The sequence below is a fragment of the Borostomias antarcticus genome, assembly GCF_949987555.1.
Source record: "Borostomias antarcticus genome assembly, chromosome: 3".
Lineage (NCBI taxonomy): Eukaryota > Metazoa > Chordata > Actinopteri > Stomiiformes > Stomiidae > Borostomias > Borostomias antarcticus.
This window is the reverse complement of record NC_140236.1, coordinates 5,386,047-5,528,546: the sequence shown is the minus strand read 5'-3', so window position 1 is coordinate 5,528,546 and position 142,500 is coordinate 5,386,047. Positions and strand designations below refer to the sequence as shown.

General features: G+C 45.8%; 11 protein-coding genes across 12 annotated transcripts in view; 6 read left to right on the top strand and 5 right to left on the bottom strand.

Moving 5' to 3' along the window:
• tox2 (TOX high mobility group box family member 2) overlaps window positions 1-2,851 on the top strand; it is a gene marked incomplete at both ends in the record, with an annotated part of 64,846 nt that extends 61,995 nt beyond the window's left edge. Inside the window, 3 exons of the mRNA XM_084435862.1 lie at window positions 460-855; window positions 1,790-1,926; window positions 2,809-2,851. Coding sequence (XP_084291988.1) covers window positions 460-855; window positions 1,790-1,926; window positions 2,809-2,851 — 576 coding nt within the window. The remainder of the gene's footprint in view (window positions 1-459; window positions 856-1,789; window positions 1,927-2,808) is intronic.
• Window positions 2,852-9,135: 6,284 nt separating this feature from the next.
• On the bottom strand, window positions 9,136-16,451 carry LOC311330000 (large neutral amino acids transporter small subunit 1-like; the record flags this gene model as incomplete). The annotated part of the gene is made up of 11 exons (XM_084461950.1): window positions 9,136-9,212; window positions 9,495-9,669; window positions 10,148-10,297; window positions 10,653-10,749; window positions 11,006-11,109; window positions 11,379-11,502; window positions 12,335-12,379; window positions 12,535-12,640; window positions 14,198-14,323; window positions 15,091-15,636; window positions 16,376-16,451. The coding sequence occupies 11 exons, from the start codon at window positions 16,449-16,451 to the stop codon at window positions 9,136-9,138; spliced, it is 1,626 nt and encodes a 541-aa protein (XP_084318076.1).
• A 7,056-nt stretch (window positions 16,452-23,507) lies between these two features.
• LOC311307482 (N-terminal EF-hand calcium-binding protein 1-like) lies at window positions 23,508-39,655 on the bottom strand (the record flags this gene model as incomplete). Its single annotated transcript, XM_084436286.1, has 13 exons — window positions 23,508-23,536; window positions 23,763-23,854; window positions 24,004-24,081; window positions 24,401-24,513; window positions 24,774-24,827; window positions 24,992-25,074; window positions 25,294-25,415; window positions 25,719-25,855; window positions 30,562-30,659; window positions 31,082-31,107; window positions 31,809-31,917; window positions 36,452-36,476; window positions 39,536-39,655. 13 exons carry the CDS (start codon window positions 39,653-39,655, stop codon window positions 23,508-23,510), a joined length of 1,086 nt encoding a protein of 361 aa, XP_084292412.1.
• A 611-nt stretch (window positions 39,656-40,266) lies between these two features.
• On the top strand, window positions 40,267-48,311 carry LOC311330039 (5-aminolevulinate synthase, erythroid-specific, mitochondrial-like). Of its 2 annotated transcripts, XM_084461992.1 has the most exons (10): window positions 40,267-40,316; window positions 41,301-41,658; window positions 41,916-42,008; window positions 42,296-42,518; window positions 42,719-42,903; window positions 43,644-43,823; window positions 44,160-44,324; window positions 46,759-47,027; window positions 47,202-47,364; window positions 47,594-48,311. In XM_084461992.1, the coding sequence occupies exons 2-10, from the start codon at window positions 41,322-41,324 to the stop codon at window positions 47,755-47,757; spliced, it is 1,779 nt and encodes a 592-aa protein (XP_084318118.1). In that variant the 5' UTR covers window positions 40,267-40,316; window positions 41,301-41,321; the 3' UTR covers window positions 47,758-48,311. The 2 variants fall into 2 exon arrangements, with proteins under 2 accessions (XP_084318118.1, XP_084318119.1); XM_084461993.1 differs by lacking the exon at window positions 41,916-42,008.
• Window positions 48,312-56,972: 8,661 nt separating this feature from the next.
• LOC311329756 (uncharacterized protein) lies at window positions 56,973-60,790 on the bottom strand. The gene is made up of 6 exons (XM_084461667.1): window positions 60,727-60,790; window positions 59,778-59,902; window positions 59,275-59,418; window positions 59,058-59,074; window positions 58,657-58,801; window positions 56,973-57,450 (listed from the first exon to the last, which is right to left on the bottom strand). The coding sequence occupies exons 1-6, from the start codon at window positions 60,777-60,779 to the stop codon at window positions 57,002-57,004; spliced, it is 933 nt and encodes a 310-aa protein (XP_084317793.1). The 5' UTR covers window positions 60,780-60,790; the 3' UTR covers window positions 56,973-57,001.
• Window positions 60,791-63,255: 2,465 nt separating this feature from the next.
• On the top strand, window positions 63,256-67,375 carry LOC311329886 (zinc finger protein 362-like; the record flags this gene model as incomplete). The annotated part of the gene is made up of 9 exons (XM_084461834.1): window positions 63,256-63,325; window positions 64,691-64,754; window positions 65,168-65,423; window positions 65,544-65,648; window positions 65,859-66,186; window positions 66,425-66,649; window positions 66,760-66,838; window positions 66,982-67,140; window positions 67,259-67,375. Exons 2-9 carry the CDS (start codon window positions 64,692-64,694, stop codon window positions 67,373-67,375), a joined length of 1,332 nt encoding a protein of 443 aa, XP_084317960.1. The 5' UTR covers window positions 63,256-63,325; window position 64,691.
• A 4,333-nt stretch (window positions 67,376-71,708) lies between these two features.
• Window positions 71,709-85,494, bottom strand: ccdc30 (coiled-coil domain containing 30; the record flags this gene model as incomplete). The annotated part of the gene is made up of 27 exons (XM_084461949.1): window positions 71,709-71,981; window positions 72,411-72,478; window positions 72,579-72,696; window positions 72,906-73,042; window positions 73,706-73,847; window positions 73,938-74,059; window positions 74,282-74,447; window positions 75,270-75,427; window positions 76,086-76,295; window positions 76,726-76,896; window positions 77,643-77,765; window positions 78,054-78,318; window positions 78,569-78,747; window positions 78,967-79,104; window positions 79,249-79,374; window positions 79,542-79,640; window positions 80,152-80,344; window positions 80,870-80,940; window positions 81,128-81,196; window positions 81,289-81,404; window positions 81,615-81,692; window positions 81,877-82,030; window positions 82,727-82,804; window positions 83,249-83,439; window positions 83,647-83,767; window positions 84,548-84,730; window positions 85,480-85,494. The coding sequence occupies 27 exons, from the start codon at window positions 85,492-85,494 to the stop codon at window positions 71,768-71,770; spliced, it is 3,705 nt and encodes a 1,234-aa protein (XP_084318075.1). The 3' UTR covers window positions 71,709-71,767.
• Window positions 85,495-88,055: 2,561 nt separating this feature from the next.
• On the top strand, window positions 88,056-90,203 carry emp3b (epithelial membrane protein 3b (MAM blood group)). Its single transcript, XM_084436253.1, has 5 exons — window positions 88,056-88,110; window positions 89,246-89,323; window positions 89,430-89,532; window positions 89,629-89,769; window positions 89,970-90,203. Exons 2-5 carry the CDS (start codon window positions 89,246-89,248, stop codon window positions 90,143-90,145), a joined length of 498 nt encoding a protein of 165 aa, XP_084292379.1. The 5' UTR covers window positions 88,056-88,110; the 3' UTR covers window positions 90,146-90,203.
• Window positions 90,204-90,926: 723 nt separating this feature from the next.
• zmynd12 (zinc finger, MYND-type containing 12) lies at window positions 90,927-99,306 on the top strand (the record flags this gene model as incomplete). Its single annotated transcript, XM_084461947.1, has 8 exons — window positions 90,927-91,036; window positions 92,653-92,794; window positions 93,073-93,244; window positions 95,745-95,914; window positions 96,289-96,411; window positions 96,562-96,637; window positions 97,459-97,604; window positions 99,166-99,306. The coding sequence occupies 8 exons, from the start codon at window positions 90,927-90,929 to the stop codon at window positions 99,304-99,306; spliced, it is 1,080 nt and encodes a 359-aa protein (XP_084318073.1).
• A 6,421-nt stretch (window positions 99,307-105,727) lies between these two features.
• Window positions 105,728-120,109, bottom strand: rimkla (ribosomal modification protein rimK-like family member A; the record flags this gene model as incomplete). Its single annotated transcript, XM_084435797.1, has 5 exons — window positions 105,728-106,260; window positions 107,302-107,505; window positions 108,902-108,988; window positions 113,034-113,267; window positions 119,947-120,109. 5 exons carry the CDS (start codon window positions 120,107-120,109, stop codon window positions 105,728-105,730), a joined length of 1,221 nt encoding a protein of 406 aa, XP_084291923.1.
• A 13,503-nt stretch (window positions 120,110-133,612) lies between these two features.
• The window catches only part of LOC311307481 (forkhead box protein J3-like), a gene marked incomplete at both ends in the record, with an annotated part of 27,249 nt that continues 18,361 nt past the window's right edge, over window positions 133,613-142,500 (top strand). Inside the window, one exon of the mRNA XM_084436285.1 lies at window positions 133,613-133,975. Within this exon, the coding sequence (XP_084292411.1) occupies window positions 133,613-133,975 (363 nt within the window). The remainder of the gene's footprint in view (window positions 133,976-142,500) is intronic.

The following is a 142,500-nucleotide window of genomic DNA, read 5'->3' as shown; positions in this document are numbered from 1 at the left end:
CCCATCTGTCAAAGCATCTATTGATCATTACCGCGCCCGCCACACAATTCATACAAATGGGCTCCATTACCCGCTAATCAACACCGATGGCTAGAGATGAGCAATCTGACAGCTCATCAAAGGGCCAGGGGTGTTGGAGGTGGTGGGGGGGGGGGGGGCTCACCTGCTCTGAATCATGTCTGCCCCACGGTGTGTATGTTCGGAGGTCAGGGTTAGTTGAGACGCTAAGAACGGGGTCGGACTGGACGGGCTGTGTGTGTGTGTGCGTGCGCGCGATCCGGTCGTAGGTCGAGTCGGGAGGAATCGACTAAAGATTACACACGGGGAGAGAGGAATTCTGGGATCACTAATTGGGGAGTTAACCTCATCAATGGCTGCCTTACAAATCAACTGAGTGCTTCCTCTAATGGTTTCCCTTCTGTGTGTTTTTTGTTTTTTTGTTTCGTCTTTTATCCGCAGACCTACAACGATCCCGAACCAAAAAGTGCCCAGACCACCCAGTCCTCCCACCTGCTGCCCCCCAAGCAGCCCCTGTACAGCGTCCCCCCGCAGCCCTCCTCCCCCTACCTGGGCCCCCCGGGGTCCTTCCCCCTGTCGGACCTCCAGAGCTTCGCCGGCCCGCCCCGCCACGCCCTGGCCAGGACCCTCAGCCAATCCCAGATGCTGCCACCCAGCATGAGTGCCTCTCCCCCCGCCCCCTTTCAGATCAGCCCGCCCCTCCACCCCCAGCTCTCCCTGCACCAGAGCTCCCTGCTCAACCAGCCAATCCGCATGCAGCAGGTGCAGTCGCAGCCAATCATCTCGCACCAAATGGGGCTCCAGGGGTCTCTTCACTCCCCTCCCCTGAGCCAACAGGTGAGTCTGGCTGACCTCTCCGCCCTCGCGGTCAGCTGCAGTGCATCAGCCATACAGGGTTACAGAGGGACATTCACAGTGTGATGGTCAAAGCTGCTTGACAACCTTTTCAATTCAAATGACTTTATTTTCCACATATAGATAGATAGATAGATAGATAGATAGATAGATAGATAGATAGATAGATAGATAGATAGATAGATAGATAGATAGATAGATAGATAGATAGATAGATAGATAGATAGATAGATAGATAGATAGATAGATAGATAGATAGATAGATAGATAGATAGATAGATAGATAGATGGATGGATAGACAGATAGATAGATAGATAGATAGATAGATAGATAGATAGATAGATAGATAGATAGATAGATAGATAGATAGATAGATAGATAGATAGATAGATAGATAGAATTAATATACATACATACATACATACACACATACACACATACATACATACATATATACATACATACATACATACATACATACATACATACATACATACATACATACATACATACATACATACATACATACATACATACATACATACATACATACATTCATACATACATACATACATACATACATACATACATACATACATACATGCACACCTCCACCTCACTCAGGAACACACAGGCTCATTCAGGCACTGTTATAGAGTCTGATGGCCGCTGGCACGAAGGAGCGCCTGAACCGCTCTGCTCCCCATCTGCCACAGCTCGTCACGGAGGGGATGAGAGGGCTTGTCACTGAGGTGGATGAGAGGGCTCGTTGTCCAGGACGGACTTCGGTTCGTCCCTCATCCTCCTCTCCTCCACAGCCCCGGAGCCTGTCAAACAATCCAGACACATCACACATGCGACACGACAGACAGTAACGTTGTTTCTAAGCGATGGTTCTCGTCTCTCGTCCTCCAGGGCTTCTCTCACATTCAGGCTGACTACCAGAGCAGTGTGGGCTCCCAGTCTCCGGGGGCGCCCAACCCAGTCCACGGACAGAACCCCGACTGGGACGGCGAGTACTGCAACAGGGACTGTGGGCCCAACCACTGCAGGTACAGTAGATAGAGTACAGGGCTGAGTTTCCCAGAGGCATCGTAGGGCTATGTTCATCGTAGCGCTATGATGAACGCCATAGCTTACGATGAATGTAGCGCTACGATGCCTCTGGGAAACTCAGCCCAGTAGCCTTGTTGCACAAACCGGAATCAAACCCAGTTCTCAAAGCTGTGTTGCAGTAGCCCACTGAGCTGTAGTCTAAAGGCATTCACTTGGCTTATGGTAGCAAACACAAGGCCTCACTTATGGCTTTTCAGTTTCAGTTATCTTGACAATTTACCTTTGTTACCTGCATAGATGCGCACAGCCACTGAGAGCCTTAAACTGGGATCCTGTTGCCAAAACACAACGGCATCCCAGAAAATTGAAATCCTTAAGCGCAAGTTAAACAATACTTTTCCCACGCTCCGAAAAAGTGTGACATCCAATTACGTTTCCCTTTGTTTCACTGCAGTGCACATTGTTTTTATTGAGAAAACGATACCAGCATGCACCTCTGCAGCACAAGAAAGGTGTTATTGTGTGTTACCCCCTGAAACTCTTATCGCTGTTACTATTCACAGTAGATAAGAAGGCACGTCAAGGCTTTTACAGAAACCGACTGTGCCTTTGCGGTATTTAAGGGACCACTTGTGATACTACTGGTTTCAGAGACTGCAGTACATTGGCGGACAGGCAGTGTTTAACTTCTGCCATTACTCCTGTGATATGGCATCAAACATTGAAAGGGTAGCTCAAGCTAAATGTACTATACAAGTACGGGACAAATGCACATGCCGCGCAGAAATCTCCAACAACTGTAGAAGCCAGGGTAGCAGTGGCGGGCTTTCACCTCGATGGTATGCCGACCCCAATTTCTCTGTGTGTTCTCTATCCAGCAGTGGCATGGGAGCGCGGGACAAGCCTCTCTACCTCACTTGAAGCTGAAAGACCTTGAAATGTCAGACTCCAGGGAGCTTTCCAGCATACGAAAAAACGTCATTCATGTATCTTCACCTCCATCTTGGTTTTTTTTTCTGAAGGATTTCTAAAATCCCAAAGACTGCAACACACCTATTTGCCAAGCACTTAGACCGGACAGAAGCCTGAGGCAGTTCTCTTGCTTTTTTTTCTCTTATGAACTTTTCATTTTTAGGGCGGGAGAGAGCTTTAAGCTTACGTCAACATACTGTACACAAAGACCAAAAAAGGTCTTCCTGGTTTTGTTTTGAGATTTTCAAAGTATTTTTTTTCTCTCTTTTTGTTTTCCTATCCGCTCCTATACAGTTTTGCCGTGAACAACCCTCTTAGGGGAGATAAAAAGCTCTAAGCATACTCTGTGTAGGGGTCTGTGTTAGGACAGCCATAGAAGACCCTAGGTGGCCACCTCACAAGTGGTGGTTGGTTACAACTATTTTAGCAAAGACTGACTACCATGAAATAAAAGTGAAGAAAAACACAAAGCAAAATAGTGATAGAAAAAAATAATCATTTGTACATCAAACTAGCCCCAGTAATGGAGGGCAGCTCCATTTGTACTTTCTCACAGAGTGATTGTAAATATCACCAAAATGGATCCCCTTACGTGTGTATTTAGCTGCGGTCCCCTGCTTTTTTTTTGTTGTTGCTTTTTTTTTAAAACATTCTTTTGTTTGGTTTTGTGAGTTTTGTGCAGGAGGATTCAGTGAGTACACACTAAAAACTTGTGTTGAAACTGTGTTCACTGGTCTTGCTCCTCTCTAGCGAGAGAGAAACACAAAGACTGTAAATGCTTCAGTTCTCCCAGTGGTTATGGGGTTTCTCAGAGAGAGTCTCTCTCCACTTGGCCTCAGGATGTGACTGAACTGTAGAGGTCAAAGGTTACAGCCTCACCTTTAGTTCCCTCTCCTGGTCGAGCGCCCCCCCCCCCCCCCCCCCCTCCTCCCCACCCCCACCCCAACCCAGCCCAGCCCTTCCCATACACCACTTGTACAGGTGAATAAAAAAAGTTGCTAAATGTGAAATGTTACTAAAGAAAAAAAAACATAACAGTGGGTTTTAAAGTTTTTGACTAGTTTTATTAGGTGTTTTAGAATTGTGTTGAATTCATCTTTATCATTATTTTGTGAAGAAAAAAAATAAGGCATTTAATTCTTAAGAAATTTTGTTTTCACTGTAGCAGAATTTGAGTTTCCATGGAATGATCGCGGGGTAGATATTTCATTTGTGTATAAACCTGCCAAATGTACTTCTTTTATTTGTAAAGCCAGTGATGAGAGAACCCATTTTGTTTTGTTGAATAACATATGTTTTGCAATATGGTCATTCTATTTAATTTGGCTTACTGGTTTCGCATCTATTTATGAATGATATGAAGTAAAGTTTTGGCTTGTTTTCATCAGGGTGCATTATTATTATTATTATTATTATTATTATAATAGCCATTATTATTTGAATAAAAACTATTTTTACATCACTTATTGTTGGCACATTGGCTTTGTGCCAGCATTTGGTTCATTTCGTGTCACAATGCTTCTTTTGTTTTCTTTTGTCTGTAATAAAATGTTTTAAGTGGAAAAATTGTGTTTGCCTCCGCTTATTTGGTGTCAGGGGCCTGGAGGCAGCTTGGTTCTGGTACCGTGACAAGGCAAGGCCAGGGATTTATACAGTGCTTTGTTGTCTTATTATACAGGGCTTAAATTAACTAGTGCCACCTGCCATAGACCTGCAACTGTCATGCTCCTGTCATGTGTCCCCTGCACAGTGAAGAGACAGAGAGGCCTAGACAATGGGACTAGAAGAGCTGTACCAATGTCCTGAACTGGAACAAATGCCCCAAAAAACGATTAATTATCTATAATCACTGGTGATACGCATATGTTGAAAATGACCACGGTTCAGAGATCGAGATTAGCATTTAGATTTGCTAACACTCACCCCACAGTCGACCAGAAATGAAAATTACAGGGGGGCAGATTGAGCTGTGACTAGAATTGACACAGGAAACTCAAAACACACCTGAGGGAGGTTTATTGACAGTAGACCTTTGACTACTGGATAGATTGGATATACAGTACTATCACCGGCTAGACTCAAAGGTTAGGGTCTACAAAAAGTGGCATTCTTGTTTGGGTGTTCATTTGATATCACATTGAATCATACAGTATAATACATAGTGTAAAATGACTGCCCTCTTGGTCATGTTAGTGTTGTTTGTGAAGACGGGGAAATTAATGAGAGAGTGAAAATCTGTGTTATGTTTTGTCATCGGTCAGATACTGTTCAGAGAGCTGAATACTGAGTAGCATGATACTGTAGATTGTCTGGACCACTACGGATTTCTCCATTCACTGGCCCATGTGTTTAAGGTGAGCCTGAGAAGATGAAAAGACTATCAGAGTTGATGCAATACGCAGGCTTGCTAGGCCTACCTGAAAATGAAAAAGTGCAGGCTCTCACTTATGAATTTCACAGTTGGATTAAAGGTAGAATAGAAATGAATCTATCATCCCTACTCCCCCCCCCCCCATCCCTCTCTTCTAGCTTCACTCTCCCTCCCTCTCTCTCCCTCTCCCTCCCTCTCTCTCCCTCTCCCTCCCTCTCTCTCTCTCTCCCTCTCTCTCTCTCTCTCTCTCTCTCTCCCTCTGAGACTATTGTCTGTGTATCTTGAAACGTGATGATTGAGTGCCCCCTAAAGATAGTTCTGGGAAACATAAACACCCCGGCTAATGTTAGAGATTCCCTAACCCCTGGGGAGATGCTGATGATGAGACATTAGCTATTACTGTAGGCTAACTACACGTTTACGAAGAGAGAGATCCATATGACACTGTTTATTGTAGGCGACATAAGTATGAGAACTACACATTTCTATGGAGGAAGTGAGAATGCAGTCTATAACGCACTGCAAACAAACATACAGTTGACATGTGACAGATTAGAAATAGCAAAGTGACCGTCATAATATCGTGGTGCTCATGAAACCAAGCGCACAACAATCCGAACACTCATATATTCGGTTTAGCCCATGTCTATCTGCAGGATGAATGAAGTCACAATAGTCCATGAGATAGGCTCTCATTCATTTGTCCATGGACCCGAACCCCATGGCGCCGTGTATTGTACTATAGCGCCATCTGCTGGCAGTTAAATAGCATTAGACGTGTTCACCGTATCACGAAGTTGAGGCACACTAGACCTACAGTAGGCTACATGCAAAAACACAAGTATGAAAAAAATAACCAGGAACAAATTAATTACAACATTTACAAATATATCTAGTACAGGTTTTCCTTTCATTTCCCCTTATTCACAAGGTGAGCTAACCAAGACCATGTGGTCAACCCGAGAAGGCACTAGCAAATGGGTAGCACATTAAAATAACTATCCTTTCCGAGCCATTAGATACCGGAATCACTTCTAATGTTTGTAAACAATTATAAATGCAAATGATTCATTTGCATAAACTATTATAAAGGATTGGTGAATATAAACACAAAACCACTGTATGAGGTTGAAATCAAAGCCAAACCTCCATGTGGTGATTCAGTGATTTGTGTCACTGTAGGCTACTACAGACACGTTTCATTTGTCAGGCTCCACTCGATTCATGGGTCTGAAACCTATATAGTAGCCTACATCAACTTCACAAAGTTGTTCTGTATACATTTACTGACCCTTTAACTGTTTCTAAACCATTTTTAATAGTTAGTTCATTTTCTGCAAATGGTTTATAACTTAAATGGTTTATAACTTATATACCAAGGAAAGTCAGTTGCGAGAGGCAATGCTGTTTGTTTGTTTGCCTGTCCAATCTTCCATCAGTAATATTCTCCTCACTGGTTCCAACACCTCACATCTCAGAGCTTTCTCATTTCCTAATCTGACGGATATTAACTCCTGTCAGGTCAGTTGTCGATGGTATCTGTCTCAGAATCTACAGACAGGGGAAAACATCTTCTGGCTTCCACACAGGACAAAGGGGGAACAGTTGCTTGAGCATAACCTGTGATGTTAATGTATAGTTCAGTATACATGACAATAAACTTCTTGAATCTTGAATCAGTACAGGGTATTATGAGGCTGTTTTCTCAGGTTCTCATTTTTCCATTTTTCTTATTTGGATATTTGTTTGTTTTTGTTTTGTTTTCTGTGATATTGTTGTGAATATTCTCTAAGGTACTGGACTTTTAATATGAAGGTAATATGAGTAGATAGGTTATCTTTATGTGGCCAGTGACTGCTTGTTGCAACACCTTACAGTGAGACAGGGACATGCACACACATTATCAGTGAAAATGTGTATCTGTCCACAAAGACACACCCACCAAAGTTTTGAACAAAAATAGTTTAATGGCACATGTACCTGCTATGGTCACTAACAAGTAGGGTACACTAATCCACAGAGGTACAATCATTTCTTCAGATTAAAATAATAACAAAGCCTTTTTTCATAACATTCCAAAATACTGATTATACAATCAAGGATATTACTGATTTTACACGACAGTGAATGAATGGTATACACCTGAAATATTTTGTGCATTACAATTGGGACATAATATATGAAGATGCCTCCTTCAGTTTTTCCCTCATGCTGGCATATTGGCACGAAATAATGTTGCTTACTCTTACAAATATGGGTAGTTAAGTTTTCAAATGCATTCCGCCCAACTGTAAACTGTACCGCTGCGCTGCTTCATGCGGACCTTCCTGTAGCTGTGCTTCCTCTAGCAACTTCTTTTGAGACCATTGTCTCCCCTGACCCTTAAATAGTTAAAGTGATAGTCCACAATCTCCAAAGACTGTGAAATGCAACGATGGTTTCCCCATTCATGTGGGATTAGGACGTGGCATTACGCAATCTGTTGAAGTGCCAACAAACATGGACTCGATCTCACTTTATTTCTACCAAATATGAGCTCAAAAAGCATATTTATCATTTTTTTCGTATTTAGGATGGAACTACGGTATCACTTTAACCGTGTCCCAGAGATGAGAGTTCTTCTGGACCCTAACTAAACCATACTGGGTCATGTTGACGTTTGTGCTGGTATGAGTTCTAGTCCCTTACCAACTTCAGCTGTTTGGAAATCTCATTTGTATGGTAAATAAGACTCCTCTCAAAATAGAAATAACCCTTCTGATGTAATTTCCTGCAACATTTACTCTGGTCTGATATGATAAAAGAATCCAAGTACATAAAATAGCAAAACGGTCATGTTGGCGTCAGCACTGCCAGCACAGTGTGTGCTTTTCTGGCCACAAACAATACAAAACACAAATGGTCCTTGTTGAATACAATATTTCAAATGGTACTGAGTATGTGACAGCATGATGGGCATCTTTCTGACAACATGACAGGCTTACTCACGGCTGGTGTCTCCAGTCATTTCATAAAACATGGTCTATTAAAAAGTGAGTTTTTCCATAATATGTCCCCTTTAAAAGAGTAAACGAGGTTTACTATGGTATTATGAAGACGTTTGACTTAGGTATGGACAGTTTGGCTTCATAATGAGGTATACAGACTACAGGGTGGGTTAGTCAACACAACAGATGGACCCACTTCACAGTTACAATCTTAAGGCAACACATCAGAACACATCACTTAGAAAACATCACTTTACACAATGTGCTTTAGAGATTGCCGGATCTAATCAAGGTTTAGACTGACATGAGGAATTCCATTTGTGTCAGTTTGGGTCATACTACAGATTTTCAGAAACCACATTAGATACAGTGCAAATTGACCGTAATTCACTGTAGATGGTAAACGGTTCTCATGCTTAGTTGCCTAAATCGTTTTGCAAGTTTTCTCTTGACTGTGGCGTGAATTTTAGCTGAATTCAACACACACCATCTGTATTAAGGATATTTAGTACAACTATGATAGGCTACGGCTAGTTGATTGTTAGCTTTTCTGCAGAATTAATAGGGGTTAGTGCTCTGTCTTCCCATGGTCCTTTTCCAACCACTGCATCCCTCCTCAGGTACAGTAGTCTGTCTATGCAACACAATTCATTCAAGAGCTGAATTTCAGTTTGAGTGGTTGGACGGAGGGCCAGGGCAAGAGATTTAGTACGAAAATAAGTAAAAAATAAAAGTTCTGTACACCAAAGTATACATTCATTTAAACCCTACTTCACCAAGAGTCACAGAGCTGCGTCACAAAGCAACACATGGTCGAAACATACAATGTTCAAATCAACACATTGACTCTCCAGATGTTGTGAATTGAAACGGGACTATTCAGCTGACTCGTGCTTTTCTCGCTCCTCGGGAACAGACATGAAGATCTTCTGGCAGAACATAGTGAAGACCTCTGAGGAGAGAAAAGACAGAGGACACGAGGTTCATATTAACCAAGTTGTTGTCTTCAGCTCTTTCCCTTGAACCAAACGTATTGTACCAGTGGCACGGACAGATTATGCACAAAGTTCAAATGTTCTGAAATTCGTCAAAATCCTCTGTAAATATGTCCCACAGCAATGTAGGCGTAATCACAAATCATAATCGGAAATCACAAGTAGCGTACAACAGTAAGTACAATACAGCACAAATGCACAGATACCAACCATGTTATGGCACAGTTTGACCAGCTCACCTAGGACCTTCTTGACCACATGGGGCTTCTTCCACTTGTAGCCTAGGAGGTAGGCCGGGATGCCTGTTAGGATGATCCCACTGCCTACCAGGCACTCGAAGGGCGCTGCCCAGAAGGACACCACAATCATGAAGACACAGCCCAGCACGAACGTGATGGGGACGAACACACAGATCTGCAGGGAGGATGTTAGATTGAACAAAGTCACAAATAACCCATAATAGATGCTTTTATTTAGCTCTTCTTAGAGAATATGTGGGCTGATGCTATCAAGAGCCAAGAGGAAGATAAAAGGCAGAAGGTACATCAAAGCAATGTTCCCAGTCCAGCATGTAGCCAGCAGGAAAGGACACACTATTACAACAAACACGCTTTCCTGCAACACAGAACGGTTATTGTTCTCTGCTTCCTCTGGCTAATTCAATAACGCTCTTTAACAATGGGGTTTGGCCATCAACAGAGCCCTATTCCAACCTCTGACATTCAGATCTCCTGTGTTCCCACAAGACTGTGTTAACCCACTGAGCCGAAGCCTAGTGTCATAGCCTAGCGCAGGTCCTCTGGTTCGAGATCGACATGATTAACGATCGATATCCAAGCTTAGTCGTCCGAACCATCTCCATTGAAGACCAAGAATACGTTTGAGGGGCTACCTTGATGGGTCTCCTAAGTTCTGGCTTCTTCCAGCGCAGCCAGAGCATACCAGCGATGGCCATGCCCACACAGAGCCAGGTGAAGAAGCTGAACAGGTTGATGACGGAGAAGATGTCCTGGGAGATGGCGTACATCATGGACAGCAAACACTGCAAAGAGACAGGTGGGTTTTAACGCACCGTGATACTGTCCTCGGACCTTCAGACACCTTCGGCGGTGCAGATGTTCTTCACGGGGTATCACACATACACCTTGAGGGTCACAGGAAGTGTACCCATCTTTAGATAGACATATGGTGAAAAGAAAAATGCCGTTTCTTCAGTTGTTCTTCAGTTTGTTTGTTTGTTTGTTTGTTTGATGATGTTTGTTTGGGTGAACCTTTCATCGAATGACCCGTGGAGGAACAGTGCCTGTGTTGATGATAATGATTTCTATGTTTTGTACAAAAATTCTGAATATAAATTTGATGGATGTCATTTCAGCCAGTGTCTTTGGGAAACTCACAGTGAAAATGAGGGAGGGCACTGGGGTGAAGAGGTCAGTGTGGACCAATCCCAGCGCAGCAGGGAGCTGACCCTCTCGAGCACCAGCGTAGAACAGCCTATGAGGTGAGGCGAGAGGTAACCAGCCAATCACGATCGTATCATGCCATGAATGAAACACAGATCATTCGGATGCCACTGTACTGTATGTCGGTTTATATTATACTAAGTTTTCGTTAAATCTGAAACAAGACTAAGTGTATCAAGCTGCATAAGCTTGACATCACACCACATTCTCGCTTTCTCCCTCTCACACACACGAACGCACACACACACACACACACACACACACACACACACACGCCAGACACCCACCGTGCTGAAGTGAAGAGACTTCCGTTGACAGCTCCAAAGCAGGACAGACCCACAAACACCGGGATCAGCCAAGACATGTAGCCCAGGTGGTACTCCCCAAAGCTCTGGAACATGGAACAGAAAAATCTTTGAAATCAATTTTTATTATCATGCTAATGCTTACTAGTATGTGTGTGGATTTTTCACATTTCAAAATACTAATTGAAATCCGTTCAGTCGCCTCAGCTGGGCAGAGGTGCATTTTTGGGAACAGACCATTGATCCCATTGTGCCAGAAAAGAACAATCAAACACAGATCAATAATTGAAATGATTTCAAATTGTCATCGACCCAGGTCTGGTATTTTCGATTGCTTCTTACAGCGTCTCCTTACCACGGCAACAGCTTGAGACTCCACCATCATTTGGGGGGATATGGTAGTGAAGTACGCCAGGTTGGTTAGAACGTACACCACCGTCACGATGGGCATGGAGATGATGATGGACAGAGGGAGGTTCCTGGAGAAGAGAGCCCATATGTTGCCGGCCAGTCAGATTGGATTACATTCAAGTAACGTTCAACAATCAAAAGCGCTCAGCTTCACTCAAGAGTGCGCAGAGAACTGAGTGGCCTGAAGAAATCTGTGTTCCATTTCATGCCATTCATTAGCATGCCAAATATGATTATCATATGATAAGAGTATGATATTAGAGGTCCCCTAATATGCTCAGATAAAGCGTTCAATCATGCCTTTATACCCCTCCGTTTCAGTCCTGTTCTGAATGTGCCGTTTCTGTGTCTGTAGCTTTAATGCAAATGAGCTGCTGCTCCCCTCCCCCTCACCATCCCTGCCTCCAGAAGTTCATCCCAGGCAAATGCAGCAGATGTTTCTGATTGGTTAGTTAACAATTTTTTGGTACTTTTTTTTCAGATGGGGGGGGGGGGGGTACAATTCTAATAAGTCAATCAGAACATCAGAACAGGAGTTTTCAGAATTTGGCAGATCACAAAAAAACTAACTGAATCTTATTTCACAGTTTGTGTGTTAATCAGAGACCCACGTGCACAAGCACTGAAAACGTGTTTTTCAGAATTCGGTACCTTTAAAAAGAGAAACTTGAATGACAGAGTTAAAGAGAAATACAGCTGCATCTGCTCTCTGGGGGTCTTTCATGTGTCACATAATATTACTATCGCTCTGAAAATGGGGTCATGCATAACAGATTGGAAGCAAGCTTTTTGAAATTGTAAGGGGCAATCATGTGCATAGCCACTGTCAGCATAGATATTTACAGAGATGGTGTTACTCTGCAAAAATCCTCAACACAACCTTCATCACATACAAGTCACCTCTCTGGATCGATCATCTCCTCAGTCACGTAATTTAAGTAGTTCCTAGGGGACAGGGGACAGAACAGAGCAGGTAACTGGTTAGTATACAACATCTGGTCACATATTGAAACACACAATCTATCTAGAATAGACCCTAGAATAGAAAAGTATTTTTTGTTTTGATTCACTGTTTGGTGTTCATGTTATACAGGCCTTACCAGCCTCCAAAAGCAAAGAGTCCACTGTATAGAGCCAACACTATGTTGTCAACTCCCCATTTGCTGCCTTCAAATGCCAGCTCTGGTGTCAGGTATGGCACGTCACCTGTTCGGACGCAGAGAAGAAAGAGCCACACATGTACTGTATATTGACAAATGAACTGAATGAAAGATAGAATATATGGTTTGTTTGAGTAAAATTGATAGTTTCACTGTGAGGAAATATGTTGCCTACTCTGTATATCCCTAGACCCACACATTTGATCATAATTGAGGTGATGCAAGTCTTTAACAGACAACAAATATCAGTACTCATGCAATACGCTGACAGAAGTGACATTTTGGGGAAGAAATTAGTCCAAAGCTTTGGCACACCCCAGACTAACCTAGGGGCATTCTACTAATCTGCTGGAACATAATTATGTTTGAGAGTTGATATTTTAAGAACAAGGAGGGAGACGTTTTGATGATAAAAAGCCTCTATCCACTCACTTATCCCCCAAACATCTGTAAGCCCAGAAACACGAATGATGAAACACGCTTGATGGAGTTCTTCTTGTAAAACACTGGCTCTTCCACGTGCTTCACAGGAACACTGGGTACCAGTTTCACCACAACCGTCTTGTCTACCTACTCTTTTCAGATGAAAATGACGGCAATACCCCATTCTCAACATGCATATTTTCTCATTGTAACCCCCCCCTCTCCTTCAAGCCTGGGTGACTGGAGAACACAGTCACCTCGGTGGCAGCCGGCGTGCTTGCCGCTAGTTTCCATGGCAACCCCGCGTGGAGCACAATGGCGTTCGGCGTGGCCTCGCAGCGTGAGCAGATGTAGCGCGGAGGAAAAGATGGCCATGCTGTCTGTCCACGCCGCCTCGCACGGCGTGGACAGGATCTACTCTATAAAGCTACAGTATGTTGTTATTTCGGATGATGACTGTAATGTACAGTATGGAATTATGTGGTGTCCACTGTCGCATCTCACAGATATTCCACTCTTTGTGTACAAGTTCAGATATTCGAGAGCATCCCTTAGAAAAAAGGATGGCAAACTGGAGATATAATCTATAGAAATTTGAATGAATATAAATGAGATCCTCTTGTTGTACTGGACCCTGCCATTTAATATTCAACCCTCCGCTTCAGGTCAATCAATCAACAAATCAATACATTTCCACAGGGACCAATATCAACTGGACATGGCATAGTAGGCTAGCACTTAAAGCTAAATGTACTGCATACAATAAAGCAGTCAAGAGTCAGACGAAATGCTGACAAAGAACTCATCGCCCATAAACACTAGCATCACGAGTCACGTGACCTCAAATAGATATCATCTGCTATCTGTTATCCCAAATTTCAATCCACTCAGAGGGTGAGCTTGCATACGCTTTGCATGAGCTGACTGGTTCATCCTTTTATCCGCCTGGGGCGACCATAGTGATGTACAGTATAGTGATGAATTTACCGCAGTCGATGTGTGTGTGTGTGTGTGTGCGTGTGTGTGTGTGTGAGTGTGTGTGTGTGTGTGTGTGTATACCCCTGCAGCGATCAAAATAACAAGAAGGTTTTCTTTTTGCATAACGGCTTCACCGGCAAAGCCATCTGAGCCGCCCACGGCGCCGAGCCTGGACCCGGAGGGAGGCGTGGCCTGCGGTTACCTGTGCCGATCTGGATGAAGCCGAAGACGATGATGATGACCAGAGCCAGCAGCTTGGAGACCGTGAAGAGATCCTGGACCTTGGTCGCCGCTCGCACGCTAATACAGTTGACGAACGTCAGAGTAGCTGGAGGGGACACAGGGGAACATTTTTATCGTCCCAAGATGTTCTGTGTTGTTTTTCTGTGAATAAAATGGATCGTTACTTTGCCTGCATGGCCAGGTACAGTATACAGTATGACATATGTAGTATATTTTTATACTGTATTACATCAATACATTTGTATTACTCTCATGTAGTAATCAATTTATTAAGAATAATGAATAAACTTCACTTTAAGTAGAACTGTGTTATTATAAGTAGCTTAACAGGTTAGTGACAACATATGTCCTGTCCTAAAGTCAACATTCCTTTGTCCCTGAGTCAATAGATAAGATAAGATAAGAGATAAGAGATATATAAGATAAGATAACACCTCTGAAGAAGAAGTCAGTTAGCCTACAGTTGTAACATGATCCCAGGAAGGACCAAGCAGCCCCATTGTCTATGGAAGGGGGGCAAGAGCTCAGCTGATGCAAAGACCAGTTGACACCTTGACCATTCAGAACATCAGTTGACCGTTTGTGATCATGTTTATATCCCTTGTATGCAAATTTGTTTGTCATGTGATGTTTGGCCTGAAGCCAGGACATATAAGCTGGCCGCCTTGTGAAAGAACTTTAGTATTGCCTTAGTTTTGGCCCTGTTAGGCATGCTCAATAAATTGATGATTCGACGATTTTGGACTCCTTGAAGTTCTGTTTCACAAGAAGAAGATGCATCAGAAATATACAACACATACTCTACAGGCGTACTGTACTATATCTCTCTACAGTCGTCGCTTGTCCACTCACTCAGACAGAGGCAGGCGATGATCTTGGCGGCGCTGCTGGGCACACTGCATTCTGGGTAGAGCGGCTTCAGCAGGTACGTGGCGAACACCAGCGAGACCACGTACTGGGAGGACGGACGTATGATCAGCATCTCCACCCACAGCTTGAGGAACGCCGCCAGCTCGCCGTACACCTCCAGGATGTAGGTGTAGTCGCCGCCGGACTTGGTGATGGTGGTGCCCAGCTCGGCGTAGCACAGCGCCCCCATGGTGGAGATCACGCCGCAGACGGACCACACCACCAGCGACAAGCCCGCCGAACCCGTCTCCTTGACCACCCCGGTGGGCGTGACGAAGATGCCCGAGCCGATGATGGTGCCGATGATCATGCCCACGCCGTTGAACAGCGTGATGCTGCGCTTCAGCTCGATCTTGCCCCCGACGGCCGGCGAGGTGGCGGAGGCGTCGGTGGGGGCGGCGGCGGTAGGGGCGGCCAGGGAGGAGGAGGAGGGGGACGGGGGCTTGTCCAGGACCGGGCAGTCCTTGTCCGGGACCGTTTCTGGCGTCACTGGGGGGGTTGGGCAATAAGTGAAGAAGGGGTAAGAGGGCGCTGTCAGATTTCCGATACGGGGCTTCGTCACATTTTGTCGGTGGATTCGGAGTGGGACATGGATGTGTGATGATGATTATTTTCAAATCACACGAAAAACATCCCACACTGACATGCAATGTCATGCACGTGGAAAAACAGGAGCCATTACTTTTTATGCAGACACCCACTGCTCTTAAGATGTACACTAGCCGGTGGGGCAGTAACATGACACGTCTGTGTGTGTGTGTGTGTGTGTGTGTGTGTGTGTGTGTGTGTGTGTGTGTGTGTGTGTGTGTGTGTGTGTATGCGTGCCCAACCTCGTGCTCGTGTTTACAAGTTCTATAATAGACACACTTAACATTTCTGTTCCATTAAACAGCACGTGCCAAATCAAACAAATCAAATCAAGTCTCTATTACAGCACAGCAGGAAGTCACACATTTCCATTAGCAACCCAAACATCCATCACACCCACTAAGGAGCAGTCAGGTAGATGTGCATGAAGAAATAGATGACAATGTTACATCACCGAACCATGCTGTAGCATATGGGATAGGACCCCCATATGCAGTCGTGCATCATGTGGCATCGACACAGCACAAGCGTACGCATGTGTGTGTGTGTGTGTGTGTGTGTGTGTGTGTGTGTGTGTGTGTGTGTGTGTGTGTGTGTGTGTGTGTGTGTGTGTGTGTGTGTGCTGTAGCCGTACACCTACCCTCCATCTTCTCCTGGCTCAGTGCCTTGTTAACACTCTCCCGGCTGCTCCGTAATTTCAGCTCCGGCTCCGCCATCCTGTCTGCCCTCCCCTCTCTCTCTCTCTCTCTCTCCCTCCTTTATCTTTGTTTCTTTCCTCCCTTTCTCTTCCTCCCAAGGTCACGCACAGTCACTAATCCCCTGATACACACTCTCTCTACAGTATCTCCTCCTTCTACCTCTGTCTCTCTCACACGTTCTCTCACAATCCCTCTATCTCTCTCCCTCTCTTGCTCTATCATTCACTCCCTCTCTCTCTCTCTCTCTCTCTCTCTCTCCCTCTTTCTCCTCCCTCTTCCCTACAAGCGGGAGGCAGACAGCGCGCGGAGACTGATGTGGTGATGCTGAGGCCTGACCGCTCCTGAGGATGATGATAAGCCTCCACCCACTCCCACTGAATGATGGGATAGATGGGTGGGGGAGGAAGTAGGTCGCCGCCAGCTTTCTGCGGGGCCACCACGTGACGCTTTCATCTTTTTGTGCCGGGTGTGAGGTTGTGGCACGTGTGCTTTGATGCAAGCGTGTCACAAACAAATGTCCCAAAGCATAGGCGCGCCCCCTGGTGGAAATTCAGGGGGGTGTCGCTTCTCTTTGTTCTACCATGCAGAACATGGGGGGGGGGGGGGGGCAGTAGAATTCTGCTCACGAGCCTTGTTAGAGGTGATAAACACAACATTCATTTCGGACCCATCAACATTTTTTAAATGATAAATACATTTTTTTTAAAATCGGGATATTTTTATTCCGCACCCTTCTACAAGCTCTGTGGATATAGTCTTGTTCGTCTAGCCTACATGAAAATGTTATCAGTAGCACCTATGAAGTAAGTATTTCAAAGAGTTAAAGAGACCATATTACAAACCATGGACACAAAATCATTTCGTGTTTCATACCAGGTTTCATTGTGGGCCATCAAATGAAGCATAAAATAAAACGTGACACGATAAACCCAGCAGTCCAACAACCAGGCAAAAGCGTGCGTGTCCAACTTACATCCACTAGATGACGCTCTTACCTCATGTAGACTATTAGTCTTTGTAGAGTGGGGAAATGGGTTGCTAGAATTTATTACCGTTAATACGTAAGGGGTAGCCTATTAACGACGACCGACTCCGAGGTATGCTGTTATCGAAAATTAGGCTAATGTGATGCACTTCGCCGAGGTAGGCTAGTTAGCCCCCGCGCTGTGCATTGTTTTTGATAACAGCATAGCCTACTTCGGAGTGTATTAGGCTATCTCTTAACCTTACTTATACCATGTCCACTTGCCAAAGACAAGAATATGTGCTAATTTGCTCATAGCCTACTTACATTAAAATATAAAGAAATTATTTATGTATGCTTTTCTCACTTTCGTCGTAGTTCCTCAGCATTAAATTATGTTGCTATGGAATTGATTTGGATTGACAAATGATTGGCCTATTCCCTGGAGGAACATGATCGTTGATGCCTATGCCCATTATTATAACATTATTATAACAGGCAGAAGAAGAAAACGGCATTCGGAGAATGAGCCCCGTTCTGTTCACGCCTTAGAACTACTTGCATTCCTATCGCACTGACAAAGTCGGCCTGTGAGTACCAAGCTCAGCTCCGAGGAACGTCTTTGCTACAGTCAGTAACGCACAAGCCGATGGCTGCAATCACGCAGAGCAGTTTCTGCTATGTGTCCGGGGACTTTCCCCTAGGCAAGGAATGGAGAAACCAGTTCTCAGCCAGTAGCCTAGCGTACAAGTCTTCTGAATGCCCGGATGTTTAAAGTGCATGCGTGGGCTTATAAAGGGTCTAGAGATGAATACAAGCCTCACTAACGGTTTGAAAATTTATTCAGTTTAAACTTTTGAGTCGTAATAGTTGCATATGATAAATTTTAAACTCCACACTCTAATTCAGCTATTTTGAATAGTTATTAGTAAACTTATCTGAAAACCGACAACTATACTAACCGCGGAGGATCATGGGAACATTTAAAGGTACAGACCCCATTCTTCGGGGACGCCCAGACGCTTCGTACTTTGAAAGGACGCTGTTGTGAAGCTCCTATTTTCTTTGAAATCATATGATCTGATCACGATGATCTGAAAAATATATAACATATAACTCCCATCTATTGTTCAAGATGAGACATCTACCATCCCAGATAGCAAGCGGATGTGGGCCATATACAGGCCAGATCTGGCCCCCTCCCCTCCCCTCCCCTGGTATTGTATTTTGTAATTGCCTTGTATTTTGTATGTCGTATTGCATTTTGTATGTCGCTCTTTCTTCCTTTTTATGTGTTATTTGTATTGTAAAGCGCTTTGTGCATTCGTACTGTGAAAGGCGCTATATAAATAAAGTTTACTTACTTACTTACTTACTTACTTACTTACTTACTTACTTACTTACTTGTGGCTTAGTTCCGGGCCATATATGGCCCAGAATCATAACACATCCGCTTGCTATCTGGGATGGCTCCTCCTTTCCTAACGTTACTGTCTCTGGTACAGTATGGCTCCAATCTGGCTCTTCTCAGCTTCATACCACTTCCATCTACTTTCCCTTTATTTGAATCAGCCAGTGATGTATCTTTCCGTACATTATATTTCTGTTCTCTCCTTCTTTCTACCCTCTCTTCCTTCATTTGCTTCTGTGTTTCTTCCACCTAGTCTACCTTTCCTCTGTGGTCACTGATTCTTTCTCCTGTCCCTGTCTCCCTGCCTCCAGCTTTCATCCTCTCTCTCTCCCTCTCTCTCTCCCTCTCTCTCTCCCCTCTCTCCTTCTCTCTCTCTCCCTCTCTCTCTCTCTCCCCTCTCTCCCTCCCTCCCTCCCTCTCTCTCTCTCCCCTCTCTCCTTCTCTCTCTCTCTCCCTCTCTCTCTCCCTCTCTCTCTCCCCTCTCTCCTTCTCTCTCTCTCTCCCTCTCTCTCTTCTCTGTCTCCCTCTCTCTTTCTTCCCCCCTCTCTTCTCTCTCTCCCTCTCTCTCTCCCTCTCTCTCTCTCCCTCTCTCTCTCTCCCCTCTCTCCTTCTCTCTCTCTCCCTCTCTCTCTTCTCTGTCTCCCTCTCTCTTTCTTCCCCCCTCTCTCCTCTCTCCCTCTCTCCTTCTCCCTCTCTCTCCATCTCCCTCTCTCCCTCTCTCTCTCATCTTTCTGTTCTCCTTTCCCATTCCTTCATTCCCCTTCTCTATCCATCTCCACACTCCTCTCCTCCACCCTTCTCTCTCATCCCTTCTCTCTCATCCTCCCCATTCCCGTATCTGTCATCCTGTTTGTTTATCATCCCGTGTCTCTTCCCCATTCTCACCCTGCTGCTTCTGTCTCCTCTCCTCCTCGCTAACATTATTTTCACCCCACTCTCTTTCCTCCCCCCTGTTTTTCTTCCACACAGAAAAGAAAATGACAACTTGCTCATTATGAGGAATTCCAAGAGAGGAGCTGCATTTTTAATGCGTGGTTCTTCTCTCTAGATACCAACAGTATTGTGTTATCAACCACCACCGAGATATATTCTGGTTAGCTACAGCTTCTCCTGGTGTTTTTGCTCACCACTGTCAAGCTGTAGCTGTTTCTCACTGACGCTGTTCTTTGTCACCTCTCTCTTTCTCTCTCTCTCTCTCTCTCTCTCTCTCTCTCTCTCTCTCTCTCTCTTTCTGTCGGCCTTGTCCCTCTCTCTCTCCTTGTTAATCTCAGTTCTCCAATTCACCACTGTTCTGCACAGAGGAATCATTTGCTTCGGTGTACCTCTCTGTATGATCTGTCTTTGCTCTGCACTTCCACCTGGCTCATGAGTCCTTTCTATTCTACCTCCCTCCCCTTCTCCATCTTTTTCTCATTCATTCTCCCTCCTTCATCCCTTCTTCCTCCTCCTCCAATGTCTTTAGCCCCCTCCCACTGGTCCTGTTGAAGTTGCTGTTTATTCTCTGGTCGTCAGAGAGCCTCATCCTAAAAGGTCTCAAATTCAATTCTCTGCCATCTCTCCGTTCCAATCCGCCTTTCTTTATTGCTTTCTTACGTTTGCTCTCTTTTCAATCTATCCATCACCGGCTTCAAGTGTCTTTCTGTTCTCCTCTACAGACATCTCCTGCTACATACAGTATCTTATCCACTTCTTCCGCTCCCTTTGCCTCATATTCACTGCTACATGTCTCTCTGTCTCCCTTTCTACTCTCCTATTGTCTTGTCTCTGCTCTCCCTTTCTCAGAATGTTTTCTTCAGACCTCCTCTCCTCCTCCAGTCCCTCTCTCTCTCTCTCTCTCCTTCGTTCTTCTGTGTGTGTCATCCTCTTAATCTGATGAAACTAATTGAAATGAAGCAAATCCTATCTGATAAGCAGGATCAAACACCTCCTAGAATTGTGTTTATAGCCTTCATCTATTTATAATCCCGCCTTGATCAACTGCCATCAAGCTGGCCTAGTTAGAGAACACGACTTGATGTTACTACTGTAGGACATTCTCTTCTGTCTGACCACTGTCCCGGGTCACCTGTTTCCTGTTGACCTTGATCCTTCTGCTGTGTCCACACGGACAGGCTTCAGTGATATCGGGAGGCGTCCAATAGGAAACCCGCAAACGTTGTTCCCCTCTAGTGAGTTTGCTTTACCTTATTGATGCATCGCTGCCTCTGTCTCTCCGTCTGTGACCATCTTCCTTTCTATCTCTTTCTTTTTCTTTCTCTCTCTTTCTATCTCTTTCTTTCTATCTCTTTCTTTTTCTTTCTATCTTTCTTTTTCTTTCTATTTCTTTCTTTTTCTTTCTATCTCTTTCACCAGTCGCTCATGTCATCTGCAACTGTCATCCCTCACTGTTGACAGTATGTGTCTTGTGATATTGACTCCTTTTCAAAAAGATTTCATTTGAAATAATACTGCCAGGAGCTGTAGATGCATCAGGCAGCCTATTCTTAGAGTTGAAGCATATGTGTGAATGAAAGCCAAATGGCATAAATGTCATAATTATCCCACTGCATATTGATTGATGTGTCCGCCTCTCCCTTAATCAGTCTGTCAGACCTTTGAGAAAATGGACTGTTCACAAGGCAATTAACCAACAGAAACCTCTCATAATAGCATTTCCGACTGTGATGAAAATACACCCTCATATGGGGGATAATGGAAGCATTTATTACAGCGCTACTTGACATTTAGCGCCTTTCTCAGAATGAGATAACACAAGCTAGATTAATGTCACTGACAGAGACATCACATAAGCGACAGTATAGTTTCAAAGTTATCATTTGAGGGTGAGGCAGTTTCATACTGAAGTATTGGCCCATTCCTGTGCAAATCCTGCCTTTTGAGACCCTTGGTACTGTAGGCTGTTACAGAGTTGCTTTGGATGCGGTATCTATCTAACCTTGTATGTGTCAGACTGACAAGGTAAAATCTGGTTTGAGCTGGCCTCAGACTTTATGAAGGCCAAGCAGCTTGGCAAAGCAGAAGCTAATTGGCCCATATTCAAAAAGGGGCTCTTGAAGTCAGCTAATTTAGCTTTTTTCTCAACCTTTGGAAGCTTCTGATCTTATAAGCCTATTGTGAATATATATATATGATTCATTTCAAAGGAGCTGCTGAGAAATAACTATTTCCTGGAGCTTTAAATCATTTCTCTCAAAAAACGGTTTATATACTGTATAATAGGATTCTGCTACACTAAAAAACAATGCATTTTTTTCAAAACCACAACACACTGAAACACACTGAAAGTGTTTACTAATCAGTGTTGAATAATGTGTTGAATAATCATAAGTAGATAATGTTTCCTTAGCCTGTGCATCACTTGAAATAATGTAAATGTTAACAGCTCCATACGGTTATAATGATTTTGAACCTAGTCATGTTATAGTAAATAGATCAAAATAAAAAAAATAAAAAGAACGAAAATAATCAAGTTATATTATATATTATATTATAACTTTATTTCATGCCAAAAATAAACATAGCATCCACATTACAATTGTAACAGTGATTTTGAAAAAGTATGTCAATAATAGATAAACAGCTGCAGAGCAAATATGGACACATTCATTCATCCTCATTTTACGTCAAGATTCAGAGTTTGCCATATCACCAGACATCTACTGATGCTCAATAACAACATAATACAGGACATTAGGCAACTGTTTCTTTTATCACACCCTGTAAGACAAAGCCATGAAATCTAATCTTGAGTTATTACCTTTACACAACTTTAATTTTGTTCTGTACATAAAATATAATGGTAGCATCGGATCGTATGAAACGATTCTGGGTTTGGAACAAACCCATTACATGTTTATTGATGTTAATGGATTTGTTTCAGCAGAAGGATAACAGTACAAGGCTCAATCCTCCTTATACCAAGACTGTAAATGTTCTCACCCCCCAAAAACCTATGATTTCACCTAAGGGGCACCGTGTTTACAATTCAAGTGCAGGAGTGACACGAATAGGCCTACACTTTTTTCTTTTTTTTTGTCCAAGTTACTAGTACTGTACAGTAGTCACCATTATCTGACTACATCTAAGAGCCACCTATATCATGTTTTTATGTTATGGAATACAGTAGGGGTCAACATGGCACAACACAGAACAAGGGTCAAATCTGCTTCTCTACTGTATGTCCTTAACTGTCGTTGTTTTGTTTTTTTTTAAATCTTTGTTGAACAATGAATAAGCATCACCATTACTGATATATATCTACAGTATGTACTGGTATGTTCATGATAAAGGAGCTATGGTGCTACAAAGTGATATCCTTTTCTGCAATTTTGTAGTGTAAGAGGGGAAAAAGCAAGCATTAGGAATTGATCATTTACATTTCATGCAAATATTTTTTACTTGTATGACTATTTACTGTACATATCAAAAATAATAAACATGTCAAGTACAACAATTATTGCAGTATTTCTAATTTCTCTGTTTGTTGACTGATTCAACTAAGCAGTCGTGAGCCGTGCATAAGTCAATTTTCAGTTTCCAAATTATACTTATTTTGTTTAGTAAAATAGTCCTGCATATGCCATAATAATAAACATACATGAATAAAGTAAAGCATTATAAATTGTTAAATTAATACAAATACCATCCTGCTCTCCCTTTTCTTGGTATTGTTTTGTCAACAAGGGAAAGATGACTTCTGTCAGTTGTTGTTCATAATCCACCAAGACGCTATAAAAAAGGAACCGGGGTTTAACATCAATGTTCAATTAACAGACATTGTTTAATCACTTCATCACTCAAACAACTAACTGTTAATGGTTTGTGATAATAATAATAATAATAATAATAATAATAATAGATAATATTAATACAAATTTACTCCAACAATTGGAGTTTAATAACTAATCCTTCCCCCCCCCACACACACACACACACACACACACACACCACTGACCTGGGAGGAGCATGGTGGAAACCATCTCTGGGTCCTCCAGGACATCGATGATGCAGCGCTGAAAGGTCTTGCTGATGGAGGACTGGATGTAACTAAGGGAGGAAGCCACAGGATAAAGGCGCCATTAGGCAGTACAGTACCTCAGTGTGAGTCAGTCAGAAAATACCACTTTGCTCAGAGCTCCATTGGTCTAACTAATTAACCAGCACCACAAGCATTAGTACTGTAGTTGCATTAGTACCTCATCCAAGATAAACGATCCTGCCAGAACTCGTACATGATGAAACAGGATCTGTCTGGAAGGTTCTGGCTGGACACACTGAAGGAGGAAAGGAGATAGAGAGACAGTGTGAGTGAGTGAGTGAGTGAGTGAGTGAGTGAGTGAGTGAGTGAGTGAGTGAGTGAGTGAGTGAGTGAGTGAGTGAGTGAGTGAGTGAGTGAGTGAGTGAGTGAGTGAGTGAGTGAGTGAGTGAGTGAGTGAGTGATTGTGAGAGAGAGAGAGAGAGAGAGAGAGAGAGAGAGAGAGAAAGAGAGAGAGAGATAACCAATTTGGAGCATAATCAATTCTGTTATTACAAGAAATAATGTGCAGTCCCCTAGGAAATGGCCAATATGTCCACAGAGCAGGAGAGACCTACTGCAGGTTGCTGCTCTGGCTGGCCGTGGCGTCTGTGTAGATCTTAAGAGCCTGTTGGAAATCCTCCAAGTCTTTCTCCTTCACCAACATCTGTCTCTGGACCAGCAGAATGTTCTGATGAAGGGAAACGTACAAGAAGTCAGACTACACTTTATTCAAAAATTGGAGACTTCTGGAAAAAGCAGTCCCCTTAACCCTTTAACATAACAGTTGTGGACTACTGATTGGTTCAATATAGCTTTATTGTTTAAAAAACAGATATTTAGGCAAACAAAAACTAAACATTGAAACTGCAGTATCCCTTTCCTGATCTAAATTTAACACTTAATAGCACTACTGTATTAGTGGTACCACAGCCAACAAGTTGAACTCACCGATTTATATGTGCTGGCCAAGGTGTCCTCTTTGAGAGGTTCAAGATGTGGACTCTGCAAATGGAGGCATCAATATTTCAGTGAGTCATGAGCAGAAAAAGTGCTGAAGCAAATCTAGCGCAAGTATGGCCCCCAGTTAAAATTATGTCACACAGCATCGGCTCGCCCATGAAATGGATGGCTATTTTGATGTTAACCCTTAGATGTCTGAATTGTACCTCATACTCCAGCTTGTCTATGAGCTGCTGCAGGCGGTTGATCTGGGAGCTCCAGTGGTTATCTAGCGGCTCTACGCTGACCCCTGACCCAGGAAACACAACGTTAGCTCAACACATTCACCACAGAGTCCAACCGGAATGTTCCGTTTCAAAGCCTCCCAATGCAGTTCCGAGGCAATAAGTGTTTTTATTGCCGAAGTGTAGTTGCGTATTGGGACTCACACAGGAGCAGGCCTCGTATGATAGACAGGCACTGAGGCTGCAGTAGTAGTGGTGCATAATAAAAGTGGTGTTCTCCATACCTGTGGTGAGCATGCCAGAGTAGGGGTCTGTAGGAGACAGACACATGTTCTTCTGGATGCGACGCCCGGGACGTTTGGCTGTCCTCTGGATGGACAGCTCTTCTGGCTTCTTCAGCATCTTCCTGCAGATGGCACCACAGTGATCTTCCTTATCATCATCATCGTCATCATCATCATCATCATCATCATCATCATCATCATCATCATCATCATCACCATCATCATCATCATCCTCATCATCATCATCATCATCATCATCACCACCACCACCATCATCATCGTTAGCATCACCTTCATCATCATCACCATCTTCACCACTACCGCTGTTATCATCCAAACCTATCCAATCCTAGATCTACATGCATATAGGAACGTAGGGGCAAGAGCTCTGGTCTCAGGACCATTGGTGTCAAGGCCTTCAGTACCTGCCAGTGCAGCTCTGCTCGTCCACGGCCTCCATAGCGCAGTCTAGTGACGACTGCAGGGACTGCAGCTGGGTGGAGGTCTCCCGCAGCAGGAAACGTGTCACGAACTGGCCCAGCACTGAGGAGCTCTGGTACTCCTAGTTCAGCAATGGGAGGGGGGGGGAAATATTATCACATGTTTGACTTTTGCAAAGAACGTGAAATAGAATTTCTAACTTGATCATGGCGATCAATATTAGTATACCACTTATCTAGTTCATAGTTCTGTGCCAACCACATAGATGCCATGTTTTCAGCATACTGAATATAATAAACTGTATGTGATGGAAATGTTGCTGTACAAACTATGTCTTGCACCATTTTATTGCTTCTATTGTCTGTGTGAGCTTGAGTATCGTGTCAGAAAATGGTTTTGCCTGTTCCACCGGCTGCTAACAAGTCCCATTGCGCTGTAAAAATGGAGTTTGCAAAACAGGTGCAATGTAGCACTCTTCCAGCACACTGTGCATTCACAGAGTAATAAGCTCTGCTCAACTCATAGCCTCCCATTGCTTTCTCATTCTGACAGAGTATCAACCACAGAGAATAGCTGATGTGTTTTTCTTTTCTTTTTGATCTCAGCTCTCTATCGTAGGAGAGAAAATATAATCTTCGGTCCCTGTTTGTTCCAGTTTGCACTATATCATCTTTAAAATGCTTCAGGTTGCTGAATTTTTATTCAAATTTGATCAAAAGTTATCAGCAGTTTGCCCATATTTTTGCCCTTCCTTGGTTGTCTTGAGAGGGCATAGATTTATATTAGAGTTAGAGTTATATAAAGCGGTGTCAAGAGAGGACAGGTCCAGGAGCAGTTTTGTTTTTGAATTAGTAGTTGTCCAGGTTACGGCTTAGGGAGGTGAAGCTGATCCCAGTGCAGACCTTAAGGTGACTAACTGCTCTTGGGATCTAAATAAAATGGATGGTATATGAATTAATAGTAGAACTGAAAAGGTGAGAGATATGTAAGGGGAGAGAGAGGTAGAGACAAAGAGAGTGGGATGGAGAGAAAAAGAGATAGAGAGAGAGAGGAGTGATAGAGAGGGAAAGAGGGAGAGATAGGTATTATACAGTGTAGAAAATACATAGGTTTAAAGAAAAAAAGAGAAAGCGTGGTTTGAGCAAGAGTGAAAGACAGATAGAGAAAGCAAGAGATGAAGGGAGAGTGATAAGGACCGAGAGAAAGTTGGAGAGGAAGATGATAAACAGCTGGGGGGGTTTTTTTGCTCTGTGACTGACGTCACACAGTCGGAAGGCTGGGGGCCTCATGCTGGCATCGGCGAGTGGTACGTCATCCCTCTGCACACAAATAAGATAACAATCCCTCTCTGCCCACGCACACACACACACACACACACACACACACACACAGACAGACAGCTAAGCCCTTATCATCAGCATCCATCCACTAAAATGGCGGGTAGTCGAGAGACTGCATGGTTGATGTCAACTCTGAAACCACACACGCCCATTACAAAGGGAATCTCTGACTACCTTCTATATACCTCAGGAAAACAACCGTTCACTGACCGGGGGGGCGGGGAGATCGATGAGGATCGAGCTACTACAGTATTGATCATGTCTTAGCGGACATTCTTTTGATGTTGACGTGGACGCGGTTCTTAAAGGGATCTCGTTACCCTGCCTTCAGTCTGCCTCGGCATGGGCAGCGCCTGTCAGGGACAAGCCCTTTAATCTACCCGACCTCTCTGTGTGACTGAAAGTCACAATGTTCATATGCTCTAAATAGCTCGGTGTTCTGGTGATGTCGGGCTTTGGGACGAGTGAGGCTGTGACAACAAGTAAAGTAGTGGCGTAACATGCTCTTTGTCTTCGACCACGGGTGATAGCTCATGGCGTTTAGATTAACTGCAGGTTGTGACCTGCTTAGACAAAGGCCAAGCAGCTCCTGCCACTGAGCTGACTCAACCGGGGGATGAGGAGCAGATCATTAGGCAGACTACACTGGGCATGTGAAGGTAGCAGACAGCGCCATCATCAGGGATCAAGGTAGGTTAATAGATGTGACCTCAAGCTGTGGAATGACAGGGGATTATTAAGAAGATGAGAGGAGACTGATCCCCTCACTGGGTCCTGTCTGAAGGCGACAAAACTGGACGAAACTGGACTTGTTGAACAGACATAAGATAGCACTTCCTGTCTCCTTACCGTCCATGCGCATGTATCATGTGGAGATTTGGTCATCAGCGCTCCGTTAGTCACAAGGATTTTATCACTGTTTGACGTCATAAAACCACGCAATCGAGGGCGGATGAGAGCAAAAGTCTAGCACGTAAGCTGCTTGTTCAGTGTAATTGTCCACTGTGACTTACAATAGGCTACATGCGGTTGTGTTTTTAGGGTTGAGTCACCTTTTAGAGACAGTATCTGCCTTATCCGCTCTAACTTCCTTACCCTGTGTAACCCAAGGCAGACATCTAATTTAGCTCAAAAACAGACAGTGAGTGACACCGAACCTTTGGTCTAGGGGTCCTTAAACCCTCACTCCGCAGCCCTGTGTCAGAGGAGCCGGTGAAGTACATCCACCCTCCATCCTGCCATGTCAGCGTCACGGCTGGTAGACTTCCAGAGAATTCAGAGGGGATTTCAAACTGACAGCCGTGACTGAAAGCCTACCCACAATCCTAGAGGGGGAAAAGGACCTTTGCAGGATGTGAAATGTCAAAATTTAAAAAAGGCTGAAATTACTATTTTGTGGCTATTTTAAAAATTGTTGGAAAAGGATGTACCTGATGAAAACATTGTAGATCAAAATGTATCTTATTAAAGCACCGTGGGAGAATAGAGAGTGTGTGGATATTCTTTTTTTCTTAATGGACCACTTTTTTATCCTGCACTTATGCAATAATGTGGATGTTCGTGCATTGTTGGACTACATCTCTGGGTTGTCATTCGCTCGCATGGCTTCTCCTATCACTGCTATGCCGATGACACCCAACTGGTCCTGTCATTTCCCCCTTCTGTCACACAAGTGGAGACACGCATAGCTGGGTGCTTGGCTGACATCTCGAAGTGGATGGTGACACACCGTCTCAAGCTCAACCTGGACAAGACTGAGCTGCTGTTCCTCCCGGGGAAGGGCTGCCCGCACCGGGACTTGGACATCACCATCGAAGACACAGTGGTGACGCCGACTCGGACTCCTAGGAGTCTGGTTGTGACCCTGGATGACCAACTGTCTCTCTCTGCACGTATCACATCCGTCACACGCTCTTGCACATTCCTGTTTTACAACATCAGGAGGATTCGTACTTTCCTCACTGACGAAACGGCTCAGTTGCTCATCAAGGCCCTGGTCATCTCTCGCCTGGACTTTCTGGACTACTGCAACTTCCTCCTTCCTGGGGCCCTAACGTCAGCCATTAAACCCCTGGAACCTGTCCAGAAAGCTGCTGCTCTCCAGGAGTTCTCCCACACAACTTCCCTTCTCCATTCTCTACATTGGCTCCCGGTAGCAGCTCGCATCCAGTTTACAACTCTGGTACTAGCCTACAGGGCAATGAAAGAAACAGCTACCTCCTACCTCCAGGCCACGGTCAAAACCTACACCCCCTCCCGACCACTACGCTCTGCTACCTCGGGGCGAATGGCCCCTGGTGTCGATCAACATGATCACGGCTCTTTTCTGTCCTGGCCTCGCAGTGGTGGAATGAACTGGCCATTGACATCAGGACAGCTCAAAACTCATCTCTTCAAGAAGTACTACCACGATCGTCCCTCTTAAACACCTGTTGTATTGTTAGTTTGCTATTCTTGCACTTCACCTTCAGCACTAGATTATGCTCTGAGTCACTTGTTTTAGAAAGGAGATGCACTTGTGAGTTCTGGCAAGTAGTAGTACATTGGCTTTTACTGCGTTAAATGCAATTACTGTAAGTCGCTTTGGATAAAAGCATCAGCTAAATCAAATCAAATCAAACTTTATTTGTATAGCGCATTTCATACACAGAGCCAATACAATGCGCTTTATAGAGAGCAATGGGGGGTGGGCATATGGCCCACCTCTACAGTACATATTCCAGAGCAAAGCAAAAAAAACAGTTTCATCCGGGGGCCAGAAAGGTGAGCTGTAAAAATTCTTCCCTGACCTCTCTCAACGAGACGATCAAGAAAGCTCCTGGAAAATGTTTGTCTATTGGCTAAGAACATTTACAGAGCAATAAATGGCCTAAATACTTCATAGGATAGACATGACTATACAAATAGTTACAGAGACGTTGCCTACATGGTAGGCCAAATGACTGTAATGTAATGTAATGTAACTACATACTTAGTATGTAGTTACATTACAAGTATTAGACGAGGCTAATTGATAAGATCAAGTGGTAGTCTACTATGCTTTGCGTAGCAACCACTCGCAGCAACCTAGCCTTTTTGTGCGTGGCTGTAAGCAAGCGCACCATAGATAGCATTTGTCCGGTTGTAACTCCCTCCCTCTTTCCCTCCCTCCCTCCCTCCTTCCCTCCCTTCCTCTGTCCTGTTGTTGACCTGCAGTTCTATGTTGCCACCACAAGAGGCAGTGGTCCCAGAACATCAAAATAAAACTACTATGATGTTCTACACTTTCCAGATTCTTGGTGGTGTAGTGGATAAAGTGTAAGACTCCCATGCCAAAGGTCAGGGGTTCAAGTTCAAGTCCTGCTGTGGATGATATTTTGTCACTGGATGTTATAGAAGCTATGTAAAAATGTGGTTACCTGGTGGTGCTAAGTCATTCCATATTTCAGATGGTGCTGGCAAACAGAAAATGAGTGTAGGAAGGTGAAAACAATGGTTTGCTAAAAACCTCTTTAGTTTTGTCCATGGCCTTCAAGATGGCGACATTGAGCTTCTCCAGGGCAGAGAGCACATTCAGGTATTCTCCCAGATGTGGAGAGAAGTATTCTGAAAAGGAGACATGTACAAAAGTACTTTTGAGTATATTCAGCATTTGCTACAGGACATGCTGAGTGTGCAATACTCGACTTTGCGATTCTGAGAGTGTTTCTCTTTTCAGAGTGCTTCCTACAGGGTTTTTGTAAACGTGAATGAAAAATTGGGTTACCACATTTGTGTCAAATAACACACAATTGCAAATCCCTCATACTTCACTTCTGTGAAGATCAGAATAAGTTTAGAGTAGGCTACATTGGGTATGTATTGCCACACAACAGCCCAAACAAACCCCTCACTTCACACTCTCTGTCAAAAATGAAAGGCCCTCTACGATGTCTGAGCCAAGAAAAAAGCCAGTCCGAATAAAAGATTCAAGGGCAATTTTGACAACACAGTCAACCAGAACATAACAGGGAGGGAGAAAGAATCACCTGAGAGTTTGTCCGTGTCTAGGTTCCTGAGAGGCAGGGAGATCGACGAAGGGCGAGAGGAGAAAAGCACATTAATGAAATCAGGAGGATTAGGTTAGGGACAGAAATGGTTTTTTTTATTTTATTTTATCAGAGCCCTATAAAGATCTGCCATTTCTGTGATGGAGGCGTTAGAGATGTGTGTTCTCTGGAGATGTTACAGGGAAGTGTTGATTGAGTATCAGGCCACTATAGAGAAATCCATCAGCCAGGGTCGGAGGCCGTGAGGGCGTAACTGTGTGTGTGAGTGCAGGCAGAGACGGAGAAACAACAGGAAACAAAATCGTTGAGCAGAAATTGAAATGCAAGGGCTTCGCTCTGAGGTGAGCGCATGTCTTCTTCTGATCTGTGGGCTATCCAAATGGTAGTCGATAGGAAAAACGTTCAAATTTAGCCTGCAATGTGAAATTTACGTTGTCAGCAAAAACATGCAGCAGAACTCTCCCTTGACTCCCTCGTGCAATATATACATGTAGATGACATAATTTCACACATATCCCATCCTTCACCCCTTTGGGGGATAAACATGTTGTTAACTGCCCTGGTAACTGTTGCTAACTGTCCTAGATTCTAGCACCATTGATGAAATATTGGCACCTCCTCTTGGAAGTGTTAACGCTGTCGCCCTGTGGGGGGGTGCAGATGGTGGCTGAGGATGCGTGAGTCCCACAGGCTCATCAATACTTACTCAGTCTGCTGCCTGTCAATGGAGTAGTACAGCTCCTGCATCTGCTCCTCGGTGAGAACTCCATCTGCAAAGTACGACTGGAACTCATCCAGGGATAGCTTCCCGTCGTCTGGAAGGGACACGGAGAACGAGACACGTGAAAATGTCACCCTAAACCGAGAGGACTGTTAATGAGAGTTAACAACTCTATTCTTTTATTAGATTAGTTTATGGCGCCTGAAGTAGGCCTAAATGGAACGAAATAACTCACTCTCTCTGTCTCCAATTTACACTCAAAATGAATGACAGGTGTATCTGCTTCCTGCCTCGCCCAATGCAAATCCATTTATATACTATTCTGTACCTTCTCGCTGCTGTAACACACCAATCACCCAAAAGTTCATTTTATCATCTTATCTTATTACCTCCACCCCAGTGACAGCACAGGACGGCAGTGTTAATTTTGGCAGCAAATTTTGATTTAATTTCAGTCAGTCTTTTGACTAAAATGCTATTTAGTTTTAGTCATATTTTAGTAATCTGAATTGTTTTAGTTATAGTCTAGTTTTATTGACTAAGTAGCATTAAGATTTAAAAATCTACAGTTAAGATAAAATCTTAAATCAGTTAAGATTAAGATAAAATCTACAGCAGTTAGTACACTAAAATGGAATGGGTTTAGTTAAAGTGTAACACATTATTTAACCATTTCTCTAGAATTTGATATATTTCATATTTCTCATATACTCCTGGAGGAAACATCTATTAGACTGATGGACAAAGCTACTGAATTACATTTCTATGAGCTTTCCTGGCGTGTGTTCCAGTTTTTTCCGCGTCAGCCACGAGTTTCGCAGAAATCTTTCTGAGTGTTCTTTCTGAACATTCTGATTCATTCTGATTCTTCCCAAATCGTCCCTCCCTAACATTTTGTCTATGAGTCACCCAACCATGGCTGGTCCGTCCACTCATAGTCGCTCCTCCATCTGAGGCAGATAAGCTTGGTGCGTATGCCTGTGTGCAGAGCCTGTGCTGGGGGCCCCGAGGGGACAGGCAGCAGGGAGGTCTGTGCTTTCTGACCACCATTTCCACAGTAGTCTTATCTTCTATTCTGAGATATCTATCCAATTGCACATGCAATGTAATAAAAAAAAAGGAGAACTAATGGCACATTTATTTTTATTACCTCTGCCCGAGGACGAGAGGCAATGTTTTCGGTGGCGTGTGTTTGTGTGTTTGTCTGTTAGCAGGATTACGTAAAAACTACTGGACCGATTTTCATGAAATTCAGTGGAGGGGTGTAGCATGGTCCAACTTAGAACCCACTAAATGTTGGAGTGTATTCGAGGCACAGGGCAGGTCCTCAAGCCGCCCAAATATGGCCGGCCATTCACCTCCATTCGTTTTTTTGACCAGGTTTACACTAAAACTACCAGACTGATTTTCATGAAACTCGGCGGAGGGGGGTAGCCTGGGCCAATTTAGAACCCATTCAATTTTGCCGTGCACAGAGCCACGAAATGCATTCAGGGGCGGAGGTCTGTGCTTTCTGAGCACAATTTCTAGTACAAACTAACTTCACTCACTCATAGCCGATCCTCCATCCATGAGAATGAATGAAGTCACAAACACTTCCTCTCCCAGGCAGATAAAGTTAAGCACAGTATGCCTGATAAGTGGAGCATGGGGCTGTGTGCAGAGTTGCTGCTGGGGGCCCAAGGGAACAGGCAGCAGGGAGTTAGCGCTACAGCTGTAGTTAAATGAGATCTATCCCAGGCCAGATTGGCAGCCCGAGCCCTGAGTCCCTCAGTGACAGAGCTGAGAGAGAGATAGTAGCCCAACAGCCAACAGACATCTGATAGATAGGCCTATGGTAAACACTACTATATCAGTCCATTAACGTTTCAGGCTTTGTGCAGTGTGGTGAATCTAATTAATAGACAAACTTGAATATAGATTCAAGATTTCTTTATTTGTCACTTGTAACGTACGTGTAGAGTCACAGTGAAACGTTGCTATCGACTCCAAGATTATGCTCAATACAGATAAACGCCAATACTCAATTTACAAATTACAATGTTTTTACAAGTTACCATTTCTATACAGTATAAAGATAAGGGTAAGATAAGATAGATGCCGGTCCAGATGGATTATGTACATGCTATATATGGATATGAATAAATAAATAAACAAATAAATAAACTGGGAGGGGGGCATGGGTCTGTTATGTAAATACTATAGCTACACTAAATAATCCCAGAGGGGTGAGGTATATTGACATTTGCATGTTCCTGGTTCACCAGCACACAGACCCTGCCGGCTCTTGTTCTCTTGGCTTCCATAGTCCTGTCGGAATGGTTTACCAAAAGAGTTTCTGATGGATTAATGGCGTGATCTGTTTTGGAGGGATCTTGCCACGTTTCTGTCAGCAAGAGGACGTTACACTTCCTGACGTTCCGTTCGTGTGCGAACAGCATTCAAGAGATTCAAGATTCAAGATTTCCTTTATTGTCATTGTAACATTGCTGGTACAACGAAATTAAAACTCACACCTAACGGGGCTCCAATAATAAAATAGAAATATATGCAAAAGTACACTAACACCTACACACTCACACCATTATATACACACACACACACTATATACAGTATAAATAGCTAAATATTTGTGATGTGCATGTGAAGGTCGTCCAGTTTCTCATAATTTAAGGACTGGACATTACGCAAACAGTCAATGTTCCTCAACTGTGGCACTACTGGAACAAACTAGCTAACGATTCCTACTTCTCTCTCACAGGTTGAATTCACGGTGTCTTTCACCACAATGTCTACTGTTCTAGTTCCGTCCCAATCACCAAGAGAAGATGGAAGCATGCCATCGCCACATGTCAAAGATTCCCTACTTTTGGCAATAACAAGCTGATATATGAGGCAGAAAACATCTGTCAAAAAACAAATGTTTATTTCACTTCATTGATCCAAATGCTTTGTCAATATATGTCAATATGTCACTGCAGGATAATAAGGGAGAGTGTTTCATAGTGATGCCTTACTGTGTCTTCAGGAGAGCTCAAAATGGCTGATTTGCTCCCAATTCTGTCGCTTCAGACTGGATAAAACTTGCCCTGCGTCGTTTTAATCATGACCTTAATCAATGCAATACCCACAACAACACTATCTCTCAAGAAACACATTTATCTTGAGGGCGTTCTGAAGTTGTAAAGGCAGCCAAAAACTGACTCAGGGCCAAAGTAGAAGATTCAATAATTAATAAGGTTCATCATCGACCATGGTTTCAAGAAAACAATGGATATGAGAACAGCATGGCCAGTGACTGCCCCTGCACTACCCCCAGAGACTTTTGTACACTTTGATCACGTTGTCACTAGGTTTTGTTCCTTGATTTTTAGTATATATGCCCTCCTGTTTCCTTTGGACTCTGTCGGTTCATCGTCTATGTTAGTGTATGTTGCGCCCAGTGTTCCTCGGTTTTCTTTTTGAGTTTTGAAATTAAAACTTTATTTTTGAACCTGTGCTGCCTACCGTCTGCTTTTGGGTCCTACCTCCACCATCCTCAAACCCTAATAAGCTTGAAGTATTGAAATGCATTCAACATTAACAATGTTCAACAAAACCCTGGTGGGCCTGTAAGTCACAGATCAATTGATCCCTCTTGCTGTGACAAAGAAGATTCGCCCTTCTGTCTGTCTGTTTCTCTATGAAGTCCAGACGGTCATTCTTAGAGACGGGCCAAATCTGTAAGTACACACTCTCTCAGGCTCCGTGAATCTCCTACACATCCGACAATACAGCTGAACTCATCATCCATGTTGAGCAACAACGAGCGACAAGGGATCTGGTCTTCTGCATCATTAACAGCTCTTATAAAACACACTGTGCTTTAGAGGAAGCTGCCTGGGGATCATATTCTCTGTCCTTTTAAAGTTTCACATTGCATTACACTCAGATGCTAGGCCTGAATAACACATGAAATACAGGAAACTCAAACGCCTATTTGTCATTGTAATTTACTAAAGCTTAATGCTTAAACGTGTTTACCCAGAAGCTCAGTTCTGTTTGAAACACAAATTAAGCATATTAATGAGAAGGGGAGCGAGTTTTATGCTAGAGTATGCTACTGTAAGTAAAATAAGTATGCTACTGTACTACTAGTTTATGATGACTTCTCTCTCATCTTAGCCATGTAACAAATGAGGAATAACAATTGAGCCTGAATGATGATCTTGGTCAATGATCCCCATTCAATTCTGTCTCCATTGGTCTTGAAATGTCAACACAAAAATGGGTTACGGAGCTGAGAATTGCATGGTGGGTAACACTGACTGAAGAGGATACACTCCATTCATGAAGCTGGTCCTGTCAATCAAAATCTTAGGAAATACATCTTTATTGCCCTAGAGGCTTGGACCTTTGCCAGCTCTGTTAAGGTTACACACACAGGGTTGCAAAAGAGCACAATGAAACTGATAGAAGATGCTCAGCTGCTTTGGTACCAAGATCTGTTTACTGGTACATTCCCCAAGGCCTAAGATGTGAATCTAGGTAGTCGTTCTCAGAATGAGGCCATCACAGTCATATTGTGTCTACTTTCATAACTTCATAAAATAATAATAATTCATAATAATAATAATATTCATACTCACCATTTTTGTCTGCACGGCGAAATATCTGAGGAAGAAGAGGGTGGGGGCAAAACATTTACATAATCAACGTTTGAATTCAGAGTCTTGAGTGATTATTGTGAAACAAGCTAGACAAATAATGTCAATGAATATGAGGGTGACTGCATGTTGGGGTGTGGGGGATAAGAGTGTGAGCCTGGAGACCATAAAATTAGACTGTGCCTGGACACAAACGGTAGGATGGGGACAGACCAGTGGTGCATGCCTGGCAGGCAGCCTAGGCCACAATACCATGATGCAATATCATCTATTTATGAGCAAGAGAACATGTACAATAAACAACTGTGTAATGAATGTTTTGACATTCTCCTTCCTATTTGTGCGCAAGAGAATATTTAGAAAGGTTGCAATTTCCGCAAGCGTTTCAATACTGGACGAAGACGCCGTCTCAGGAAATGAAAGGGTGACATTATGTTTGTCTGGAAACAGCCCAGGGGTGAAGCTAGCGATTGGCTGTATTATATTTTTTATCTTTGCATTAAGCGGGAGGGGAAACTGATGACGACAAGACAAAATGTGACATTTAAAACATGAAAAAACAGGACACCCGTTGAAATTCTCACTTGGCTGTGACATAACAGTGGCATGTCGTTACTGGCGTTATCGCTGAGATCTTTCACACAACAAGCTGTACTGTACCTGTGACTGTAAAGAGCTGTGAGAATGGCCCCTCGTACCATTCCACCCTGTCTCTTTTAAAACATCCCAACTGCATCCAATCTGTACTGAATCTTCTCAAGGTCCCTCAGTCCCTCTACGGTTGGCTGAGTCCCTGTGACAGTGTCACCACAATGGAGCCTTGAGCTCAGATCCATAACCTATCAACCACACTGGGGTGAGAAGCCCTGACATGCACCGCTGGCCTGCTTTCAAAGCAACATCTAGTGAGTAGGGAGTATCCCATAGTGAATAACTGCCTATAAATATCGAAGAGCGCTAGGATTGTTGAGGAGCAGCTAGAGCTCTTTATGGGCAATGATAATAATGGTCTGTGCTATTCCAGGTGCTCGTTATGGCTGAGCAGCAGAACAGCTGGAACCATATCGAGGACGGTTCTCAGAACCCTACAGAAGCCATGATGGGTGAGTCTTGAATGTTAACCCCTGAAGAGAAGATGTGCTTGTTCACCCATTGAGACGATCACATTTATCTCAAGCGGTTATGAATGTAAGAGGATGATGAAGATTAGAATGGTGAAGATGAAGCTTGAAAGGTATCTTGGGGGCTCTGTATGGCAGAGAGGTGATTTATATCAAGTCGGTCTCTGCGACCCAGTGGGCCAGAGGACTGTGAGCCAGTCATGCTGGTTCCACTCCCGGCTAATTAGTCCAGCAGGAGCAGGACCCCCCCTCCCCCCACACACACACACACACACACACACACACATACACACATACACACATACACACACACACTTTTTCCCTAGCAGCTTCTGAGGGAAAACTATCAGCAAAAAAAGACAACCCAGAATAATATGTCTTGGAACAGAGGAACATCAGAACACTGGAGCTCTTTTAATGCTGCTGGTCCACTGAACCAACCCAATCAGCACACAAACAGGAGAGAGGGAAAAAAGCTGTTCAGGTCCGTGGAGAAGATGGCTGCACACAGTAAATGAGGCGCAAATCACTGCATCTTATGCAAATGAGATGAACAGGTGCACCCCCTTTCCTCGTTCAATCAGGGAATGAACTAAATTAGAAAGAAAAGAGGCACAGCAACCAGGCGTCTGGTTTCAATTAGCTATGATTGAGCAATGACCCCCTGTGTCGTTCAACTTAACTGCTGTTATTCTGCTAACAACACTGTGAGGGATTTGGCTCCATTGCTTTGTTGAAATGAAAAAGAACATTTTGACAGTAGTATTATGTGAGGAGAACAGATTGCACCTACAGTGTATCATGCCGACTGTTTATGTGCAAGCATTATTGTAATTGGTTCTATGAAATGTGGCTCCTTTTGGAATCATTGTGTAGCATCCCCTGCCGAAATGAAATGTGGAAAATGATATTTCTAATCTAATTTCTAATCTAACTGGAAGGAAGTCTGAAATGAGTGAATTGTGCTTTTTGAGGGTAGCAGATAGTACAGCATCCATTGACAGTATATTTGTGTTTCCTGAATGTTCTTATTACTACAGTATGTAATAAAACAGACACAGGCAGCTCTACTGTACATATGTATATGTAAAATTCATTTCACCTAATTCATTAAAGAGAGAACTCATAAATACTTAATGAGCCTACTCTCAACACTGTCCTAGGAGAACTCTACAGAGAGCTGTGGATGAAATGCTTTTATGTGGAACACAAGGACTTGAAGAGTTATGGGATACAATACCCTGTAAATTATTCAAGGAAAATACTTATTGTAGGTTACTGTACCTCTTGTTGGGAGTATGCGGCACTTACAGTAGCCTATATGCAGCATTATTTCATATACAACTGTGACAAATATATCTACATAAAAATGATTAAAAGGAACTCTGTGTCTTCTTTATTCAACAACCAATGTCATGACCCTGCGGGACAGTATGTGGCAGTGAAAACCAGCTTGTGCTGATGAGAACTGGTAAGAGAATTGAATGGTGCATGTAGGCTACTGAAGCTTGTTATAAAGGGACTTCAGGCCATAATTACATTTTTATCAAATCAAATTGTACAGTGCATGATAAGTTTAATTACATGTTATTTTAAAACATTGATCCATACATCTATAGGTTGTGTGTGGATAGATTGTCCTGACAAAGCTTGTTACTGAGTATTTCTCGCATGTGTTTTAAGCACCTTGGTTACATAACAGTAGGCGATACTGGACTGGGGTGACGTTAATTGAACCCCATAACTCACAATAGCCTAAAAACGAGTCTCCTGCAGGGTATAGTAGGGAATATGTGCACACCTGGGGCACAAACGCTTCGAAATGTAGATTCACAATGCATAATGAAATGGCATGCAATAATGCTATAATGTAAATACGCCCAACAGAAACAGAAAGATTTGCATTAACTCAATGTGGAATATTGACGATGTACAGGCTACTCACATCTTGGAAAATCGTTATTCCTTTATTTTGGTTCTTCTGCTGGAGCTCCTGCTGTTGTCTGATGTGGTCACGCTTAGCAGATTGCAGACACATTGTTATAATTTCTGTACACGCAAGCATTTTTAAAGAATATTTTTAAAGCAATCTGTGGGCAACTGAATGACTGTCCTTGGTCCTGTGTGATATTGACCGTGGTCTGCTTTTCCTATGGCTGTCCAACGATGCTGCACGATACTGCTGTGCTGTCTGCTCCAGGATACCCGGTGTACATCAGAACAATGTGATTCGACAGTAGGGACTCCGCCTCCCCACTGTCACGACCCAGAGGCTATTCATAAAATTCTGTGGAATGCACCATCTGCTGGTGGGCACACTGGCACATATCATGGCATGCATTTTACTATGACAGGTAAATGCTATTCAATTAATTGTGCCACTGAATTTGAAGATGAAACAGAAAAGAAGAGAGGATGGCATGATAATCAAGAGGAGGAATGGTGAAGAAGAAGAAGAAGAAGAAGAAGGAGAAGCTAATCAATACTAATAATAGTAGCCTAGGCCTATATCATACTATTTATGCAACTAGGTTTTAATCAGCCAATGGCTGGCCCCTTTCTATAATTTGGCAACGCACTCGCTGATACGCCTACAGGGGTGTGAACGAAGAGCAACTTTTCCTAGAAGATTGCATAATGCAGTTAACACTGTCACTGAGTTCACTTGGCGGTGGATGACACTCTGCCTTGTTGTTTTGAAGTTCGTCCTCAGTGCAGGTCAACAGGTGAGGTCCTCGATGGTTTATTTTATTTTCTCTTTTTGGATTATATTAAGCTTAGAAAATTTAAATATTGTCTGAAGAAAATGTGTGCTTGCTAATATTTAGTTAGATAGCTTGAATGATAGGCGAGGCTACTAAATATCACAAAGTTTTAATAGTCTATAATATATAATTTGAAAAGAATGTCATTTACATCAAGCTGACAAAATGGACAACGCCCCTCAAAAGGGACTGTTTAATTTATTATCTATTACAGTAGGCCCGCACTGTAAAAACTATGGACTTTTTAGACGGATCTTGGACATACTTGAAGATAACCTCAAACCACAAAAGAAGCCAGATCGTAAGAATTGCCTTATCTGTTGACCACAGGGCAGGCATCGGGTAAAGACCAATATTAGTAGCCTAGTCTGTTTACAACTTGGCTATATTTGGGACATTTAGTTTTCAACAATATAATAACTTATAGGGCTACTGTCTCTGAAAACGTTTGTTGTTTTATAGGTTTCTCCAACTTTATGCACAACTAATTGGCCCATTTGGAAATTGAATAAACGGGAGATGCCGGGAGAAATATGATGGTTCAGGTTGCCTCTCCTTTCAAACAATAAATTGGCATCCACGTTATAGGCAAGTTAGCGCAGTTTATTGAAGTCGAGTATTTCATAGAGTTCTACTCATCTATCGGCCACAAACCCAGAGGAATGACGTCTCTGTCGGAATCTTGCTTCAGCACCTCGCAGAGCGCGGACAGCGCGCCTGCAGAGGCAAGATAAGCACTCAGTCGCGCCCACACGAAGGGCGCACCTATCATCACCGAAGTAGGCTATCACACCAGCAGTGTATGTTTCGAGAAAAACAAAATATTTACAGATGCCAGTTCAATTTAGGCTACTTGCTATACAAGAGGGCAAATGTAATTCTAGATATTGTTCAATTACAGTCAATCGGGATAATAAAGGGATCCTCTTTTATGTGTTTATTCAGAGTACAACACTTGAGAGCGCCATGGCTGCCTTCTTGCATCACTGCCCCTTCCTGAAAACGGCCACCAAGCCTTTTTTACGGAGAACTGGGGCCGCCCTACTCTCATTGGCTGATCGATGCCCCATCATCGCTCGCCAGATCACGGTCTGTGCCTTGCCTTCCCTGGATACCAAGACACGGATTTCCTCTACCCAATTACCCGATTACCTGCCTGGCATGGTGGACTCCAGACGACATTTTGCCCAATCAGCTACTCAGGTGGCTGTCTCTGTGGCAAAGGCATGTCCCTTTGTGTCCTCCCAGATTGGCATGGTGAGAGCCAGCCCAGAGGTCCAAGAGGATGTTGACTCAAACACAGGTACAGAGACTGCACAATGTAATGACTAGAGAAAAACACTGCAGAAATACCCCCACCAACATAACAGTCTCACAGTAGCTTATCATACTGTAGGCCTGCATGACAACAAATTCATGTCAGACATCCCGAAGACTCAAAACATTTCTAACAGCGCAACACAAGAGAAAACACAACAAAGGATAGACTGAACAATGGACTAGCCAGCTCCCTCTAAATGTAAAACACAGGGCTAGACTCAGTCTGTCTCTTTGCCTCAGGTGTGATGAGTTCCCATCGAAAGGGCCTCAGCGACTCCATCTTACCGAAGGTCCAAGCCAGCACCGTGTCCCACCTCCTCAAAGACAACATGGGTGCGTCTAATACAGCTGTATGTAGCCAGTGTGCAAGGGCAACTCCTTTGGATTTTGTCACTTCAAACATCAGTTTGTTACTTTCAACACACAGTGGTAGACCTAACTGGCGACTAGAGATATCATATAGGGGGCCTACCATACATGTGATGATTGACATTGGGGATACTTTCACAATCACTAAACATGCCAGTACTACTGCAGCATTTTCAAATAGCAAGCAATTCCAAAATATCGAGGTAACTCTGTACCTTTCACCCCCCCCCCCGTCCTCCCCTACCCTCCAGTGGCCAACAGTTTTGACTACGATGGCTTTTTTGACCAGAAGATCTTTGACAAGAAGCAAGACCACACCTACCGCATCTTCAAGACGGTGAACAGGAACGCTGACGTCTTCCCCTTCGCCGAGGACTACTCCATCGCCGGGAGGGAAGGCTCAGTGGTGTCGGTCTGGTGCAGCAACGACTATCTGGGCATGAGTCGCCACCCACGCGTCCTGCAGGGCATCAGGTGAGAGAGACCGTGACCCAGCGTTGAATTAAAAATGGCCGGGGTTTCCCGAACGCGTTAAGAAGCACTTAACTCAAAGTACTTCTTAATTCCCATGCAAAGTTGGGTCATGCAGAGTTATGTGCGGAGACCTGGATAGAGGTCTTTAGAATATACAGTATCTGTGATGTTTCTTTACCTCTGACCCTGTGTGCCCTCAGGGATGCCCTGGACAGGCACGGCGCGGGTGCAGGGGGCACCAGGAACATCTCAGGCACCAGTAACTTCCATGTGATGCTGGAGAAGGAGCTGGCTGGGCTTCACCAGAAGGACGGAGCGCTGGTCTTCTCTTCCTGTTTCGTGGCCAACGACTCCACTCTCTTCACCTTGGCCAAAATGCTGCCAGGTACAGTCCTGGGAACATAGGCCATGACCTGCTACCATTTCATAGGGGCTAAGGTCATAGATGTGGCCTATTTCACAATGTGCCCTATTTTTTGTGCCGGGTCTAAGTGCTAAGGGCTAACGGTCTGTCGCAAACTCAATATTCCTTGCCTCCGCCTAGTTTGTTGCGAAATGAAGACATTTGAGAATTGGTGCGTCTTCATTGCACACCAAACTCAGCAAAGGCGAGAAATATTGAGTTTGCAACGGACAAAACTTAGCCTTTAGCACTTAGCCCCTGCACGGAAATAAGGCCCAACGAGAAGTACACTTAGATGTTTCCCCCCTCTAGTGTTTGGTTTCTGACACCTTTAATAATAATAATAACTTTATTTGTATAGCGCCTTTCTTAAGATAGGTACAAGGTGCTTTTAGAGAATAAAATCCAGTAAACATACTAAAAACAGCATACAGATTATCAAACAATAAAAAGAACGTCAGACATCGATAAAGTAGAACAAACAGAAGCGCCAGGCATAGAGTCATTACAAAGTGCAAAAAGCCATTTCTGACACGTCTTCAAGAGTGGAGACCAATGTAGGACACAAGATGTTGCACTGATCTGTTTATAAAAGTGCTCCTCTTATGGGAATACAGTATAGTAAAAAGACTTGAGAGGGTCTGTGCATGTAGAGCTGTGGAGAAGAGTGTGTGTTGACGCTGTGAGTTCATCTCCTGTGGCATTTTGGCTCTGTCGTGCAGGATGCGAGATCTATTCTGACATGGGGAACCACGCTTCGATGATTCAGGGCATCAGAAACAGCGGCGCCAAGCGCTACATCTTCCGCCATAACGACAGCAGACACCTGGAGGAACTGCTGCGTCGCTCCGACCCTAAGACGCCGAAAATCGTGGCCTTCGAGACCGTGCACTCTATGGACGGTAAATGTGACGACGAAATGTTGTTGGGTGTTTGTGTTCAATTACATTTTAGTTCAAGTAAAGTATGCATGTAGGTATTAATTTGTGTAGCAGTTTCGTAATCCCAGTGCAGAATATGTTTTCCACTTTTAAATGATAATGATGATCTCCTCTCTCTCCCCTCTACTAATTTCTTTAAGCTCTGAAATACATACAACATTTTTCCTGGTGTTGAGAAGTGCTAACATGTGACTCATGCTTCAGTGTAAATGATATTCACTGTTACTGAACTATTATAAAAATTCAATAATGGTGCGTGAAACTATTAATAGTACAACTTTTTCCTGTGTCTCTCAGGTGGAATATGTCCCCTGGAGGAGCTGTGTGATGTGGCCCACCGTTACGGGGCCCTGACATTCGTAGATGAGGTGCACGCCGTGGGCCTGTACGGAGCCCAGGGGGCCGGGGTAGGAGAGAGGGACAACGTCATGCACAAGATTGACATAGTCTCTGGGACCCTTGGTAGGTCATATGTGAGCAGTTCACTAGTCTCGCATAGCCAGACCTATCTCCACACTTTGTTCTGGAGAAAGGAATGACCCATTATCATTCTGAGATAGGGGCGAAAACACAGAATTTCTTTCAACCAATCACAATCGTCTTGGGTGACCTTTTTTTTTTCCAACGGTGCCCTAGTAAAATAGTGTCAGAGCATTGAATCTGATTGGCTTCTCTCAAAAACCTACATTCTGTGAGTCAGATTTAAGTCAGACTAGCAGTTCATGGCAGAATGTAGAGTGTTGAAGAGTAGGCTACTGACCTATTGACCTCAAGGTGATGGCTTATTATGTGAAGTCCCTACCACGGCTTATAGAACCTCACCACCAGGTTTTATTGTTATCCGTGGCTTATGAATCTAATATGTTCTTGCTTAAACTACCATTACATGAGTCAATCAGTCACAGCTTCTCTTAAAATGCATCTCCCAATTCTCTCTCCCAAATGTGTGTGTGCTCCAATGCGCTCTCTCTAACAACTTGATTTAGACCTCTGTTCGTGCTCACAGCTCAAAGGTCAACTCCTCAGTGTAAACTCACACACACGCATTCCTCTTCAACCTCCCTCTCCGGAGGAAAGGCCCAGGTTAGACCCTTTAAGCTAAATCTCAATCATCAATTCAATGACTGAAGCAAGATATATCAATACTCACCAAACCAATAAAGGCGAGGAGAAAATATCTGATGCAAGGGTAAAAAGCTTTATATAAAATTTGGTGTTATACACAAGTTATACAGACAATCCAGTTACATGAAAAATACAGGTTACAAAAGAAAAGCCTCTGACTTCTTCCACGCCTCTGTTGGTGGAACGAAAAGTCTGACTTCCTCCATTCCTCGATGGAAAGAAGAAGTGTGACTTACTCCATTCCTCTGTTGAAAGAAGTGTCTTTCCCTTCTTGCGAGCTGTTTCTTGAACCCCCTTCCAGGAGGGCAGGGTGTTGACGTCACGTCTCTTGGGCCTAATGTGCTAGCCCTTGGTGCACTTGACAGTCCATCTCGTCCTGACTGGTGGTTGGGATCACTACATAGAGTTTGTTTGTTTTTTTACCAATTCCGATCCATTAGCCACATTGGCATTCTACAAAGTAAGGTTATAGGATTATGTGCTAACGATAATAATGAAATTATAGTGAATTCTCATACATGATGATCACACAATTGGACTTAAACTCCAGGTTTACTTATGGCTACCAATGTCTTTCCATCAGGGGTCAGGACAGACAAACCCTCTCAAACAGAAATAGGTTAGGCTGCGCCAACAGATCCCTCTTGGCCACGGTCCTAATTTGTAATAAATTACTACCTGTACTCATACACCAACTGACACATGGACATTGCGAACAACCCAGCATTAACCTTTAACAAGGCTGACGCTGGTCAACCAAGGACAGGAAAAGAGGCTCAGTTCTTATCAGAGAAAGAGGGAGAATTATCAGCTGTGAAGATTCTCTACACTCCCAGTCTGGCTAGATAGATAAGGAGTTGTTGTAAATGATGAATGCGCTGTGTATGCCACGAGATAAAACTCTCCACAGAAGCAGAGATCATCAAATAATGGTTCATCCTGACAGTGTGAAAGTCAAACCTCACTGATGGGGTTATTCTGAGTTGTTGTTTTTCAAGGATAGCCCCTTGAGATGTAGCATCTAATTTTCTAGGCGGTCCTATTTACAAAACTAAGACATACAGACAAAACAGCATTACATAACATACACTACAAATACACTACAAACAGCTAACTCACTCTCCCATCCACACCCCAGACCTCTATGATCGTTCAAGGTATAATAAATCAAATACAGTACATCCGCATAAAGAGCAATTCACAAATAAAAAGCATGAACAGGTTGTTTTAAGACGAGGAAATAAAGATGATCTGAAGCAGTGGAAACAGGTAATAGATCTAAGAGAATGTGTAAGATTATTCCAATCGGAAGGAGCTTCATATTGGAGTAACCTGCAACCGACTTCTTAGAAAAATTTTGGGACAAAGAAAAAGGGACAGTAGTACATGTATCTGAGTGAAGCTCTACATGGAAACAAAAACTGTTTCAAATAGGAAGGACAATTAAATAAACCCATTTGAAGATGAACTGAACCCAATGGTTTCCTCCTCGATTTAGGCTGCAACCAATTTAATGATTCATACATGAAACAATGGTGAGTTCAATATGGACACGTCAAAACAAAACTGCATAGAGAATTACATACAACATTAATGGACCAAAAATAAACATCAGAAGTGTTCTGATAATCAATAATAGGTAGTATCAACGGAGAAATTAATAATTATAATTTTAAAAAAATATCTCGAAAGAGAGATACTGTAAATCAATCAAGACTCATTACACTTCTCAAGCAGTCTACAGGCTAACGGCTTTTCTCGCTACTTGCAGGTAAAGCCTTTGGCTGTGTGGGAGGCTACATCGCCAGTAGCGCCGCCCTAGTGGATACGGTGCGCTCCTTCGCCGCAGGCTTCATATTCACCACCTCTCTGCCCCCCATGGTGCTATCGGGGGCCCTGGCGTCTGTGAGGGTCCTGAGGAGCCCCGAGGGCCAGGCGCTGCGCAGGGGTCACCAGAGGAATGTCAAACACATGAGGCATCTGCTCATGGACAAGGGACTGCCTGTGATCAACTGTCCCAGTCATATCATCCCTATTCGGGTAAAGCATGGTCCAACACTGCAATTGTATAATCATACATGCTCTAACCGTCTGTTCAAAAGACATAACTTCTTGGGTTAGGGTTAGCTTAGCTTGCTGTAGCATTGTACTTTGGTATTGTAGTAGATATTGACAGTCATTGCTCACTGCTTCCATCTGTGCCTTATATCTCAGGTGGGGAACGCAGAGCTCAACTCCAAGGTGTGTGACATCCTGCTGGAGAGACACAACATCTACGTGCAGGCCATCAACTACCCCACGGTGCCTCACGGGGAGGAGCTGCTGCGCCTGGCTCCCTCCCCTCACCACAACCCCGCCATGATGGAATACTTTGTGGGTGAGTGACGAAGCAACCCTGCCACCATAACAGGTTCCTCCATAGAATGTGTCCCTCCAACTGTTTCAGAAGTAATGTCTTTGTTGTGCGTTAATAACCATTTTGATTCAGGAAATCGAATGGGCCTACTAATGGCCCTTCTTGCATCCTTATTAAAGCGTCATAGAGAAAGCACTGGTAAAGTGTTGTTTATTTCCCATTTTGACTTATGTTCACCTCTGATTGGCAGAGAAACTGGTGGAGGTGTGGCAGGAGGTGGGGCTTCTAGTGAGCGGCCCTGCGACTGTTTCCTGCACCTTCTGTGACCGCCCACTGCACTTTGACCTCATGAGCGAATGGGAGAAATCTTACTTTGGCAACATGGAGCCTCAATACATCACCATGAGCGCATAGAATGAAAGGAATATAATCATCCATGCAAAACATTAATTCATTTGTGTACACTTCATTAAATTTATTTCAAAATGATTTTTAAATTATGTTGTGTTATAGTAATCAGTTTAACCCCTCACCATCATCTCATACAGACGATTCTTACACTCCTTGTGTTTTAAGGCATCCATTTCCATGGCAATTATTCATACTTTTAACTGTCACTGCATCTCATTCAGTATTTTGTGTGTTTATAATTGTTTAATTGACTTGTAATCCAGTTATAGATGTGAATATTAATAGTATTTTGGGAACTAAAAAGTGTGCCCCATCATCTTTGACATGGTGATATAGACCTGCACATGGGCACTTTCTAAAAATATATTTAATCTCAGGGTGCTACTTTGGAATGTATTGATTTAAATAATGTGCTATATTGATTATAATAATATTATTAATTAATCATGTTAATGTATTGATTATAATAATGTATTTATTTTCAATGAAGTGAAACACAATAATTATTATTTGTCTCAAACTTAATGTTACCAAAATCACTGTCCAACACTTTTCAACATCTGAACAATTAATTTGGTTTATTACAATAAGGATTGATAAAATAAATTGACATAAAACATCAGTTGTTGGGTACTTGATTTATGAATCAACATTCAACAAATACAATTATTATTCATGTTAGAAAATAATATATGCATAGTAAAAGACAAATACTACCTAGTTTATATTTGATTTTGTCTATATTGGAAGACATTTCATACCCTGTATATCATTTTTTTTCTTTCTTTCTTAAATTCTTTTATTTTCTTAAATTCTTGAGACTGAATGATGCTCAAAATACTATGACTACTAATACTATAATACTCTGACATCTTAAGGAACAGGCACTGAATGGTGCAATACTGTAGTATGTAGGTGAGACCTTATCGAATCACCTGCACTATACCATCTTCAGGAACTGGAACCACTGCTCTCTAGTGGACGAGGCAGGGGCTGCAGGCCTCCCGTTTGACCTTTGCCCTGAGCCTACGTAGCTCTGCGTGCTCACTGTCCAACAGCAGCCCACTCTCTGTCAGGCTCCAGGCCTTACTGAGCTGCTGCTCCCCGTAGTGCTGCAGGGCCGCCCTGAGGAAGCAGTCGGCCAGGCGGGGCCTTCCCAGGCCGGCCTCCACGCACCGCAACGCCTGGCCTCGGTGGAGCTCCAGGGCCTGGGTGAAGTCTTCTAGCGCCGGCCCCTCACGGGAGCTGAGCACCAGGCTGCGTCCTCGCCGGCAAAGGTCCTCGGCCCACAGCTGGGGCTCCTCGGCGACGGCGTCAGACCCAATATGAGTCCGAATGACCCTGTTCAGGTCGGCCACGGCCCGCTCGTGTAGGCCCAGCTCAGCGAGGCAGGAGGCGCGTTGGCGGAGGTACTGCGGTCTGGACTCGCCCATGGTTTGGACCGCCACCGTCAGGAGGGTCAGGGCCCGGTCCCAGTGGCCGGTGGATGACACATTACTGGCTTCCTGGGCTGCCGCCTGAGGTGACACAGGGATTACGCAGGCCTGTCGTTACAAACGCTACTAACACACCCAAACCATCATTCGACCAGTCCTGGGTGCTCCTACCTGCGCCAAGCGTTTCTTGTGATTCGGAGGGACCAGGCTGAGTAAGAAGTCCAGAGTGGAGGGTTCTTTCTCAGCCAGCTGGCTAAACCTCCGGGCCGCCCCGTGGTAGTTCTGCTGCCAGGCCTCCACCACCCCCACCCTGGCCTGGGCCACAGCCTCCCGGGGCTCCTGGCCGAACACCTGACTCAGATGGGCTCCTGCTGCATCCACCTCACCTGGGACACAGACGGTACGGTACAGTACAAACATGGCTCCATGGTGCACTGTGGCACACCATACAGAGCGCTGCTGATTTTGTTACCAAGGTTGCATGACCTCTTCATACCAATTTGAATACACAGACAATTCCCATACTGCCCCCTTCCCATCCAAGGCAGAGCGTCGTGAAAGTCTGGCAAAGCTCCCATCTCACCTTTGGCAAGGAGTATGTCTACGTAGAGCAGGTGCCATCTGGGGTCTCTGCAGTCAGTCTTCATCAGGGCTCCGCCAATCAGAAAGGCCTCCCTCAGCTGCTCATCCTGGCAGGGGACGGCACTCGAAGCCAGGATGTCGGACAGACTGGTTTGGCAGTAGTAAGACAGCCAATCACAGACAAGCTTCCTTGCCTTGTCCTTGAGCGACAGGATGTCTTTAGTGACCTCATCGGTGCTTATTTGAAGAGCAGACAGTAAATCCTGAGTGCACTCCTAGAGAATAGGAAATTGACTTTTAAGTAATCTCTCCTCATCTCTCAATCAAGACATTCTCTCCCAAAGGCAGAATATGTAAATGCTAGCTGGTTGTTCTGAGATGAACTAGCCTGTAGATAAAAGCTTTTTATATTTTGGAAGCCTTGGACCATTTCTTTGATGATGTAATGAGACTTTTGCCCGATGTTGTACCTTTTGCTGGTTTAGCATGAGGTAGGTGAAGCCTCTTCCACAGAGGGCCTGCACGTGGTTGGGATGCTCCTTAAGAATGGCACTGAAATCAAAGATGGCGATCTTACGCTGGCCCAACAAGGCATAACACCTGGCCCTTTCCAGCAATGACTCTGCTGCCTCACCACCTAAAACACGAAGACATCAAATCAGTTTTTTAGACGTTGACTTGAAGTGAATCGATAAAAAAATAGTGCAAATTCCACTCATATGAAGGCCAATCACCAGAGGCCATGATGGCGATGGACAAGTAGGCCACAGCCTCTCTGAGGGCGCTCTCATCCCGCTGGCTCTCCAGGATGCGCTTGGAGGCTGAGTGGCAGTGCCCCTGCAGCAGCGCCCGGTCCTTCGGAGACGACACCGCCAGCAGGGGGCGCAGGCAGCTGGTGTCACCGCACTGGATCAGCTTCTTCAGCAGCTGAGGGGGAGGGGCAGGTGGAGAACAGAGAAGTGACACCCGTTTTCCATCAAGATTAGTGCTTATAAACGGGCTTTGGTAAACACGGGGAAGAAACGGCGGACGAATAGGCTATTGAGACCGTTCCCATCACACCGTCTTCCCGTTGATTTTCTGGTGCACAGTGCATGTCCACCAGCACAATTGACGTACGATGACAATCTTAAACCCATTAAAAACCAGTGGGGGTGCAAAACTGGAAAGTGGATGATGCAAGTCCCAGTGGCGATGTATTCGCTCGCGACGACTGGGTCGTGGCTAGAAGGGGCCGGTGTAGATGGACGCCTTCTCCGCAGGTCGTAGCCGCTATTCCCCATCTGGCCAGAACCCGACGAGCGAAGTCTAGATGCTTTGTGTGGGTGCACGCGAAAGACAAGTGATGACGATATGCCTAGTGGACATGCACAGTCACCACAAGCGCGTTGGTGAGGCGAGAGTGGGAGTGAGCAGTGGCTTGTAATGCTAGGCTACGTTCGGTAGTAAACAGCCAAAAACTGTTGTTAAGCCATTTCGAGTTTTTTGATTGATTTTGGTAGGCCTCTGGTTTAACGTGGTACAAAATCGATTATTATAAGACCGAACTGGAAGCAGTTTTCAAGAGTTTATGGATGTAGCAGGCCTTAGAACACGAAAGTGAAACCTAAACTTGTCAGAACGCGAAAGTGAAACCTAAACTTAGCCATGCCTACACATTTTTAAAAAAAAAAACACATGATTAAATCATGAACAAATACTCAGCTATTGAGCTAAACTATCTAGCAAGCTTACAATCTACAAGGGAAGGCTGTCTACTATGCAATTTGCACCTCAGCGAGTCTGCCCAGAGGCTTGTGTTCACATCGCTGCCGATCGGAGCTGGAGCCGATAAATACCCGTGCCTATTGCAGAGTGTACCCTCTCACTCTGAATGCCAAGTGTGTCCTTTCACACTGAAGACAAAACCCAGATGCTAGTGGGTGTTAGCGAGTTTTTGGGTCAGTTGGAATTAGGGTTGCAAATTTCAAGGAATTTCGATAACTGTTAACCTTAACAAACAATAGTCGATTAATTGATAAGAACGTCCCATGCTGGACTGCGTTTTGCTCGCTTCATTTTTTTGTCTGCTTCCATTGTGTCGTTGAAATTTCCCGGCATCCCAATTAGCCTTCACTACATGGCGTGGCGCCCTCATGTACAGTCAAAACTTAAATGATTACATTTCACACAACCCCCGTTGATAACGTTTGTTCAAAAAAAAATTATGTTCCATTAACAAGCAATTAATCGAGTAACCAAATCTTACTCAAGTAAATTCTTATCGGCAATTAATCGATAGTCGATTAACTGTTAACATCCCTAGTTGGAATAGGGCTTTAGAGTCAATAGTATTAGTCACTTCATGAGTGGGAGAGGTGGTACAGTATTTGACCAACAACCAGTCAGAGTGGTGATAACAGTGCAAACAGAGTCCGTTATTTTTTTTTTTAGACCTATAGCTTTTTGTCAGTACAGCAACGCATTATAAAAGCTTTCAAAATGCAAGCCGCTCAAAAACAAGCTAATTACGACGATCACACACACAAGCAGGGATTTGCATACAGACCTGGTTGGCGTCGTACAGGAAGCCCCGGTGCAGCTGGAGCAGGGCCAGGCGGGCGAGGACGGGGGCCCGCAGGGTGGAGGGCCCGATGGCCAGCAGCAGACGGTAGGCCTCCTCCACCCTGCCCAGCTGGTACAGGGCGTCTCCCATCAGGATCTGGGGGCCATCGGCGCCGGGCTGCAGCTCCATGAGCAACACAGCCAGAGAGTGGACTCCTACCGGGGTCCTGACACACACAGAGACATACCGGCCACCATTCAGGGTAACAGCTGACATCCCATTCGTGAATGAGAGTTATTTAATATAATGGGGGCATGAATAACTTTTGGAACTTTTGGATGAATTTGCAAATGTCATGACATTCTGTGAATTGTATATGAATGAGTATATTCATGTGAAGACAAGCTCCATACAGTATGAGATACAAATGAAATGAATGCATATTTTTCTGAACGACAGGGTTTATGGCGGATTTGGACACTTGTTGAAAGTATAATTGGAATTGCAGTTATAAGTTATAAGTTCGGGGGGGGGTTTATATTAAATTCCAATGAAACAAGCGTCCTACCCCTCTCTGTAGCTGTCTTTTCTCTGTGGGGTCTGTGGCTGGTCCCCCTGCATGTGGTCCTGATGCTTTATGGTGGTGGAGTTGGAGCTGGGATCCACAGTCCCCTCCAACATGACTCGACCCTGCTCCAAAAGCACAGTGCAAAGCAGCCCACGACAGTTCCATGGAACCAGACAACGCACCGTCAAAGCCGTGTCCTGGGGCTGCAGCCGGCTCGCCGTCACAAAATCTAGTGCCGTGAGGTAGTGCTTACCACCCATCATACGAAGGAGACCCCTGCCGCACAGAGCCCGCACACAGCTGGACGGATGGGGCGCGTTGTGCTCTATCACGGCCTGGAAGTCCTCCATCGCCCCCTTGTGGTCGTCGGAGAGAAGACGGGCGTAGCCACGCAGCACCTGCACTGTGTTCTGGTAGCTCTGCTGGGTCAGCACCGCAGCGGCTAACTGGCTACAGATGGAGAGAGCCTCTCTGTGTTCCCCTCTTAGCAGCAGGCAGTCGGCCAGCCGCACCCTCAGCTCTCTACCGCCCCCATCAGGCTCCAGGTGGCATAACGCCCGTAGCTGGGCGATGACCGGGTCCAGCAGCTCCACACCATCTGTGGAGCGCAGGTCCGATCGAACCAAGACCACATCCCTGTACCTTGATAGGCCTCTTTCTGCCTGCTGGCGCAGATGAACACGGGCAGCCGCTCCGGTACCCTGGTCAACAAAGAGCCTGTGGAAGAGCAGTCGGGCTGTGGCCGGGTGGATCTCGAACGCCTCCCCTAGATCCCTGCATGCCTCCGTGGCCCGTCCCCCTGCGGAAAAGTGGGCGGCGGCTCGGCCGGTTAAGAGACTAGCTCTCCTCTCTGGCGGCATGCCCTGGACCGCCGTACCTACAGCTGCCGTAGCTGCCTTTGGCTGTGGCTGACTGTTCTGGAGGAGAGCAGAGTAAGCTTCCGAGCTCTCTTCAAACCTGCCCGTGGAGAAAAACTGTGCGGCTTGCAGCTCTAGCACTTCCGAGTCCCCTGGTGACACCGCCATTAAGAACTCGAGGAGTTCTGCTGCGTCCGCCGGGTCGAACTCAACCACCTCTTTCATCCTCTCTCCACTCTTCATCTCTGCTGTGAGCGAGGGCTGTTTTTGTGAAATTTGCGCAGAGAAGGAGGTAACTATTTTGGGCAGATGCTGAGTTTGTCGGCTTGTTACCAGTCTTATGGTCTCAGATTTATTCTCTTGGAAAGCCTTGAGGTAGAGCTTCAAGCCTTTTGGATTGTGAGGTTTGGACAACAAGCAGGCAAGCGCTCTTGTGAGCTCCAAAATCACACGCGTGGAACCTTCCGGACAGGGGTTTCGCTTTCCTTCCAGGAGAGCAGAGCATCGGGCAAAAATCTCCTCACTGCCCTGACCGGCACTTTGCAGGACAGACTCCATTTTGAAGAGCGAGGCAGATACATTGTTGGGGCTCAACGTCGATAGAAATACAGCAGCTAAACCTTTGTTGAGGCCTTCCATGGAGATCTGGGTTTCCTTGTGACCATCGAGCCAGGCCTCCAGACATGAAATAACCCCAGATAGCCTGGACCTCTCCAGGCCTCTCATGTGAGACATCGTGGAGCCCGCATGGGTCCTGAAGGCAGAGGTGTACAGGGCGGTGGCCCTCCCGAAGTCTCCAGCCTCCAGGAGCTTGTCTCCCTCCCTGCACAGGTCTGTCACTCCAGCCCCAGGCCGTGGCAGGCCTGTCATGGTCAGGGTCGTCCTTGCTCCCGAGCTGCTGTCCAATCTAATGTCGACCTGATCTCCACATGACTGTGAACGGAGGTTAGGACAAAAACATTGGGTATCACGTTGTTGTGAGGTTCCCTCTTTTGAGTATCTTTAGATAATGAACTGATTCAACAAACATTCAACCAATTACAGATTCTACTAATGACTACTAGACCATCTGTAGACCATTTATATGGGCCCCTCGAAATAAACTTGTCAAATAAAGGTTTTATGTCAAACTTATTATAGTAATATGAAACATTGTTGACATGTTTTAATAAAGTTAAGCGAACATCAAGGGCAGTGGTCATGTAAAGACATTTTTCATCTCATACATCAAGGTGTAATCATCTAAGAACTATACATAATACTGTAGTCCATACCACACCATATAGACCTAACCAAGATCAGACAATAGAGGAGACACATGACCACATAAACCATAAACTACAAAAATGAAATTAAACTAAAATGCATAGGCATATTTAAAATGGGGTAATCACACTATTGCAAAGCACTAAACATGAATTTTACATCTTTGAAGATTACAGAACCCACCAGGGGAGCGTAAGAAATGGTTTGGTTGCTTCCTCTGCTCTGCCCTTTTGACAACGTTGACTACTAACTAATAAACTTGAACAACGGAGTAGGCTAGTTGAGAAGCAAACTGAGGCAAACTGAACATGAATTAAGACTCACCAACATTCGACCTTAAACTTCTCAAGTCTATTTTGGCTTTAAGGAATTCTAGAGACAAGAACACAAAACCGTGGCCCCGTTCCTGTAATTCAATAGGTCTACAGCTCGGCTTAGTAAACAAGTGAACATGAAAATGTGCCAATAAATGTGCATTTAAAAAAAAGTTATTTTTGTCAATGCTTGACAAAGATATATATCATTACATGGACAACTTACATTGTGCGTTATCGAATCCCTTTTTCATTTACTAGTGCGATATAGTTGCGCGAGCCATGGTGCCTGTTCCCTTGTGCATGTGTCCGGTTACCATGGAAACAACTAACGCTCGCGTCTCATTGTACTTCAAAAGCAGACTGCGAGAACAGTGAACCACTGTTTCATCAAAGTATCAGAAAGTAAGTTAAACAGTATCAATCGGTCTTAGCTCATGTTATAGCGTGGAGGTATGTTTCTACTGCGGTCAAGAAGCATTACATTACATTACATTACAGTCATTTAGCAGACGCTTTTATCCAAAGCGACTAACAATAATTGCATTTAACTTAGGAAGAGCCAATGTACTACTACTTGCCAGAACTCACAAGTGCATCTTCTTTCTAAAACAAGTGACTAAGAGCATAATCTAGTGCTGAAGGCAAAGTGCAAGCACCAAACAAAAAAGCAGGACAAGGACAATTCACGCTTGGGTTGTGCAGGTATGTAGACATTTTGAACACATAAATGTGCAGTTCTGCTTGCAGGTAGCATGCGCATTACTTTGTCCTGTTTTTGAGGCTACAACAGGAACATTGCATAGAAATGTGCCTGTTTCACTGACAGCTTTGCAAATACGTGACAAATACTCCCACCTTGTGGCTACATCATTTGATGAATTCAGCATACTGAAATAGTTTTGTCTCATTTAGATAGAACACGGTAAGTAAGTAGGCTATGCAGTGCGCGGATATTAAACACATGAATATCGACCGTTTATTTGTACATACTGTACAAACGCTAGCCTATATGATACCCTATCTTAAACCAATGACAGCATAAAAAATACATAGTATAAAAAACATAAAAGCATGAGTAGGCGTACAGTACATAAACATTTAGTAACAATACTATTGAGATTTTTAACTCAACTAACCAAACTTTCAGTTATCACTCATTCACTGTGATTCTGATAGCGATGAATATCAGCAGGCTATTCAACAGAATTACATTAACGCTTCAGCATAAATGAACATCATCTTGCCCAACAACCAACACTTCATGTGTGACATACCGTAGGCTACAACTATAAAAGGTCTCTTCCTTCTTCAGTTGTGGTTAAGGCTGCACACGTATCACTGACGTGTGGATATAAGAAACAGTCCAGGACGTTGTGGGTTGTATCTACATCTGCATGTGTGGGAGAGCAGTGAAACTTTTCATTTTGTGTGCGTGTGTGTGGGGGTGGGTAATATAAAGCGACGATGAGTCAATGATTACTGAGGTGATGCTCCACGATGTCTAATGTCACTATGGCTATCGTGCCCTTGTCACCTTGATCAATTCAGCCTACAGTACAGTCCAATGATGCTGCCATGATGTCTGTGGTTCATTGATGCTGCCAAAAAGTCATATCGATACCGACAGTCAGTCTTTGAGAGCCCAGCACGCATAGATATACAGTAGAACTGTTAAATTATGCCAGTGTGTCTACGGTCCTATGACACCGCACTGACGTCACAGCATTTACAGTTGGGAAATGCATGGCCCCGGTCTCCCTGGCCCTGTGGATCTGCGGGGACTTCGCTGGCTGCGCGACCACCCTGCCGGCCCCCGTGCTCCACTGCAGCTTGTCCAGGCTGTCCTGCAGCTGGTGGGCACAGCCGGCCAGGTCCATGTAGCACAGGGCCGAGAAGACGTCGTCCATGGCGGCCGCCCGCCGCTGGCTCCACAGGCGCAGCATGAGGTACTGTTTCTCCATGGAGCCCAGGCCCAGGCCGGTCTCCAGCTCCACCCGCTCCAGCTGCTGGTCGGGCACCGAGAGAAGCCGCAGGAACTCCTTCCAGCGCCGCAGTGGAACCTCCTTTATTATGACGTAGAGGACGGTGGCGGGCAAGCGCTCGGAACAGGACACCTGTCCTGGGACTGTAGAACATGGGGGAGAGAGAAGACGGTCAAAATGTTAGAGAGAGCAACATGGGGGGGGGGGGGGGGGGTATTAAACTGTCCATCTGAAAATAAAGGCAATCGAACCTTGAATCCTAGCCTTTTGGATGATACATAAGGAATATGGTGTGAGGAATTATGTCTATCCTGAGGGCAAGACATAATGCTGACTATCATATTGCTTAGACCAAATCAATCCAGCGTGGGATGGACTTTACTTGGCAAAACGCAATTAAATTCCTCTGGTATCTTCCAAGTTGTGACATAACATAATTCTTGAACTATTGAACTATACATTTTCTAGCCTAAATCATAAGAACTGATGCAATGCTTTCAGTGACAACAAAATGAAAGGACAGAAAGTACATTGTGAAAAACATGTTACCTCAAGTTTCACTGGGTGTAAAAAAAACAAAACGTGTGGTTCAGCCTCACCACATACAATACCTATCACAGTACCATTACTATACATCAGGGGAATTCTACACTTGGCTAATATGAGCAAGTTCGTCATACTAAATCATTTGTGGGGGGATAGGGTGTGTTTTTAAAATGTCAAACATTATTTGAGGGGAACAACACGGGGAAGAAAGGGGAAGAAAAGGGAAGAAAAAAGGTAATCACCAGCTTGGACAGTATTTCGTCACTGTCTGATATCAACATGTGATAAAGTGTGTGTGTGTGTGTGTGCGTGCGTGCGCGACTGCATGCACATACTTTTATTCAGTGGAAGTTGGAAACAGAACAAAGTTTACGAGAAGGATATGGCAATTGCTAACACGAGAGGAGAAACGTCTGTGGTTAATCTGATTTCCTATTTCCTCTGAAGTTGAGCTCTCTGTCTGATTCCTATCAGTGAGAAACTCCAGTTTCCCGCCTCCCACCTCCAGACGCATGCAGCCACGTGGCTGACCAGAGATAACTTACGCGTTGACTGAAGAGAGAGGAAAAGGAGTTGCTCCAATTCTGAGAACCCCAACATCAAAGCATGAACACCCGCACACATCAGCCATGTGCAAGGCTTGACAGCCCAGCTGACGGCCCGGTACAATTTCAAAGACGCAGGCCGGCAGGCTTTGCTTTCATCCGCTTCTAACGAATGAAATCACCCATAGATTTGGGTGTGAGTGTGAGTTCGAGAGGAGTAGGGCAAAGCGGCAGTGCACTACTGAACCTTGGACCTACTTCTCAGTTGTGTTTCTGGCAGCAGGGGAGTGACGATGTTCGGATGCTCCATCTGAGGGGACGACATCATATCCTCAGAACGCCTCTGCGTATAGTAGGGAGGAGGTACAGCCAACGGTGGAGGTGGATGGAAAGACTCCCTTTGCTGTATACACACAAGTGAAGCATGTAAATTAGAACGACACGCCACTGTATGACTCACTGAACCAAATGCATGCTTAAATGATTATGCTATTTCGCAGTGGCGCACATTTTGTGTGTCGCAAGCCCCATATTCAACCCAGCCACCTACATGTGAACAACGTGCCTTGACCGATAGAGGAACCTCCTCTATCTCCTCCACCACAAAGACGCTGATTCTTATCCCAATGAAGCATAATAAGCAAAAACGTAACACTTACCGATGAAGGCTGACCTGCTGGAATGGAAGACATAGATGTTATCACATGGTTTCCTGCTCTCAGCGGCAAAGCTACAGTACTGTATGACTGATTGTAAACATTATTTGGGTGTGATGTGACCAGGCTAATGCATACAACAAGCAGGAAGTTAAATTTAGTATTCGCCCTTGCTTTAGTAAACTTGAAATACTGAGGGTGCTAAGTACTTTACTGTTACCATCTGTGGGCTGGGGGGTCCCTGTAGGCAACGCCAGGTCTTTTTCCCCATTGAGGTAGTTCCTAGTTAAGACCAGGACGCCAGTCACGAGCAGAATAGTCACCAGGACGACAAGGATGACCAGCATATAGGAATGCATGTCACCTGTTAAAGACATATACAACACTAATAAGTGCTGGCACAACACTAAATAAGTGTTGGCACATAGGAGGTTGGGTCAAGTTGCAATGGTACTCTATCTTACCTTTGAAATACGGATCTTTAACATCCATTACGAATGTTGTGTTAAGAAAAAATGAGACATTGATCAACTGTTGTTTATGCATAATTATTAAAAAGTTTCACCTTATGTTATATATATATATATATATATACTGTGACAAGTTTGGGGTTTACTCCTTTTAAATTCTCTCAGTTCAAGAAGTACAATCCCTAATAATATCTAAAAATCTATTAAAAACTCCTTGGGAAGCAAACAACGGAAAACATAATAGACGACTAACTTGTTTGTGGGTGTAGCGGGACAACTGACAGTGGCGCTGAACTGGAGTTTACTGTAGCTATGGTTGTGGTGAAGGTGGAACAGAAGGAATCACATTCTGTGTCCTTGTACACCCAACAGTCTTCCCTGTAAAACAAAGACAATGTCACTCACCAGGACGACAGAGGCAGTTTCCCTGATAACACTATTTTGTGTGAAAATGTCATGTTCTATTTGACACAGTGGGCATATTTGATAGTACACAAGTAAAATGGAATAGTACGTGGTTTTACCTACAACTGACAACTGTACCTATTGACTTAAAATGATACTGAATGCTACCAGGGCCAGCTTTTGCATTTTTGACAACTGTTTGTTGTGTTTTCCAGACCTACTGTATAAAGCTGTATAGTTCATGGTTGTGCCTTAAGAATGCTGATTGCCAGAAACTAAACAACCTGAGTTTGTCAGAACAGGAAGTTTGGGAAGATGAGATCATAGAATGCTCAGCAACGGGAGGAAGTCATCAGCCCACTGACCTGAATACATGAAAGCAGGATCTGTTTCATCTGGCTAAGACATCTAACCTATAGCTATGCTTCTTTTGGTTAACATTATAGAAAATGTTCTCTCTTATGCAGTGTCAAACTCATGGGCAAGTCATTTCAGGGAAATAAAGTCTACATCAAAAGTATGTGGTTTATTTTGATCTGTTCCATCACTGTGGTTGTGTGGTACTTTTGCCAAATTTGTTTTGAAGGTTGCTTCTTTAAATAAAGTATTAATGTCAAATGTTGATGGGACTGTTAAATGTGAGTTGCTATTGCTTAGTAGGCTTCTCCAGAGTAACCTTTTTACTACTGTCAGTGTATGACACTGACAGAAGTAAGGAATTCAGCACTAACTGGTCTTAATATATACTGTATCTAAAGACTGTACAGGTTTTGGTCTTATCTGGGGAGGGCTCATACCTTTTGCATATCTTGCATCCATATTTGACCTGCTTATTGTTACAGACACTCATCTCACACTCGGAGGGACCTAAGGGAAATATGCAAAAAATATGACTGCAGTGAATCATATTATATTGATATCAATGTATATCAATATATTTAATATATTGATATCCTTGATCTGATGACTAAATTTTATTTTCCAACATTGTTTAATTCCATATAAAAGATTGTGCGTGTGTGTGTATAGGTGCCTGCACACTGCCCCAAACAATTAGCCTGTGTCCAACCCTTTGAATCCGCCCACTCCACCAAGTTGAATCTGAAGATCTCAACGGAGTTGACAATTCTGTCGAATATCAGGCTACCAACCAAAGGCAAACAACTCCCAACACCCAACATTCTAAAGTTGGCAGTTGTTCGAATGTTGGAAGTTTAACTCTGCTGTCCAATCCATCCAACCAATTTCAACAGTCACCAACAAACATGGCACACCAACCCAATGTTGGTGTTGATTGGGGCCGTGCAGAGGCACCTTAAAATCCATCCAACCAATGCCAACAGTCACCAACAAATGGCACACCAATCCAACATTGGTATTGGTTGGCACTGGTTGGGGCAGTGTGTGAGAAAGTTGTGTGTGTGTGTGTGTGTGAGAGAGAGAGAGAGAGAGAGAGAGAGAGAGAAAAAGAGTCATACTTACAGCTTTTTTCTCTTTTTTTACAGTCCTTACACATCTTGCATATCTCAACATAGTTAGTGGAGTTGTAGTAATTATTCTTGCACCTACACTGTATGTCATTGTTGTATACACATTTCTTTGCTTCCACTTCACCAATAGCTACAGTAAAGTAAAACAACAAAAAACACATTGTGAACATACTGTATCAATCCATTACCAACAGTAACATTCATCCATCCATCTATCCATCCATACTTCCACAGCTACACACATATTGTAGCATGCTGATTGAAACGTTGGCCTGCCAGACAGAAACTGTCCTTTTAAGTAAAGAAATATGCTTACTTTGACATACGTTACAGCGTTCACATCTCTCGATAGTGTTTTCTATATCAGTGAATGATCCAGGACTACATCGGGTGCATTGGAAGGATGCATCATTGCAGCCTGTGTGTCCTTTTTTGTAAAAGCCTACAAAACAGTGAAATACAAGACAGCATTACATTGAATCAGAACATCTCTTAAGGCACTGCAATTCACCCTCAAGTCAAAACACTCATACTAAAGACAATGCTTTGAACAGAAAATGTCAACATTGTTGAAGGAACACCCAATTTGGGCTGTAGCCTAGCAGTTAACATTGTTGATTTGAGTTTCTTACCTGCTGGACATTTTGTACAACACTTCTCCTGATCCGAATTTATCATGTCCTCTGTACAACTCTGAGCAAAATGAGCTAGCAGCAATAACAAAACCTGAAGCCGGGAGAGAAAGTGTGGATGAACAAAGGTACACCTGTCACGCTATTCTGTCAGCAAATAAATGAACTGAGGAACACATGGGGCATGACTGCATAATTACACTGATATGCATTCTCAGTTTGTGAAAAGAGCATTATTATGCTGATTGAATGAACATCCAATTATACATATATTCTACAACAACTATTTTAATCAAAAGAATGAAAATATACACAAAAAAACGAACACAATCTCAACATACATACTTACCAGCGCAGAAAACATTTTGAAAACTATCCTTTAAAATACTAAAAAGCTAAAGCAAGTGTGCACTTCTCTCATTTAAGATCAATAGCACTATTTATCAAGAAATCAAAATAAATTGAAATTGTCGTCAAATAAATATCAAATGCATAGAGAATAAGTCCAAACGTTCTGCATCATATGCCATGAGACATCTTTTCTCTGTTGACTGAGCAGTAGCTAGGTCAGAAGGAAACGCGCGCACCTCCTTCAATCATTCAGAGAAGTGATGAGACAAACAGGAAACTAATTCACATAAAATACCCGTTTTTTCTACTGGGGATTATGAAATACGTAAGCAGGGCGTTCTGCTGAATTATTTTCATTCCTCTTATTTCCCAGATTAACCACAGCAACCGTGGTGAAATAATATTGCAGAAGTACCTAAGAATAACTCCAAGGAGGTATTTGGGGGAAAAGGCCCTTTATGATTTTGTCCATGCCATGTTTGGGGACAAGCTGCGAGGTACTCTATGCCTTAGAAATATGATTTTGTCTGCAAATGTTATAGAATCCTTATAATATCCATACATATTTAGAGGATTATTTAAATTCTAAATTGTGGACCGGGTAGGTAGCCTACTGTAGGCTTATATGATTGAAAGAGACGAATCTTGACGACTGAAGGGGGATGAAGGGCAGTAGTCTACGCACACAAGGGTAGACATTCACCAGCGCTCATTGAAAATGCATTTACGTTTACCGAATGCTGTGTGCACATAATTCCAGGGTGATTTAATGTCCAAAAAATCCCGTCTCTCTGCCTGCAGCACCCAGAAGTGAACGAAGCGACCCGGAAGCGCTGAACCGAGTGGAGGCAGACAGAAAGAGCATCAAGCTTTTATAATAAAGCTAGCTACTCGCTAGACAAAATCTGCAATCGGGACTTCAGGTATGCCTATGCAGTTCTTTTGACGTTTCAATATGCAATTCTGTGATAATAGATAGTCTCAAAATACTTGCAATATGCACAAAATGTAGTTTCTACCCCTTGATTCGTCAAAAAGTTGCAGAATTTTAAAAATAGAGAAAAAGTGGACGCATTTTGGCTACAACGAGCATCGTCTCTAGCTAATAGGATCTGACAGCATTCCGTTACAATGTGACCTTTTATGTATCGACGGAAGTTATCTTAGTAATATTTAGCTGCAGTTCCAGCATGCATCTTACCTATTTCCGTGCTATTTTGCAGGGCATGGTTGTTGTAGGAAGTGTCAGTTTTTTTTAAGAGGTGGGGAGGCCGGGCTATTCAAACCTGCAATTCGGCGTAAACAATCATTCATGCTTTTGACATGATAAATGCACCTTTGTGTCAGCGTCGGCTCTATTTAAAGACAAGACGATCCCAATTTTGGGGTCTGCAGAATATGGCGTCCCGCCTTATAAAAATAACACAGGCTGCCATTTTTGTTTCTCTTTTGTCTGGAAATGTTTTAACAAAACTGTCTGAGAATGTCTGAGTCGCATCGGGAGGGTCGCGCCGCCAAATTATGCATTGCTAAATTCCAAAGATGACAAGGAGCAGTTCAGATGTGTGAAAGTCTACTAGAATAGAAACGTTTACAGGCTATTCAGTTTAGTTCACTTACTAATTTCCAGGATATCATATTCCAAGACTAAATAGAAGAGTGACATGAACTCCAAAATGCATGTATCCTTATGTGGATCACCTGAATTTAGCCTACATAATTTTAATAAAAGCCCGTTCAAAAATGATTGATAATGCAGTATCTCCTACTGTTAATATGCAGAATATAAATAGTTAGTGCCTGAATAGTAGCCTACCAACAAGCTTTATAACAAATTAAATGTTGTACAACTATTGCCCTAACTATAGGAATGTAGGCCCTAACTATGGAGGAATGTAAGTGTTTTTGAGATGCTGTTTTACTCCAGACAATGTGTGTGTGTATTGTTTTATGTACTGTTGGCTGTTGTACTGTCTGGTAATTATAAAAGACCTACTGCTGCTACCCTCCCAGGTCTCTCTTGCAAAAGAGATTTTAATCTCAATGAGACTTCCTGGATAAATAAAGGCTGAACGAATGCCCTGACTAGATAGACTATTTAGATTAGATATCAAAGACGAGGCAGTTATAATGCAGTTATAATTCTCCTGTAAATTAGAAAGACACATATAAAGCAAATAACTCGTCAAGACCTCTACAACGTGGTTTCTTTCTTCACATATAGCCTATATCATGATCATACATTTCGATGTTTGTGTTGTATTAAAAAAAACATTTTCCTCTCTCAGGATGGCAGAGCCTCGATTCAACAACCCATATTTCTGGCCTCCGCCCCCCTCTCTGCCAGGCCAGGTAAGAGCATGGGACAGAAGAGCTCTACATGGGCCGCCTGCCCAAAGCTGTCTGTGAAAGTCAAATTGTTTCTGCGTTTTCACTGAAGGTTATGTCTATGCGTTAATGTCTTTGTCACAAATTACTGTAGCCTGGCCTATGTCTGTTGGTAGAAGGCAGTTATATTGTTTTTCTAAATATAAGACCTTTTTATTGTATTGCAGAGAAATGCTTTTCACTCAACCCATGCAGCAATAACAGATTAACTAAAGGGAAGAAAGTATTGCAGTTAATAGTGGATATACAGACCTTACAAAAATCATTTTAATGCAAGCTGTAATGCCGCAACAGGATCACCCACTGTGCCACCGGACCAGGCGTCCATACTGTCCGGCGACTCTTTTCTGTTGAGCATGACCCGTTAACCTTTTCAGCTGGATAACCTGGTGCTCATTAACAAGATCAAGGAGCAGCTGATGGCCGAGAAGATACGACCCCTGCACCTGCCGCCTACCTCCGCCCCCTCCCAGCAGTCCCTGCTGGGCACCTCCTCGCCCACGGACGGCGGGCAGCACGGCATGCCCATGGCCAAGCCCCAGCCCCAGCAGCTCCCCGCCGGGCACCACCAACAGGGCTCGGACCAGCCCGACATCGCTCTCCACGCCCGCCCGGCCTCCAGCTCTGGGCCAGGTACTTCATGACCCCTGACCTTTGTTGTTTTTTTCTCTCCAGCGAGTGAATCCGCTTTGTAAGAGTTTTGTTAATAGAATCCGATTACCTTTCTAAATGCCTTTCGTTCTGGCGATGCAGATGTAAATATGGACGACAAGTCCGCGCTGAAGGCCAAAGGTCTGTGGGAAGACTGGCACATGCGACAGATCATAGAGCAGTCTTCAAGAATCAATCACCGGTCAGGTACGGTAGCCACACCTCCTCTCGCAGTTCTCTGTGTGAATGGAGTCACGCTGCACCCACAGAGTATACGGTCAATAATCTTGGTCGTCTTCTATGTCTGTCTGCTTCATTGCCAGCATCAGCCCTAATTTCGCCGCGTCTTTGCATGCGATCATTAGCTCAGGCCCGACTTACCACTTCTAATAGCTCACGCTCCAACCCCAACCGCAGGTCTGAACCCCTCGTCGCGAGCCGACGGACACAGCACCTCGGAGGCCCTCACCCCCACCACCCCCACCTCCAGCGGCCAGAACCGCCTGGGCGGAGCCCCCTCCATCAACATCATCTCCGGGCTGGCCAGCGGCCCCGGCATGGAGCACATGAAGGCAGGGGGCCTGGCCGGACTCCTGGGGCCCCCGCCTAAGGCTCCTCGCGGCCGGAAGAAGATCAAGGCGGAGAACCCCTCCGGCCCCCTGCTGGTGGTGCCCTATCCCATCCTGGCGTCAGGAGCTGACCAGGGCTGTATCACAGTTGCTCCTAAAGAGGGCAAAACCTACAGGTGTGGATATTTAACTTTGCAGTGTTTTCAGAAAAATATTCCTTATATTCCCCCTGATTGGTGGCTTAATTTTTCAATTATCATACTCTCACCTAGTCCGTTAGCATGATTGTGCTCCAAGAAGATACTTCTGTTAGAAGAATACAAAGCAAAACATACACTATTGTTAAGACTCCCCTAAAATGAACGACCTAATGGTTTAACCCTAATCCACTCCTGTGTGTATCCCTCCTCCCAGATGCAAAGTGTGCCCGCTCACCTTCTTCACCAAGTCAGAGATGCAGATCCACTCCAAGACTCACACGGAGGCCAAGCCCCACAAGTGTCCCCACTGCTCCAAGTCCTTCGCCAACGCCTCCTACCTGGCCCAGCACCTGCGTATCCACCTGGGCATCAAACCCTACCACTGCTCCTACTGCGAGAACTCCTTCCGCCAGCTCTCCCACCTACAGCAGCACACCAGGTTATTTCAGCCTTACAGAATTACACACTGGAATACTGAGGGATTATTTCCATTACGTTGATTTGCTCTATTCTCAGCTCATATCACAACTGCATCTCCCTGTGTTACAGAATCCATACTGGTGACAGACCCTACAAATGTGCCCACCCTGGATGTGAAAAGGCCTTTACTCAGCTCTCTAATCTTCAGGTCGGTAGTGTCACCGGTTGAATTTAGTTATTAGTTGTAATATCTACGTATTCGCTCCAGTCCTTATGAAGTGTAATCGCACAATAACGCTGTAATATACCTCTACTTACCTTGGCTGTCTTTTTTTTTTCCTCGTACTCTAGTCTCATCAGAGGCAGCACAATAAAGACAAGCCGTACAAATGTCCCAACTGCTACCGTGCCTACTCGGACTCCGCCTCGTTGCAGATCCACCTGTCGGCGCACGCCATCAAGAACGCTAAAGCCTACTGCTGTAGTATGTGCGGTCGGGCGTACACCTCAGTGAGTACCGCTAGCGTTCAGTGTCGTACCGTACCACATTTTCTGTATTTAGACTGGCGTGTGTATTATTTACAGAGTCTCATTTTCTGCACTATGCGTTGTGTCTTTTTTTTCCCAGGAGACCTACCTTATGAAGCACATGTCCAAACACACGGTGGTGGAGCACCTAGTGAGTCATCAATCCCCCCAGAGGACCGAGTCCCCACATATCCCCATACGGATCTCTCTCATCTGAGCGCTACAACCCCACAGCATTATGTTGGATTTATTTTCTATGTAAGGCTGCAGTTTCGGGGTCCTGCACAGAATGCCGTCTACATAAGGCCTACATAAGCACCAGACAGCACCTGACATAAGCATTCAATGAGTTCCATTTGATATAGACTATTGGTTGGGAATGAGCATGGTACGCATCTTTCGAATGTAACAGTTGAATATGTCAAAAAGGAACGAACGGATATTAATGTCTTATGTTGTAAGATGTAATAAGCACTCACGTAGGTGTTATGTAAACTACCATATGCATTGGCCCTTGAATTTAAGCGTTGCCATTTTTTTCTTCCATGAAATGGGTTTCCAAAATGTGCCAGACTATATCTGCCCTCGTAAGGAATAGAAAAATAAATGTTTTCTGGGTGTATTCTGGAGACATCCAAAGATAATCTTAAAGCACTTTCAGGCCTTGTAGTTTGGGCTCAAATTGTTTTGATCTTTTGGGATGGATATAGCATTGCTTGAGGCAGCTAAGAGTATTGACTGTGTCGGAATGAAAATCTGTTGTTTTTTTTGTTTTTCTTACATTTTTGCTCATGTATACGTTTACAGGGTCATACGTATAATCATAATTTCAGAGTTCAAGCAATTGGAACTAAGTGCATAAGTCTTTTATATGATTGTATCTCTTCTAGTATGATGTTGATGAGTTGACTAAAACACAAACGCAAGTGTCACACAAAAATGAGATTACAGTATGTCATGTGACATAACATGCTCATTACCTAAGATGCTGTTTAGAGGTATTCGGCTATAACATCAAACAATGTTTTTGCGATATTTATGATTGAGTTAAGTCAAGTCCTCACAAGCCGACTCTGGCTGTCATTACTAATAAGGCCTTAACAGAGGAATCAAGTGTAGTGACTTGCATGTTATACGAGTATTATCCATTTCCACTCCAAATATTAGAAATATATAGCACTTGTAATCGGGCACAATTATTGTACTTGTATTGACTTCTACATTGTCGTCTCACACTTGTCATGTTTCTTTTTTATGTTCCTTTTTTCAATACCTTAGCACCATGTCAAGTTAAAGCTATACCTCAGCTAGGTGAAACAGAAAAGAAGCTGCTTCATTGATTGAAAATATTTTTAAGTGCACAGTTGGACCAAAAGGTAACCCGATATTTGCATATAGCCCGTTTCACCAAGGATAAGTTTGTTTGAATCAAGTTGTTCCATGTAAAATAAACTCTTTAAAGGTTTGCTATTGCAAATCAAATGCAGTATAAGTCAGTTCTAATGCTTGTTTAGCATATCATCGTGTAAGCTCATGAGATGTGTTACAGCAAGTTCTGCTATGATAGAATTTTCTTTCATCATGCTATATACAGTATTGTTTGTTGTATTCTTACTGTAACTTTACCCTCTGGTTATTCTGGATGGTTCTAGTACTCTGTGTTATTCAGGGTATTTAAGACAAGGTGCTAAGGCTAGACATTTATTTGAGATGGAACTGAGATGTAAAATACATATAAATACTGTAGTATGTTTTCAGAAAACTATTACTCAAGCCACTGGCCTGGAAACAGACATTTATGCCAACAACAGACCCTGCCTCTTCAACTTACTCTCTTTTGAGATAATGGGGAAATGTACATGTTGCTGTACTGTAAAACATGATACTCATTTGTAAAACCAATTTTCATTTTTTCATAAACTGTTCTTTCTATTCATATTTTGTACAGGTATGTTTATGTATCTTACTGTAATGATTTTAGTCTACCAGTATATTGAGCATTTGTTATTAATATTCACGTTTTATATCAGTTATTTACTTATAAGCCTTAACTATTTTATCATTAAACAACCATTCCATTTCCATGTTCTGTATTGTGTTCTGCAGTATTCAGTCTTGTAAGCATTTTTTTTCCGCATGGAATATCAAAACTGTAATCTGTAGGCTATATTAACTGTTAACCCATGTTCTCTATGAAAATATACTATGAGTAGATTTATTACACTTTTTCCTGTCTTGCATTGTGGTTTCATATCAAGTTTCTAGACTTAATATGCACAAACAAGACTGAGAAGTAAAACTAAGAATATCAATGTTTAAAAAAGCTTTGTATCTTTACCTTGTTTAATAAATAGACTGTTATAAACATAATTGTTGTTCATATCTGTATTCAAAGTAATAGCATAGTCATATTAATCATTGCACAAGTGCCATTTAAGTATCCCATACCAATATTTCATATCAGCCCTCTGATGTGAATAAAATAATCAAATTGCAAAATAATAATATTGCATGTTTATTTATCAAAATATGCTTTATCTTTACAAAAAAAAAGCATTTACACATGGTCACTGAATATAGGCTAGTTCAGCACACAACATTTTAATATACAGTATGAAAGCCTTAATAAGAGTGGGTATTATTGTCAAACAATAACTCGCCCTCAGCTTTGCATCATGACAAAGTATTACACATTATCATTACAGGCACAGGCATGACAAAATAGATAATGGTTTCCATAATCTACCCTTGTAATAACCTACTTGGTTACCATTATTTGTCAAATCTCTAAAAGGCTACAGTGGTTCTGATCCATTTCTCAGTGGTTGGGATGAATGGAATGGGGATGAAGCCACATCTAATGTCTTCTAAGACTTACATTGTTAATCTAATTGAATCATAGCTTCTGCAACAAAGCATAGTCTATAAGTCTGAAAAGACACTGTAACTCTAACATCTGATTAAATGCAGTATACCGGTATTGAAATACTACATGTTAAGTTTAGTCATTGACTTCAGCAAGGATCAATGCCAATAAACAAAACCACAAAAAGTAACCTAAATTATTTTTTTCAACTGAATGAAATTAGTTTGTTATGATTACTAAGTGTTCAAGTTCAACATTAGTGGGTTGGGCAATAACTCCAACATTATTTTGAATGTTGTTAGCATTTTGTATGCACAATTGTCGCCCTCATAACACCAAATACATTTAATGTACCACTACTTTAAGTACCATCTTTGTAAACAGGTGCGACTAGATACTGTACATATTAAGATTTAAAAACATACAATACTGTGAACATACAATCCCTAGGCATATGTTTTTCATAGAAAATAATTGCCAATATTGATCAAAAATGGAACACTAAGTTACCATTTAACTGCTACTGGTTTATTCCATTTGTACATTCCATTTGTACTAGGAAGTGGGACTTTCCCAATTCTCAACTAGAACGCTCCCTGAACTGGGATTTCCGCCTCAGAAAGGTCAGGGAACCTCACCCGACCTCAAAATCAAGATGGCTGCTCCGCGCATTAGCATCAACAATACGTGAAAGCTGTAGTAATATACTGTTTATTAGCACTTGTGTCCTATATGTGTCTCACTACATCAGTCGTACACTCAGTACCACTTCCACTTCTATCTGTGGAAATGTTGCTACGGTGTTTGTGTGCTCAAAATACTGTGTAGTGTGAAAAATACGGAGAGTGAGTACAGCAATACAACTGGTATTGCTAACAATGGTTAACTTGCTAGAACTGGTAAAGAGGTAAAGGTCAACTCCGGTGTGACGTCATTCCTAGCTCAAAATTCTTCAAAAGACTTCTGAGGCAACGGGAACGCAGCATACATACTTAAGTACATAAGCCAAGCTACAAGAACATGGAAAAGTGCTTCAAACTGATCGCTGTACTGTACATTGTGATTGTCCCTCCTCATTTGACATCAGATATGCACAATTGCACAGAAATTGTACCATTACACTTAAAGCCATAACTGTACCATTACACTTAAAGCTATAATCCTAAATCTTTGTCTTGAATATGAAACCTTTAAATAACCCATCTCAAGGCCTGATAAGGCTGACTCTCCTGTTTGTCTGGGTCAGGAGGCCGACACCTGAATACAAACAACTGTTACATTTGTACGACTGTACAATATTGTACGATAGGCTCTCCGCAATTGTACCCCCTGCTGAATATCTTCACCAAAGTCAAGCTCCAGTAACAAATCTCATATAAAATATACAATAAACATAATGTCTGTGATTGACACTCGCAGTTTCCCAGCCAATCCCCAACTGTTCACTTTCATGACCTCACTCAGTGTGAAGAAGGGGGAGGAGGCAGCAGCTGACAGCCAATCAGGGGAGGGCTATAATTCCGCTGAGGAAAAAAGACCCTGAGCACAGTGGAGGTCTGTCTTCAGAAATAACTGCCATTTTCCTTAAGTAATTACATTATTATTGCAAATATTGAGCCGGCACTTGTAGAAAGGTGGTTAGTTGAGAGACCGTTTCCCCTGCTAGTGCAGCAGGGGTATTTTCTAGTAGCTCTCACTGGTATATAGCCACGACGACCCCCGATCCTCCCCCTCACCCCTCTCTCATACCTGCTCACTTCCTACTCTGAGGCTCTCGTTTGGGTCTTTGGTGTCTGGGGGGACCGTGGGGGAGGTGAGGTTCAGGTAGCCCAGCTCAGAGGGCTGCTGGTTTGGCATGGAGAGCGTGGTCCGGGCGCCCTCAACCCCGTGCTCGCCAACTTTCACCCTGCAGATGGCGTCCAGGATGCCAAGAGGGTCACACACACCTGACGTCAGACTGGTGACAGACGGATATACAAGTGGTTAAAAACCACTACACTCTACACACCAAGAGCCTAATGTTCAAACAGCTGCAAACAAGTTGGAGAAATGGTAAATGGACTGCACTTATATAGCGCTTTTATCCAAAGCACTTTACAATGGCCTCCGATTCACCCATTCACACACACATTCACACACCAATGGCAACCAGCTCCCATGCAAGGTGCTAGCCTGCTCATTGGGAGCAATTTGGGGTTCAGTGTCTCGCCCAAGGACACTTCGACATGTGGCCAGGAGGAGGCGGGATTCGAACCGCCGACCCTGCTCTACCTCTTGAGCCACTGCCAGCCCTTAAAAAAGACACCTTTAGAGTGCTTAATCCAACATGCGCAGACTAGAAAATCAAGCAGTACACTAAACCTAAGCAGTACTATAAAGTGTTTACCTTAACGTTGACGTATGTAGGACGCTGTCATTGGGAAGACTTTCAGAATGATAAATTTTCTTGACATCCTGGGTGTGTGTGTGGGGGGGGGGACACATAAAGAACATTGTAACACTGACCAACATCAAAACCTTTCCATTAAACTCCAGGCATGACCGGGTCAAGTACCTCGAGGCTGCAGAACGACTGGGCGTTCCTCAGCGTGCGCTCCAGCGCTCCCACTTGGCTGGACAGCTTCAGGGTCCGGTCCTGCAGCTGTCTGTTCTCCACCTCTAAGACGTCGGCCCTGAAGGACGCGCGGCGGCACATCTGAACCAGACTGGCAGCTACTGTATTTTTTTATTTATTTTTAAACCTTTATTTAACCTTTTTTTTTTTTTTTAAACCTTATTTAACCTTTATTTAACCAGGTAAAGAAGCTTGAGATCAGTCATGTATATACGGCGCTTCAGTAAAAAAATAAAAGTGGCGGGAAGCGAGCGGCCTGCCGAGTACCTGCGCTGGACGGCGGAGGCGGTCATCAGTCCGTCGCTCCCGATCTCCTCGGCGTCGCTCGTCCTCCGGAGGAGCTCCCTCTTCTCCACCAGGAGCTTCTCGTTCTCCTCCATCACCGTCCGAATCCAGTCCTTCTCCTGCATCCCGCGGAGGACAGAGAGAGAGAGGGGTTATCGCAGGTGTTAGGTACGTGTACAGTTGTGGCTAGGTCGTTCGCAACGATCTACAGTATGCAAATTCGCGGATATCTCGCTGGAAAACTACTGGCACTCCTGCCGCGCCCCCTGCTTCAGAACAGTCCCCCAGTCCGCAACAGCATCGACGTACAGAAATCACGAAGAGCCACGGTGAGACCAGCTTACGTTGCAGACTGACTTCCTTTCTCAGTAAGTAAGTAAGTAAGCTTTATTTATATAGCGCTCTTCACAGCACGGATGCACAGAGTGCTTTACAGTAATAAATTAAAATGGCAATACAACACAGAACAGAAAAAAACAACATTGCGAGCAGCAAGGCGTTATAGATGGCCGAAGGCCTGCCTGAACATGTGTCTTAAGACGTTTTTTGAACATGAGTTCAGTGGATGGCTCTCTCAGGGCCTGGGGAAGAGCGTTCCAGAGTCTTGGCGCCACCGCCTCAAATGCTCTGTCACCCTGTCAAATGCTCTGTCACCCTGTCAAATGCTCTGTCACCCTGTCAAATGCTCTGTCAAATGCTCTGTCAGGCGGCGACCTTTCACATCTCAACATCCAGACCCGGCAGACCAGGGAACAGATAAAGAGTGGCGAGTGCGGACTGACTTTCTGGGAGAGGCTGGAGGCCAGCGCCAGGTCGTTCTCCAGCTGCTGGATGGTGCGGTCTCTCTGGGCCGTGGCCTTCAGGAAGATCTGCTTGGCCTTCCTCAGCTTGGTCTTGTGCTGCGACTGCTTCTCGTTGTGCTTACTGTGGATAGATGGCGCACGCGGGTTCATGTGTCACTGTGAAGGCATCGTGCTTTTATGTGTGCGTGTTGTGTGTGTGTGTGTGTCTGACCTGATGTGTGTGTCCAGCTGGGCGATGACCTGCTGCAGCTCCTCCTGGAGTCTCTCACACTCGTGCCGACTGGCCGCCAGCTCCTCCTCCAGCCTGTGACACGCCCTCTGGCTCTCCCTCAGCTAGGGAGCACACAACACACACGTGCCCGTCACAACCTGCCGCAATACTGTAACGACGCTACGCACCGACGGCTAGACGACCTCCATCCTAAAAGCCAGAGAGGAGGAGGGGAGGAGGCCTCTCCTCTCTAGGTGTGGGGGGTGGGGGGTTGGAAGGAAGAGTTGTGTTCTCTGGTACGGAGGTTCTGACGGGACTGCGCAGTGCAGCGGTCCGCCCCTCACCTCGTCCCTGGCCCGGCCGTGCTCGGCCTCCAGAACCTCCAGGCGGGCCTCCAGCTGCTGGGCGCGGTGGCCGAGCTCGGAGTTGGTCCGGCCCAGCGACGCCTCCTTCAGCCTCAGGGAGCGCACCTGCTGCTGGAGCTCCTCCTCCCTCTGCTCGAGCAACTTCCTGCGAAAGCGAGGTTAAAGGTCGCGGTCAAAGCGATATCCGCCGCGTTGCGTGCGTTCGTCTGGTAGCTAAGTAAATGTCAGGGGGCAAATTGTAACAGGCTCACACAGATTCAGTGCGAGGTTATTTCCACGTTCAATGCTTCCAGAAATACTATCTGCGGAGGCCTGGAATCTGGAATGCACCAACAGAGTCGGCTAGTTTCCTACAAAAGGTTCAAAGAGTAAGACTGTGTGTCTACCGGATGTAGCTGAACAGCGCCAAGCTTACAGCTGCGTAGAGCGTACGAGCTAGCTAGGCTAGGCTTTTACACCTACGTTAGCAACGAGTGTAGTATTTTTGCAGACTGCAGATTAACTAGCCAAGTTACGATAGCTAGCTAATGTTAGCTAGTGCTAACGTTCGCTGTCTCTGCGGTTGTGCCAAAAACCAACTGTCTCGTCATCAGAACAGCCTTTTACAGCCGGCGCTCTAGCCCAAAAAGTTCAACTGTTTTCAACTGAAAAAAAAGCCTAGAGCTCGTGGCGCTATAGCGCTAAAAGGCTCTTGGAACACGGCTCTCGTCTCTATAGCGCCCTAGAGCTCATTACCCATTGTAAACAACGAGAAAACAGCGCCAGCTCTAAAACACAGCTCCCCCCGGTGGACACGCACCCTAAAAGCAGAGAGAGATCGAGTGGAACTCGACGGATCTGTACTTGACGGAACCGCCGGACTAGACTGGAGGTCCCCGTCATGAGCGCGTACGAATAGACTGGTGTGTGTGTGTGTGTGTGTGTGTGTGTGTGTGTGTGTGTGTGCGTCAGGGTGACAGTAGCGGACCTCTGGAGGTGCTCCTCCTGCTGCTTGGCTCGCAGGGCTGAGAGGGTGTCTGACATGTCCCTGCTGTCCCTCTCCAGACGGTTCGTCTCCCCGGCCCGGGCCTCCTCCAGACGGAGCTGGTGATGGGCGCTCTTCAGCTGCTGCTGCAGCTCCAGCACCTGCGTGGGGGACGACACACACAAACAGGTGAGGGGCCCGGCTCATACAGGCCAGGGGCCCGGCTCAGACAGGCCAGGGGCCCGGCTCAGACAGGCCAGGGGCCCGGCTCAGACAGGCAAGCTTCTCTACCATGATCAAGAGGAGAGGCAGGAGGGTTTAACAACACCGATATCTATAGTAGGGCTGGGTATCGATTCGAATTTCAAGAATCGATTCGATTCCGATTCACAAGGTTCAGAATCGATTATCACGATTCGATTCGATATCGATTCGGTTAGTGTGTAAAACCTTCTTTTTTTTGCTGTAACCTTAATTACAATGCTGCCAAGTTATGCAACACATCAATACTAGGGCTGGGTATCTATACTGATTTCCAAAAATGAATGAATGAATGAATGAATCATTGAATGAATTAATGAACTATTCATTCCTTCATTTATTCATTCATTCATTAAATAAAATATCAATTTTGGGATTCATGAATGAAATGATTCCGAATCGATTAATCGTTTTTTTTTAACCCAGCCCTAATCTATAGGCGAAATCAAGTCCTTCCGCATTCCCGCTAGCCGTCGAACGCAGACCCCTCCCCCTCCCGCCCCGAGAACACTTGCTCAAACATGTCACGAGAGGACACGAGGGTCCGCGGCTAGTGACCTTCTTGTCGGCGGCGATGACGCGGGCCCTCTCCGCCTGCAGCTCCTCCTGCAGGCCGGCGTTGGCGCTGCGGCTCTGCCCGCTGCGGGCCAGCTCCAGCTCGACCTCCCTGAGCCGGCGCTGCAGCCTCTCGGCCTCAGCGGCCTGGCCCTGGCTGCCCTGCTCCGCCTGCGCCAGCCGCGCCTGGCCCTGCTTCAGCTCCGCACACAGCTGGGGGGGGGGGGGGGGGGGGGCGGGGTTAGGGTAGGGGGCGGGGTTAGGGCAGGAAGTGAACACACGCACGCAAGTTCTTTTTTTGCATTTCGTTTTATGACCTTTTATGTGTTGCACTCTGTCTTGATGATTTTAATGTCTCATGTAAAGCACGTTGAATTGCCTTGTTGCTGAAATGTGCTAAACAAATAAACTTGCCCTGACTGTGCACAATGGCACATATGACTGCAAAGGCGCACACATACACACGCACATGTACGCACACATAGGCAAGCTAACACGCATACGCACACGCACGAACGCGCACACACACACACACACACACACACACACACAGGCCGAAAGGGAGCAGATACGGCGATGCGCGCGCACACACAGCACGCGCAAATGGCACTTGGGGGACAGGGTCGCTCATGTTCGGCTGCACCTTGAGTTTCTCCTGCTCCAGCAGGGCGTTGTGTCTCTTCAGGTCCTGGCTCTTCTCCCGCTCGTAGCGCAGCTCTCGCTCCGCCGAGGTGAACAGGTTCTGGGCTCGCTGCACGTCCTGCTTCAGCTGCTTGGCCTCCTCCGCCTTCTGGCCCAGGACCGAGTCCTGAGACTGGGGAGGGGGGAGGCGGAGAACATCTGAGATCATTCGTAGCCAAGACAAAACTAAGGGAATGAAAAACAGGCCGAAATATTGTTGTCGTTATCACCCCCCCCCCCCCACTCTTAATGACTTCTTGTGTTTGTATTTGTTATTTAAATGTGTTGTCTGTTCTGTATTTGTTATTTAAAAGTGTTGTGTTCTGATACTTATCAACACATAGGATTACATACAGCATTAATGTTAAAGTCGAACTGAAACGGACGTTTGAGATCATCTAACTTCCGTAGTTTGACGTATTTCCGACACAAACAAGGTATGGGGGTGGGACATATGTTTAGAGGAATTTGATTGGAACATTGACAAGTGGACGGGTTTTAAGAACTTTAGACAGATTCGATAGAAGGATAGCGTTGATTGACGGGTGGATGTCGTGAGATTATTGGCCTAAAATCTAAGGTACCTGTTGTCGTCATTGCACGTGACCTACCGTTTTCCAGGAAGTAAGAAATTATATACTTTGATATAAGATTACAACAAAAGTAGAATTTTTTACATTTTTTGGCAAACATCATTGAATAGATGGACACTATGACCAATTATGTGAACCAAAATGGGACAGAATGCTTTTTTCATTTCAGTGCGACTTTAAAGTGACTTCCTTGTTGACGTGATACGTGAGACGCGGAGGGAAAGTGAAGGTGATGTTGTGTGAAGGTGATGTTGTGTGATGGGAGTGTCCTTGTGACCTTGCTGACCTTGGTGCGGGCCTGGGCCTCGCTGACCTGTGCCTGCAGGCCCAGCTGGTGCTGAGTGGCCAGCTGCCTCTCCTCTTCCAAGATGGCGTGCAGACGACTAAGCTCCAGCTTCAGAGACGACAGCTAGAGGGGACAGTGCGCGCACACACACACACACACACGCATACGCACACACACACACGCACGCACGCACGCACGCACACACACACACGCACACACACACACACGCACAGAGAGTTAGACAGGCTGGCGCGCACAAACACACACACACACACACACACACACACACACACACACACACACACACACACTAGGCAAAACAATGTTATTTAAATCTAATGTGAAGCATTGAGGCCTGCTCAGTATTAAGAACAGATACGATGTTCTGCGATCACACCGACGTGGTCGTACCTGACCGAGGCCGTCGTCCTTGGGCCTGTCGGCAGAGGCGGGGCTGAGGCTGGCGTCTGTGTGGCCGGCGGCGGCGGGCGTCTCCGTGTCCTGCCTGCTCCTGGCGGCCTGCAGTCTGGAGGAGAGCTGGAGCTGCTCCCTGAGGCGCTGCAGCTCCAGGCCCAGCCTCTCCCTCTCCCCCTCGGCCGCCACCTTCTCCTGGACCCTGGCGCTCAGCTGCGCCTGGAGCTCGCCGGTCTGCCTCCTCTCACGCGCCATCTCGTCTCTGATGGGCGCACAGGCGCACACACACACACAATTTAAAACATGATTAACATACAAAAGGTCAAGGTCAAGGTCAACTTTATTTATAAAGCACGTTTAAAATCAACCGAAGTTGCACCAAAGTGCTGTACCATATATAAAATAAACTAAAACAAAAAACAAGACACGTTGGCCGCGTCTACAAAAGTGGACACACGCTGAACATGCAAACCACACCGCACAACAAGGTAGATCCGAACGTGATCCCCGACCTCAGAGTGCTGTGCTCGGCCGTCAGACCGGACAGTTCCGACGTGAGCCGGCCCACTTGGTCTCGGAGCTGCTCCGCCTGGGTCCTGCTCTCCCTCAGGTCCTCCTGCGCCCGGCCGCTCTCTCGCTGACGCTCCAGCTCGCTCTGCAGCCTGCTCTGAGCGCGCTCCAACTGGGCCACCTGACTCGCACAGGAGAGAGGAACGACACGAAAATGAACTTAAGAGACCTGCTTGGAAAGTGGTTTTGAGGAAGCCTCGTTGCAGTCGATTGTCCGTGACCCCATTCTAGCGAGGAAGCGGCGTCCGCCATGGTATTCTCAGCTCGAGGAAGTTGAGATAAGATCACAGGATATTTCAAACCCAAAATATTTTCAATCCGCCAGCACGTTCACGCTCACCTTCTCTTCCAGAACGCCCTTCTCTCCTTTGACCTGCGTGAGGCTTTTGATGAGAGTCTTCCCCTGTTGGCATTCGGTCTGCAGGCTCTGTAGCTCCAGTCTCAACTTCTTCAGCTCCTTCTCTCCTATCTGCAGAGCCTATTCGGGGGTGAACAGAACACGCATCCGTCAACACACGCCAGGGCGCGGCGTCTGGTTTCGCGGCCGTGCGCTCGACCGGACCCGGACTGAACTTGTGTCTGAGAGGAGTCGTCGTCGACGGCGCACGGGGCCTTCCCTGACCTCTTTGTCCTTCTTGAGGGCGGCCTGGGCGGCGCCGAGGTCCAGCTCTAGCTGTTTCCGCCACTCCTTCTCCTCCGTGAGACGGGCCTCCAGCAGAGACACCCTCTCCTGGCTGCTGCCCCTCAGCTGGAGACCAGGAGCACGGGGGGCGGGGTTAGTAAAGGTCAGAGGTCGCACTATCAAATATGACTGGGAAAACTGATGCCAGTAGTCGCTCAGTGCTATATGGGACTTTTCTGGTTTTACGCAGTGCCATGTTTATAAAATCTTGACGGAGACGAGCGTGTTCTCACCTGCTGTAAGTACGTCTCGGTGTCCTTGCCTCCGTCGCCATCCCTAGGGACCTGCTCCCGGACGCCATTCCTCTTTAGCTCCGCCTCGAGGCTTTTGATCTAGAAGATTCAGATTCAGATTGATATACTCTACAGGCTTTTGATCTACAAGATTCAACTGAAGATGCATATTCAGGCTTTTGATCTACAAGATTCAACTGAAGATACATATTCAGGCTTTTGATCAACAAGGTGACGATCCACACAGGAAGCGGAGGCAGAATTTCAGATTGTCTTTTTCGACGGGTATCCGCTCTGCGTTTATTTTCGCAACGTTTGTTTTCGCGTAGAACCGGTCCTTTTTTTTCTTTTCTTTTTTTCAGCTTCTTTCGTTGCCAACACCCCTCAAAGCCTAGAGCGTTCTCACAGTGAGCTCCCCCGTCCTCCTCACAGTGAGCTCCCCCGTCCTCCTCACAGTGAACTCCCCCGTCCTCACAGTGAGCTCCCCCGTCCTCCTCACAGTGAACTCCCCCGCCCTCACAGTGAACTCCCCCGTCCTCCTCCTCACAGTGAGCTCCCCCGTCCTCCTCATAGTGAACTCCCCCATCCTCCTCCTCCTCCTCCTCCTCACCTTGCGCCGGAGCCCCTCCAGCTCCCCCTCGCCGCGCTGGCGCTCCTCCCTGCTACTGTTCTGCGTCTCCCCCAGCAGGGCCTCCAGCTCCTCGTTCCTCTCCACCAGCTCCTCGTGCTCCTGCCTCTGCCTCTGGAGGCGCCGCTGCAGATCCCGCACCTGACACCTACCGTCCTCCGCCACCTCCCGACATCTGGGGGGGGAGAGAGTGATGGAGGGAGGGAGAGAGGGAGAGGGAGAGAGAGAGAAAAGGAGAGATGGAGGGAGAGAGAGAGAAGTGAAGGGAGGGAGAGAGAGGGAGAGAGAAAAAGAGGGAGAAGGAGAGATGGAGGGGGGGTGTGGAGGGAGAGAGAGAGGGAGAGGGAGAGAGAGAGAGAGAGAGAGAGAGAGAGAGAGAGAGAGAGAGAGAGAAAGGGAAATGGAGGGGGGGGAGATGTGGAGGGAGAGAGAGGGAAAGAGATAGAGAAAAAGAGAGAAAGAGAGATGGAGGGAGAGATGTGGAGGGAGAGAGGAAAAGATATGGAGGGAGAGAGATGTGTGGAGGGAGAGAGAAAGAGATAAAGAAAAAAAGAGAGATAGATGGAGGGAGAGAGAGATGTGGAGGGAGGGAGAGAGAGACAGAATGCATTACAACATCCATGACATGAGTTAATATACAGCAGAAGTCAGGTAAGTAAGTGACACTGGTTTTCCCAGGGTGCTGAGAGTTTATCCCCACCTCTTATGAATCTGTGCCTCCTCTGAATCAGACGGGTCTTTGGGGTACAGCTCAGCGTCACTCGCCTCACCCTGTCAAATAACAACACACACACACACACACACACACACACACACGGCTCACGATGTACATGGGCTAAACTTAATGCGCAAGTGTCGTACACATACTGCATGAGCACCCTGAGTATAGCGCTTCATGAGGTGATCATTGAACTTTGACCCCGCAGAGGCCGTTGGCTAGAGAGAGACGGGGTGTCACCTGTCTGACTGGACACTGAGGATCCTCCTGTGTGACCTCAGCTCCCCTGTCATGGACCCCCTTTGTCACCTGTATCACACATGAATGAAAATGACTAAATTCAGCATATCCCATCATCCGGATTTAAACCGGACTCCGGTACGCGTAGTCGTCCTGTTCACCTTCTCTGACAGAGTTCTGTTCTCAGAGTCCAGGCAGCGAACTCGCTCCCTCAGAACCCGGATCTCCCCGTCTAGCCTCTGGTTGTGCTCCTTGGCCCTCTGCAGCTCCACCATGTCTGAGTAAATAACACACACCAACCCCCTGTATCAATGTATAGGCACACACTGTAAGCATGTAGTAACCAGTACTGAAATTAAATGAGCTGCATATTATACTGTGTTGCGGGAGGAGCCGTTTTCATTCCCGACTGACACTTCGCCTATGGTGCATTCCATGGAGACATAAGAAGGGGCATTGGGAGCTTGTCGTGTGAAAGACATCTCACCACAGTGCTTCAGCTTGTCCACCTCCTTCCTCAAGTTCTCCACCTCTTGGCCGGTCCGCTCCAGTTCAGGTCCTAAGACTGACCCATGTTACATATTGCCCTTAAACCTTCCACGTGTTTAAAAACAAACAAACTCTGAATAGCCAATACACACGATTTACCAATACACAGGATTTCATGCTAGCGCACACACTGGTTAGCATTAGCGCACACACTGGTTAGCATTAGCATCTGGAAAGCAAACAACCCATGTGGTCAGTACCGCTGAGCCCCTGGGTCTTCCTGGCGGCGTCCAGCTCGTCCGTCAGCCTGCGGATGTCCTGGTGCGCCATGGAGAGTCTCTGCGATGCCTCCTCCAGATCCCTCTCCAGCTGGCGGCGCTCCGAGCGCTCGTGGGACAGGTCCTCGCTGTGCACCTGAGACCGAGAGGGGGGCGGGGGGACATGTTGATTCGTCTCTCTGTTTACCGGCCAGCAAGACTAGTTGTTAGGGAGTGACATGCCGTTGTGGCGGACATGCGTAGAGTTACCGCCACCGCCGTAGCTGCGAGTAAAATTCACACCCAGGTGGTGACAGTGGGTGGTAAGCGGTGCGGGTTGGTGAGCGATCTCTACTGCCCCCCGCTGGGCTGCGACAGCGTTACATCCCATGCTACGAATGGACACACGCGCGGACGTACGGGACACATGGGGACACATGGACACACATGGACACACATGTCACGTATAGGAACGGCTGCACCGCTTCAAAACATAGAACGATGTGGTGTCCAGTCATTCTCGACTAGAATCAAGGACCAACATCCATGCCCAAAACACATATTGACATTGTTACTCATGGTGGTGGTTAAGATATCCCATACGTTATCATCCTCGTCTCCAGAGGAAGAAACCCCCAAAACGTGAGTGGGGACTACAGGGTTAGCATTGTGAACGGTGCCGCTGTGGTCATGCTAGCATTCACACAAAAAAGCACCCTCAGTGCACAAGGACAGCCGTGTGGCACCGAAATAGAGTTTGAGAGTAGAAAATCCCACCAGAGTCCAACCATGCCAAAGGAACTCCAAGGTTCTGGTTAGTGAGTTGGTTATGGCGATAAGAGTGGGGACCTACGGGGGCACCATTGTGTGGGCTCTGGGGGAACTTGTGGAGACCGAACAGCTTCTTCCAGGGACTCTGAGTTGGACATTGCTGAGGAGACCAGGAGTAAAAACAACCACAGTACAACATAATATGGGTTTCTAGTATATCAACAGAATATATGTTACCTAGAGTTCAGGGGCAATAACAGCTACACCCCACCAGTTTACCTGGCAGGTCTGTTGGGCTGGTACTGGTACTGGTACACCAGTGTAGACTTCTGTCCCCATTTATTCATATCCTGAGGCCAACTAAATCCTTTGCTCCACGTAGATTCGCCTCTCACCTTGTTCATGCTTTCTTTGGTGTTATGCATGGTCTCTCTCTGATGCCGTAGCTCCTCCCCTATGGTGTGGCGCATATGATCCAGCTCCCCCTGTTAAAGCAGCCCCTGACCAATCAGGTCTGAATTCTGCCAGGTCACTCACAACAACAACAACAACGACGACAACGATCACAAGATGAGTTGGTATGCTGCATCATCAATCCCCCGACCTGCATGTGGACCTCGCGGAGGCTGCCCGTGAGGCTCTGCGTGTCCAGCCTCCTCTCTGCGGCCTCCAGCCTCTCCAGCAGGGTGGACCTCTCCACCAGCAGGTAGGCCACCTGCTCACTGGGGCTGCTCAGGCCCACGTCCTCTAGACCCTCCTGGGCCAACAGCTCCGCCAGCTCCTTGTTCTGGGACTCTGGATGGGAAAGGAGGGGGGGGGGGGGGTGACAGAACCGTGGGGGGGGGGGGGGTCGATGCTGTCTCTGTGTTACGCCGTCACTGCGTCATCATGCAGTACGCCGAGTTACTATGGAGCGCGGACGACGCCGGACGCACAAATGAGCCGGCCCGTTGGCGCCACAGGAAGCTGTGCCGGCCCCTACGGCCATTATATCCACCGTACCTTGCTGGAGCCTGAGCTGCTGGAGGTCCAGGCGGAGCTGCTCGTTGTCCCGCTCGTACTCGGCAGTCAAAGACTCGCGCTCCTCCAGCAGGCCGCGGATGTGCTCCACATAGTTCTCCACCTGAGACGAACAGACGTGTGGTTCTGTTATGAGGACCCACTCGCACAGCGGGTGTTTCATTTGATTTGGAGTCCACAACAGACCCACCTGTTGCTCTTATTGCATGTTCGTTTGCATTTTATGAGTTAGTCAGACTAATTTATACAGTACATAGACGATAAATACAGGTCTAAATGAACTTCTCGAACAAGGTTTGAACATGGTTTGAATGCGTATCAGCATGTAATTCTTATTTCAGAGAGCGGTTCTTGTTTCAATAGCACAGAGCCAGAGCAATTCAAATTTCTATTCAGCAAGTAGAGATATGGGTATAAAACCACCATGAGATCACCACCACACTGGAGGCAGATTAGAAGCCGGTGATGTAACAGGAGGACAGCTTCCTCAGTCGCCAGCAGGGAGAAGGAAGCAGCGAACAAAGTGAGGTTTGACTGAGCACCTCATTAGGCATTCTTTAGAGAGCGCAAAGGCTCAGTTAGCAGATCCCTGCTTACCGTCTGTAGTGCTGCCGTATGGTCCTGTCCATTATCACGCATTATACTGCTCTAGGGTCAGTTTTGTTCTTCACCTAACAGTGAAATGGGGTGGTGTTGCTGATCCAGAATCAGTTATTACTGACTTGGGGGATAATGCATAAGAGAGTGCCTTCAAGTGCACCTGCCAGAAAGTCATCCGTCTTGGTCTACTGTCAAGGTCACGCGTGAACCCATTTGCTAATGACTGACAGAATAGGCTCAACCGAGCGTGTGGTCTAGGTCAGCGGTGCGGGCGAGGCCCCACCTCCTTCATCTCGACAGCCTGCTGGGCACGGAGCGCCTGCAGCTCCTGCTTGGCCGACTGCTGGTCTCCCTCGCTGTGCTGCAGCCGACACCACAGGTGCCGCTGGCGCTCCTCGGCACTGGCCCCGGGGGGCAGGCCGTCCTGCTGCAGGCGCAGGGCCATCTGGTCCGCCTCCGTCCCCACCTGGAGACCGCAGAGATGAAGACTCAAGTTGGTGTCATAATGTTAAATGAATGTTATGGAGTCACGCACGAGTGGAATCATAGCTACGCTTCAATGTTGAAGACGTTTCAAAGCACGGTGCGTTGATATCAAAGGCTTAGTAGAGTCTGTGTGCTGATGATGCACTGGCAAAATGTATGGCTTTCTTGTGAATGTTTAAGTAGCCTAAAGCATTTAAGTCATTTAACAGCAGTGTAACTAGAATTTAATTGTATGTTTGTGAGAGATGGGAGAAGGACGCATGCACAGAGATGGTTGCCAGTGCCAAACACACAATGTAGAATTCTAGACTGTAATTTGCCAGCTCTGTAACCCGAGACACCTCTTCACTCAACGATTAGGCTGCTACTACTACAGGAGGCTGTTCCAACACGTCTGCTATTGGCTCCATCAGAAGGGCGAGAGCATTTAGGTCTCAAATGATTATTTAGCTTCACTATTACCACAGATTGTCTATGTTTTACTGTGGTGATGGAAAATGTTGAGCCTAAAAAAACAAATGAAACATTTGCATTGTAGAACAATACCCCAATGCGCATCTTAGGCTACATTGTAGGCTACAGGAGATTGTCTGAAAATGAAAATGTGCTTTATAAATACAATTAATTATTATTATGTATTATTAATACATACATTCACTATCTTGTTTCTGTAAAAAAAAATCTGTGTTGTTCCTTGATATAAAACATTGTTTCTTGATATAGGGTTACCTCTTCATGGTCCATGTTTATGCACTATATCCAGGGTAGTGGCATCTGCAAACGATGAGCCTTTTCCTCTGGAGACAAAAGTCGCCATGTAGCAAACTACATAGGGCTTCAAAGGCACGTCAACCACGAGTGAATCCTAGGATACCATTCTTGTCATCCTTCTTAGCAACTCGTGTGTCCTTGGAGAATCCGCCTGAAAAATATGCCAATAGGCTATGTGAAGCAATCAGATATTCAAATAGACCACTATCTCAATTACTTTCTGAGCCCAAATGCTCGTTGGCCTAAACGTCTATAACCTTAACGTCTTTGTATAGATGTCTTAGATAACCCGACTTGTTTTGGTGTGCTCGGTGTCTGTGTTGCAGCAGCTATGCAAAGCCTCAAGCCGATTATGGTGATTGATTTGATGTCATAACATAGGAGTAGGCCAGAAGAGCATACTATATTATATAGCATACCTCTCAATGATGCGGTCAGTACCTAGCCCAAACCTAATAGCACCCTGCAGCCTGGGTTGAAACTGAGATGAAGTATTGATTATAGCTTGCAACAAGACTTTGGCCCAAAACTTTGGCCCTGGTTCCCATTCCCACTGCTGCCTAATCCCTTGCCTAAAATGTCTGAAGAGGAACAAGCCTTCCTCCCACAGACAGAGGAGCAGGCTTGCAATCTTTTAACTTGTTACTCTGACTAAAAGTTAGCTCGCTAGCTAACGTTAACTTTGATGTCAACAGTTTGAAGAATGGAAGCTGGTCCACTGACATTATAGTATAATAATGATTAGCCAATTTACCTACTAACGTTAGCTCACAAGCAACTAGCTAGAAGCTAGAACTAGCTAGCTAACACAAGCTAACGTTAGCTAGCGAACAACTTATCCGGGCTGCTAGAAAACCTACAGTAGTTAACTTTCAACACAGCCCTGACCAAAACAAACAACGAGAGACGAATCTTTATGATGGCATTAACATGCTGCTACCATGCACATTTGTATTTGCTAGCTAGCTAGTGAGCTAACTAAAGTCCATACCAGTGGTGCGTCTAGCTGGCTCCAGCTTTCCTCTGCCAGCCAGCTAGGTGCAGAGCACAGGCGTGGACTAATATGGCTTGTACAATCGCCTAGGTAACGGAACATACCATTCCGGTGATGCGAGGGGTAACGGGAAAATCTCCACTGCACGTGCAAGATAAAAGAAGATCTCACCGTGGATGTATTAATAGAACGTTTCTATCCTATCGTTTTGGATAGAAACAGATGTCTGGAGGTAGCCTGGGCCCAGACGGGCGATCCGCCCGCTAGAAGTTCGCTGATTCTTGTTGACGTTCTCAACTGAGTGTAACCAATTCTGTCTGATATCAGGCTAGTCTGCATCTTAAATTAAAATAGCCTACATTACAGACTTACGCGCACACACAAACAAACACACACTCGGTGTGTGCACCCCTCAATAAACTTAGATTTGCTATTTTCTAACCCAAGCAAGCCACTACAATTTACTTATGAACTGCACAAAAGAGAGATGATGGCGCCTTGGGTGGCTGCCTCGGTGAGTTGGTGCGCATTGTTTTAGCTGTCTCCGTTGTACAGGCACTTTTAACACCTCTTTGTGGAGACATACCACGTAGCCTACCAGCTTGCTTCAAGACCTCTACCATCATCCCCACTGCCCCCCAAAAAAACAAGGGCCACAGGGCAGTCCGTGGCCCCCTGACCTATGTGGTGATGAAGTCCTTTGAGCACCAGTTCTGTCGGACCCACTCCTGGTAGTAGCCTACAGAGCCAACAGGTCTGGACGATGCAGTAAACATGGCACTCCACTTCATCCTCCAGCTCTGCAGGAACCTGCAAGCAGCTGGCCTCATCAAGGCACCCCACTGACATTGTACTATTTTGTACATCATTGTATTGTGTAGGCCTATAGGCTTGCATTTGTATTTCGCACTGTCCTGTCTTGTCCTTGGCACTATGTTATGCACTCTTAGCCTACTGTTATACATCAGACCAAAGCAAATCCCCGAAAACCTATAGCCGAATTGGCAACAAACCTGTTTCTGTGTTTCTGATTCTGAAAATGCAGGTGGTTGTGCTCTCTCAAGTAAACATCCCAGATCTAACGTGCTCCGTCGCGGACCTGCTGAAAATAAAACAAAATGCCTGCTGACTGTACCTGTAACTTGGTGTGCTATAATCATTTTAGGCACAGGACTAGGAAGTAAATAGTGTTTACACTGTAAGCCTACAACTTTTGGGTTTTGGGTGGGTTGTGGTTGTTTAACTACTGTACCCTACTGTATAGCTTGCTGACTCTTGCGAAGTGCTCATGGGTGGGTCTGGTTTGAGTTTTTCAGATGGTGATTTTGGATTGAGGGAGTAGGCCTATGAAGGAGAGCAAATGGAGCTCTCTGTTCTACTAAAAGGAAATGGGCGTTTAGAGTCTCGTTTTTAAAACTCTGCATTCCTCTGCTTTCCTTGTGCTGGAAATTTTGGATGGAGTGATTGAAAAAAGAAAGGGGGAGTGGCAAGAGAGAAAAGCAGGGGACCACCAAGAGGGGAACGTTTTAGCCTACTATAGAGTTGGGGAGTCGATTCAAGCTTCAGATTTAAACAGAGGAACAAAATAAACCGAGGTGAGTAAGATATTTCTCACATAAAGCAGTGGACTAACTTTGCATTTTGAGTTGTAAAAGTTGTTATAGTCTATTGAACCCCCACAGTTAGGGGTATAAATTGTCAAATAAAAATGACATTCCGATGGGTTGGAAATGAATCTGCGTTCCTGTTTTGCTCAACAGTGATGTAGAAAGTTAAAGAAAATATATGAAAATTCACAACTATGTGTATATAGATATCAAAAAGCTTGTGGCAGAGCTGAGAATGTTCCTTCATCGTGAGTCAGGAGTCATGTTGTCATGAGATTCCCCCCAGGCTACCTGGTGTCACATTGCCATAGTGAATCCATGGTTACAATAGTCACCATTCTCACTACGCATCCTCAATACAGTTTCGAGTCTGATGGGACTAATCTCAACTCATTGCATATTTTCACAATTATGACCACCCAAAGATAAAGTGGACCTCTCCTAAAGATAAAGATCTAGACAACTTCATCCTGCCTCTCCTAAAGATTAAGATCTATAGACTACATGTTCATCCTGTTTATTGGCCTCTTTCACCTCTCCTGTGGAATACTATAATTACTGTTATAACAGCTACTGTATTAGGACCACCACGACTGAATAATACTAAAATTGTATACTTCAAATAACTAAAAGATCAAATTACACTGAATTTGTTCGCATGTAATGAAGTTAAAATGAAAACCAGGTGTTAGCTTCATTTTGTAAAACCCCGTATGCCTTCACTGCAGAAGTTTATTGAGGTAACTTAAGTCAATATTTTTGCCACTATTTTGATTTCAACAAACCTCGCCCTTTCATTTCAATGCAAGTTTTATTACAGAAACACAGAGGCCAGTCAAGGAGCTGCTTAAGGTTGCCACTCTGTTTTGCAGCGTGGTCTTATATAACAGGGAGTATTCTGTATTCAACAGCTCAGACTTTCCATTTGTGTTTCGGGGAAAACAGGATGGTTCTGTGGCTTCGAGTTTTTGACCAATGTGCTGAAGTGGGAGTGACATTAACAAAATGGCAGCTAGAGTACATATTAAGAAACCATTCACTAATGCAATTTCAGCCATATCTGAATATGCAGAATGTCTTACAATATCTTTTTGTCTCTATTTGACTGGCACCTTCTGTTAAGATGGCGTACTTGCTGATATTTGTGACCCTGCTGCATCTGGTAACCCTGGCCATGCTCTTCATTGCCACTATGGAGAAGGTGGGGTGTCTTTATTAATTATTTATTTTATTCATGCTTATAACTGTTGTACATTCTATATAACATAACTGTATTCTTGTAATATCCTCTTTACTTCCTGTTTTAGTCCTGGTGGGTTTGGGACGGGATGGAGAACTCAGACCTCTGGTACAACTGTAGATTTGACAATGACACCGGCACCTGGTTGTGTGCATCATCCAAAGAGTCTGGTAAAAAAGAGTCAAACAGATACTGACATTTTCTCAAGCAGTCCTTGAGGACTAGGAAGTGTACAGCTACAATGTTTTTCTTCTCTTATTTTTTAGAGTGGCTCCAGTCTATCCAGGTGCTGATGGTGCTGTCTGTAGTCTTCTCCTCTGTCTCCTTCCTGGTCTTCCTGGGTCAACTCTTCACTATGTCTAAAGGAGGTCTCTTCTACTTCACCGGGCTATGTCAAGTTTTTGCAGGTACCTCTCATAGTGAATACCACTGGGTTCAAACTGTCAGTAGTACCAATGTTTACTGTACCAAATTTTCACACAATACATGGATCAAAGGCTCTCTCTTGTGGTGAAATAGGTGTCACTGCATGCTTAGTGCCCTAAATAGGTTTAATGAAATCTGTTTAGGGTGTTGTTATTTATGACATGTTGCATGTGTCTCCCAGGTCTCACGGCGTTTGCGGCAGTTCTCATGTACACACTGCATAACAAGGAGATTCTCCAGGACTCCCGAGAGTTGACCTCAGGTCACTTTGGCTATTGCTTCATCCTGGCCTGGGTGTGTGTACCCCTGCTGATCTGTAGTGGAGTCATGTACATCCACCTACGGAAGAAAGAGTGAGGGGGAAGAGGGCAACTCCATGAAGTGTTATAAGAACAACTTTGGTTTTACACCAAAAATCCACCAAATGAGGGTCATTTCAGGATCATTATCTGTTGGAATAGAAGCAGCTAAATCCAAATATATGTTTTTGTCTATAGCTAGTTCATAACTTTAATATCTTGGATGCAAGCATATCACGTGAGGCTTTTTTTTTTGCAATGTATGGACAGACCAGATAGCAGGAAACAATCACCATTTTTGTCTGCCTGAAAAGCTTTGAGCTTTAAATATTTATTGTAAATCAAAGTGACTCTGATTCGTCAGAATAATGATTCTGTGTTATGTAGCCTATTTTTCTATCATATGATGCTTTGAATATCTGTAGTCCTTGATGATGAATAGGAAATAGGCCTACATCTGTGCTCACGTGCAATCTGTATCAGTAAGTTTTCTGTGCCTTTTCTAAATAAAATTTCACATTAAACTTAATGAGTCGAATCTTTATTCAGCTGATACCACGAGGTTTATGAAAAGATTTATGTGTCCCCATCATGAATGTATTAGCATGGTCCTCATCCCTACCGCTACCACGTGACTACTTCCGCTGCCCCACGAGTTCAAAGGGCGTCTCCATAGAAACTTGTAGGCGTCTTGTAACAAAAATAACGAGTGTGAGAAAAGTTTTAGTTCGCTAGCCTACTGTAGCTGCGGAAAAAATATCAATTTGTTATAAATTTAACTCAAACAGACTAGACTCTAGTAACTAATAACGTTACTCACTACTAAAGTTTCGTTGGTGATGTCAGCGATAAATCCACTTGCGAACCCAAGAGGAGCGAAACAGCTGTGCGAGCTTTGTCAAAAACCTGCATATCTGCAATGTACCAAATGTCGGCTAACTTTTTACTGGTAAGTTCAGTGCAGGGTAAGTTCACGTTGAAGTTATGGGTTCAGCACATATAAAAAATAATGATAGAGTATTGAGTTAGCTAACCGTATACTGTCGAGATGCTAGTGAGCAGTAGTTACTACTGTAGCAAGCGGTTATTTTCAAGCAAATCGAGACATCTCAATACACTAGTTTGGACACTAGGAGGCGCTGTTTTCAAAGCCATGAAGCCTCGAAATGTAAGACGCACGAAAACTTGCCGTGACTTTAGTTCAAATCAATGCGGTGAGAGAGGAACAGCTGGAAATTAAGTTACCCCGCAGGACATGTTTGCGCATGACTCATGAGAAGACTGAAAAGTGAGGTATGCCTAGACTACCATGTAGTCAACAAAAGACTTTAATGCACTAATGCACCACTGCCTGTGTCTTCTCCATAACACTTTAATTATTTTAATTGCAAACATTTGTAAAAAAGTAATCGTGTCACCTCATAACATGTCTGGATCCCTGAGGAGAGTAGGCGGGTCTTTGTTACAGGCCTCCCATTAGACTTGAATGAGCCAGTAAAACATTCCCTCAGAGGAAGCTGTAAGCCACTTTCATCCCTGGCTCTCGTCCCCTTGTATGTCTCTTGCTTTTAAAACGAGGCATTTGTCTCATGTGATTCACATTTCATGAATCAATGGAGCATTGTACACATCCCACAAGCATGCCACAATACAAGAGAGAGAAAAACTGGGCTACCTCTGGGCCCAGCTGTCTGCCTGTGTGGATTAATAGACTTGTCTCCATGCCAAGAGACTGCATAAGAGCAGCCATGCTACGCAGCAACCAGGGGAGAGCCCCCCCCCAAGTTACCCACCAGTTGTCTGTTAAAGCCCAAAGTGAGTCACAGTTATGGCCCTCTTAAATGAGGAAGTGCATTGCTGGTGTCCTGGAGAGCCCCTTGACTCTCCTGGTTGAGTTCATGTGTATGCACATTTTAAGCCCTCGTGACCCGGCAGCCTCGACCAGCCATAGACTCTGTGTTATTATTGCCATGACGTGGCCACTGCACTGCTCTTGACTACAGCGCAGTAAAAACACAGCGGAATGAACACACGCGCCACAGAGAGAAAACGAGGGGAAAGTCTGACAGCTTCCAAAGCAGTGAGGAAAATAGCAAGATGAGCAAAATTACAGAGCCGTTATGTAATGACATACAATTTAGCATGCCTTAGTGAAACTGAAAGATATTGCACACAAGGGAACACAGGCTCTTATTGAGATTTGCTGATGGAATTCAATCCGTGCAAGCTCTTGAACCGTAGTGAAGATTATCCACATTAGCTGGAAGCATTTATTTATTGAGTTTGTTTAAGGTCCCTAACTGAGCTTATCGCCTACTGTACATGGCTGGATTTCAACCCAAAAACGATTCGCTCTTACCTAGATTGAAATCATTTTGACATTTGAAAGCAAGTTGGAGCTTCCACAGGGATACTCTCACTCAGTCTTGGGAGATTTTTTTACACAGCGAGGTCTGCAGAGGTAAGGGAGTGAGTCTGGTTTTGGATTGGAATGCAGCCCAGATCTGAGGGAAGGGAGGGAGCCTGTTTTTGGATTGGAATGCAGCCCAGGTCTGTTTTTCTCAGCGACACGGCGCACCAGCAGGCAGACTGGGTGGGGATCCACGAGAAGATCTGCCAGCTGCTGATCCCCATCCGCTCCGCAGTGCCCTTCCACTCCCTGCAGGCTGACAGAGACCTCCACCGCTGCCAGATCCTGCACAAGCAGGTGAGGAGGACAAGGCCGTTACTGCAGTCAAACAGAGAGACAAAAGCCCAGTTCTGATACAGTCTGTACGTGCCTTACTTGGGCACTTGTCAGAGATACTTAAGCACCATCCCAAAGTTCCTTAATCAATCAAACCGCTTCATGTCAAGATTAATATGAGTGCACAAGACAAGTAGGGAGGCCTCAGACGATCAGAACAGCCACGTCATGTATCCTCAGAAACCCACACCCTGACTGACGGTTCTACTCTCGCCACCTCTAAACCCATCTCTCTCCAGGAGCAGCTGATTGAGATATCCAGGTCGGTGGCCCAGAACAAGCTGCTGGAGGGGAAGTTCCAGGAGTGTCTGCCTGCCGCCCAGCTCTCCCTGCGCTGTGCCATGGACGTGTACGGCCCCAGCGCTGTCCAGCTGGTCCCCGCTTACCTGCTGCTGGCGGAGGCCAACGTGGGTGAGACACCTGACCCAACATTGACCCACCAATATTTACTTTTACAACATTTATTTACAACATGTACATTTTATTTTATAAACTATTGTAGACATGTTTTGGCATGCTAGGAACATACCTGCTGCTATAGACACTTAATTTATTTTTTTTATTTTTTTCACTCTTGTACTGTATATTTGGATTTCTGTATTTTTTGTATCTACTGTAAATGTGTATCTGAATTTGTTGTCTGTGATGCTGCAACAGTGCAGTTTCCCCCCTGGGGATCAATTACACTACTACCACACTACTACTACCACTACTACTACTACTACTACTATTACTACTACTACTACTACTACTACTACTACTACTACTACTACTACTACTACTATTACTACTACTATTACTACTACACCTACTATGACCAGCATACTACACTACTACCACACTACTACTACCACTACTACTACTACTACTACTACTACTACTACTATTACTACTACACCTACTATGACCAGCATACTACACTACTACCACACTACTACTACCACTACTACTACTACTACTACTACTACTACTACTACTACTACTACTACTACTACAACCAGCCTACTACACTACTACTACTACTATTACTATTACTATTACACCTACTATGACCAGCATACTACACTACTACTACACTACTACTACAACCAGCCTACTACACTACTACTACCACTACTACTACTACTACTACTACTACTACTACTACTACTACGAACAGCATACTACACTACTACTACTACTACTACTACTACTACTACTACTACTACTACAAACAGCATACTACACTACTACTACTACTACTACTACTACTACTACTACTACTACTACGAACAGCATACTACACTACTACTATTACCAGCAAACTGTACTACTACTACACTACTGTACTACTACTACTACTACTACTACTACTACTACTACCAGCCTACTACACTACTACTACTACTACAACTACTACTACTACTACGAACAGCATACTACACTACTACTACAACCAGCATACTGTACTACTACTACACTACTGTACTACTACTACTACTACTACTACTACTACCAGCATACTACACTACTACTACTACTACTACTAATACTAATACTACGTACTACCAGCATACTGTTGACTTCCGTTGTCTTTTATCATTGTCCTTATTAAGCCCTGCGTTGTTTTTTTATTTCAATAAAATACGGCCCCTAATCTCACACAGTACCACACAGTCCAGTGTCCCTTTTCAGGTGTGTTCCAAATGAATCTCTCCAACACGGGATTTGAGCGACAATCAAAAGCTGTTTAATTACAGAAGGTTTAACATACAAAAGACGATGGCATATAGTCTAATGTACAGCTGACCTGTCTGTATGCTGTCCGGACTCAAATCAAAGCATGTGCAAGCTGAACAGTGGTTTTGACCCTTAGAGAGGGGGGGGGTGTTCCACACCCCCTTTCTTCCTTCTAGACAAAACTGTCTCTCTGGTCTCGAAATACGGCCTTGCAACCAAGATAGGCTACGTCGCCTTGGCGCCAAAGTATCTAAACAGTTGGTGTTTTTGAGAGAATGTCACCCTTGGCCTAGGTAGCATGTAAATCTATCGAGAGGGAGACATGTCCCCTGCCTAGAACCCTCCCTGGGTATCGTAGTGACCCCCTGCCGTGACCTCCTTTTCCAGGAACCCTCGGACAGCCACACAGGAGCCACATACACATAATTAGAAACAGCTTACACAGTATTCAGATCGACATTTCTCTGATAACGGACAGTTTCATCAGTATTATACTACTACTACTAGTGACGGCAGTGGCTCAGGAGGTAGAGCGGGTCGTCAAATGCTCGCAGGGTCGGCGGTTCGAATCCCGGCTCCTCCTGTCCACATGTCGAAGTGGCCTTGGGCAAGACGCTGAACTGCAAATTGCTCTCAATGAGCAGGCTAGCACCTTGCATGGCATCTGTTGCCATTGGTGTGTGAATGGGTGAATTCACACACCAATGGCGGAGAAATTATGAAAGGCGGAGAAATTATGAAAGCCAGAGTGTGAGAGGCCATTGTAAAGCCCTTTGGATAAAAGTGCTGTATGAGTGCAGTCCATTTATCATTTACTACTACCAGCAACAGTTAGCAGTTGTATTTAGAATGCTGGAAGAGAAAAAAAGGCAGCCAACTGCTCACTGACCCAGCACTGACCAAAACAACACTGTCAGCATATAGTTGATTGTTAACTAGACAGTTTTCCTAAGAATTGACTCCTGTGCAGTTAATTCAGCAAAATATTGTAGCTGCTATTTTCTTTGGCATTAGAAAAGAAATACAGTAGGACCCTTTGACCCAATATAATCTCAGTCCCCAAATGCTTACTTAAGGACTACAGTACGGTACGTCCTTGTAGGGGCTAGGGAGTGATTTGCAACCATAACTCTGTTCGCTTGTTTGAGGAGTGCAGAAGCATGATACTGTGTGTGTGTGTGTGTGTGTCCAGGCCTGGGCAGTCTAGCTCAGGCAGAGCAGTACCTGTCTCAGGCGGAGTGGACGGTGATGAAGACGCCAGACTGCAGCCAGACTGTCCGCCACCAGCTGCACCGCAACCTGGGCCGTCTCCACACCGCCGCCGGCAACCTGAAGGGAGCCCTGTTGAACTTCGCCAACGACGTGGGTGGCGCCGTCCTCCTGTGTTTACCGTAGTACGACATCATCACTCACCGCGGGGCAGCATCCTGCCACCTGATAGAAACAATGATGGAATACGGATCTGCCCAGACTGCCTTCACGGGCCGCTCCGTACCCCAGGCTGCACATCCACGCGGCGCGCACACACACACACACACACACACCCGCGCGTCGGGGACAGCCGGTCGGACGCAGCCCCGTTGTGTATAATGATGTCATGTTGCTGAGTCTACCTTGAGATGTAGCGCTTTCAGAAGCCCATGAGTCAACATTGAGGCGGAGGAATGATGAAAGATCGGTATACAGTATAGTATACAGTATATGGATAGATCTGAAATGTCTGCTCTTGATTCCAGGTGTACTATGCGAGCGAGGAGTATGGTTTAGATAACATTGTCACCAGCGGTGGCTACTTTCTCATGGCCAATGTATTCATGAAGCAGGAAAAGTTGGACGTTGCTCATTCCTTGTATGCTGAGGTAAAGTGCATCTCACATTGAAATGGAGATTCAAATAATTATGATTTATTTGTGTTACAGACAGAAAAAAAAACATGCTGTATGAACAGAGACAAAACATGCTGTATATCTTATATCTTTTTATTAGATTTTACTATTTTGTTAATATAGGTGGCAAAAACATGGCACTCTCACCTTACCAAGCTCATGGAGACTCAAAGCACCGTGATGCCAGAACCCTGTTTTGGTGAGTGTGGTTTTTTAACTACATTACTTGAGAAATGGCAATATAGAAATATGGATGTACAGCAGTTTTCCAAACACTTCAAACTGAAACTGGATCTGATAACAAAACATTTACCTTTACCCTTTAGAGTCTGATGGATCATACTGCACCTATAAATTACAGTATATAGGTGCAGTAGATATTCATTAGAGTCACCCTATGTTTTGGAAGCTCACCAGCAACCTTTAGATTAATCCTAACCTTAAGATGAACCTTTAGATAGAATCATCATCATCATCATCAACAGCCCGACATCAATTGGCTCCTTTTGTATATCACTGAAAATTAGGCCAGTGATGCTAAATTTAGCCTAGCTAGCCTGGCGTGCTATCCTAGAGCTAAAGCCCAGCTTTCTGACGGCATGCTGGGGGCTGACTTAAGACCACACATGGCACATCTCTGGCCGCGCTGCGTCTGCCACCACCGCCCCTTTCTGCTGCCCTAGTTATGACGATAAGCCTGTTAGCCGCCATGCAATTTCCCAGGCTTTTCAGTGGATGGCCTTGCTAGCTTAGTTACCCCGCACTAGCTCTCGCCGGGGCATCCTTGACCTTTGTGTCTGTATATTCTAATGTTCGGACGCAAAATGGCTGCCGTGTTTTACCCTGGGTGTAGTACATACTGGGTGTGGATGAAGCAGGTTACCATTATATATTAATACACATTATATTACATATTAAACACATTAGCAACAAAATACCTTAGTGCCGTGGTGGAAAGTGTTATATAACGTAAACCATTATCATTAGCGTGTGCGTGTATGTGTGCGTGCTGACCCACAGACGAGGCCCAAAGAGCGGAGGCAGACCAGATGCTGAGGGCGATGCTGGATGTTCAGCTGCAGAGCTCTAAGCAGGATGCTACCCAGAATGCTCTAGTGACCCACTCTCTGGCCATGCTGTGGTTTCTGGGAGGATCTCCTGACAAGGTGAGGGATTAGGGCTTAGACACGCACGCAACCCAGTACACAAACACACACACACACACACACACACACCCCCGGCCGCAGCCGCCGTCACCCCGACACGCCTCTCTTCAAGCGCACAGCTTCCCATCAGCTTCCCATGGGGTGCGGTCTAGGGACGGGATTAGCTCTAATTGTTAAAGCCTAGAAGACTACTGCTCTGGCTGGATTAAGCGGGAGTTGATGCGACTGGCCCGATAGGCTAACTCAGGATAACTCTCCACCTTGGGGCCGCGCCAGGGCAGCTTCTCTCTAATCAGCCCCGGATGCCGGCCGGCTGGGGCACTCTCCACTTGCAGTGGCCGGATTTCGGGATTGTCGATACGCACAGCGTGTCCGTGAGAAAAGAGCTGTGGGAATTCAGGGAATTATCGACGTTCCGAGGAGTCGGCTGAGGACCTAGGAAAGGGTGTGTGTGTGTCCGCTAGGCTAACGCTAGGGGATCAGTTCTGTGGAACAGGAAGAGGAGGTGGCGGGGCGGGGCAGGGCGGGGGGGTGGATCAAGTCTTAAGGTCTTTAAGTAACTAGAACACAGACTCTCACAGGGGGAAGACATAACTTCATTCTGTCTCACGCTGTCCAGTATTCGGCGTCCATCTTGTCTGAAACTATACTGAACTGAGGTCGGCCTGTGGGTGCTGATCTCGGGTCGGTTTTTCCATTTCCTCCCACTACTAACTAAGATTAGAACAGGGGGAGTGCTGATTCTAGACCCGATAGCTTCAGCGTCCGTCCAATCAGAGTGCTTCTCTTCTGGGCAGGAGCAGAAGCAGCGTGCACAGAGTGAGGGATGATTTTTTGACCTGCCGATCCATAAATGCAGGGGTTCAGCATATAGCCTAGTAGTTTACATGTCAGCAGTTAATAGCTGTTTCCTCCTCACCCAGTCTTTTCTGCCTCCTCTGCGCTGACCTGGAAAGAAGGAACTTGGAAAGCCAAGTTGGGGATTGCTTTTGCAATTTCATATCAGTATGATTTAATGGACAGGAAATGAGTGTATGAACTAGGAAGGCACTGTAGACAATTGTTGGAACGCAGCCTAAGTTAGTCGTTGCATTTTCCCTGTGAAGGTGCCGGAGGACAACAACATTTATTCGGGGGTGTTTATCCATTCGAACCCCCTGATCTACTACAGTATGTATTTCATACAGCAACACATTAAACTTGAAAATAGATAGTAGTCCCTTCACAGGTGGATGCTTCCTGTAATCACAGTGAGTTGAGATTCTGGTCTTGTTTGTAAAACACAGGAGAAAGCCTTGCTTTTTTCTCTCTTTCCTACCTGACCTCTGATAAATGAAGCGACCCACTGGATATGTCTCAACCATATTAATCCCTCTCAGACCAGTGGCCATGGAGGAAAGGAAGCTAGTAAAGAAGGTTGGGACACAGCCCAATTTATACTAGTATATATACTAATATATATACTGTATAAAAACTGGCTTCATACTCTTATGGTGGGCAGTCGGTCCAATGGCTCTGCTGTGTGTGTGTGTGTGTGTGTGTGTGTGTGTGTGTGTGCCAGGCACTGGAGTTTGGCAGGAAGGCCTTGCAGGCTAGCCAGCTGGTGCCAGACCACAGCCTGACAGAGCCTATACAGAGCCTGCTGCAGCTGGCAGAGAGGCCCACACCCCAACAACGCAAGCCGACCCAAACGGCTGCCTGACCGCCCCGCGCCCGTCCACCAGCCGGCCTCTTCAGCACCGGACAAAAGAACCACGCTGTGTCCTCGGGGCGGGCTAGAGACGAATCTTAACAGAATAAAATAACATGCTCCGACTTTCAGTTATTATGTGTGATTGGACTAGACTAAGGTTGTGTGTCAGTGATATGATGTACAGGGTAAACCCCTCAGACATCTTATAGTAGCGCCGTACGTGTCTTGAACCAGATACATGTCGGCTGTATTTTTAAACTTCAGCACATAAAATAACACAATCGGCACATAAAATATTGACAACACATGAAATTGAATGATCCATCGCAAGTTCAAACTTCGCCTACCACCAAGACAACACTACCGCCTAGTAGCTCTCACCTCCGTGGTCATGAAATGCATCGAGAGGCTACATCTGCTCCCAGGACTACATCTGCTCCCAGGACTACATCTGCTCCCATGTGCCCAGCACAATAAACCCACTACAGTTTGCCTACAGGCCCAGTAGGTCCACAGAAGACACGACTGCCCACATCCTCCACACTGCCCTAACCCACCTGGGTGGTTATGTGAGATTACTGTTGATTGACTATAGTTCAGCTTTTAACACTATAACCCCCCCCCACACACACACACACACCCATCACCAAACTCCGGGATCTGGAATTTAACACTCCCCTGTGCAGGTGGGTCCTTGACTTCCTGACCCCAGCTGGTGAAAATGAGCAGCCACACCTTATCCTCCCACACCCTCAACCCGGGAGCCCTCCAGGTCCTTATCTTGTCTCCACTGCTGTCCTCCCTGTACGCACGACTGTGTAGCTCCCTACGAGTCCGACCGCATCGTCGAGTTCGCTCATGAGTCATGACACAGCTGCATGATCTCCAACAACGACGAGAAGGCTTACCTGGAGGTAGAGTGTCAGGGCAACAACCTCCATGCGAATGTCGGCATGGCGAACATGATGGTGGACTACGAGAGGAAGCAGGAGTGGATCTACAACCCCCTAAACATCAACTGAACCCCTGTGGAGAGGGTGGACAACTTCAAGCGTCTTGGTGTCCAGATCACCAAGGATCTGACATGGACTACGGACACGGACACGATGTTGAGGAAGGCAAGGCAGAGTCTGAGGAAATTCAGAGTGTCTCCCCAGATACTCAGGGGTTTCTACACATGCACTGTTGAAAGCGTCCTGACTGGTAACATCACCACCTGGTATGGGAGCAGCACCATGCAAGACCAGAAGGTAGATTGGTACGGTCAGCACGGATCCCAGTCAGCTGGACAACTGCCTCTTCTCTGCTCAGGTCAGGGAGGAGGTACCGCATACACAGAACCTCAGAAGGAGCTACTTCCCCCAGGAGGTATTTTGAATGAAGACACTGCCTGTTGAACTCTGGACTAAACTCAGTAGCTTCACTCAGCACAACTGCGCTTCATATTTATACTCGGTAGAATATACATATCTACATTCTGTACTTGTGAATATACATATCAAAATACTATCCCATACTTACTATCTAACCCAACTTCACAATCTCACCTACTCCCCCAGTATCCCATCCCTTATGTGTGCATATATATATATATATATATGTATATATATATTTTTACATCTATACTGCTTCATGTGCAGTCTAGGAGCTAAATGGAAGAACATTTCACTACTCGTACCTGTATGATGTATATGTGACAAATAAAGCTGACTTTGACTTTATAAGGTGGTCTCAAATCATTTGTCTATAGACTATGGGTTATTAATAAGTTGATTTGATTTTGGTCAATGGAGGAGACATCTCACGCCTTGTTTGTTATAAACTAGGGCTATGCAATATATGTTTTGAGCATTTTATTTTGTAAGACCCAATTTCCAAACGTAGGCCTATGTAACCGCACTGACGGTTGCGCCAATAGGGACGTCCCTCTTGGAGGGACTGTCGGCGCTCCTTTGAAGAGTGAGTTTCACCAGCTACTCTCATGTTTCACTAAGTTACACCTACTTCGGTTAAGAAATGAAAATATAAGGGCCCTCATAAAAATTGTGCATAAGTCTAACTAGTGCTCAAATAGGATTTTTAGCGCTAGCTAGACTCCTGATACTTTCAGATTCTTTGTGAATATGACCCCTGGTGTTTACCGTACTTGTAGGACCCTGATCATTGCTGGCCGCTATATTTTCCTCTAGTGATTTGATTGTCTTACCTGTAAGTCAAATTCGCATCAATATAATAAGCCTGACCTTCCACTAAACAGTGGTGCTTAATTCACTCATAAATAAGACAGACACTTTTTTCCATTTTCAATTATGACTCATTTTATTTTAACCTAAAAAAGAGGGGTGTATATTTACATAAATTTTGCACAAAGTAATTTATAACTACAAACAAATTTGGGATCCATTTCGCCTTGTCAGAATGGTTCACAGAGTAATAAGAGCAATGATTTGAACCCTTTTTCTTGCTCAAAGTTCTTGCATTCTTGACTCGTACCTGCAGAAACATGGCATTAGCAATTCAAAATCTCTTATCAAGATATGCCTTTAAGATTTTGTCATATACAGATGGTCTGCTGATAAGAGTATAGTTTTTCTGCTAAGGAAAATAGGATCAAACTGAATTGATCTATTTTAACCAGCAGAGGGATGGATCACTTCCAAAAACAAAGTATGGTGCAGATCTGTTGCATTTTGCAGCTAATTGATCAACTAAATGTATTAATCAATCTTGTAAACCTGGGAGCAAACGTCTGGTTCATATCTGAACACATCGATGGATGGAAGTAACCTAAGGATCGCTTTCAAATCCTACATATGTACATTTCTGAAATGTTTTTTTATTATTTATATCAAAACAAAGAATGTTAAAATCATTTCACTAGTAGTATTATTAGTACTGAATTATACAACAATGCTTGTTTTTGGCATTCATTTTGTAGATCCACTTCTGATTCATTTTCTAGGTGTTGAGAGGCAGCGAAACTTGGAAACACTTGGATTCCTCGAATTCCCTTTTTAAATATTTGAGCCAAATATACATTAGCAGCAATTCAGAAATAAATAGTAACCTTGTGTTGTGTGGTGGTGTACAAACTCACCGATGAAGAGGGTCACAGACCTCGTTCCTCATTGGTCAGTACAGCACACTGTTGACGTGTTACATCATCAAACGAAGACCATTTCATGACTTACCAACAGTTAGCCATAGCTGTGTCATAAAGAGGCAGTTTATCCCCATTAATATCAATCGCCTCCACTCCTTGTCTCTTTTGTATTGTGGCCATTGATCTGAAAAGCCTGGGTTGACAAACGATGGCTTGCTGGGTGTCTCGCCAAAAAGTCTGACCAGTTTGATCTTTTCAGATCAGTGCTCACATAGGAACTGAGACGATGAGACGGCATTCTGAAGTTAGGCCACAGTTACACTGAAGCACACGGAGTAAAATAACCTGGCTTGATGTGCTTTGTGGATAGATGAATGTAGTAGAAGTAGAGATTCAACAATGCATATGTTAAAAGAAATGGTCTTTCATTCTTTCCTATGGCTGGTCTTAAGGTCGAGACAGGATATGTCTTTGATTTACACGAATCTACAAAAGAATGAATCTGGAATGACACAGGTTTGAAATACACAACACAACAAAACATAACCTTTCTCTGAAAAAGGGACAACAATTTTAGATTGGGTCTCCCATAAGTTGTGGAAGCAGGGGTGACTTGTTGGTGCTCACACCCCCTAGCCTATTCAAGTACAGGGGGATTCACAGTTTGTATACTCTCAAGAGTAAGAGAGAGAGAGATTTCCTATGCTGGAACACATCACAGTACTGTCAATGGTGTTTACGGTCAGTGGACCCGCTGCGTTACTTGACTACAGAAAGGTAGTCACCTTTTAGACCGCTTCTGATTTTGCCCCATTTGGATTTGGCACGCTCGTGATAACTGCCCCAAGCAGGCCCCGGTTAGATTCCAGACTGTTAGTAGAATTTGCCCCACAAAAAAAAAATCAAGCTTCACATCGGTCTCACCTTATGGAGACGAGATTAGTGCACACAAACCACTTTTTTCCTTTAAAAAAAAAATACCATAAATTAGGAGGAAAGAACACTGAACATTATAAAACAAGCGAGGAAAAAAAAGTGCATGTTAACCTTCATGGTACACCGCATCTTTTAATAGTTTAAAACTTTTTTTTTTTTCAGTTTGCCGATACACATCTTTTAGGCAGATCTCTAGCTAGGATGGATATGTCACATGCCTTGAGGGGTGGGGGAGGAGATCCAGGCTGCTTCCCTGAGTTGTGTTTGAGTCTTAACTATTGGATAAAGACGCCTTTAAAACAGAACTGGTAATGAGCCTAAACACTGTTGATCTAAGCCGCACAAAGTAAGCTGGGCTTGTGCTTTTGATGTTATCACGGTGAATGTTTTTTGGTTGAAGGCCTACGCCCCAGACTTGCTACCTACTAGTGGATAGAGGTATTGTTGAAGGTGGACTGGTAGTCGTGAACTGAGTAACCCAACAGAGCGAGAGAGATGCTCTGGGCCACACAAATCCCTGGAGAAGTTTTCCTTTAAGGAATTTAAGAAATAACATTCTATCAAACTGACTGTAAAAAAAAAAAAAAAAAGTATTTAAAAAATTGCATTTTATTTGCACAAGATGCTTGTGGAGTTTAACTCACTTTTGCTGGAGAAAAATAAAGACAGTAATTTGTTACGAACCACATTAAGCCAAATCCAGAGAAGCTTTAGCACCCATTTTTCTTTATTTTCAGTATTTGCAGCTCTGTACAGCCCCATTGTACACAATAGGTTTCCAGAATCCTAACGTCAGGAAAGATGGCAGTTATTTCATACATTACTAAATTATATCAACTACAGTCTAGTCAGCGTGAAGATTTCTATTTCATTATGAAAAAACACGCTCAACCTATGTCCTATCTTATCTAAAAGGGAGGGAAAGCTTCTGAAATCGAGGCTCGTTTAACGCCCCGAAGATGCTGGCTGATATGTATGCTATACAGGACTAGTTTATTATATGGCAGTGAGAAGTTAGTCTGTTCTGAGGTATACTATGTTCGTAGATGTAGTGACAGCGTTCATACGGTTTCTCACTGCTCCTCCCTCCCAAGTACTGTATGTTGTATCCAGCATGCAATCATCTGTTCATCATAAAGTGCATTTTTCAAATGAGAAAACAAAAACAAAAAAAAACAAACAGCATCTCTCAGGTGATAATAGACCAACTGAAAAATGCTGTTTGTTGTACTCGGAAAATACTAGCAACTAAAACATGAAATTTTAAAAAATGAGCACCTGTTGTGCTCAATTATGTTTCTCTAAAGAATCTACTGGTCAACTGGGATTGACTTTATCTTACATTGCTGGATGCGCTGTTCATTCCTAAGAGAGCAAGTTATGCCACTATGCAATAGACTGACGGCCAAGCCTAAAAACTGTTTAAAATTACACTACAACGCATGTTCCGATGGGACTGACCTCCACCCTGCATGTTGCCCTTGTAACCCCGTTCTCTTTTCTGCTACATCTCATAGACATTGACAGGCAGTCCGTCTCCTCATCCGTTTATATCACCTCTTCTGTTCATGCAGAAAACCACTTGCAAACACTTCACGTCACCTCCAGTCAACCAAGCCTGGCTATGTGTCCTCAGTAACCGCGATCTCGTCGGCCGTGTGCCGGCGTGTGGGCGGCTCCCAGAAAACACGCTTGGGGGTCAACTAACCAACTCACCCTCACAAAGCAATAGGAAAAGAACAAAGGCTAGGAATCGCCAAATTCTGCCAGCGAGCAAACGTTCTGGGTCCCACTTCTGCCACCATGCTGCAGTGTGTAAACTAACGTTGGGGGGCAGGGGGGGGGTGTTCGGGGGGGAGAGGAGAGGAGTCAGGGGAGCAGCCTCAGATCTCTGTGTTTACGGGGGGCGGGGTTAGTATGAGAAGGCGCGTGCGTCTACATTTGTTGGTACAGGTATGTCAGTATTCATCTGTGGTCATGGCATCGTTTGTGTGTCGTTTGTTGGTTTTGTTTGTTTCTTCAGCTCATGCTTTTGCATGTAACATCCTGCCTATGTTACGCGTATGCTTGTGTCTGTCTGTGTAACAGGAATGTCCGTTGTCGTGTGTGTGTGGGCTTGTGTCTGTCCGTAACAGGAATGTCCGTTGCAGTGTGTGTGTGGGGGGGGGGGGCTTGTGTCTGTCTGTGTAACAGGAATGTCCGTTGCAGTGTGTGTGTGTGTGTGTGTGTGTGTGTGTGTGTGGGCTCGTGTCTGTCTGTAACAGGAATGTCCATTGCAGTGTGTGTGTGTGTGTGTGTGGGCTTGTGTCTGTCTGTGTAACAGGAATGTCCGTTGCAGTGTGTGTGTGTACTGCGTGTGTGTGTGTGTGTGTGAGCATGGCCGTGCCCAGCTCACTCAGTCAATAGTTTGATCTCGTTGGCGAGGAGGGTGTTGAAGTTGTAGGCGGGGTCGGGGAGCCCCGGCAGGTCCGGGAGGGCGGGGTCCGGCGCTTGGCGCGGGGAGGACTCGGCCAGCTCCGGGTCGCTCTCGGAGGACGTGGAGCCCACGCTCATGTTGCAGATGGCCTCGGGCAGCACGCCACCACCGCCGATGCCGCCGACACCCACTCCAGGCGGCACGCAGACCTCGGGCTCGCTGCTGGTCTCGCTGGCGCTGGACACCACGGAGAGCAGCGACATCTTGCGCGTGAGGCGGCTGGGCAGCAGCGAGAGGGCGTAGTCGGCCACGATGCCCGCCACGTCCATGCCGGTCGCCTGGTCGAAGGCGATGAAGCCCACGTTGGCGTTGGCCTCGCACACCACGAACGAGCCGTCGTTCAGCTGCAGCAGGTCGATGCCGCACACGTCCATGCCCAGGATGTTGGACACCTGCACCGCCAGCTGCTTGCCCTGCTCGCTCAGCGGACACATCATGCCCACGCCACCTGCGGGGAGAGGGAGGGAGGGGTGGAGGGGTCAGCACACTCAAAACATAGTCAACGATGACAGTGACGGTTTCAAAGCCTGCGTTTTGATTTAACGAAATTTTGACGATTTGACTTCCTTTCCGGCTTCTGACGGAAAGATGCGGAGAGCCGTGACACCATCAAAGCCGTGGGACACGCTATCATCATCATCGTCCAAAGCAAGGGTATGCCGGACATTTTAAAGGGATGGATGGACGATGAGAAGATTAGAAGCTCTGGCCAACTGTTTCCTCTTGGCCGATCAGTGACACGGTAGAGCCACCAAAATATTTGTCTTTCCGGAGCGGGAGATAACGGTGGAGAGGACCAGGCAAACACACACCGAACGTCAGTCAGCGCGACTTAACGAACGCTCCGCTGGAGTGAGACGCCATGTGACACCTGTCATTTAACAGCGGGACCGATGGCCCCGAAATGTCACGGCGCATGAGTGCGTTCGCTGGCATCAAACTGCAGACGTTACGACGGAGTCTAATGTCCCTAACGTCGGGCTCACACTACAGGATTTCTGGGCCGATTTGTCCCCGATTCACCCCACGAGACAATCGGGGGAGAAATCTGGTCTGGAACGTTGGTCGGTACCGATGTACTGTTAATGTAATGTGAGGGGTTTACAGATCCGATCTTAAACCTCCCGATCGGCTCGCAGACGCATCGGGGCGGGACAGATAATATCAAACATGTCTGATATTTAAGATTACAACGTCGCTACTTTACAAGCGAGAGAGTGGTTCGTTGTTCCCTCGGGCGCGATGATATCCTGTAGTGTGCGATGACCCGGATATTTACTCATCTTATGTGCATGTTTGAGATTCTGGAGAAGAACATCTGTTAAGATTCTCATTATATGCGTGATGCAACTAGTTTTCAAAATCTAGGGTTTTAAATATCCCGTAGTGTGAGCCCGGGTTAGGGTTGGGGTTAGGTGAGGTCGTGGGGGGACGGGCCGTGTCCATTCCCGGGTCCCGGCGCCCGCGGGGGTACCCCGCGCCGTCTTACCCAGGGAGCAGTTGCTCTGCATGCGTCCGTCGGTGGAGCAGCGCAGCATGGAGCCGATGACGCGGCCGCCCACCAGCACCACGCGGACGTCGCGCCCGTGCGACTCCTTCACGTACTCCTGGAACAGGTAGGGGGCGTCGTGGCGGATCAGGTGGCTCAGGTCCGACAGGTGGTGCTTGTCCCTGGCCAGGAACACCGCCTTACCTGGGGGGGGGGGGGGGAGGGAGGGAGGGAGGGAGGGAGGGAGGGAGGGAGGGAGGGAAGGAGGGAGAGAGAGAGAGAGAGAACGAGGGGAGAGGGGGGGTTGGGTTTGAAAGAGAGAGAGAGACTTTCAGTCCCGCTCGTTCGCAGGACTTTAAAAACAGAGCGGTCTACGGTCTAAAACGGTCTAAAGCACGCGCGGTTCGAGCCTCCGCCTCGCCAACAACCGCGCGAGCCGACGCGCCCGTTCGCCGCGGCAATTAAAAGTCGAGTCATCTCCCCTCTAACGTCCGTCACGCAGCGACGGGGAGCGGTCCGTTGCGCAACGCTAGTCTGGACGGCGAGTGCTTCTCGCACAGGCCAGAGAGAATGCCAGGGCCCGTCTTTTAATTAGCACCGCGTCCGTCCTCGTGGCACGTCCTCTGACCCCTGCGCTGTCTGAAGCCACCGCCGCGCACTTAAAAGACCAGGGAGAGGACCATGTGAGTACAGGGCGTGTGTGGACGTTCGGTCTAAATAAAGAGGCCGTGTCTGTGGCCGCGATTGGACGGAATGGTTGCCATGACAGCGACACAGGCTACAACCGGTCTGATGAGGGCTCCACCCCCCTCACAGAAGTCATGAGTCAAACCAAACTCCTAGGCCAAAGCTTCTGTACCACAACATAGGAAGAATCAAAACGTTATTATATTATTATAAAAGAATTACGTTCTTTAATCCGTTCATGCATTATTATAAACGAATTACATGCTTTAATCCGTTCAAGCATATGATGTAATGCTGCTAAAGCGGCCCTAAATATTGGGTCGTACAAGACTGAAACATAGGTTATGAATCTTATTGAATGCAAAAATCTTATTGAATGCTGAAAAATCTTAATTGCTGCAACTTGAATCCCCTTGTTTTGATCTGAGTGTCACCACAGTTAATTGCACTTTTGCAATCGCGTTTACACTATCAGACAAAATAATCGCAATTACAAATGTTATAATTGTGCAGCCCTAGTTGAGGCCTCTACAAAGTATCCCGAATAATCCCCTCACAAATCCGACAGTCATAGCAAGCCCTGAAAACGCCAGCACCACTGGAGAACGAACAAACGCAGGGTCGCGGAGGCAAACCACTTTGATAGTTAACGAGAACAAGACTACAAGACGTTCTCCGTCCTCTCCTGGCCACGCGGCCCCCATAATCACTTAGCACTCCGTGGCTGAATTCCTGACCGAGGGGTGGACCGAGCTGCAACCGGAGACGTGCGGATGCCGATCGGCGGAGGACAGCCCGGGGGGGGAGGAGGGGGGGGGGGCACGTGTCTGGGCGGACCGCGGGCTCTGGTTTGACCGCCGGAGAGGCCCGGTCGGCGCGATGTGACAGATGGGTTGCGGCCGGGCGCACTGACCTCTGTGGCCGCGCGCGTTCTTCACCACCACCGGGTACCCCAGCGGCTCCGCCTCGTCGATCATCTTGCGGAAGTTCTCGTGGCCCCCTGCGGAAGCACAAACACAGACGGCGTTAGGGATCGGGGGCCGGCGGGGGGAACCCGCAGCCTCGGTGGCGCCCGTCGTCTCACGATGCTACTTCCGCTGGTCATGGGTCGGATTCAGAAAGGGGAAGTGAGGAAGGACTGTGAAAGTGCTCTGGGTGTAGTGCGCCGTGTGTACTCTTTTAAGCATTGTAAACTGGACCTATATATACTATATACTACTAAATACTATATATATACTAAATAAATCCCCTTAGTTATTTTAGACCATTTCACCTAACGTTCATATTCAAAGAAATAATCCCAGTTTACAGTGCAGTTTACTAGAACCATGAACTCGTTGCCCTAGTGACTGAAAGATCCACGGGTTCCACTGAAAGGGTCTAAAGGTATTATCAGATATTATCAGATATTTCTATCCAGATATCTGGTGATGCTCAACATCCTCAAAACACAGACCTACAACATCTGTGACACCTGTGACCCCCTGCTGACACCGACACATTACACACACACGCATGATCTGGCCGGACAAATCTGCTTCTGTTCACCCCGTCTGGGACCGTAATGTGTGGCAAATGTTGGAACTCCTTTCAATTTGCTCTCGCTCTCCCTCCCTCTCTCTCCACCCCTACCCCCCTCCCTCTCTCTCTACCCCCCTCCCTCTCTCTCTACCCCCGTCTTTCCCTCCCTACCCCCCCCTCCCTCTCTCTCTACCCCCCTCTTTTCTTAACTCTTTCTCCGTGCGTCTGTTCGTCTGGTCTGGCTCTTAGACAGGAGGACCAGATGTGAGCTGCCTTGCAGATGCCTTTTCCAAAAAGCACACGTCCGCAGAGACGAGACGAGGGAGGAGCAGAGACGAGAGAGGAGGAGGAGGAGGAGCAGAGACGAGAGAGGAGGAGGAGCAGAGACAAGAGAGGAGGAGCAGAGACGATGGAGAAGGAGGAGGAGCAGAGACGAGGAAGGAGCAGAGACGAGAGAGGAGAAGGAGGAGCAGAGACGAGACGAGAGAGGAGGAGAGACGAGGGAGGAGGAGGAGCAGAGACGAGGGAGGAGGAGGCGCAGAGACGAGACAAGGGAGGAGGAGGAGCAGAGACGAGGGAGGAGGAGGAGGAGCAGAGACGAGGGAGGAGGAGGAGGAGCAGAGACGAGACAGGAGGAGGAGGAGAGACGAGAGAGGAGGAGGAGCAGAGACAAGACGAGACGAGAGAGGAGGAGGAGCACAGCAAATGTCAGCCTGAGCCCCGACCACGTCACGGCTTTCTGAGAGGGGAGAGGAGGGGAGGGGAGAGGAGAGGGGGGGAGGGAGAGAGAGGGATGCAGCAGGGAGGGGAGGGGGGGATTCTTTTATTCTCAAAGTCATGAGAGAGAGAGAGAGAGAGAGAGAGAGAGAGAGAGAGAGAGAGAGAGAGAGAGAGAGAGAGAGAGGGAGGGAGAGGGAGAGAGAGAGAGAGAGAGAGGGGAGGGGCTGGTTGCATAAGCACTTCAGCCAGCCTCTGTGCGCCGCCTGGTCCTCAGTGCTCAGAGGAGAGTGGAATTTGGGACACAGATTTCCCCCTCCCCTCTCTCTCTCTCTCTCCCTCCCCTCTCTCTCTCTCTCTCCCTCCCTCCCCCTCTCCTCTCCAAAACAACACACACACCATTGGATTTCACAGTGGCGCACAAAAACAATAATACACCGTGGTGCCCGTCGACTCTCGTCCCGTCTTAACGACAAAACAAAAACAGTGTGTGGCGTGTCGGCTCTCTGCGGTCGGCAGGCTGCCCGGTGCACGCCGCTGGTGCCGGATTCCTCCATGACCCGTTTCAGCCAAACTAGACTTACAGTCTGAGATTCAGGGGAATTGTGACGAATGGAAAAAATGTGAGCGAGCGAGAGAGAGAGAGAGGGGGGGGAGAGAGAGAGGGAGGGGGAGAGAAAGAGAGGGGGGGAGAGAGAGAGAAAGAGAGAAAGAGGGGGGAGGGAGGGAGAGAGAGTGAGAGGGGGGGGGGAGAGAGGGGGAGAGAGAGAGAAAGAGAGGGGGAGAGAGAGAGAGAGAGAGAGAGAGAGAGGGGGAGAGAGAGAGAACATCCCGAGAGGCTTGGATGAAAAGGAGACGTGTGTTTCGATGTAAACAGCGCTAATCCTATACGGCCTGGTGTGGTGGGGCTTTGACGGGAGAGATCTCGACTGGCAGTAAATTGTCGTCAGAATGTGACAGCGGCGAAGAAGCGCGTGGAATGCGGCCAGAAAACCCGAAACAGACAGCGTGCTCTGGCTGGCGAACGATCAACATGGTGTTTTTTTTTCCAAAGCCTTGTGCATGCCGTCCCAGACGTTATAGGCAGTCATTGCAGCTTGTTAATGCCACGTTAAGTGATTTTTGATTAAGGCAATATACTGGGGATTAAATGGCAACTGCCCAACTCATCCATAGGCCCGAGTATTCAGAATGTATATAGCCTAATGAAAACAGTGGGTAGCTTGTGGCTGTTGATATAAGCATTAATGCATTTCCGCCGAGGGTCTTCGGGAGACGGCATGTGAAGGAGTCTGTTATCCGGTCCTGCTACCAAAACCACTTCAAAACACCTCGTACACACTCCTTACGTACACACGCCGGCACAGTACCAAACCCGAGAGGGAGGGGAGGGCACTTTGCCCCCTGGAAGACGACGAGTCCAATCATCAGTCGGAGACTCTTAAGTCGACTGAGACTCGTTTTTTTTGTCTCCACTGTCGAGATGCGCTGGTGGGCTAAGACCACCTGTGATTTCTATATGACAGGCCAATCATCCATTTTAGACCTAGGCTATTACCGTAGCTATTTGTTGTGCGGTAAAAGGAGACTTTTCACTCAAGACTGAGGGAACCCCTCTCCCCTCCACTGTGCGCCTAGCCTACTATGCGCCAGCAATCACAAAGAAATCATTTCTCAAAACGGAACACCACGACACAAAACTGCTTTCCTAGACCAATCTTCTTGTATTAACTAAGATGTCCGCTGGAAAAATGGAATGGAATCATTTCCCCATAGACAGATTGAGCTCTAATGCCTCAGTGGCAGCCAAAACATTTCCTTGTTGACTGCATGAGCCTATTCATGCACGCTTTGAAAGGCGCAGTTGAGGAGACTATCGTGAAATCGCCCAGCCGTGGGCGATGGGAAACAGTGCATAAAAACATGGGGGCATCCAAAGTAGATGGACAAAGTGGGCTAGACGATTCCATGTTTAGCAAGAAAAAAACAGTCGTCTTTTATTGTGCCGGCTGCGAGTTTGAGTTTAAAGTTTGACAGCTGTGCCGGCTTCCGCGGTCTCCCCTCAGAAGAAAACACAACGAGGAAGAACGAATCATCAAATCTCTGGTTTGAACCGGCGAATCTGATTCGACTCACACGATTCAGAGTCGGGTACAGCCCTGCTCTTATCACCAAGGACCTGAAAAGATCTCACATACTCGCTGTTGGGCAGCATCCAGTTAGGTGCTACACGGTGCGGCTGTAACTACCTCAAGCCTTTACATCATCTCAAACACTTTGATAATCAGGGTTTCTCTACAGCATGGGCTCCCAAACTCCATCAATGTGGGCATCCCTTCTGAAAACAGTGACACACCCGCGCCCCCCCCCCCCACCCAACCCCCCAAATTTGTACATTTTGCAAGGCAGCGTTAGCTAGCCCATAACGTTACACGGCTAAGTTAGCTCGGTGGCACCTGTTGCTAGTTAACGTTATGACGTTTTCGCACAATACATTCATGCCTGCGGGGGGAGGCTCTCTCTGCAATATCCACACATTTAGTATACATCTCTCCCATTATTTATTTCGATCTTCTGACCTTTAAAAATCACATTTCATTCATAAAAACCATAGACATTTTAAAACATGTTTTTCCTTTCTTTTTTTCTAACCATCCCTCCACGCCTCCCCTGAATTTCTTTGTGGCCCCCCAGGGGAGGCCCCCCCTCGCTGTTTGGGAACCCATGCTCTACAGCTAGTCTCAGAGTCATCTCTCGGCACCGAAAACAGAAACCCAGCGAAACGTCGCGGGCCGACGCGAGCTCACCGTAGGAGTAGGTGTCGGGGAGAGGCACCCCGTGCCCAGCCAGCTCCTGGAAGGTCCAGAACTTGTTGACGCAGTTGAGGATGGCCTGGGGCCGGTTGACCACCCGGCACCCCATCTTCTCCAGGTGGCGCAGGACGGTGATGTCGCTGTCCGACTGCACCCAGGGCGTGGGCACGCGCACCACCGCCACCTGCGGGTAGGACGTCACCACCTCCTTCTGCTCCACGCGCAGACCTGGGCCACCGGAGAGAGAGGGGGTAGGGGGGGGGGATGGATGGAGGGAGAGAAAAGAGAAATGTTGACGTTGCGATTGGCAGAATGTGTGACGTGGAGAGAAAGTGGGGATATATTTCTCAAATATTTTCCATGTTAAAAAGCCAAAGGGCTTAAATCAAAGTTCCCGATCACCAAACTGAGCCATTAACTGACCAATCCCCCGTCTGCCACACCTAGAGTCCATCCGTCCATTTCTACAGGTCACGTAAACACGTCGTCTAGTTGGGAGTGGCTACTGTGTGTTTGTGTCCACGTGCCCCAATCGATATCAAGCTTCCCTTTGTGGGGGGTGGGGAGGTGAGAGTGGGCGAGTCCGCTCCACGGAGGCACGGACCCAGGTCCAGATCCAGAGCTGCCCTGCTGGAGTTAAATCCTTCATTTGGACCCCGGCCTCGCCCCCGTTATGCTCATTCAAGGCCCCGCCCACGTTCACATGCTCCCCCGTGGCACTGCCAACTGCTCTGGCTCCGGTCCGCATGGGCCTAGGCCCGGGCTAGCCGTCTCCCGAGGAAGGCTCCGATATCGCTCGTAGTTTCGAGAGCTCACAAACGCAGCGTTCTCTCTTGATGTACGACACAAACCACGGCCTGAGGGAGATGACTGAGTTGAAGCACATCTCAGGGACTCCCACGCGTTGTGAGTAAGGGCACACGCACACAAACATGGAGGCTAAGAGACGGCTAATCTAGGCTGTTTGCTGGAAGGTTCTTCGGATCATTTCCGAGGCCTCCGAGCAGAAACGGCTGCGCGTTTCCAGTGTATGGAGGCTATTATCAGAGTAGTATGTTAAAATATTAAGCATACGGCGCTTGGCGTGCTGATGCAAACTCGAGGTTAGCCCCTCTCAGATTCTGGTCCGGTGATTTACAGTCTGTTGACCAGCCATTTTGGTCCAGGGTAATGCCAGTGTTGCACATAATGGTGGCACGGGAAGACGGCATACAAAGAGGAGGCAGCATAGCATGAAGAAAGGATGAGGAAAAAGGAGAGTGTGTGTTTGTGCACGGTTAGGGTTTGAGCTAGGGGCTGTGGAGCCAACAGCTCAGCAGGAGAGACAGATGGGGTGATGATGGGATGCGGAGGGAGGGAGGGAGGGAGTGAGTGAGGGAGGAGGAGGGAGGGAGGAGAGGGGCTGTCACTGACGCAGCACTCTTCGCTCTGCCACTCCGTGACCCGCTTTTCAGCCATCTTAAGATCTCCGGGCTCGCGGATGTGACAGAGCAGACCGCGGGGATCAGCGGCGGCGTGGGGGGGAGGGGGGTTTCGGCGGCCGGGGGAACGCACGCACACGCTCGCCGGGGACGGGTGGGATGTGGTGTGGGGTGGTCCCGCGGAGATGTTCCGGCACGTCTCGCTACTAACGGGAGCGAGACGCCGCGGTCTCGTGGCCCAAACGATGTGCGGAGATGAAAGACAAAACACATAGAAGGGAGGACAATAGGAGGACTGAAGGAGGGGAAGAACAGTTGAGGATATGGAGGGGTGGGTGGGGGGGGTCAGAGGAGTATAAAGCATTTGTTTAGGGGGGACAGCCCTGCCTGTTACCCCCCCCCCTCCTCCCTCTGCTCTCCTCGGTATTCAACCGGAGGACTCGCTTTCCCCTGCTCCATTCACTACACAGCTCAGATTGTGCGGCCATTGAGCGAGACCGCGGGGCCGCCGTCCTCGCTACAGTGACAGTGGGAGCGTCCGGGGACGCGGGCCAAGCCTGCTGACAGACGGCATTCACTGTTCCCGCCGCTCGTCTCCCGTCTCCAAGGGAACCGGACCCAGCGAATGGCGTGCCCATGAATCCCCTCATTCATCGGGTGTTTCCTACAGTACTGTCTGTCGTCGTCGTCACGCGATCGACTTAAAAACGGTGAAGACGCCATCGTAACCTATTCAGCACTGTCACAATAAATAGTAAATAAGTTAGCGTTTATTTAGGTCACTCGTAGACCTAGCGGTCCCATTATGACACAGTAGGCCTTGTGTGCTCTACTGGTAGATGAGCCGTGTGTGTGTGTGTGTTATTTTCGTTCTGCCTGACGGGGCCAACACGCCTCGTAACTGCTGAGTGGGGGACTCCCGTCCCACGCTGGCATTCTGTGCATTCCGGCCTGACGTCACGGTACGACGGTCGAGCCCATCGCGCGCTGTGCCAACGCAGGCTTGGCAGCCCGTGCCCGTCCTGGACCAAGCCTCGGCCTCCAGGCCCACGCCAAGCGGGCATCGGGCCGGCCGGGCGGGCAGCGCTTTCCTCTAGAGACGGCGGCCTGGGGGGGGGGGGGGGCGACAATGGTTGGGGGGGGGGATTGTCTACTAGCGATGGGCATTCAACTAGTACCGTCATGTGCCTAGGCTGCAACGCATGGGCCCGGGGCTGCACACTGACAGACAGACACAGAGGGCAGGAAAAAACCACTAGGGCTTTTCTTTTCGCCGCCTAGATGAATGAATTGTGTCGCACGCTCACGCGAGGGCCGGTTAACACGCGCGGGAGACATGCCGGACCGTGACGAGGCGCGTGACTGGCAGGGACACGCCCTTGCCAGCTGTGATTTCCAGATGTAATCCGATACTTCTCCGTGCTCGGTCTTCATCGCGTGCGCGGATAACGCAAAGCCGTCTGCCTTACCCAGGATTAAGGTTTGTAAAACCCACATCTTTGAAGGAAGAAAAAAACACAACATCTGCTTTTTCACACATACAAGATATTAGGCTACCTACATTTGCAGGGAAGACAGACTCAGGAATGGGGGCGTGAAATGTGATCTCTTTATCAAGCAGTCACTTTACTTTCCCCCACAGTGCTATCGATATCTAGTGGCTCTTGTGTAGCTGAAGATACAGCACAGTCAGCTGCCGTGTGGGAGCAGAGCATGTCAACAAGCAGGCCGCTGGCCTGGGGAGAGAGAGAGAGAGAGGGGAGCAGAATCCTGAGTCAAGGGGAGGCGGCCACGGTCGTCTGTGGCTTGTGTCTATGAAACGCGCCGTGCAAATCAAGTTTGATTTGATTCGATTCTGATGCGAGAGCGAAAGTGCGAAAAAGAGGAAGAAAGTGTAAGCGCCGAGCGAGGAGGAGGGCGCCAGGCGACGGCGAACGGTACGCCGGGTAGATTTCTCCTAATGTGCTGCTGACTAGTCAAACAAGGAAAGGGAGACAGGCGTATAATGTCCCTGATTTTCATGGCACAGAGCCCGAGTAAATAACAATACCTCGGGCGTCTACGCACCAAACCTAGCGCCATCGTTGTTCCGCATCAAGCTTGGTGAGCCTGGTGCCAAACTTTTTGGTATTAAAAATGTTAATCAAAAGGGACTGCTAAAGACAGAGGACTGCTAAAGACAGAATTCCCTTAGCTGTGTCTGATCCTGTAGAGGACTGAGATGCTGAAATGAGTTATTAAATGTTTTAAAGAAACCTAAAATGCCCTGTTGGCCTTTTCCTATCCCCAGCCATGTACAGCAACTAAGCCAGTTTGATAAAACCATCAATATGCAAATGCTCATGTCCCCATCACTTGAGAGCATGCAAATGAGTTTTCGTGACACAGCTCACTGCACAGGAGGCCATCAGAAACTACCGGCAGGTTACATTTGCTGAACACTGGTGAAATGTCCCCTCTATCATTTGAACTGATACATACTGAACACAAGTACGCAGGCGTTCTCATGCTCAACTCATGAAGAGGTTCCGGTGATGCTGTTTCTGACTATGAAATCTCTTCAGGTGAGAATCTATCGTTGTCTAAATACAGCCTGATGTGGAGAAAAGTGACTCTCTCAAATTTAATAATAAAAAGGCAGTGAATGATAATTGATTTCACTTCTAGTTGGCTTCTAAAACTAGCCTACATCTAGCCTTCAGACAAGGGAGTGTCTATACACCATTTGCCTACTCACACAGGTCCACTGTCTTTCTCTTTACCATTTCTGAAGTGGATGCATTCATACACACATCATTAAATTGACAGCTTACATGTGCTGGGACAAAAAACGGATCTTGTTTCATGTGTACTTGAGTAATCCGTTTTGGCCCTACGTGACTTGCCAGTATTGGGCTACAACCTGACTATACTGACTCACTGGCCTGGCACACAGATTAAGATTATGGGACTAGCAAACCCCACTCATGTCCTTTGCTAGTGTAGCCTAATTGACACATGACCGGTGGAAAACGAGTGTCTTCTTGAGCGTAGCACATTGTTCCTGTACTCGGTTACATTCAATAACGTGAAGGCATTACATTTAGCGTCGATGAGTGAAAAGTGTATCTGTCGCAATGCACAAGGATGGCCGAAGAATCCAACATCGCTTCACATCCTGTGACTATCCTGCCATTTGAGCACATATGCATCATGGGATGTGAAATTCCTCCACTTGATCACTGGGTTTGGCCCCTTACGTGAGTGTCCATCTTTGGCATTTCCAACACGATGGTGTGTGTGCAGTGCACATGTCTAGTCACTGGAGCATGGGACACCCATTAACTTCCTCTGTAAAGTATTACCATCCACCACATTCTTTCTGGCCATGCAAGCCCAGTAATGTAGCCCTATATTACATAAGAATGAATCTAGGTATGATATGCTATTGTAAGAAGGCCTACATTGATTGATATATTTGATTAAAGTGGCATGCATCAAAAAGCCCAGCCCATATGGTCTTACAAGACACTATTCAAAAGAAATATAACAACCAAAGTAAGCAACAGAAGCAAGAGAAAGACAGTACGCCTACAGCTACAAGTAAAGGTAAGTAGGGTACAAAAAACAATCTTTATTACGTTCTGTGAGCTCTCAGAGCCTTGCCGTGGTCAAACTGACCTTTGACTGTTGATCTGTGATGTCTACAGACCATATGGCCATCCGGGGTCAGTAGGGATTATAGGCTAAGTCACAGCCCTGCTTCAGTTGTTGGTGGGTCTGGCCTACAGGTCTAGACATCTGTCTACCTGACTAGCAATCAACAATCAGCCTAGATAGCCATTTCAACAATTACCCCTTGCGGATAAAGTAATTATCGATCTGTCTATCTGTCTGTCTATCTATCTATCTGTCTATCTGTCTGTCTGTCTATCTATCTGTCTGTCTGTCTGCCAATACCATCTCCTCTTCTTCATCCCTCTCCTGTCTTCCCTCATGTTATGAAAACTATGTCTGAAAATTTAATTATACACTCTATGTGGGTGCCTGGCTTGTACTGGCAAAGGGCATGGGTCATTTACAGTTATTAACCTTTTATTTGGAATTCATAGGGATAATAAATGCCATGATGATGAAAAACGCCAACCTATATTTTTAAGTGTTTTTGAGAATATTCCAAGTCCATATAGACGATCATAGAAAACCCTGGGTTTATAAATTACAGCACTCCTTGTTTTGAACAATATGAGATTAGGTTGAATGAGACTGAGTTGAGGTTACGCGGGGTTGTAGGTCCAAGCCCATGTGAGGAAATTAGTGTTCTGGATTCGGAAGGACGTACTGATCTCACTTCCAGGTGTCAATGAGACAACTTACTTCACCGCCTACAGAGATCCCACCCGCCTCCTAATACCAACACATACAATGCATTAATTGGGACCCTGTTGCCAGGGCCCCCACCCCCCTCTGTCTCATTGAGTGAAATGGCCCCCAGCTCACATCTCACCACGAAATTCCATGTCCCCTGCCTACAGTGACACTAGTCACAGGATTTCATCTCAAAAAGACTAATTAAAGTTACATAGAAAACCACTACCATGACATAATGCCCATTGGCCTTGTATCGAACACTGGGAAATTAAAAATGATAATATAGGACTGTGAGAAATGTTTGATGCGCTTGTCAAAAAGTGCTAACCCTCATAACATTTCTACATATAAGAGGGGATGACTGTGAGGCCATGCTGACAACAAATAATCGAGCACATTAGCTAAGTTTAATTGAATCATTTATGTAGAATAAGAACTTCCTTCTGCGACGTCAACATGCCCCAACAACGTCATGGCGCTGCCCGTCCATCGAGCCCTGCAGGCTACCCATCCCTCCATGCCCGTCCATCGAGCCCTGCAGGCTACCCATCCCTCCATGCCCGTCCATCGAGCCCTGCAGGCTACCCATCCCTCCATGCCCGTCCATCCAGCCCTGCAGCTACCCATCCTTCCATGCCTCGGATGGAATAACGTTAGCTAGCGCATTCCACTCTATTTCTTACTGCATTTGCACACTGCACAGTGTCCCATGTGTAGCCAACTTGAAAACTCACAGTATTCCGTGCCTCGTCACAGTATTTCGTCTATCAAGAACCATCATATCCCTCCGCACTCGGAATCCCTGACTACCGGACTAGAGGCGTTCTCCGGTCTGAAAACTAGGTTAGGCGGTCACCATCCCCGCTAGCTCGCTAGTTAGTTAGCCCGCGGCTGGGACCAGCTAACGTTATGCTAACAGGCTAGCTAGCATCAATGGAGCCAAACAATGCCCGCGTTACCGTTAGCAAGCAACAGTGGCTAGCTAGTAGCTAGCTACCCAATACATGGTATATTACCGTTACACCGTATTCACCTCCATCGATGTCCCCTATTCGAAATAAATAATTTACCGTACAATGTGATTTTAAATATACAACAGTGACTAACTTTCGATGCCGGTTTACAGTGATACTTACCCAACTGTCCCTCGCTGATGGTAAGCACGATTTGGTCCATGAGAAGAGAGCGGAATTCAACATCTTCTTCGGCGCAGCGCTGTTTGAGTGCACGGAGGATCTGAACCTGGGGATACTCCTGGCTGATGCGCCGGTCGGTCACAAACCAAACCCGAGAACACATCTTTCTATCGGACTGGTGTGGTGTCGATTTAACTAGGGGTGAATATACACAGCTCTGGGTGAGGGGGCGGCGGGCTGGCGAGAGAGAGCGCGGGATAACGTTACAGGTCGGCCCACAGGAATAACCGAATAGCACAAAGATGCAAACACAATGGAGTGCTGCTACACGAACAATTATAGCTCGCTAATGTGGCTGAGTTGAGCAAGACCACGAAAGAGTGGCTTTTCGCAGCTATAGTGAAATGGAGTCGATTAATTCTTCGTTCTTCTTGCTTCCCTTCATTTGCAAGCAGGTCCTTTCGGTCTTATCCGAGGATCCAAAATCCCACTGAATGACAACCTACTGTCTGAGTTGATCTAAACTGGCTTCACTTCCACTAACTTAGGAGCCGAGATGGACTAAGTTTGCTAGCTAGCTAGCTAGCTCCTTACTGTTTTACCCGTTTAGGGCAAACAAAGCTCGTGCAATTGAGCCTCAAATCCTCCACTTGATTAGCCCCTGCATCCGCTAAATTATCCGATGAACACAGCAGCCAGGTTGGCTGTAAAACCACAAAAGAGTGGTAATAAAACCCGAGGTTACGACTGTTTAGTATATGCTGTTGGCTGCTATCCACTGTGTCAGTGCTGAAAGGTGCACGCTTATTTCCAGTTCTGCGTCTTTCTCCTAGCACGCGCTCCGTTTACAACTCCACTTATCCGCGTTCTCGGACAATAGGTGACCAATGATATTAGAGCTTTTGCTGCCGTATCGACCAATTGCAGCTTATATACCAACAGCCACAGGCGTGTCTCTCTTGCCGTATTGACCAACCAGGACGGTGAAGGTGTGGAGGTGTGAGCCAATCAGGATGTAAATAGGTGTAGGTTGTGACCAACGAGTGCGCGCGGATGCTGTGATTCAGTGCATGACAAAGATGCAGCAGAGAAAGGGAGTGCACGAGTCCGCGCATCACTCGAACCGGTTCAGACCGGGTATTGTGGGTTTGGTGAATACCAACGCCTCTTTCTGTCTCCAAGCTGAAATGGCAGGATATAACTTTGCCGATCTAATGGTCAAATAACGGATATTATGTTCTTGTTTGGCTACTCCTACAACTTGGCTGTTATGCGATCTCAATGTGAAGGCAATGCAGCTTGCCCTACACAATGCCTACACTTCCCCACACATTAAGTCTAAAACTTACGGTGATTCTCCGATAGGGTGCATTATTCTGTAACAGACTGCTGGGTTCGTGTGCGTCACAGACTCCAAACACATGCATGTGATCATAACAGGCGAAATTATGCCATTGCAGTGACCCACTTCTGGGAGAGAGAAAAGGAGGGAGACGACATTGAGATTGTATTTTCTATGGATAGCCTAAGCAAACCTGTCTGTGACTGATATGACTGATAGCCTATAAAGGATCGATGCAAATTATAGCCCAATGGTTTTTATGTTCTAGCCTACAGGACAACTGGTTATTGATAATTATTACATTGTATTTCATCACTTATCACTTTATTTTTTATTTTTTTTTATTTTTATAAATCTTGCTGTAATATGTAGGTCACATGGAATTTAATTGGATCAAAATGTCTTGTTTTGCCTATACCTGCTTAACCTAGCTCCTAGAACCTTATACATTTTGCTACCCCCGTGACTTAGTTCGGTGGCACTACCCTTGTTCCAAATAAGCACATCAATCATGGACCAAACAGCCGCGCCATTTACTGACCAATCGCAGAACAGAAGGAGGAGGGCAGAAGCACAGTGGTCACACTGGTGAATGGAATGCACTCAATAGACAGAGCTGTGAGGCAGACACTTTCTTCATGTCCAGGGCCATTCAACTGCTAATGATTTAAATGCTGAGATTAGGCTCGCAGTGTAACTGCAAAAGAATGTTCAGCTCTTTTGTGTTTTGAAGTGTCTGAGCTACAGTGTAATTAGCAAGTGTAAGCCTACACGTTTGTTGTATAAGAAAAAAGGAGAAAACGCACACCGTAGGCTAGTTTTGGAGAGGTAGCCTACTGGTATCGGGTGAAATTCAGGGATAAAGGAATGAAACCGCACAATCAAGCTCTCGATGCTGGGTGATTTAATCAAACAGACAACGCTACGTATCTGTTTGATTAATCGTTACGTTTCTGTTTGAAAGTTCAAACAGACGTTTCGGCCTTGTGGCCTTTGAAGGATCGGCCTAAGTTGAGGCCATCAACGTTCTGATTGAATCACTATCAACATCACAATCAAATCACCCAACATCGAGAGCTTGGGTGTGCGTTTTAATTCCTTTATCCAGTACATTTTTGTTGTATTCCAAAACTCACAGAAACTTCTGGAAAATGTCGTGGACAAATAGCCTAGTGAAACGTTCGACAGTGACACTTTACCCACTGAATGCTTTAACATGGGAGGATATTAAATTTTTCTATCATTGAGTTTTCAAATGTATTTTTACAATTCAATCAAAACATTTTTTTCAACGTTTGTTTATACATCCTCTATTATCATATAGGCCTATGCAATCATGTTCACAAGATATAAAAGTAAAAATATGACGATAACAGTGTTCATATAGATTAATAAATAATGTCAGATAACCTTTAGATGTAAGTAAATTAAACAACTTAATTACATTAACATTATTGCTAAGAATATGGCACATCTTCGAGATGCATTGTCCTCTGAATTCTTAGTCTAGAGGGCCCTCTAGTGGTGTATGGACAGACTACAATTTTAATTCGTCTTAAAGGCATATTTCTCCCTAAAGTCTTTTTAAAAAATTAAAAAAAACTTTTGCTGATCAGTACACCGTACACTATTCTCTCTTCTCCACTCTTCTCATCTCTTCTCTTCCCTCTCCTCTCCTATTCTCATCTCTTCTCTTCCCTCTCCTCTCCTATTCTCATCTGTTCTCTTCTGCACCCAAAATGAGATTGTTCACTATCCAATGCAATGACCTTCACCATCCACTTGAATGCAGCATAGAGTAAATATCCAGGATTGCTGGTATTCTGTTAATTGGTCTATTTATTCTTCACGGGACAATACATTGACACATAGCTATTTCTTGACAAAATGATAGGAATTATCAACAAAAAGCGGATGTTGGTGAAGTCTTAACTCGTCATCACTGTGAATGAGGAAAACATCAGTGCTTCACGAGTATAAATAAAGGTTAAAAAAGAACAGTGGATGTTGATTTATGTACATTGTCACTGATGTCATTCAGTGTTGTGTAAAGTGTTGTCAGTGATTGGCATAGTATCAAAATGTAGGCCCGTATAGCAATAAATGACAATGAATACATTATCTTTAATCCTCTCAGGACCAATTTCCTGTCTCATAAATCATAACTGGGCTTGATGAAGGGCCAAACCTCAATATATGAGTAATTGAAAAAGACGTTGATGTGGTCATCCTGCTCGTGGCCCAGGTAGCCTATTAGGCTACTTAGCGTAAGATAATACTTTAATGATTTCTAATCAGCGTATTCTGTGTAATAGCAGCATTAGCCTGTGTAATAGCATTATACATAATATCATCATTATAAAATATATAGATATATAGAGATATATATTTATATTGGCGAATGATATATTATAACCACTAATAGCAATCATAATAACAATACTTAAATAATAAATTATGATGCATTATACTACTGATACTATTAATACTGACATCGTTATGTTATTTTTAAAATATGGTTCAGTAAAAGTTAATTGAAGATGGGAACTATTTATGTGGATGGGATATCATTTTTCCTGACTGTGGTGCATGAATTCATCTTCAACGTGCTCCGGCTGGCATTGGAAGTAGTTCCGGTGGTTTGGCAAGAGAGGACTGTAGAGAGCGGAGTAGGAAGACCCGGGATCCTGTTGTTGAACGAGTAATGAGAATAGCGGGTCAGGTCTCCCAACCGACGGACTCAACTGACCACAGGATTGATCTGTCCGACGAGTGAATGAGCCATGCAACGAAAGTGACAGCTTTAGAATCAAGTTTAAAAGGCCAGTCTGAGGAGGATTCTTTCAAGTGCAGCACTGGAACCGCTGAACCTCCGTCAATTTTGAACCGGTTTGCAACCATCCACTGGGTAAGTAGCCTGAGCAAAAGAATTTGGGAATGTCAGTAAGCAAGGCTGGGAGAAAAAAATCACACTGACACAAGGAAAGAAATGTAGTTGGGCTCTGGGATTTAGTTGCAAACAGGCCTTGACAGGTTCCCTGCTTGTCATTGCTGGCTGTGCAAAGACAACCTGGACATTGCTAGACTAAGTCAACTTCCATAAGTTTGCATTATTGCTTTCCTTTAGTAAATGATAACCCTCTCCATTTGCATTGAAAATCATTAGAAATTACGAACATGACTATTATTGCTTTAGTAGGCTAGGTGTTCCCCAACAAATATGCACAATGGCTGGTAATGATCGAACCAAAGGAGCCAAAACGTTGCCACTGACAGCATGAATGGACTAACTTCAAAGTGATGATACTGGAACTCATTGTTGTCAAATTGCCGACGGAACTCCCTCCCTCCCCATCCGTAAAGAATGTAAATATAGGCTATGCTGTCAAGGCTAAGAATTATTCTAGTGAAGACACTAGCTACACCATTTCTTTTGGGAGATGCTCTGTTACAAAGTTTCCAAGAATGTATCGCGAGGGCAGCTGGAGGTGCGCTGGTCTTTTCTATGGTTGACCGCATTGGGTGGCATCCAAGTCAGATGGGTTAGTCTGTAGCCTTGTACCTACCTCATTTTATTTATGAGGATGAATTGCTTTTTTAGCCTAGTTCACTTGAGCAGGTTTGAGGGTCGTGAAAACTACGGAAGAGCATTAGGGCCAACATTATTATTATTATTATTTTAAGCTTCTGAGTTTAAAGTCAGAATTTCTGACTTTAAAGTCAGAATTTCTGAGAAAAAAGTCAGAAATAACTTGAGATTAAAGTCAGAATTTATGAGATTAAAGCCACAATTTCTGAGAAAAAAACTCAGAATTTCTGACTTTAAAGTCAGGATTTCTGAGAAAAAAGTCAGAAATAACTTCTGAGAAAAAAGTCAGAATTTCTGACTTTAAACTCAGAAGCTTAAAAACAAACTCAGCTGTTGGCCCTAATGCTCTTCCGTAGAAAACAGTTTCAATATCTGTGTGCTAGCAAAAATAATTAAACTTGCAACCATGCAATTCCATGTTTATACAAAATTGTTACAACTACCCATTTATTACACAGATATGTAATTAATTGATTCCCAAGGTCACCTGTGATACATCTCCATTGTAGGCTACATCTTAATTGAATTTAGGCTAAACTCACTGGCCCATCTGTGAGCTACAATGCAATGGGGAGAATGATCTAATAGATGGGATACAAGTCACTCCAGTCACTGGAGGCCGATTTTGTTCCTGTTTTCTCATGTAAACCCCTCTACCCAACTGTCTGGTCAAGGGTATGTCTTGTCTGAGCTTTTAATTTCAATCAGTTATGACCGTCTACATTAACATTGAGTCTTTATAACTCGGTTCAGTTTGTGATTCAAACAAGGACACAAATTCAATGTGGCATTGACTTGGGTTTATATCCTGCTATTAGGCTTCTCCCAAATGACCCAAGCACAGTTTTCTCAATCTATTTAAAGACCACGTGATTGAACATCCATTCAAAATACATACCTTCAGTCAAGGGGGAGAAGTAACTTCCATTGTTTTTTTTTCTAAAGAAAGAAAGAAAGGTTCCTAGTTATTTATTTGAAATGTGTTTCTTATTCCAAGAAGATGAGAGCTGCCTGAACAGATTTTTCTCATCATTATTTGTGCTGAGATTTACGTGCGCTCTTAAATGATGTTGATTGAGGGTAATTTGGCTTTTTAATTGCAGAACAGCTGCCACACTCTCTGCTGATTGCCATTGTAGACGTTCTCAATAGATCACTCATAGACCCCTTAATGCCTCATTAAAATATGTTATGCAGAATCACATTAAATGTGCCAAGAAGGAACCCTCATAATGTTTTCTGATTTGTATTTTAATATCACAAAGGTTGTTGTAATTACTGTCAATGTCAGCAAATGCACCACTGTTATACAATTAGGGATTGAGCATCAGCCTACTTCTAGTAAGTGAAATTAGAAATGATCCCTGGATTTTGCAGATATAGGCTACTGTATGAATTGAAATGTCTTTCTGTGCATTAGAAACATGTATTTGCAATGCGTAGACATAATATGAATCCATCAGTCATGGTTTTGTGATTTTTTCAAGTCTTATATTGGCACTTTGTTCCTCTGACAAAAAAATCTCACTTTGCGTAGACTAGAAATGTATTTGTAATTACATTGACAAATACAGTGGTGGTCACTGTGGTCACACATGTTTGCATATGACTTGCAAAGCAATAGGGGTTATGTGCACAATCATAAGCACTGACTCTAGAATATCTTACTCCAATGAGAAAAAAGTATCATTTTCTGTCCTAAGAGTAGTCCTATTTATTTCTACAAGTTATAGTTATAAAACCAAACAATAGCCTACTGTATCTCCTCCATTCTCAAAGGAATGTCTCACATACCATGTATGACACCATTCAGAATTTTAACCATTCGAAAATGAAAGCAATACCCTCTTTTTAAAGTGATTATTCAAATGACCACCATTAGAAAGGGTAACTAGACCAGACCCCTTTATGTAGATGGACACCAAACCACGGTGTTCTCATCTTCATTCTGTTTGGCCTTTCCCCACCATGGCACCAACATTTGAAGTTTTCAGAGTTGATCAATTAGGCCTAGGACTCTACCATACCGCTGATGCACATTGGGGTGTGGGAGTGACTCCAGTATGGGACAAAATTGATGTGTCTAGTAGTGTTGAATATGTATCTGTAAGCTCCTAGTTTGAGAGATGCAGCTGGTACTAAAGACCGTTTTGGAAGTAAATGTACACTAGGCCTTGGCATTGTGGTTTTACTTTGGTTATACTGTTATTTTTATACAGGATTAGAATTCCAGTTGATCCATAACTTTTTATCTTTCTAAGAAGACCTTGCTTATTCTGTTTGAAAAAGGATTCAGGGATTTCAAAGCTAGAGAAATGTGTCCAGCATTCAATCAAAGTCACTTATGGAGTGTCATCAGTCACACACTATTTCTTAGCCATACAAACATTTGATTCTGAAAAGTAGAAGTGTAGGTATTACCAGAGTCAACTTGGTAGTAGGGGCAGATGTGCTCATTACCTTAAACCATTCTTTGATTTTATTTGACTATTTCAGCTTTCATGTAAATACAGCAGTCCCTGGGATGTATAAAGAACGTAGATAAGAGAGGCTTCTCATTTTTGTAGAACTATCAGGCATCCCATATTGCTGGCAAAATCATTCCTGGTTGAACGCTAAGCTTTTGAACTTTGTGTCAAACCTCTGTCTTACAAGAACTCAGTGTTTCATCGCACTCTGCGCTTTATGTTTTAATGAGTCACAATTGCAGCCAATTTGCATGCAAAACAATGTAATTATAAACAACCATCAAAAAGCTGTGATACTTTAAAAATGTAAATGACTCTCCATTATAAAGTGCACAAAACCTAAGCCATTGCTTCAAGCATATGCCTCTAGGTCTTGATGCTTTTTTAATTATTAATACTATTCACGAGCCAAAGTTTTTTGGTTGGCGCAGTTGGGCGCTTTAATCTATTTTTGCTGTAAATTAATGAATTTTTAAAGAGGACTTCTCCTCGCTGAATACGGATGGATGTGGGAATGCGGTTGAGTCTTGGTGACGCAGGGCTGTATCCCTTTACTGAGCTAAGCTTGAGTTCACAAACAGCATCCCACCATCCCCTGGGAGCCTTCGTAGGGGGAGAGCGCCGAAATGCTGCACTCCCATATTTTATTTATGACAAAATATGCCTTTTTAACTTTGCCGCTTGCAGGATCTCCCAGTTCTGATAGCTTTTTCCTGGTTGTTGTGGGCTTGTCTGTGAGCTGCTCTCTGCCTAAGGCAATTTTAGATGTTGCGTTCAGTGTGGGCCAGATATTTGGCCCCTATATTCTGGTCTAGGCTACTAGGTCGTGGGCTAGGTCACTAGCTAGCTTTTTTTTCTCTTGGAGGGCATTTGGGAGAGATAAAGAGCCCCGATAAGCCCCCGAGGTGCCGCTTGCTTTTCATTTTGACCTTTCAGTCAATTCCTGGGAATCACAGTAGGCATCAAATAATTCCATCTCAGCTCAGTCAATCCAGATGAGAAACTTTAGGTCCATTGAATTCCATAATTGACATTGAGCCTTAAACCATTAACATAGTGGTTATTTAAAAACTGTATTTTTCTAAGCCTAAATTTCCTACTGCAGTATAAAACGGTTTGGGCGTGATAATGAGAAACGGTCAATTAGCCGTGATTGACAGACCGTGCCCCCACTTTCCACACATTGCTGTTTGTTACCATAGCTACCTCCATGATGGTCTCCACACTGTTGGGAGACTGAATTTTCACAAGCTAACTTAATATATCAAGCATCGATAGCTAAGGTAAGCACACTGACTTATCCAATAATAATCTTTAGCACAACAAGGTACTTATGGAAGCAAATAGCTAGGTAGCTAACATGAATAGGGGAGAGGTTATCCTCGTGTGACGCACTATGAGGAGAACATTCTCAACCAGTTGAAAATAGGATGATAAATTGAACACTTCCTTCTTCTCCAAAACAAACTTTCTTCAATGCCCTCTTGTGCAAATTACAAAGTGTGACCACCACTGGCTGCTGTCTAGCATTGAGGTTTTGCACTCTGCCCTCTAAATGTGGCTGTCCATTGACATTGGTGGGTGATGCAGGTGAAAATTTGGGTCATGATGCGCAGCTTGGATTTGGCCCTCTGAGAATACATAAGATAACATCAAAGAGATCTACAGTAATTACTATTTAAGGAGCTTAACTCAACTTTATTTGAAAGAATGAGCAGAAGAACCCTCAATAAGGACAGCTGCTATGCCTCAATATCTTATAGCTGAGCCTTTTCAGGGGCAAGTTGTCTCGCATTGAACTAGGAAGTAATTACAACATTAAATTCGGCTTTTTGGACGCCTTTCTACCACCTCTAAATGCCCAGTTCTCCTAGACATGACAGTTTTCGGTACGCGAACAGGCGCCTTTTGACACATTAACCTTCCCACACGACACAGTTCTACCCAGAATCCCCCTCAGCCCCTGAGCCTGCCAGTCGCCTCACTCCAGGAGGCGTGTATTTTGTCATTATTTTGCCTTCCTCTGAAAATATTTTGATGCCTTCCCTCCTCGCTTGCTCTCTTTCTTCCTGTCTCTCTGTATCTCCACTCCATTCAGAGTTCTCTATTAAAATGCAGAACTGCAAAGCCTCTCTCCGTCTAAAAGCCTGTGAGCAGCAGGGGGCTGTTAGCTGTTAGCGATGCATTCAGCTGAGTGAGTGCATCACAGCTACAAAGTCTAATGGGTGAATACATTCAATCACACACAAGCCGCCCCAAAACTCTTTTAAAGGGACAATATGCAGAGTTTTGAAAGCTCCATGCCCAGCATAGAAGGCAATGTAACTGTAGACCAACTCGGCTTGGAATGCTTTAATACATTTTCAGTGAAAGTTAAGTCTCTACTCTTAATGCTATGCTAATGCATGTAATCGTTTTTGAAGTGTAAACTAATCACTGCTAATATTGTAAAACGTCACTATTCCACTCCAACGACACTCGACTCATGATGAGGAAAAGGAGGGGGGTAGAAGGGAATCAGGGAATCAGTTTCTCTAAGAAGTTTCTGGACATAAACAAACAAGCTTGCCGTTAAGTATACTTCAAAATATGAAACTATTTACATCAGGATGGTGATGCTTTCATGTTTTTTCTCAGGGAATGTGAGTTAAAGCAGGGGGGGCTTTACTCCGAAGTGTGACCTATGATTGTTGCTTAGTGGCTGTCTGGACATCAATACAGTGTATATTAAAAGGTTTCTTATAGTCCTGCCGCAAGGTGAACAAGTCACAATTTTCAACAGTATTTATTGAGTGTGGTCTCAGCTTGGAGATTCAGCTTATCTCTTTGACTTTGTCTTGGTAAGCTTGTTATGTTTTTTTAATCAATTAGCCTAATTTGAAATACTGCCTGATGATTAAATTTCCTTAATGAATGCATTTGCGCTCTTGGCATGAAGTCCTATCTTTTCAAAATGTCAGAACCTTCCTGCGTTTCACCCGTGATTATCAAGTGTCTCTTTGTTCTTAAGTAACCGTTCTACAATGGATAGTTGTGGCACAAGCTGTTTGTAAAGATCTCCGAGCTGTTTGCATCACATCTGTGACTAACAAATTCCTGCATTTAGGCATTAACACACATCCACAAGTCAAACGCTTCAAACCAGCGGAAGCCTACAAAACGCAACGCTCCTCATTATAGCTACATCCTTATTGTTAAGTCCTCAAAACACAATACGTTAAACCTTGGCTTTCTTCTGTAGACGCCAACTAAACAAATAGCAGCCACTGTACCAGCGCTTCACAACAATAGACGGAGCGCTTCCAGGTACGTTGAGGTTAAGCCAGCCACCGTGGGACTGGTTGACTGGGTACGCTCCGTCTTTGGGTACGGGCCTCCTTCCCCCGGCAGCTGAGTCATGCCCCGTCTCTCCCCTCTTCTCCATTACTCATTCTAGCGCCACGCTAGTCTCTAGCATCATGTCTCTACTATACCGCTAGCTACCACAACTGCGCGGCCCACGCTCCAGAACTCCAACAACAACAGCAGTAGCAGAAGCAGCACAGCAGGTCGGGGCTTGTGGCAGTCTGATTTGCAGCTCGAGCCTCCCCTTAATGAGGGGAAAATAGGAACTTGTTGTTGTGTGCTACGTCCCGCCCCCCCCCACCCCCCAGCTTCCCTTCAGCAAGAAGGTGGACTAATTAAGATGGCTGCCTGGGATTGGGAGGCTGGCTCTAGCTTTTCCCAGAGTGCCAGGGCCTTAAGGAGGAGACGGGGGTGGCGGTACGAAAGCCTCGCTGAGCGCGCCCCCTCTCTCTCCTCTCCTCTTCTCCCTCTCCCCTCCCTCTCCTCTCCTCTTCTCCCTCTCCCCTCCCTCTCTAGCTTGTTTTGCTTGATGAGTGCATGCTAAACATTTGCTTTTTCAACTTGCAGTTTTGCTGGCTTGCAGGAGTATGTCCCTGGCCACTCTCTTTCTTTCTTTCGTTTCTTTCTTTCTTTCTTTCTTTCTTTCTTTCTTTCTTTTTCTTTCTTTCTTTCTTTCTTTCTTTCCTTCTTTCTTTCTTTCTTTCTTTCTTTCTTTTTCTTTCTTTCTTTCTTTCTTTCTTTCTTTCTTTCTTTCTTTCTTTCTTTCTTTCTTTCTTTCCTTCTTTCCTTCTTTCTTTCTTTCTTTCTTTCCTTCTTTCTTTCTTTCTTTCTTTCTCTTTCTTTCTTTCTTTCTTTCTTTCTTTCTTTCTTTCGTTCGTTCTCAAGGGGGATTGGTAGAGAGCAGGCAAGGAGTTGTGTATGCCTTTTGGACAGCCTCATCGAAGTTCTAGATAATCGAATCAAACTTTATTTGTATAGCGCATTTCATACACAGAGGCAACACAATGCGCTTCAAAGAGAGCAATGTGGGGGTGGACAATAGTGTGAGTGGATGGGCTAGTGTGTTCTTCTCTGCTGAAGGACGCATGAAGGTTATCATACTGGATCTCAGATGCAGGTAACACTGCTGTTTGTTTTCTGTATGGTTTGGGGACTAAACGCTACCACCCATTGTAGGTCCAGTTCATGGTTCAGAGTGGATATCTGGTCCAGACTCTATCACGCTGCACTGGGCAACATTTTCTGTAATTCCCAGGTTCCCCTGAATGATGTAATTACCATTGTTTCAACAAACATGTATTGTCCCTCCAACGCCAGACCCATGAGAGTTCTTTCTCTGATGCGCTACGTAAGCTACGCTAACAACGTTACTGCACGCTGCAGATCTCTCTATGGGTCTGAGACACTTCACCAAAAATCTGGTGCCCAAATCCTGGCAATTCATTGGTTCCAGAGGAATTCCTGCGACACCAATCAGTAACGATGTTCGCTATCAGGCGCTCCCACCCATAGATTTGCCCCGCCCATCTAACCTAGGCTTGTGTCTCTCATTCGCTGCTACGACCTGTCACTCTTTCAATTTTGAACCGTCGATTCGCCCCCAGAATGTCAGCTCGGGCGGCGAAGTGGCACAGAGTCTATTATGTAGTATGCGGAGCGCAGCGATTCAAAGTAATATTAGAGTCTGGAGACAGACTTTCCTTCATGCAACAATGACTCCAGCAACTTTGCAGATTAGAGTTCAGTCTCACATCTGGACCCCAGCCAAGAATCTCCATCACGTGACTTTGCCTCTCATTTCCGAGGCATCCCTAAAAGAGATACTGTACACGATTCAAAGCATTATATTTGAGACTCACTCACAGGATTCGTCCTCCTGATATCGCTCATCAGCTTGCCCAGGACATATCCTAAGTTGGGGCTACCAGAGGCCTCTAAAAATAGCAAACCAATTAAAAGTGCGTGGCTGCAGGCTTCTTCTCAAGCGCTGTTTGTGAGCTCGCCCGTGTGTTCCGACATGAGACAGCGAAGCCGGACTCGGACCTGACAGCAGAGTGAGGCACGTCGTGAACACAGCATAGACGGGGAGAGGGGGGGGGGGGGGGGTACTGGGAGGCTTTCGGGTTACTCTGGAGAGTTGGAATTCCTCCCGAGCTGTTCCCCCATTTGGCATGCACTTGTGAAAACAATTCCCCAGCTTTTAGTCACTCTGCAGATCCAGTTGCCATTTCCACTTTGGAGGAGGGAGAAATGACACAGCAGCAGGACAGACAGTTATAAAGGGTTTTTACAGGGTTAGTGTGTACGATAGGCTATATATATCTGGAAGTAATGTTCTACAACTCTCTGAGTGTTGTTTGGCTGACTCACTGTCTTGTATGTTGTACGTCTTGTGTGTTTTCTTGGGGGTGTTGCAGGTCTGGCCAAACATCACATACAAGAGGAAGACGTGAACATGGTCCAGGGAAGGACTTTACCTTCAGGTTCAGTGAATTCCACAGATGCTTGGACCAGAGGAGAGATGAAAAGACATGGAAAGAGTAAGCACTGTCCTTAAGATGATATTTCCCAGACTGGATGTGTTCACTGAAATGGCTTTGTTTGTGGAATCAATGGATTTGAGCTCAGTTGAGTGCACAGAAATGGCAAATTGATCTTTTTCTGTCCGAGCATAGCCTAATAAGCAACAAACTATGTGTGCGATGTTTATACTTTGGCATCCATCCAACCAAAAAGGTTAGCTCTGAGTTTGATTTAGCTACATCATGAGGACCAACAGACACAAAACAAACCTCCTCCTGTTCTTCCAGACGTCAGCCGGGGCCGCCGCGCAGCTGCCATCCAGTGAACCGACGGAGAGCATCCCGCCCCCGAGACCCCTCCCCCGCGACCCCCGACCCTTCACCCCTCACCTCCGCCACCATGACCTCTGAACTAGAGAGCAGCCTGACCTCCATGGACTGGCTTCCACAGCTCAGCATGCTGGCAGCCATCCAAAAGGCAGACAGCGGGCATCTCCACGGTCACCACGGACACCACCACGCCCACCACCCCCACGGGCACGGCCCGGCGCCCGGGAAGAAGGCGGGTCAGCTGGACCCGGGCACCACGCTGGACCAGGAGGAGGCGGCCCAGCACCGCGACGGCAAGCCACCCTACAGCTACGCTAGTCTCATCACCTTCGCCATCAACGGGTCACCGCGCAAGAGGATGACCCTGAGCGAGATCTACCAGTGGATCTGCGACAACTTCCCCTACTATCGAGAGGCGGGCAGCGGCTGGAAGGTAGGAGGAAGAGCGGAGTTTTGTCGTTTGCGTGCGTGCGTGCGTGCGTGCGTGCGTGCGTGTGTGTGTGTTCCAGCATGCGCACGCCGGCGTTTTTTCACGTGAAGGAGAATGACAGGACGAAGCCTCGTATTCAAGCGCCGTTATTAAAGTCTGTATGTAAATGCCAAATCCCAGGCAATATGAGGACTAGAGAGACGTCTATGTTATTGGAGACAGATTAGTAGATACCTCAGCGCGCGCGTCTGGGGAATACTCCTCCTTATTAATGACTGGATAGATAGGTGCAGCACCATAGACTCTGCCGTCGCCTCTAAAGTATCAACATTTAATCTGGCAGAGATTTCCTCAGTGAGTGATAGAGTCACCCCCCCCCCCCTCCGCTCGTCTTTGACTAACGTGTGTTTATTCTTGGGCTTTAATCTCACACACTCTGTTCCAGAGCTAAGTTGTACGGCAGCCAGAAGCTCGAGGGGGAAAAAAAGGGTTTGTCTTACGACTCGGCTTGTATCAGTGTGAGGCTCTGTGTTCAGGAGGTTTTCTTCTGCTCTCAACACTCGCAGACGGGATAGTTGTTTTCAGGCCCTTCTGACATTTTGAGCATTTTTTTTCCCTCAAAAGTGCCTTGTCATATTGTTATGTGTGTTAATCTTAGGATGTAGGCCTGTATTATATCATCGTTGTAATCTTAAACGCTTCAAACCATATTGCTTATGATGGCATTTCCGATTTCCAGCATTTGACTTGGGTATTGCGATAAACCCATGTACCTTTTGACACCGTCTTCAGTCTCGTATGCATGCTATGTGAATGCACACAGCACTGTGGGGGACTGGCTCCATCTCCTGAATCAGAATTTTCGAAATGTGATTTAGGGTCTGGAAAAGCTCTCATCCAGAGTGATGTCTCGGTTGGAATTCCAACCAGGCCAATCAGCCGTCCTTAGAATGCGATGACGGAATTAAACCGGGCAGCGTGATTGGTTAGGGGATGAACTAATCGCTGGTGACTCCTTCGGCTATACGCCCATCTAGGAAGACGTCTGCAACGGGAGTCTAGTCTGACTGGATAATGAAGTGAGACGAAACGGCAGTCCAGTCTGCGAGTCGGGCTAGTTTGACCAGAGAATACAGGGCTAGCGCCGTAAGCATCGCTGGGTCTACCTGTCCTGCCGCAGAGAGACATGTGGTCCTCCGCCGAACCGAAAGGGAACGGCGTGGTCGTTAGAGCCCGGGTGATTACGATCAGCTGCGCGATCAGCGGGAGCCCGGACGCGTCTGTCTGGACGGCGCCGATCCCCCGTCGAGGCGGGGCTAAAAAAAGAGCGTACCTGCCTCCCCGCTCGCAGACGCTTGCGTCCGTGTACGCGGGGGGACGCACGCGCTCAGAAACGAACACAAACGCACGCACACACGCACACACACACACGCTCTGGAGAGAGCGGGGGAGCCTCCCGACTCTCAGGTAGGCCTCTGTACGTGCGCGGCGTACAGATTGCGCAAGGCCAGCTCAGCAGGAGAGGAGGAGGAGGTGGAGGAGGGGGGCACGGGCGGGCGGGTAGCAGAGCGAGAGGGGGAGGAGGCGGAGGAGGAGGAGGAGGGACAGGCAGGCGGGTAGCAGAGCGAGAGTTTACTACCCAGCACACGTGCACCGTCTGCTCTCTATGATAATGTGGATGTGCTGGGGAGGCTGGGTTGAAACCAGGACAACACACAGATACGGACACACACACACACACACACACGTGCACACAGTTCACACTTTGAACACACGGGCGCATAAGCCGCGGGATATATCCAGTTATCATAATCAGATAACCCGTCAAGGTCATAAGACGTCTGCATCATATTAGGAGGAATGGGATGTGTCGAGACCTCATGTCTTATTGGACCAAGGTTAATAACATGATACGTGGTACTTTGAGATATTTACAGCGCTTCCACATGTCCTGTATACTGTACGGTTATATATTGTTTATATTGCGCTATTACGGCTCTCTCTCTCTCTATTATTATAAACGGTGCTGTTGAGTATTGATGTCCAAGTGAACTGCTTCTGTTGTAATGGGCTTTTCTCCTCATAAATCGCTGCGTTTATGGCCATTGAGCGGACGAACATTGTGCTTCTCATGCCATCAACACAGTGAGCTGCAGGAGGGCTCTCATGTATCCTACTTAGAGCGGTTATATCTACTTAGAAGGCATCTCAAACAGGCTTTTTCTCCTGGGTCCTCCTGGTGCTCGGCTCTACTTTCCCATGCCCTCTACTCTGCCCTAGAAGCCCTTTCACACCCACGTGTCCCTCCACTCCAACAGGCTAGGTCCCACACAGAGCCTATGATGATCGGTGTGCTGTTGAAGGGGAAGGCACCTCTGGGATTTCTCTCACACTCATTGGTCGATAGGTAAAAGGCCTTCCCTCACTGTTTCAAAGACAGGACGTTTCCCTCTCTTAGATTGGTGAGCTTCCCTGAAGAAATAGTCCCCCTTTGTTTCATTTCAAATTAAAATGGGGACCATGTTGGCTTTTGGTTGACTGCTCATACGACACCAATTATCTTATCTTTTTATTCAATCTCTGTGTCTACTGGATTGGTGTCTTTGAATTTTTATTAAAAAACAAAAAAACATAAATCACAAATATTTTTGTCTGCCATCCCAAAGCACAATATCACTCTCCCTCATGTGCCATTTTGTTTGCATTTATCCATGTGTTTTGAGCTCTGCTGCTTGACCTGCCCCAATGCCAGAGGCTATCTTTCCTAGCCAGCTAATTGCCTATGAATTAGCAGTCCTAATGTGACAGTGCAAAGGGTTCCTTTGTCTCTGTGGCCTTCGGTCTTTCAGCGGGCGCAGGGTGTCGCAGCGATGATCTGGACAGATCATAGACCGTCGATTGTTGTGACTTAGAATCGTCCGGCTGGTAATACTGTGTATTCATGCGTCAGTCATGTTTGAGGAAAAAAAGATGGCGTGGTATTGCTGTATGTTCGTGGGCATATTGGTGTGTCTGATTTTATAGCAAAAATGTAACAACTGTCTTTGAAACAGTAACGCACTGTAACAACCGATCCATATCTTTGTCATTATGAAGGATCTGTGTCTGTGTCTGTGTGTGTGTGTGTGTGTGTGTGTGTGTGTGTGTGTGTGTGTGTGTGTGTGTGTGTGTGTGTGTGTGCGTGTGTGTATGTGTGCGTGTGTGTGTGTGTGTTGAGGTCAGTGAATTCAGTGTGAAATGTGTAGTATCTGGTCGGTGGCAGAATACCCCAGCCGGATGGCCTCTTGGTATGTTTATTCTCTGTTGCCCGGCAACGCAGACATTGCTGTTACATGCATCCCAGCATCCCCTGTTAACATGTCACGCCTGTCCTGTCTGCCAGCCAGATGTGTGTGTGTCTGCCTCTCGTGCATCAAGGTCAGCGTCCTATTATCGAGCATTCTCATCTACAGTAGCACATTGAAATCACAGTGACTGCGTACACCTTTTTAACGATTCGATCGTACCGGCGCTCGAATCGAGAGCCGGCGTTGCTAGCACCACGCCCGGCAACAAACCCAGCTACCCAGAGGCCACTAATGAAAGTGGCTTTTCATTACACGCTAATCATTATTACCACTCGGTGTTCATTTTTTAATTAAAAGTAAGGCATCTCACCCTGGGTACTGGCAGCGGCCCAGTGCTGTGTGTTCCTGTCGTATGTAATGATAGGTGTGGAGAAGAACTCAGAAGCCTCGGTATGCGACAATTACACATCTACATGCAGCGCCGGGCACAGCTGGCACGGCAGCCTGCATTCCATCCATTCTTGCACAAACATGAGGCATCAGATTTTAAAAACAATTATTTTTTAAGAAAAATATTTTTTTAAAGGATGCAATAGGAGTGTGGCGGACGTCCGTAGGATTGTGGCGAAAGAGACCGATGCCTCTGTAGCTCAGTTGGTAGAGAGGGTCGTTCGATAATCGAAGGGTCAGCGGTTCGAATCCCAGCTCTGACTGTCCACATGGCGAAGTGTCCTTGAGCAAGACACCTAACCCCAAATTGCTCCCAATGAGCAGGTTAGCAGCTTGCATGGCAGCTACTGCCATTGGTGTGTGAGTCTGTGTGAATGGGTGAATGAGAGGCCATTGTAAAGCGCTTTGAGTGCTGCTAAGGTGGAAAAGCGCTATATAAGTGCAGTCCATTTACCATTTACCATTTCAGTCGAGGGCGCACAAGCGCCCACTGACTCCAGCAGAGGGGGGGGGGATTGAAAGGGCGAGGAAAGACTGGCAGAGGGACAAAAGGGGGGGAGGAGACGAGGAGGAGGATAAGAAGCCGTGACGAGCCCTTGGGACGGCGACCGCCGCGCGCCGCGCCAGGGGAGTCCTTTCCTCGCCGCTGCCCGCTCGCTCCCCAGAGACGCTCTATCCCGAGCAGACCTGTCACTTCCTGGCGGGCGCGGGGGGGGGGGGGGTTGGCATGCTCTGGAAGCGGCCTACGCGCCCACCCCCCCGCTCGCTGCCGCCCGCCGACTTCGTATCGGCCCACCGTCGAGGTCCGGGGGAAATGCCACCCTCGACGCCGGCTCACCTCCATCAGCAGCCGGTCGATTCAGGGACAGAGATCGCAAGTTCACGACGGCTTTTATGGCCGAGCCGGGGGTAATTTGTGACGACGGCGCACGCTTGGCTGTTTTAGCGGGTAGCTGTGTGTGTAGGAGATGTGCGGTGACACACACACACACACACACACACACACACACACACACACACACGGGTGTGGAAGGGCCCATAAAATGAAATGATTAGAAGCATTCAGTGTGTGTCTGTCAAGGGATAACATTTCTAAGGGATAACATTTCTAGGTGTACCAGCTATTCGCCTTATTCACCTGGCAGCCATATTGGTCAGTCTGGGGTGCGGATGCGGAAGTGCCCGTTGACTTCAATGTTAAAAGTTCGCTGTAAAAACACCACTTCAAGAACCGAAATAGTCAAAATAACAGGCTGAATACACTATGGGGGTTACAAACTCATCATTACCAGACTCAGATTTTTTTTTCACTGCTGTTGTTTTCGCGTTTGGAAATACATGGAGGTGAATGAGCCATAGTTGCATTCAATCCCATGTATTTCCAAACGCGAAAACAACGGCAGTGAAAAACAACAGAGTCTGGTAATGATGAGTTTGTAGCCCTGATAGTGTATTCCGCCTGTTATTTTGACTATTTTGGTTTTTGAAGTGATGTTTTTACAGCGAACTTTTAACATTGAAGTCAACGGGCACTTTTGCATCCGCACCCCTAATTACGTCAGACTGACCAATATGGAAGCTGAGGTGAATAAGGCGAATTAAGAAGTGTTAAAGGTACCCAATGTAACGTGAATAAAATAAAATAAAAATTGTTTATTTTACAAATTCCTCGATTAAATGGTTCCTTGTTGTCTAATAAACACATTGAATCACCTATATATATATATATATATATGTCCTACCTAGTATTTTCTTTGCTAAATGATATTTAGCTAATGTTTTGTGTACAGCGTCCGTTTTGAATCCCCTCTCAGCCTGCAACTTTCTCCACCTTGGAAAAGCCTCTTCACCAATGTTTATTCTCTTCTTTCTCTGACCCATTAGCCGTCGCCATTGGACATCCCTGCCCGACATCTTTTTCTTTTCGCCATCTCCTCCGGCAGACATACTGTAGCTAACTAGCTAACTTGGTTGTCTCTCGTAGTTCTTTCAAATATACCCCGCTGCCATAGATCCCTTTCTTTTCCCGTGAAATTGAGCCAATCAGCGACGAACTCCTGGAAGATGTGGGTATAACGTCACTATTATGTGCTCGGCGCGTGTTCGTGCGCTTGCTCGCGCGTCCTCGTGCGCGTGCTAGAAATGACGTACATGCAATTTTCGTGGACCACCTTCTGAAATGTGCGTAAATTACATCCGGTACCTTTAAGACCCAACATGTCTCCTACCCCCGACCCCGACCCCTCTCTCACATTACTCCTTTTCCACTTCAGTCTCATCTATCTCTACCTGTCCCTCTATCTCCCGTTCCTCTCTCCCTCTCTCTCTCTGGCTCTCCCTCTCCCCCCTCACTCTCTCCCTCTCTCTCTTTCTCCCTCCTCGCTCTCTCCCTCTCTCCCTCTCCCCCTCGCTCTCTCTCTCTCCCTCTCCCCCTCGCTCTCTCCCTCTCTTTCTCCCTCCTCGCTCTCTCCCTCTCTCTCTCTCCCTCTCCCCCTCGCTCTCTCCCTCTCTCTTTCTCTCTCTCTCTCCCTGTATACCTCTTTTTCTCTCTCTCTTTCTCTCTCTCTCCCTGTATACCTCTTTTTCTCTATCTCTCACTCTCTTTCATCCTCCCTCTCTCTCTATCCCCCCCCCATATCTCTCTGTCTCTCTCCCTCTACCTTTCTCCCTTTGTCATCCTCTCTCCCTGTCTACATCTCTCTCTCTCTCTCTCTCTCTCCCAGCAACAGTGACAGCCTGGCAACCTGCCCTGGGTACTCCAGTAGAGTAGCACTAGAGGAGGCAGATAGTGTTCACACATGCTCCTGAACACTGCTCCTGAACACTGCTCCTGAACACTGAACACTGCTCCTGAACACTGAACACTGCTCCTGAACACTGAACACTGCTCCTGAACACTGCTCCTGAACACTGCTCTTGAACACTGCTCCTGAACACTGCTCCTGAACACTGCTCCTGAACACTGAACACTGCTCCTGAACACTGAACACTGCTCCTGAACACTGCTCCTGAACACTGAACACTGCTCCTGAACACTGCTCCTGAACACTGCTCCTGAACACTGCTCTTGAACACTGCTCCTGAACACTGCTCCTGTACACTGAACACTGCTCCTGAACACTGCTCCTGAACACTGAACACTGCTCCTGAACACTGCTCCTGAACACTGCTCCTGAACACTGAACACTGCTCCTGAACACTGCTCCTGAACACTGCTCCTGAACACTGAACACTGCTCCTGAACACTGAACACTGCTCCTGAACACTGAACACTGCTCCTGAACACTGAACACTGCTCCTGAACACTGCTCCTGAACACTGAACACTGCTCCTGAACACTGAACACTGCTCCTGAACACTGCTCTTGAACACTGCTCTTGAACACAGCTCCTGAACACAGAACACTGCTCCTGAACACTGAACACAGCTCCTGAACACAGAACACTGCTCCTGAACACTGAACACTGCTCCTGAACACTGCCGACCATCCGTCCGCCTGTGCTGTGGGAATCTAAGTCACGGAGCTCAGAGACACAGTCCTCATCACTCCTCTTCCCGCTGCCTTTACCTGACCTCCTGTGTTCTCTACTGGCCCCATATCGCTTACATGAGATCATTCCCTACGATGTGATCAATTACATATTGTACTCTGAAACACGCTCTCCGTGTTTTGTTTCTGTCGAAACCTTATTCATTCGTTTTTTTGTCAGTCCAAGGCGTCGTTGGCCTACATCCGGCCCGTGTAAAACTATCCACTCATGTCTTTTCAATCTGACCGATTTCCCTACTCCGCTCTCCACACCTCTGGCGGGTCTGACCCATATCTTACCAGCCATGCCGCACGCTGCCCTCAGCCCCGTCGCTGGGCCCCGCCCTCTGGCCCCGCCCTCTGGCCCCGCCTTCTGGCTCCGCCCGGCACCTCTTCACTTTTGCAGACTGTAAGCTACCCTGGTCTACGGAACACCTACAGTAGCTCTCTTTCTCTCTCTCTCTCTCTCTCTCTCTCTCTCTCACTCTCTCTCTCTCTCTCACAGACACAATCTCTCTCTCTCTCTCTCTCTCTCTCTCTCTCGCGGTCTCAAAAACCTACATTTTAAAAGTCACTCTTGCTTATTAACTGCGACTTATGCAACAGACTGCGTCATATTTCAGAATCGTACCATATGCCTCACCAAAGCAGCTCTCCGTAATAATAACCACGACGCTATCAAAATACCTTTATCCCCCCAGCAATAGCTTATCTCCAAATCCCAAATCCTGTAATTTATTCAGAGAATTGAAAGTAAAATGTTGTCTATTTTGCCCCCCTTATACACAAACACACACACACACACACACACACAAATACCCACAGGCACACACAAATAGGGACACACAAACACACACACACACACACACATACACCCTACCTCCACAGGCCCATACAACAGTAACACACACTCATACCCACACACACACACACACACCTCCAGCTCCCCGGCATGATGCCTTTCACGCAGATCCATTTAGCGCTGGGCAGGCGAGCCCCAGCTGGGCCCAATAAGCTCATTAATCACTGAATGCCATCAAATGAGTAGGCGGACTCGGGCGCAGAGCGGCAAATTGCATTATCTCAGTTCATGTCGCAGCCACTCAGTGTATTACAGCCATCTCATAGTGTTATGACAAAATCAGTCCATTCAGTGAGAGGAGCCACTGTCTTAGTAACAGGTCTCTATTGATGGCCGACAGAGCCACTACAGCTGGGGCTCAATGCCAGTGCTGAAGAGGCCTCTGTGTTTTGATGTGTAC

Excerpts from the sequence above, each read along its gene's own strand:
- LOC311330039 (XM_084461992.1), top strand. The coding sequence starts at position 41,322 with ATGGCTGCCTTCTTGCATCACTGCCCCTTCCTGAAAACGGCCACCAAG. Across the intron at positions 42,904-43,643 it reads CTTGGCCAAAATGCTGCCAG|GATGCGAGATCTATTCTGAC; the intron begins GTACAGTCCTGG and ends TCTGTCGTGCAG. Across the intron at positions 44,325-46,758 it reads CATAGTCTCTGGGACCCTTG|GTAAAGCCTTTGGCTGTGTG; the intron begins GTAGGTCATATG and ends CGCTACTTGCAG.
- LOC311329756 (XM_084461667.1), bottom strand. The coding sequence starts at position 60,779 with ATGAGTGTCTGTAACAATAAGCAGGTCAAATATGGATGCAAGATATGC. Across the intron at positions 59,903-60,726 it reads GGATGCAAGATATGCAAAAG|GGAAGACTGTTGGGTGTACA; the intron begins GTATGAGCCCTC and ends TTTGTTTTACAG. Across the intron at positions 57,451-58,656 it reads GCCAGAAACACAACTGAGAA|TCCCAGGACAGGTGTCCTGT; the intron begins GTAGGTCCAAGG and ends CATGTTCTACAG.
- emp3b (XM_084436253.1), top strand. The coding sequence starts at position 89,246 with ATGGCGTACTTGCTGATATTTGTGACCCTGCTGCATCTGGTAACCCTG. Across the intron at positions 89,533-89,628 it reads TGCATCATCCAAAGAGTCTG|AGTGGCTCCAGTCTATCCAG; the intron begins GTAAAAAAGAGT and ends CTTATTTTTTAG. Across the intron at positions 89,770-89,969 it reads GCTATGTCAAGTTTTTGCAG|GTCTCACGGCGTTTGCGGCA; the intron begins GTACCTCTCATA and ends TGTGTCTCCCAG.